This window comes from Thunnus maccoyii, chromosome 15 (genome assembly GCF_910596095.1).
Source record: "Thunnus maccoyii chromosome 15, fThuMac1.1, whole genome shotgun sequence".
Lineage (NCBI taxonomy): Eukaryota > Metazoa > Chordata > Actinopteri > Scombriformes > Scombridae > Thunnus > Thunnus maccoyii.
Genome location: NC_056547.1, coordinates 17,569,666 through 17,713,844, shown reverse-complemented (window position 1 = coordinate 17,713,844; position 144,179 = coordinate 17,569,666). Strand labels below are relative to the sequence as shown.

The window sequence follows — 144,179 nt, the reverse complement described above, 5'->3', positions numbered from 1 at the left end:
AGCCTTTTTGTTGTCTCAGTTCAGTTGGTTTTAGTATTGTGTATGCTGGATGATTCATTAGTAACACCTGTGCTTTTCCAATATGACAAGTAAAACTGTCAAGTCTCATCAAACCGGTCAGGCAGTGTTTCCTGTCAGGCTGCAACGGTTTGGAGTCAGGTCTGACCCTCAACCATGAAGCTAACCATAACCTACTGTAAATCATCCCCATTTGATTGGTGGAGCTTGTCAGGGAAGGTATGCAGCTCTGGCAGCACGGTCCGTCCGCCAGGCACTGTTCTTTCACCGAAGAGTCAAGGTTTCCCAAAATATAGCCTACCGGCTTCTCAGAAGATTTTCCTTCAGCCCGCCAACCCATGTTTTATGGCATTTTGTTCCATCGCCTTTAGAAAAGGTTTGTTATTATTAAACTATTGTTAACAAGTGAATAATCTATCCTCTAGGTGGGGTCATTAGAGCAGAGAGAAGAACATCTGAACAGAAAGGTCAGTCTCAGTTCTGGGATTGGACTAACCATGAGCCTAACTATCCTTTATTTTCTCAGGGTCCTATTGAGTGTTTACTAGTGTATAAGGGAGCTTTTGAGTTATTTCATCACACAAACAAAATTAGATCATTTGGAATTTTATGAGTCTCTACACAGACACTGTTTCAGATTACAAAAGAAATAAATTACATATTTTACTTATTTTCCTCCCACCCAAAAGTCTCTGTTGATCTACATCAGCCATTCAGGACCAGAGTAAAGTGAGCTAGAGCTACAACCATTAGTTGATTAATCAATTGTTTTATCTTGTTTATCTAACTATTTGGATAACTGAATAATCATTTTAGTTATTTTTTTAAGTAAACATGTCAAACATTTGCTGTTTCCAGCTTCTTAAATGTGAAGATTTGATTATGTTCTTCTGTATCTTTGAGTTTTGGACTGTTGGTTGGACAAAACAAGACATTTGAAGACAACACCTTTGGGTCTGGGAAGTTATAATGGGCATTTTTTAACTATTTACTTATTGAGAAAATAATGGTCAGATTCATCAATAATGAAAATAATCATTAGTTGCAGCACAGCAGAGTTTGTGTTAAGTTTCCTGCTAAACATATATCACAGTCATAGTAATTAAACAGTCATATAAGTTATTTCTGAGATTCATGCATCATTTAAAACATAGCAATGGAACAGACATGACTTTGGGACCCCTCAGATAGAAGAAACACCTTGTGTGTGTGTGTGTGTGTTGTGTGTGTGTGTGTGTGTGTGTGTGTGTGTGTGTGTGTGTGTGTGTGTGTGTGTGTGTGTGTGTTGGCGTGAGCACATACATTTTATTTATGAGGCTTGTGCTAAAACTTCGTCTTTCATTCACGTCTTTATCCATGTGCCACTCTATCTAACTGTATTGCATGGTAATTAACAATCTCTCATCCAAAGTCAAATTAATTAACTCAGCTCTTTGAATAGCTCCATGCCCTTCTCCTCCTGACTTGGCTGTGAGTGGCAGCTCAGTGTTGAATGTGTCCTGATGCTCCCAGTGACTCCATTAATGTCAAGCATGGGCCTGTGTGATAAAGTCATTGAAAGTAGGAAGGTGTTCCTCAGCTGTTGAAACAGTATGTTTGTGAAGTTATTAGGGGTTGAATGCTACTAATTTCTGTGCACTATTCAAGACTTATTTACAAGCTGTAGTTTGGCCTTGTTGTTGTGATTTGTATTAATAGTCTCCTGTTGTATTTATGCTATTTTTAATGTGTTTTATTGGTTGAGTACAGGTTTTAACCTTGCTAGTGGCATAGCTTTACGGCAATGTCTATTGATCCACCACTTTTGTCCAGAATGAAATATCAGTCTGGTGCCTGACTTTTTTTTTATATCATCAGGTCAAAATTTCACTTTGTCTGATACTTTAGTTATCTCCAAATACCTAACAAACTAATCACATTCCCATCAGCTTCAGCTTTACTTTGCTCTTTGTGTTATTTAGCAAACGTTAGAATGCTAGCACACTAAATTAAGATGGTGAACATGGTCAACATTATACCTGCTAAACATCAGCATGTTAGCATTGTCAATGTCAATGACGTTCGCATTTAGCTTAACTGAGGGTTGTGTCTAAATACAGCATCACAGATCCATTAGTATAACTGCAGGCTCGTGTTTTATCTTTGCTTTGTCTGTCTATCGGTGCTCCTTTTAGGTTTGTTATGCACTTTGTAAACCTCTGCCCACATTTTCCCTGCATGCTGCTTCAACTCTGGGGTGCCAAAGGTGTTCCTGTTTTTCTGGACACCAGCCCTCACAGGAGGCTGTTACCATGGAGACAAAGTCATACCTTTCCTCCCTGTCCTACACCAGTATGACCAATGATTTCCACTGAGTCAATCACGCACCTGCAGTACACCTCATTCTGTCAGTGACTTGTGTCACATGGGAAGTCACTGGTCTCTCACTCAGGGCAATCTTGTGGTTGTCATGTGTATGTGTGTGTGTGTGTGTGTGTGTGTGTTTACTTCCACAGCACAAATTGCCTGATGGGTGTGTACTGGAAGTCCTGTGAGATTACACGCCTGTGTGATGTCTGGACGTGCGTCTGTCCCCTAACAGAGCCCCCCTGGACACCTGCTGCAAACATAATTCTCACCAGCCTCTCTGAGATGGTGCAGGTGTGAATCACTGTCTCTCTCCTCCTCGCCATCCTGCTCCCCTCTCCTGTACACGACCCCCACCTGTCCAGAAATAGCCCCTGTGCATGAGTCACCTTAAACGCCCTCAACCCAGCCCCTCTAAAAAGGGACATCCATAAGGTGAAAGGATGAGAGGTGCATGAGAGCATGGTGAAAAAATGTAACGGAGAGACACACAGAAGGGTGGCTGAAATGGAAAAACATCAGACAGGGATAAGAAACCACAATGTAGCAACAGCATGAGTGAGTCCACCACAGGAGAAGGAGGAAGGAGATTTATGAAAATAAAAAAGGTGGGATGTGATGATGTGCTAAACCTCAATAAAAATGCCACTCCTTATGGAATTTTTTAATCATTGTTTTTTTTGTATCCTACTCCAAATGTTTTCCTTCTTAAAAAAAAAAAAAAAAATTGTATAGCTATTCGAGTGTGCACACATCTGCACACACACAGACGCACATATTGCTTGTGTCCCCCAGGGTCTGCAGTTTTCTCTCACTTCAAATCACACCTATCATCTCTCTTTCAGCAGGGCGCAAGAAAATCTTCCATTCCTCCAATCTCTTTCTCTTCTGCTGCTTCTTCATATTATCTGTTTCTCTCCTTCTTTCCTCTTCGGTTTAAACAGAGAAACAGAGAAGAAGAACGTCTCTATTCTTGACAAAATAATCTCACTATAAGGTTTGTAGCTGTTCTGGAGATTTTTATTGTAGCACAAAAACTTCCTCGGCTGATGACATTTGCCCAGTTTGACTTGTAACTGTTCAAATTTCCATTTCTCTGAGAACTTGAAGGATGTCTCGTCCACGGTGGCTTAAAAATTGAAAATATTCCATGATAGTTTTATAGCTCCATGACAATCAGGCAATCTCTGAGGTCAAGAATAATCTTTTGATCTCCAAATATTCTCTTCTTGTCACTTGTAGATTAGAATATGCCCAAAGATATTGCACATGTATATACGAACAGATACTGCATTAGAGTATGTAGCTTGTTGGGCTTACACAGCATATACACACAAACACTGAACATGTACATACAAACAGATCTATTTTATTCTATTATTCCTATCTTATCTTATTTTATTTTTTACTTACTTTTTTGATGTATAGGCATTCATGTATAGGTATTTATGGGAATTTCTTTCTTTCTTCTTGTGCTGCTGTGTCAAACTGAATTCCCCCTACAGGGGATCAATAAAGTACAATTAATACAATAATACATCTTATCTTATCTTAAACATTCACTCATAAGTGGACAACTGTGATAAGATGGAGACTGCAAATCACTATCCTCATGCATGCACCTATGCGTGGAGATGGACATGCATTTGTTTCTGTGTGCATTTATTATTTATCAAAAGCATATGTGCACGCTATGATAACTTTTATTTCGCTGTGCATAATGTTTTATATGTTGTAATATTAGTTTTACTGGTGTGGATCCTGCATGTATTGGCACTATGCGGGTTGTTATCTCCACCTGCAGATTCAGCGAACAATGACTGCGTGCTCCAAAAAAGCTCTCTATGGGCTGCGGCCATTCGTCTTTATCTCCCTCACCAAATGGGACATACACACACACACACACACACACACAGAGAGAGAGAGAGAGAGAGAGAGAGAGAGAGAGAGAGAGAGAGAGAGAGAGAGAGAGAGAGAGAGAGAGAGAGAGAGAGAGAGAGAGAGAGAGCAGTGGTTTCGGCCCAGCAGAGGGAACAATTCACCTTAATTAAGATTATTATGCTTAAAGGATCAGCTTCATTTGGGTGTACTGAACCTGAGGTCCCTTATTTGGCACTTTGTGTCAATTTGTCTTTAAACAGAAATGCAGCTCCAGTTATTCTTCAATCTAAATACACACTAACACACATTTTTAACATGTAGCTGATGCTTTTATCCAAGTCAGCTGAGAACAATGAGCACGTACAGGACTTCCGTGTCTTGCTCAAGGACACTTCGGCAGCAGCTTTTTACACTCTCTCCCTCTCCCTCTCTGTAAAGGAGCAGTCCGGCTTTGCCCTCCCTCAAGATTTTAAACCGTGACGTATTTACTAACGGGGACACGCGAGTTTTCACACCGGTGCTCCATCTGCTTGCGAGGGCGACTATTTGGGAGATAAACTGCGCCTCGCTCTTGAGCCGCTCCGACCGTTTTCTCTCCGTTATCACCCGCACTTGTCAACAAGCTTATACCATCTTCTGTCTCCTCAGTCCATCTCTGCCACCGGGAGGAAAATAGCGGGAGTTTGCTCTTAAACCTGCAAGATTAAACTTGAGAGTACAATTTCCTCTGGAAGTTTTTTGGACACGTTTTTTTCCCCCAACATTTAAAGTGACATTTAGCCGAACACCAAAGGCGCAGAAAGATGCTGGATCGTTGTAACCAAACTGTTTTGTCATTGCTCTTTGGATGCCTGGTTGGTCTTTTCGTGGCCTCTGTTGTAAACGCAGACGGTAAGTCCATATTTCAATCTATTGTAAAAGAAGACAACAACATAAATTGTATTATAAAATACTCTTTATAGCTACTGTAAATATCTAAAGATGACAACAAAACTATAGACATCATGATTATGCATGACAAACCACTGTTTGTCAAACATAATCATAACCTTTTATTGGAATATTAAAGCTTTCATCCAGAAAGTTGGGTTGGCTCCTGGTCATGACCGTTACTCAAGTGCGCACGGTGGAAGCGCGCGCTATCCTTGATTGTCATCTCGTGCCCATCACCCTCAAAGAGCGTTTCCCCCGCTCAGTCCGTAATCCTTTTCCATCAAATTAAATATTTTATTGAAATACGGAGAAAACACAACACACATAATAAACCTCTGCGTAAAGGGCATGAATGCTGTTTGAGGCGTCAGCGTTGCGCACAGCAGAGTCATCTTTCATCCAGGCTTCTACAGAAACAGCTTAGTTCGGTTCATCTCTAGTTTTACTAAAAATATACATTTAGGAGATTTTACTATTTTGTTTTAGGCCTAAAAGCAAATTTTCTTTACTCCGTTTAAGTCATTGGTGTTTAGAAACACTAATGTGACAATGAGGTGGGAATGAAGGGGACGATGTGCTGCTGTGATGCAGTAAATTAATCACACCTGAAGCAATTAGCCATCAATATAAAGTCTTCCTTGATACTAAAAGTAATATTATATGCCAATTAGAGAATGGTCAAAGATTATTGTTTTGAATTTATTTTGGAAATATGGGCCTTTTATGTGATAAACCCTGTGACTTTATCTTAATTAGGATGGGCACGTCCTGACTGATGATTTACACCTGCGTTTGTAATCTAATGAAAAGAAATATGTGTATTGGTGTGGCAGACATAATCGTGAAACAGACTTTGGTATCAGCCTCAAAATCTGCATTGGTGCTTTGCTATTCCAAAGTATCCATATCCCTTGAATAAAACAGATACATGCTTCATTGTGTAAGTCTCAGGTTTTTCAGTAGCCAAGATGTCCAAAACCATTTAAAAATTGTGGGGTGGTGCTCCCAACCCTGACATATGGGTTGAGGAAATTTTATAAGCACAAAGATTATCCAGTGTTAAAATATTATGACCCTAAAACCAATAACAGATCTTTTAGCCTTCTTTTTTCTTATTGCACATTTTCATTTGTGATGCATGTCTTTTTTCTTCATGAAGGAAGACAAACAAGACAGCAAAGATTATTTTATAAACCACAAAACACTGTTTCATCAGATTGTGTCTAATTCTTACAGACCCTACCGTTATCCAGAAGCCCAAAAGTCAATTTATTCTCTGCAGAAAATATGTCCACTAACACTGACTTTTTCCAATAGCAGAGGTTAATAACAGGCAATAACAGGTTTCAGATGAAACTTACTCCTCGAACTTCTTGTTCTCTCTCCTCAGGTCGAGTGTTTGTGTTGGACCTGAGGAACTCCTCTGGCCTGCAGGGTTTCAGAGATGCTGAACGGGCTTGTGCCTCACAACACGCCCGCTTGGCATCAGCAGCGGAGCTCCGTCATGCTGTGTTGGAGTGCTACTTCTCCCCATGCACCCGTGGGTGGCTCTATGGAGGCACAGTTGGGTAAGAATGGAAGTATTTGTTAATGTGATTGCGTGTGTTTGTGCGTGAGGGTCGCCATTGTTTTAAGGGACATGTAGGAAGACTCAAGACTTCTCGAGATGTCAAAGGTCATTTTGGTGTGTATGTGCTTCTGTGTGTGTGGGACGGAGGTTGTGGGAATGGATGAAAGAGAAAGGAAGTAAAGGCAGCAGCGGCAGTTAAAGAGAGAGCGGTAAGATAGAAGAAGAGAGTGACACATTTCAGGGGGGAAAGAGAAAAAGAGAGAGGAAGAGAGGGAGAAAGACTCCTCTGTTCCTTCCTGGAGGAGGAGGGAATTCTGAGCCGGGGTGTCATGTCGACAACCGCCTCCATTTACACCTCTCATCTCCACGGTAACATGACACACTGCTCTCAGCACCCAGAGACGGGAAAAGACGCACAGACAGACTGGAAGAGAGAGACAGTTGATTTGAGGAAGACAGGTTAGCTTACAGTGAGGTGATTGACAATTTGTTCGCTGTTTTTTGGCGGTAACTAAAAAGGACACACTGAAACGAATGCAGCCTTGGTGTCTCTGGCTCTAATATAAGGTGATTTCAAGCCTGTAGGGTACATGGTGTTCAGTATTACAAGAATGGTGCTGAGGTGCTTCTGCTCTTCAAAGTTGAGCTGAAATACTGCCCTAAATTCTTTAAAAGTGAGAAGCTTTGTTTTACAATGTTGAAAGTGAATCTGTCATCTTCTCTTCCCCCTGAAGTATCTCCCCTTCTCAGCCAAAACACTTCCAGACAGACTAAAACTGATACATATTTACTTCTAACACAACTGAAATCAGTAGTGCATCTAACAAATATTTTCATTATTGACGAATCTGCCGTCACAGTTTCCCAGAGGCCGAGGTAACGTTTTCAAATGTCTTGATTTGTGCGACCAACCATCTAAAATCCAAATTTATTAAATTTGATACAGAAAAAAATTAAAATACAGAAAATCCTCACATTAGTAAAGCTGGGATCAGAGATTTTAGAGAATTTCTGCTATTTCAACACTCAAAATAGTTGGTGATCATTCTATTGTCCATTGATTAATGAGCTAATTCTTTCAGCTACTTCCACAACTGTCATCACTTATCATCACTTAAAGGAAAAATACTGGTGTAGTCCCTAACCGGCTTCAAAATGGCGGCTGCCCCAAGAATGACGAATGTGCTTAGAGGAAGAGCTTTTTTTATTTTCCTACGCTCCCTGCTGTCTCTGTGTTGTCCAGCGGACATCAGCTTTCACACCCTCTTACCATGTTTCACAGTGTATCATCCATCTATCGCTGTGTGTCGAAGCATCCAACTCTACGCCCCTTTCCACCTGAACCTACCTCATCCTTCTGGTCCTTCTTGTGTTAGTGAAGAAAATGGAGGCCGGGGGTTCATTTATCACTTGTAATCGGGAATGAACACACAAAGCGAGCCACTTACATATTTCATGTTAGATGTGACGTCGTTCTTCCTTTCCTGTTTGCTCTATGTGAGGCTGTTTCTTGGCTGTCTGTTGTAGGATCTCCTGTAAGTGTTGGCCAGTGTCCTGTACATGACACTGGCCATATACATGACCCATCCCATATACAGTACACCCCCCCCCCCCCCCCAGGTTTAATGAGAACATCAGGAGCTCCACACCTCCCTCCTCCCACCTCCCCTATTTCTGATGACTCAGTAGAGGAGTGATGATAATTAAGTTGAATGACGCTAAACTAACCGAACATGGAATTTCAGACCCGTTTGGAGCTTTAAACTGGTGTATCTCATTATGAGAAGTATCATTATAGTGAGTGATCATTTTAATTACTGAATCATAACATATTTGGGACAATACTGGGTCCAAGTACCATGTGTACAAAAATACTAGAATCAAGTGATATTACGTGTAACACCTGGAATTATGGTGGAAAAATAACTTTTCCAGTTATGTAAGAGCTGGGTCTTAAAAAGAGTGTTAGAGATACACTTTGACATTTCTTTTTTCCCTTTTCAACATTTTTCTCTTTGTGTTGATAGTAACAATAGAGAGATTTGAAAGGATATGATGTCCAGATTTAGTCATTTCTTACATTTTATCTATTCAAGACGTTTCTCTAAAATAATCAACCAACTCAGACGGGAAGCAATATGCTGCAAATACAAATCAAGTTAGCTTTATATAGCACCTTTGCAAACATTATTCTTATTTTAAAGCATAAAGAAAGGGGCTTGCCACACACCAAAAATAGAATAAACGTAGGTTGGTGTGCATCAAGCCCTAACTTATGGTTTGAATCTTTTTCATTGCCTGTTTTGGCCAGTCTCCAGTTTGTCTACAGTCTCTCCCACAACCTTCACTTCCAATAAATGTCCCTTTAATTCACATCATTTTCTATCTGCAGCCCTCGAACCCTCACAATCAATCAAACTTAATTTGTATAGCAACTTTTGTACCGGTTAGCACAATTCAAAGTGCTTTCCAGGTGAATGACAAGCCAATAATAAAAGTACAAATGTAAACAGTAAATTAAAACCAACGAGACAAATAAAAACGGATAAAACTGCAATAATAAAATAAATACAATAGATTTCTATGTAGTTTTCATTGTGGTGTTTTGACAGTTTTCCAGAAGGTAGCACTCTGGTGTTGATGCCAGTTAATCAAGTCTGCAGAATGGCTTGACATCATTTGTAGGTCTGTTGCATAATAACAAGTGCTTCTCAGATTGACTCTGCTGTCTTAACATCTTTCTCTTACCTGTCAATCATAGATCTGCTGCCCCGGTAACCAAACACAATAATACGATCAGACTGAATCAACACCAAACACACACCTTTTGGGTTTTCTCCTGTAATAGTAATGTCATGTAAGGTGAGGGTTTTAAGAAAAGGTTATTCATTCAGGTACAACGACTTATAGAGGTCAGTCTTTTTTTTTACCTCTTACCCTCTCTCTGTATCTCTCTCTGTATCTCTCTCTCACACACACACACAGATGTCTGCAGGAGCTATAGTTTAATATGAAAACAATCTTTCCGTTTTTTGCCTCTCTCGTGTTTTCTTGGCGATTTCTGTCTCGCTGCCCATTTCTCTCTCTCCCTCAGACTTTTGTCCTTATAAGCTGAAGTTAGCATGGCACAAGCATGCAGTATGACTCACACTACTTCTCACAGTCTCACTGCTCTGCCAGTCAAATTCTTTCCAATTACTGATGCTTTGATTAACTCCGCTGCACACACACACACACACACACAGACTCGCAGACACTCAAGTCTGGGCCGATACCTTTTCCATTTAATGATGCTTGATTTATATCACTGGTCAAACTTGTCATTAATGAAAAGTGTAATATGTCTGACTTTTAATGACTTTTCTGGACCCTGCCAATATTTGCTTTGAATTTTCTTTTCACATGAGGTTGATTGGTGCTGGGAGCTGCTCTGGGAACGTGATTTGATTGGCCGGGGAAGTTTGAGTCATTCTTATCTGCTGCTTTTGGAAGACAAATATATCCTATAAACCTTATTAATGTTGCAACAAAAATAGACCATTTACTCATCGTTTTTTTACTACTGCAGCTTGTAGGCACTGTGCACTGACCGTGTTACTTTTGGACCCTGTTGAATATACGTTTTATATTAGGCCCCTGATGTTATGATTGTCCTATATAAGTTGGATGTAATTCAAGGCTTGTACATGGGAATGTTAGTCACTAATGTGCCATAGTGTGATAATATTGTACTGCAGGCTACAACTGCTGATACTGCAGCATGTCTGAGCCATGATATGTGTTCCTGGACTCTGATGTCATGCTGTAATAATATTTGATTAGGCAACAAATCTGATGGTGTCCAAAAAAGCAGCAAATATGTGTCTGTGTCTGTATGTCTGTGCCCTTTTGTTCCCCACCGGGACTGTAGCTTTAAACATGGTATTATTCAGCAGATATGTGTCATCAGTTTTATCAATGGTGTAATGCTGTAAGTACAGGATACAGGAGATGTACCTTAGGGAGTCTGTCTGTGTGTGTGAGTGTGTGTGTGTCCCTTAAAAGCAAACACACTGGGTTTAATTATGACCATCCTCAATCCTAGAGTCCCTTAGGGGTGCTTAAAAGCTTCGCTCTAGGCCAGTTGCTCTCAATAAAGTTGTAATTAATAGGTGTGTTTGTGTGTATGTGAATGTTAAATCTATCTATCTATTGATTTCTAGGACCACAGTGTGTAATATTGTGGGCGGTACACTGAAAGCAGTGGATGTGAGAACAGAAAATGCTACAGAGGAAACAGCACACCTGGACGCCTTCTGCATCAAAGACAAAGGTCAGTAAACACACACATACACAAATGTATGCCCTCATTTTTTAAATCTTACGCACATAAGGTGCATCCTGACCTGAAATAGTAGTAGAAACTCATGGTTATGAATGGATGAGCCTTGTGTGTAACAGTATGTGTGCAGTTCTCTTTCCTGAAATATTTAGTGAGGTGTGAAAGAGGCTGTGTCCCTGCGTTCCTTCCATCTACACCTCCGCTTATAACACTCTCTATAATGCTTGTGTGTGTGTGTGTGTGTGTGTGTGTGTGTGTGTGTGTGTGTGTGTGTGTGTCATTTCTGTGTTTTTACTCATATCATTTATATACCAATCTGTGATATTCTAATGAATATCAGTGTGTGTGTGTGTGTGTGTGTGTGTGATGATATAACTTGATCCGTGAATGTACGTAAGCCCTGACGGAGCTGAAGCTAAATTCCACACACCTATTCCACTTGAGTCTGAGAGGGGAAGGGGACCAGTGGTTGGTTTTGGATCAGACTATTATTGGACATCACCCAGAGGAGGTCTGTAGTCCTTCCTCATAAACAGTAGACCTACTGTGGCTGTTTATATACCACGCACACCCTGAGGCTGGAAGGAACACTCTGCTGTGGGAAAAATGAACAGTACAGATCTACTTAACGCAGGGACAAAACTTCACAGTCAGGGCTGTGGTTGTGGCTACAGCTATGGTTGCTGTGATAAGAGATACTGGAAGTATGAAGTGCCAGTCCAATTATAAGAGCAATATACAATTTAAATATTATATTAAATTATATTAAAGTGACCCTTTTATTATTTTGTTAACCTTTATTTAAAGTGGCTATAATCGTTATTTTTTATATTAACAATATCAATTAGAGGTGTCGCTCATAATGACGAACCTACAGTGAATTATCACCAAAGTCTGTAGCTCCCCTCGGCTTTACAGAGCTTTATAGCGAGTTACAGCTCATTGTTTAGCTGTGCAGCCCGCAACGTCACTGTTTTGGTTGACTCTCACCATTCTCATAGCTGTTTTCACAGAACCCCCCCCCAAAAAAACCACTACCTGTCTACTACCTGCTCAGCACCAAATGGCAAACAGACAGTTAGTGACTAGCTGATGAACATAGTGGATTTAGGATTTAGCAGCTAAAGAGCCAGATATTTCCCTCAGGAGTTGATAGAGACCAAAAACAGAGCTAAAAGAGAGTGGATATTGGATTTACATTCATCAGGTGGACAGAAACACGACTCCAAATGAATGATAATGTTGCCCCTTAACTGCTGGATGTGTAAATAAGCAACAGTTTGCTAGCAAGCAGTGTTGTGTTCACTACTTGCTTCTGCTGCCCCCAAGTGGCCAAAAAATCGGTTAATGCAGGTTTAAGCAGGAGAACCTCATTTAGATTAAAAATCCCTTTTGTCAAGAGAGTTCTGGCCAAGATAGGCAACAACAACAATAACGAGTACGCCTACACACAAATGACATAAAACAGACACCACAAAATATGTCTCAAAATACCACAATATCAGACTAAGAGTCTACCGCTTTACTCAAGTGTTTCCATTTGATGCTACTTTATACTTCCACTCTACTACATTTCAGAGGGAAATATTGTACTTTCTACTACACTACATTTATTTAAAAGCTTTAGTTACTTTTCAGATGAAGATTTGACACAATGGATAATATAACAAACTTTTAAAATACAACATATTGTTAAAGATGAAACCAGTGGTTTCCAACCAGTCTTACAAAAAGCAGTGTGTAGTCAGATTTGTTCATCAGGACGTTTTTTCTTCTTTCCTCCCCCATTAATCATCTCACAACCCCTCACATTTATCTAGTGACCCTTTTGAGGGGCCTTACCCCTACGTTCGGAACCACTGGACTAAATTAGCTAACTGTATATAAAGTAGTTGAAACTAGCTCCACCTCCAGCAGCTACAACAGTAACATGCTGCTCTAACACTGATGCTTCAGTATTAATAATCTAATGATGTCATATATAATAATATATCAATCAGAGGGACCAAACCAATACTTTTACTTTCATACTTTAACTACATTTTGCTGCTAATACTTATGTACTTTTACTTAAGTAGGATTTTTCATGCAGGACTTTTACTTGTAAGTATTTTTACATTGCTGTATTGGTACTTTTACTTAAGTAACAGGATCTGAGTACTTCTTCCACCACTGGCCATGCTAAATGCTAACATCAGCATGCTAACATGCTCACAATGACAATCCTAACATGCAAATGTTTAGCAGGTATAATGTTTACCATGTTCACCATCTTAGTTTTCGTGTGTTATCATGCTAACATCTGCTAATTAGCACTAAACACAAAGTATAGCTGAAGCTGAGGTGAATGTTATTAGTTTTGCAGAACTGAAATTTTGAATTGATGATGGCACAAGACGAAAGTTATAGGAAAGTTGTTATAATTCACCCAATTGTAAATGTGTGTACCAGATTTCATGGTAATACATAAATAGTTTCACTTAAACCCACAAATCACAACCTCATGAAGGCACATAATGAAAAGTCAAAGGATCACCATAGTTAAGGATTTGTTCTATGTGGATCATGGAAATCTACACAAATTTGAATGAAAATCCATACAAAAGTTACAAAAATTGTTGAGAGATTTCAATCTGGAACAAAGTGGTGGGCTGATAGACCAGCCAACACTGTCATCCCTAAAACTGTGCTGCTAGCAAACAATGCAGTGCTTTTGGAAATAGCAGTAACCTATAAGTATAGTTGTACTTGCCAAAACACAATGTTGTCCTGTCATGTGATGTTACAGCGTGTCAATAATTTGAGGCAATGAATATGTCATTATTTGTTAAATAAACTTTGCTGCCTTCTTATTATTAGCCTGAAAACTTAAAGCTGAGTCAGGACAATAGACAGCCGTTATCTCATGACAGTGACATTGTTAGTGGAAGGGTTTGTCAAAATTACATCCACATTTCCCATAAAACCCCATTGCTTCCCGTCCCTTGAGTCATTCTTATCTCCTTTTGTTTACAAATGGGATACTCACACTGGAAAGCTGAAAATAATGAGTGTGGTCATGTTTCATTAACAACACTGTTTTATACTGAATAGGGTTAGCATCATCTTTATCTAATAGTTTAAGAACTCAAAACATTTACATCCAACTTTTTAAGATTGATGTGTCTTTTATTCTTTTTCTTTTAACATTAAATGCATCTGTGTTTGTTGCTGACAGGTGTGGCGTGTGGTGATCCTCCATCCTTTCCAAATGCTCGTATGCAGGGACACAGTGACTTGGAGATGGGCGACGAGCTGCTGTACACATGTGTGCCGGGTTATGTGATGTCCAGTGGACACAGTGCCTTCAGCCTCCTGTGCGACAGCTGTGGAGAGTGGTATGGACTGGTGCAGGTTTGTGTCAAAGGTAAGAAGGTGTTTAAAATATTTATGTTGTATTCTTGTATTTGTATTCCTCTTCAAAGCTCTTGTTAGCTCCCACTGTTGTTAGGTGATGAGTGCCTGATTCCTGGCTTTTGGAAAACAATGTCTCAGTTGTGAGTTGCGATGAAAATGGCTGCTATGGCACCTCAGTGTGACATGCCATAATGTGGCCCAGTTCACAACAGAGGGAGAAGGGTGCAAGAGTTTTCTATGAAGGCAGAATCTAAAGCTCATGTGCATGGTTAGCTAACAGAGATGTAGACATGTTTGTGCTCTAAACCAGAGGTTCCCAAATTGTATCTGAAGGGTCACAAAATGATTTTTCAGATTTTACTTTTTAATTTGCATTATTCTCTTTTGAAATAATAATTTCACCTATTCAAATATCTAGAAATCCTTCAAATGTATCAATCTTGTGAGAGAAATTATTATACGAATATGTACATGTGCTTGTGTGAACTTGTGAAAGGTTGAAAGTACTTATTGACAGTAATAGAAACCATGTTTGTGCTTCTGAACTGTATGTTCCCATGTGAAAGAGAAACAAAGAACATCTGTTCATGCTGAAGCATATCCTGCCATGTCTGTTTGGCTATAACCACACATAGATTAGTCACAACTCCTTACTCCTTAAGGAGTCTCTGAGAAAGAGATAAAGAAGTATTCGCCCCACTCTTCGGGACTCACTCCTCTGCAGCAGCTTGTACATCTGTGTCGAGTGTGCCAAGCTCTGAGCATTAAATGAAGTGTGACAATACTGTACCGAGAATTGTTTCTTTCCTCATTGAAGTCAAGTACAAGAGGTTGAACTGCTCTCAACTGCTATCATGTTTTGAGTAGGCTATAACCTGTGATGAAGGGTAAACTATAAAGTAGATATTGCTTTATCTTAAAGGAATAGAATAGTTCAACGTTTTGGGAATTTTTAGCATTTTCTTTCTTGTTGAAAGTTAGATGAAAAGACGAGAAGATTGATGTCGCTCTCTTATGTTCAATATGTAGCTGGAGCTAGCAGCCGTTTAGCTTAGCTTAGCATAAAGACTGGAAACTGAGGGAGGCGGGGGTGATTATTGGACTTCAGAAAATTACTGCTCCCAGCCAAGAAATAATGAGCTGTTGAAGCACTACATGTGAATCTATTTCCTTTAGACAGAGCCAGGCTATCTAATGCAAATGCTCTTTTTGATTTCTTTGAGTTGAGCTATATGATCATGAATGTAGAGAATTGATGTAACTTTCTGTTTCTTCTTTATGTGTTTGCAGATGAGACTGAGAGTCACGTGGACTATGAGGACAAGTTCACAGATTCCTATGGAGGGGCAGAGCACCACAATGAGGGACCAGAGGAAGCTCATGGCGAAGTGTACGAGGAGGTGCATGGAGCAGCATATCCGGAGGGGAAGAGGACTCAGGAGCAGGAAGGGACAAGCTTCAGTTTCGAGGGAGAGGTGGAGCATCAAGACCAGCGTGGAGAGCAGGAAGTGGGAGGAGAGGTGACTGAGCACGGTAGGAAATTTGAAGGAGCTATAAAAGCAGGAGAGAAAGACAAGGAACAGGCTGCTGAGGACTTAATAGGCCATCCGAGGTGGGAACAGGAGAGGAAGGAGGTGGTCAAAACTGATGCCACAGAGGCACCTGTCTCTCTTCTCTCCCAGAAACACCTCTTCTGGTTCCCCTCTGAGGCCTTTCAGCAGGAGGGTCACCCGGTCTCCACCAGTCCTGTCACACAGACTACGCAGAGGGCTTCGGGTGCCCAATCAGATGAGAGTAAAGAGCAGGAGAGCCAAGAAAGGCAGCCCCACCAGCTTCCTGTTGATGATCATGATCATGATCACGAGCAAGACAGCTATGCCGATCACGACACAAATGACCGAGATGATCATGACAACAGCCACCATGACGACCAGGACGTCCATGACGACAGCCACCACGATGATCAAGATGACCACCACAGTCATCAGGACGAAGATGGCCATGATGATGATTCGAAACATTACATTTCAGCTCAGGATGATGATCTGGACAGACGTGGTCGCTATGAAAATCATGATGACCGTTATGACCATTATGACATGGGTGAACATGAAGATGAGCGTGATCATGTTCGCTACGGTAGCCAGGATTATGATGATCGAGAAGATACTTACGATGAACACGAAAGCTACGAGGATCACGAGGATGTGACAGACGATCACACTGACGATGATCAGGAACATCCTGATGGTTTGGAGGAACATCCAGACAGTCGCGACCACGATGACGGCAAGGAACATTACGATACAAGTGAAGACGATCATGACCACGACAATCTCGATGATCATGAGCACATTGACCATGACAGCTATGACGACCATGACAGCCATGATAGCCATGAAGATAATGACGATGGCCATCCGCATGTCATCTTTTCTATAGAAACAGATGAACGTCAGAATGTCACCCAGAAGGGAGCAGAAGGAGCAGCCACCACGGATGAGACCTGGCTGGACGGGTACCCAGTCGCTCAAGAGGAAACTGAAACAAGTGACTCCACAACAGAAAGGGTGGGACCAGAAGATAGAGAGGGGGGAACTGTTGTCAGGACAACAGACAGACCCAATGAGGTGGAGAAGCCTGCCCCTTACACCAGTTTACCAGAGATGCCTGAGTCTCCCACTAATGACTCTGACTTAGAGCAAGGCGGAGTGGTGCCTCGCTTGATCCCCACTGCTGCTCCTTCTCCTGACAAGCCAGAGCCCTCGAACTCCGACACCCTGGAATACGACACACAACAGGCAGCTCCTACCCACTCCTGGATGGGTGACCTCACCGAGCACCCCTTTCTCAATCATGGCCCGGCCCCACCTGTGCACGATGGCGACGTCATCACCGGAGCGATGGAGGAACACACTGTGCACAACCTGCCCGGCGAGACCGGCGATAGGGGCGAGGTGGAAGGAGAGATGGGGGAGGCAATCTGTACAGGTGAGGACTGCCCTCCCCATCCTCCCAGCTCTTCCAGCCGAGGTCCCACGGTGGCAGCCATAATCGTGGCAGTGTGTGTGATCGCTGCGGCGGTCATCGTCGGGGTGTGGTGTTACCGGCGGCAACAGCAGAAAAGCTCAATGTACAAGATGAATGGGAAGGGGCAAAGTCAGACCAGACAGGGCCAACAGATAGAGATGCAGCAAAAAGTTTAGGAGAGAGCTAAAGAGAGAGGGATGGACACTGACGGAGGGCAGAGACATTTGGGAATTTGGGATGATTCAGAGGAATTTGAGCGGAAAGCACAGCCCCTCATCTTGCTAGACACTACTGCATATTTGAAGATTCTGGATAGGTATGAAGAGATGATTTGGACCACGAAGCAGGTGTGAAAGGCAAAACCTTACCTGTGTGAAAATATAGTAAATATAGTAAAACAACAAGAACTGATGCTCAACAAAGTGAAAAAAGATTATTTGTAAGGAATTTTACTCATCTTTGTCATACCTACCCATTATTTTCAAAGCTCTGGCATCTAGCTGGACAGGTGGAGGGACTGTGCCTGGACTGGACTCAGCCCCAGGAAGGAGATTATAAGGAAATGACCATGTAGGAAAACCACAACAGAGGGCACATCTGCCTGAATATATGAACTGAGACTTCAACCTCCAACGCTCTTGGACATTCTTTTGTGTTACCTTGCTGTTGTTTTTGATGGTTTCATTGACTGCTCTGTTAATTGTCGATGTGTATTGTTCTGGATTTGTCAATCTCAATCTTCTCTTCTGTTTATTGTGTTGATAAAAACTGTATCCCACTCCAGGACAAGAGCGCTGAAGTTCAGAACACTTTCAGATCATTGCAGCAGATTTGCTCGTCCCAAATGAACGACCCGTCTTGTATTAGACTAGCATGAAAGAAAAAAAGGATGATGATGATGATTAGAGCAGATGAAAGAGTATAATGAGTGGTATGAAGAAAAGTGACGGGGGAAGAGTAGAAAAAGTGGCAGATACAAAACGGGGAGGTGTGAGGAGTGAAAGGATGACAGGATACAGATTTTCCTGTCCCTGTTGGTTTTGACAGTGGTTTGGTGGGAGATTTAGAGTGGGTGTCCAGACTGCAGACTCAGCCCCTTTGTGTGCATGTGTGTGAGTATATGTGTGTGTGTGTGTGTGTGTGTGTGTGTCTCAGGTCCGTGCAATATACCGGTCAGCGGTTGAAGTTCCCGACTGAGGAACCAGAGAGCATGCCGACGGTTTTCAGGCCGACCAGAGATCAAACATTGTGGTGTTGCCATGGCAACAAAGATAACCTAAGAACACAATCACAAACGTTATAATTTAAATTTGAGTTATTATGAATAGTTTGAAATAATCTGACTGCTGTCGGTGTAATGCAAAGTTATTATTTTTCTCATGAAAATTCAATCAAAATTGTTATTAGATTTCTAAATAACTTGTGGAGTTGGAGCGCCAATAACAGGACTTTAGGTAAAATCTAAGGCTGGACCACATGTTCTAATATGTGTATCATAATAAATTGTTGTATTTACCTTACCTATAATGATAAATGTAAAGTGAGACATTCATCAGTGGATGATATTTACTTTCATGAGTTCTGATGTTTGTCCTGACTGTAGATTTGTATGTTTCTGTAATATTTACACTTGCTGTTTCCATAATGTGCCAAATACATGAAATACACACGGAAAAATAGAAAAGTTCCAACAGTAAAAAAAAAGGGCAAATGTAAATAAATTCAAATAGCCATGAGAGGGTTTAAACTTAAAGATTAGAGTTTGTAATTCATGTGATGTATAAAGATAAACTGTATGGCAATGACTTCAATAGAAAGAGCTTTATTGTAGGTGTGTCAGTGTTAGTGGGTGTTATCTAGTAGACAAGGTACTTTATGGTGTCGTCAGTTGTAAGTATATGTCCAACTTTCCAAAACATCCAGTGTTCTCAGCTGGATTATAAAAAGCTTTTTTAGATGTGTTTTCTAATCTGGTTATGAAATAAGGATTTGGTGGATTTGGGTTTAGTCAAAAACAGCCAATTTCTATTCCTAAATTCAAACTGATAAAAATTATTTCCACATTGTAGTATCTGAGAGTGGAGTAATGATCTAGTGAGGTCATGGGAAATAAAGTATCTGTAGAATTTTTTTTTTTCTTTAATGATGTGTTTTATGTATTTTTACATATTTCCAAGACCTTAATGGTCCCAAGATGTTAAAAAAACATAACCCCTCCCCCAAACACACACAAGACATTCAATATAAAACTAAATAATAAAATCCTGAAATCCAAAATCATATCACCACAAATTAAATAAAAAACAATAATAATGCTCACATCAAAACAACAAGGATAATTTGATGGCTTTTGTTAAAATGTCCTTGAAAAAATTCCTTGTAAATCTGTGACCAACACTCTTATAAGCCCCTTTCCTCTTTCAACAACTGGATGTGTAGCGGAAAGCTTTTCCACAACACCATACAGTCTGTTTCTGTAAATATGAACCTCTGACTATAATAACTTTCTGTTTCAGATTGTAGCATAACTGGTGTCGAGAAAATGGGACATATCTCTCTTCACCAGGACAGTCGAGCTCGGTTGATATTAGACATTACCTCTTCAGGTCTTACACAGGGTCAGCTAATCTCCACTCTACTCAAAATCTACTCCACTGCCTTTTACTTCACCTACCACTCCACACTGCTGTTGAAACACAAGTACTGTACTCCTGTCGTCAGCTTTTGTCCATGCTTGAAGACTGAAAATAATCATAGAGAAAGTTAAAAATACCGAGATTACATTTGGGATCACTCGAGTTACATGCAAAACCATGAGCACAAGATTTGAAAGAAAGCAAGTATTAAAAAAGGAAAACAAGAAAAGTGCTACTATTTCATCATGTCTGTTTCTTCTTCATCTCAAAGTGCCTGATGAGTGTGATGTCAGGATGAAGTGTGTACTGTGTATGTGTTCTGTAGGCCACAATAAACTCCTAAACATGTGACTATGGGGTTATTATTACACTGTACACAACTTTGTGTTTTTTATTTCTGTCAGGTTCACACATATCAGACCATGGTCACTTTTGGTGACATTACATTAATTTCCTGGAGACTTACCTTAACCCTAACCATCACCACTACTTTCCTAACCCCAACCTTAACCACTCACCCAAAAATCATCTTTTTCCCAACTGAGGACACGGCTTTTGTCCCCAATTGGTCAAGTCATCCCCAGTTAACTGGTCCTAAGTTTGAAATCTGTCCCCAAAAGTAGCCTATGACAGACACAACGGACGCATTCACACACACTGTATTTCAGATTTCACCAGTGAGTGTGTGTGTGAACAGTGCTTGACCTTTTGTCAAATCTCGAGGTGTGACTATGACCTGTGACCTTCACTCCTGACAATCAGGCTTTTATCTTAATTTTTAACCAATGTCCCTTCCACCAGCCATAATCATCTACTTCTCTGTGACATGTTCCAAAAATGTTGAAAAACAATAAATGAAAGGAGATGATAGATAAGTACGGGCGAGGGAGAAATAATAAAACACATACAGTAAAAACAGGCAGGACAGAAAGCGGACGCAGAGTCAGAGAAACAGTAAGACAGAGGGAATGTTCCTCTGTGGGTTTTTAACATCGCTGTGTGATAAACTGCACAGAGACTCAATGTTCAAACATTATTAAACAACTCAGTGTTTCCTCTGGCTGTCTCTCTCTGCTCAGCACAGCCCTCCAGACCTGATCAAGTCTAAAAAGGACCCATGCTGTTCAACTCCATCCACTCCTTTCTATCATCTCTCTGGGAATTTTTATTGGCGTCTGAGTCAAAAATCAATTATTCCCAACTAGTCGCATTCCCAAAACCAGTAACTGTAGTATTGTGATGGTTACTCATGAAATCTGATGTTTGGGAAGTTATTTTATTGTAAAAATGTCCATTTACAACATACACGGTTCACAGTGGATGAATTAATTCATAAAACAGTAACAGTAACAGTAAAAATATTTATATCTCTATTACCATCGTTCTTGTATCGTTTAGCCACTATGCTGTATGTAAATGCCTCTGAGCTGCATATTTAGTGCACAAAATAAGAATCTAGAAAAATATTCAGGATGTGGAGCTGCAAGTAAAAACACAGTGACCAATCAAAGCCCCTTACAAAACCCAATAAACACGAGCAGTTTTTTTTTCCAGTGTTAAAGCTTGCTTTCCAATGTGGGCTCTTCATCCACTTCCAAGAACTCATCTATAAACTCCACCACCTCCCCCTGCAGACACACAGACACAAAAAAGAACAAACCAAAGATAAGCATCTGTTTTATTTCATAAATGACATTTGCACTAAGTGAATCAGCAGAAATCCTCCCACTCATAGTTCTATCTCAGATTTCTCATACCTGACATTACTTAAGCGATTACAGTCAAGAAGTGAACAGTATTTACCACATGCAGCATGTAATCTGGTTTATGCTGGGTTGCCCTGATGGTCACACTCCTTGTGCTGCATCATAATAATTTAAAGAAATGCCAGTGTCATGCTGCCACCCCATGGAGCTCGGTGATATTGCAGCCTGATAAAAACAGGGCCCACATTGTACTGCAGGGAGTCATGTGACCAGATGGAAGAATCCAGGGTTTTTCCATCATTTACACAACGACAGAGCTGCAAACAACCTAATCAAAACACTAACTGATTTCAAGCAGGTGTATTTTTAAGGATGAACTGTATATTATCTTCCCTTCACTTGACCAAAGATAATCTCTAAGGCACAAACACACTAAACTATGTAAACACAGGCACGCACCTCATCATCGCTCACCAGGCGCTGTTTGGAGAACTCCAGCATCTGTAGCTGCATAGTGGTCTGGTTGTAATACCGCACTGCCTCCTGTAGTACACAGAGGCACAGCAGACAATGAAGAAACTGTGTTCATGTTTGCATTTTGTAAACTGAAGTAGGAATATGAACTGTCTTGGTTTGAAGTGTGTAATCATTAATGTGTCTCACTGATCTCGGGAGGAAATCCTCATCTGTCAGCCCCCACTGCTTTTTGTGGAACTTGTAATAGGCAACATTATTGTTCATGACATCATCGCTGGGGTCAAAGAGCATGTAGCTGGCTGCGCATGGCACCGCGTTTTTCAGGTCATTCACTAAAAACACAACAATTAGAGCTTAATACAGGGATAAACTTTATAACTCCAAAGAATAAGAGCGCTCCAGTGTGTGCCAAATGTGCGTCAGCAATGGCAAAATGGTAACAACATGATACTCACGTTTGTAATAAGCGAACTGTAGGTAGTGGTACATGGTGGCCACAAACTTCTCAACGATGAACCCCCCTACGACAGGTGTCAGCTCACTCTCACACCTTACCTTCCTCTCTAGGACCTCTATGTAGTGATCTGGAGAGGAAAGAAAATAAAACTGTGCATTAGACTTTCAAAAAACACCAAAAAAAACACCACTAACTGCAGAGATAACCAACTTATTGGAGAAGTGGTCAAATGAAAAACAAAAGAATGAAATGCAGTTATGTACTGTATCAACCGGGGAGGAGGCATAGAGGCAGGACATGATGGGGATTAACTGACCTGCTATAGAGGGGTAAAAATCTTTAAAGTCTTTGACGTCCCTGGGGCCTTCAGACGCAGCAAGACACTCATCGTAGACCTTGAAGAAGTCCCGCAAAGCCAGCTCCATGTCTGACACAGAGGTACGGAAGTTATCTCCGTTATACGCCCTCACGGCACGAACGAACAACATCTGCAACAACACATGACAAAAAACAGTCAGAAATAACTGATCATTTTGGGTACGATTGTATTATTGGGGCAACTCACATGGTTAAACAGGATTTTCTTGTCAAATTCAATATCATTTAAACCATATATGAAATTATTTTTATCACTATTGTTGTCTGTATCAGCAGCACAGATCTTCCTTTGATGAGATTTTACTGAGAGACAAAAATATGATTGAATTTTTGTATTTGCGTAATGGAGCTGAACACCTCCTTATTCACTGGGGCCACTGATGTTTCCCTAAAACCACTTCGGGAAGCACTGGTTGTGTGTGACTCCATATTACCACAAGCTGGCATCACATTATATCTGGCACAACCATCTCACAGAGTCAGTGACTGGATGGTTGTTTGTGTGTGTGTGTATGATGGCATGTGGGTATGAATGTGCCTTCCTGTGAATACCAGAGATCATAAAGGGGATGTGTCTGTGTGTGTATATTTATACCTCATAGGATTTTGTTTCCAGGTCTTTGAGGTATTCCTCGGCCCCGGGCATGCTCTTGTAGTACGCCATGTTCCTCTGCATCATCTCATCATTGGGGTGCTTCAGCAGGAAGGTGTGGGCAGCAGACACTGCCTTCGCCAGGTTGTCAGACTGCGAGAAAGAACAAAAACACGTTGTTAACAGCTACTTTACATTTGAACTCATCAGTATAGAAGAAAATGAAATTGGTAAAGTGAGATCCTCAACTGATTTCTAAACCTACTCATGCGGAAGACGTCAAAACAGATGAGCACTAGCATTAGATGGTGATAATATCTGATCCAAAGAAGCCCCATCTTAAGATTTCTACTATTATAATATAAATGTCCATGTAGGTGGGAGGAAACATCAAGTTATAGTCTACCACTATCTAAAGTGAGATTACAAAACTTACATTAGAAGACTACATACTGACTGGTGACAAATTAAAGAAAAATACAACTTAAAGTGAAGTTTGGACCTGTGGGCCTAAAATCCCCCTGTTTTGAAATCAGGTGACTGCAAAGGCCGTAGTTTATGATTCAAATAATTTTCATACTCATCAAACTAATTCAGTGACCAGTCTAAAGGAGCAAGTGGATCCAAACCATGCCAGCCAAGTGGGTGTCACACACCTGTATGGAGGCATGTTAAGGTGTTATGTTTCTCTATTAATTTGCACACATCTGTGCACACACTGTATGATTGTTTGAGTTAATTAAAACAATCACTGTTAAATAACTCTAAATATAATTGTAATTCTAACCTTTGAGCTGAGATTTTAAGAATAGATTGACTGTGATCCAAAGTTTAAAGCTAGATCACAGTGAACCCTTGTAGAAGGATCAGCACAGTACTAATCTTTGTCCCCTTCTCAGGACTTTATTTCCTCATAATAATAAAAGAACACGAAAAAACAAAAATAAAGGGTTTCCTCCCCTTTTGCAGGACTCTGTAGCTTCTGTAGCCAACCTGTGTAGCCGTGGCACGTACGTGACGTCAGAACGTATTTCAGGAAAAATCACAAAGTGAGGTTTTGGAGAAACTCTGGATGCACTAGCACCCACAATGATTTGGTATGACATTAAAAAAAAAAAAACAAGAGTAAACCTGTCACCTAACTGTCGGTGATCACTTAACATCCTTCTATGGATTTAACCCCACATATTAAACATGTTTGCTTACTTTGAAGTAAGCGTACTGCAGGTATCTGTACGGTTCCCTCCTCTCAAACTCATCTATGGTGTCCCGGCTAGGCATGGCTTGTCTGAAAGCAGGCAGCCCCTGTTTGCAGCGCTTCAGGCACTGCGCCCTCTTCACGACGTTCCCAAACGCCCGCAGCTCTGGAAACTCCGCAAACTTCTCCTCGTCGTCCAACCGGACTGAGCTGCAGTTGAGGTTGCAGAAGGCCTCGCTGTCCCGCAGCAGCCTGTACAGCCTCAGAGACATCTCCATGTACTCCACCGTGTCCTTCCACTTCTCCCCGGTGTACTGGTCCAGTGCGTATTTGTACGCCGACTCCAGAGGCATCAGCTCATGCTTGGGAAAGCTCCTGAAGCTGTATTTTTCATATTGCGAGTTCACCGCAGCGATGGAAAATGCGATCAGCAGCGCAGACAAGAGTCGAGAAGAAGTGGAGGGTGCCATGTTAAAGTTTAGTAAATGGTGGAGGGGCTGGCTGGGATGATCCCGGACGGTCGGCATGCGTAGGACCGCCTCAAGTTCCACCACGTATCCGGATAAAGCCTCACCTCCCCCGGGCGCAGGACAGGAGCAGGCGCCCCCCACCCGCTGGAGCTCCTCCTCCCACTAGATCACAAAAGCATAAATCACTGCTGTTGTTCCTTCCACAGACAGTGCAAGGAAAACCTCACAGAGAACTGACCTTTTATAACTTTACATCATAACTAAAGGATAAATTAAATTAGTTTTTAGGGAAGGGGCAAGTTGAGTTTGCAGTTTTGTTCGATTTTAAGGACCAACCAAAGCATTATTCCAATAAAATACTTCTCTTTAATGTTTAAATCTTCTAGGTTACTAATTAGACCCCTGGTGAGAAGCAGTGTCCCTCCCCCCCCTCCCACTGCCACGTAGAGACATTCCTGCCTGCTCTGCCCCCCCCCCTCTATTCTAAAGGCCTACACCACCAACACATCGGGATCCATGCGTAATATCACCCAAGAGCAAGCTTTATAAGTCCTGCTCATAGTTAAACTTTCGCTGCAATTCAGAGGTTTAGCCAGATGTGCGCGTTATCCTTCAATGGATCCAGAGGGGGATGTGGCTGCAGGTCCACAGAGACCCCTACGTTACCACGTTGACACATCGCAGAGGCTTCACTGCGCAAGAGCAATACGTGGTGCCCAAAGCTATCCCATTCAATCCCCAAAGTGCGTCAGTTTAACAACAAAGACGCGGAATCAGACAGGAAGTACGCATTGCAGTTTCAAAATGTGAGCACCACTGGCTACTTAAACTTTGTTTTTATTTGTTTGTGTCTCACGCACATTGGTTCATGCATCTCGCATCCTTATATGTTTTGCTTTTAATTGATAAAACAATGCAGAATGTGGTGTTCAGGTGATCAGTAGAAGCTTTATTTTTAAAGTGTAACAGGATGTGGTGTAGTATTTTGCCTGACTTGACACGTGATCATTCCTACACTGGGACCGGGGGCAGGACTTCTTATCCAAATCCGAGTAGAGGAAACCAAAGTACCGGAGAACGGGGAGACAGCGCGCACACAGATAGTTTACAGGCCGTAGCCACACTTATCTCCATAGTTTAGAAGTTTGTCGGTAGTGAACATGATCCAGTGCGCGCGGGCCGTGTTGTATCTGTCGGTTCTGGTGGCGTTCGCCGCCTGCAACGCTCCTCCGGTACCGTTAGACGACATCTTAATTGAGAAAACTTTCGTGCCAGAGCAGTGTGTGCGCGCAGTCAAAGACGGGGACTATGTCAGGTATCACTACAACGGCATGTTTCCGGACGGCAAGAAGTTCGACTCGAGGTGAGTATGACGCAGCTGATGACTTTATATTGTCGCTTTTAATCTCAGCGTGCAGGTCAGACCGGGTGCACGGTGGGAACTGCGTGCGCGATGCGTAAAAGTGCGCGTTTAGTGATTCGTCCCTGTGAGCCACGCAAGCAAGCAAGCAGGCTGACTGCAGCTCTGGATCCACTTATGCTTAATCCAGAGGCTCCAAAACCTTTTAATATTAACGACCCGCAAATGGATTATACAAAAAACTCTCATTTCATCAGATGAATGATTTTGCAATAAGATGAGAGTTTGTAGAGTTACGTTCACATTGGATACTCAGTCCTCATTCATTTAGATGGAACCCACTTCTCTGAAGGTCCCTTGACTCGACTTTGGGAACCATCACCCCTAGTTATGAGTAATAATAATGTAACTGTATGATACACTGAAAAACTCAGTTAGTTGCTGGTTCAAATTAAATCTCTCATTCTGAATAGTTTTTATTTGATCCCAAAATGATAATAAGAATAAAAAATATTCTATGCATAAGGGCTGCAGCTAACGATTATTTTCATCATTGATTAATCTGCCGATTATTTTCTGTTTAGTCTATAAATTGTTAAAAATTGTTGAAAAAAATTCACCTTCACAGTTTCTCAGAGGCCGCAGGGATGTCTTCAGTATGCTTTTTTTATCCGGCCAACAGTCCAAAACCTAAAAATGTTTAATCTACTGTCACATGTGACAAAGAAAAGCAGCAAATCCTCATTTATAAGAAGCTGAAACCAGAGAATATTTGGCCTTTTTGCTTGAAAAATGACAGAAAGGATTATTCTATTATCAAAATAGTTGCAGATTGTTTTTCTGTTGATCGACTAATTGATTAATCGACTCATTGTTGCAGATCTAATATGAATGAGACAGTGTAAGAAGATCTTGGTGCATTTGAGAGTCTCTTGATGAACGGTTTGCCCAAGCGAGGTTCTAGTTACATTTGCAGTATCTGGAATAAGGCGTCAGATGTACTATCAGTCACCAAAGTCCTCACAGGTGCATATAAGGAATGTGCATGTTTGTGTGTTTCCCAGTTATGACCGTGGCAGCACCTACAATGTGTTTGTTGGCAAGAAGCAGCTGATCCAAGGGATGGACAAAGCTCTGGTGGGGATGTGTGTCAACGAGAGACGACTGGTGAAAATCCCACCTCACCTCGCCTACGGAAAACAGGGATATGGTAAGTATGTCGGGTGTGTGTTTTTAGCTTCCTGCTACTCAAGCACAGCCCTTTGTCCCATCAGTTCACTGAGCGATTGTCTGGACAGACTAAAAGATGCTCATTACAAAAGTTTGACGACAGACTGGAGTTAATTCCTCTGGGGAGTCATTATAAATACACAGATGAGTGAGCACATGACTGGCGCAACTCACCATGACAATGAGAGAATTTAGTCAGACATTGGCAGAAGTATGAGGGACAAAAATGACAGTACTGTGTTGTATTGTAACAGAGTCAACCGAGGCAGAGAGGAAGTAGGCTGTTCCTAAGCGTCCATGTTTAATGATGTCAGAGGGACATCACAGACCAGGAAGCAGGTCAGACGATCAAGACTTTCAGCTCTTAGTGACACTAACGCTGCAAAGGTCAGAGCATCCCTCTGGAGACTTGAGACAATTCAATTTTGTACGATCTGTAAGTGAACATAAACTATCCACAGTAGCGGATGTTTTTCATATGATTGTAGTGATAAGAGGAAAAATGTTAAGGCTCTGTTTACATGTTGAGACCAGTGTGTCTCTCTGTGTGTGTTTTTAAATAGTTTGATAATGGGAGAAGCAGGAGAGAGGGGGGACATGTGTAGACAGGTAAAAGCTGAGGCTGTGTCCTCTACCACCGGTCTGTATTAGAGGGAACATGAGAGAAAAAAAGAAGAAAATAAAGAGAGAGGGAGAGGGAGATTTTGGAGGAGGGAGACAGATTTAAACTGGAAAGAGACCTGCCACCTCAGCAGTAGTAGAGAATTAATGGCTGCTACCCCCACTGTCCCTCCTGCTTCACCTTCTCCTCCTCATCGGTGTCTCCTTTACACTCTCGAAGCTTCTAAAGGCTCTCAAGGCACATTCACATGATGGTGGATCCAAGCAACACTGAGGGATAAACCGTTTGAAACATTTTCTACGCAGAAAAACATGCGAGCTGACATCAGTAAACTGCTCATGTTTGTGAACAGCTGGTTAAGATGTTGCATAAATCCTGGTGAGAACAGCTTTAACTGGACAGACATTGATGTTCAGGAGCTTCCACTGAGGACACAAAGGTCATGCCCTCTTTGATATTTCTGGAAAACTGACATTAATTAATGGCATGGAGACATTTTTAGGCAGTTTTTTTAACTAAATAAATTAAAATATAAAGGGTTTAGTATTTACCAGACACATGTACCTCGCAGTGTAAAGAAGAGATCATACAATTTAACTGTTAAATACATAAATAAAATGTTAACCTTTTTGCTTAAATAGTCAAAAAAAAATTGCACATAATTTGGTTGATGGCTCATCAAAATTTTCTTGGGTGGGTGGGGTTATGCTGAGGGGGATTTTGACTCATTTAAATTCAAATTTTATACATAATCTATATAAAAAGATTTGTCAGGAAGCTTAAACAAAAAACATTAATCTCAAATAAGAAGGGGGCAGAGATGTTTTGTACCAGATATTATCATTATTAGCTTCTTTCCTTCTGCAGTCAGCTAAACACAACCTCATGATCTGAGTATTTCTTAGTTTATATTCAAGTTTTAAGGTCTGTTTTACCAAATGCTATTAATCCTTTAATTTGGGCCGGTAGGGTGATGAGCATTTTCACATAAACTATATCTTGTTTAGTTGTAAGTTTAAGTAAAATCACCCAGGTGTTCAAAATTTTAGGTAACTTGTTAACTTTCAAAACCCTGAAAGTTGTCCAAAGTTAGTGCATCTGAGAAAAATAAAGCAGCAACCTAAAAAGTTTTTCAAAATGGATGGACACTCTTGCAAGTACACCATTTTTGTTTGAATCTAGAATATAGCACCCACATCTCAAAATGTCTCACTTGAACTCGCTGATGTAAATCTTTGTTTGCAACGCAGCTGTTTTAATCAGCATCTTCCCCCATAGCACTCAGTCTTATTTTCCAGAATTTTTATGAGGTAGGGTTGGAAATTCTGGCACAACTTCATCAAACACTTGCAAGTTGCGTGAAGAAAAAGAAGAAAAAGCAGTCAAAACTCAAGCAACACTTGTAGTATCAAGAAAAACTTTATTTTCAAACCGTTTCAGCTTGTAGCCTTAATAGGAGTCAATAGACAATACTCAAAAAACATTTAAATACATTTTTAAGCTGAAACGCACCACATAGTCTAACGGGTGACAAATTAAAGGAAAAGCCAGTACAGGTCTGAATGCTTGACCTCTACAGTGAGGGGATCTGGTGGCTCTGTTATGCTGTTGGGGCATTTTGCTGACATGGTTTGGGTCCACTTGTCCCCTTAGAGGGAAGGGTCACTGCTAATCAATACAAAGTTGTTTTAAGTGATCACCTTTATCCTATGATGAAACATTTCTATCCTGATGGGAGTGGTCTCTTCCAGGATGACAATGCCCCAATTCACAGAGCACGAGGAGTCACTGAATGGTTTGATGAGTATGAAAATGATGTGAATCATATGCTTTGACCTTCACAGTCACCACATCTCAACTCCGTTGAACATCCATTGGAGATTTTGGCATGACGTGTTAGACAGCGCTCTCCACCACCATCATCAAAACACCAAATGAGGGAAAATCTTTTGGAAGAATAGTGTTCATCCTTCCAGTAGAGTTCACAGACTTGTAGAATCAAGGCCAAGAAGTATTGAAGCTGTTCTTGTGGCATGTGGCGGCCCAACATCTTACTAAGACACTTTATGTTGGTTTTTCCTTTAATTTGTCACCCGTCTGTGTATACCAAAGGACATGCAGTAATTATGGTTTCTCACACAGTGATAGTTTGTGGCCATATTGTAAACAAGAATATAAAGAGGGAACACAGAGAAGAGGGCTACGTATTTGGAGATTTATACTGTATATGCATGTATATGTGACACTAGACTAGACAATAAACCAAATACAGTAAATTGATTTACTGACATTTGAATCTCTTAATATATTTCATCATTTTTATCAGTTTCAATAAATGTACAGTATATCACCTGACATCCTTGCTCCAATAATCAATGGCATCTAACCAGATGTTCAGCCAACAGCCCAGTATCTTTAACTGGTCATTCTGTAATTAAACAGGACAAACATTACAAAAGTGAGCCAAATGCAAATACATGACAAATACATGCACTGATGTGTGAAGAATAACAAAGAATTGTTACATTTAGTACTGCTGTTTGAAATAGAAACTGACTGACATGTCCTCCTCTCCCCCATCAGGTGACATCATCCCCCCTGACTCCATCCTCCATTTTGACGTCCTGCTGCTCGATGTGTGGAACCCCGATGATGGCGTCCAGATCAACACCTACCACACCCCTCAGACCTGCTCCAGAAAGGTGGATGTTTCTGACTACGTCCGCTACCACTACAACGGCACCCTGCTGGATGGGACACTCTTTGATTCCAGGTTTGTTCCACGTTATCCCTTATACACACACAGACATTCTCACATATCACACACACACACACACACACTTAACCTCTCTCCTCTGCTTTTCACTACAGCCACACCCGCATGCGCACCTATGACACTTACGTTGGGATTGGCTGGCTGATCGCAGGTATGGATCAGGGCCTTCTAGGAATGTGTGTTGGAGAGAGACGCATCATCACTATGCCACCATCACTCGGATATGGCGAGAATGGAGACGGTAACGACTTCTTTATTCTGATTATTTGTTTCCTTTTGAGTCTAATTACACTGCTGACAGTGACTTCAAGTCTTTAAAGCTTCCACTGCCTGGGGAATAACTTGACATTGACAATTGCAGTGGAAAGCAACAGGTGCTGTTGTTGCACACTTGAAGCATGAGGGGGCAGTACAGCACACACATCATGCATCTCCAGAGTTTTAACTCTCTTGTCACACTTAGAAACTTCCCACTTCTTTTTTTTCCTTTTTTTTTTTTTTTTTTTTTTTGCAAAAACAGCAACTTTTCACATCTTCTTACCTTCACAAACTTAAAAAAAAAAGTAATTTCCACAATTGATTTAGTCCATTTTCCAGCACATCACACTTTCTTAATTTGGGTACTTGAATTTCTAGACTCCAATTTGCTTCTTGCTCACCACAAATTAACAACAGTAATAAAATCAGGAAGATGTTTCCTCTCATGTTCCCTCAGCACACCTCAAAGCTTGTAACATGGTTGTATGACCACTTTAAGTGACAGTATTTACTCACAACAGACAATATTTTTGAACTTGAGTGTGAAAGTTAATTTTTTAATTATTATTTTTCCCAGCTCTACCATATTTCCAAATAACCTCCATCAGTACAGAAGCAAAATATAGTCACATCCAGAATGAGGGAGCGTATCAAAGTGAAATAAATTATAGTCCAACATTAAAATTAGGCCTTCCTTTATACAGTTATGCCAGCACAAAACATAAATAGATAAAAATATGTTTATACATAAAAGATCCTCTTTATCTGCGTCTCCGTCTCCTAACTGTTTTTGTTTTGTCTCCTTTTCCCTGGCTCTCCTTTCATCTTCCACCCTTTCTTCTTCTTCTTCTTCTTCTCTCTCCAGGTAGCGACATCCCAGGTCAGGCGTCTTTGGTGTTTGACGTTGTACTCCTGGACCTCCACAACCCCAGAGATGGGATCGTTGTGACCAATCAGATTGTACCCAAGTCCTGCACGAGGAGGACTGTCGCTGGAGACTTTGTGCGCTACCATTATAATGGCAGCCTCCTCGATGGAACATTTTTTGATTCCAGGTGTGTGTGATTAATTTTAGTTATCTTACTTAATTACAAAAAAAAAGGTTAATAGTAAATCTTTGGGTCACAAATAGTCTGTTGTTCCTCAAGTAGCCTCAGGGTGGCAGCTTTTCTCTGTGCACTGAAGACATATTGAGAGATGAATCGAAACTTAAAACCACCAGTGGAAATTTTCTGTGTGCATCCTCTGAATAGTTTCCTTTCTTTTAAGTTTTTCCACCTTAATGTTTTTGGAGCATCAAAGAATACAAGTCTGAGAATAGATTATTTAAATTCTTGAAAAGTATTAAATATTGCAGGTATGCAGTTATCAACGTTCTTGTTTTCTTATCAAGTGCATGTCAGCTACAGAGAGAAGATGCAACAGTATGTACAATATGATAAAAAATAGGTTGAGGACTCTCGATACACTGATCATTTCCAATACAGGTAGAAAAAATATCACAAAAGTGCTGCAAATATGTATGTATGCAGAAAATATTCACTGAGTAGTTCACTTTTTGAGATAAAGGAGTATTTGCTTGAAACACCTGCTGAGATTATTTACAGCTCAGGAAGTTCTCCACATTTACTGAACACATTTGAGATCTTTTTTCTCCTTATGACCTTCACAGCCTTGTAGCCTTTCTTGTTACTTTTAAGAAATTGTTTTGCACAATCTGTACAGAAGTCAAGGACTCTCTTGCTGCACACTGAGACAAGACCAAACAGGAGGCATCTTTTCGCAGAAAGCACATATGTTTCCTTCTTGTCGCCCACAGTGTTAATGCCGTCATACAATTATTTTTCTTAGTAAGTCGAAGCTGTTGGCAAAATTCTACCATATATCTGTTTAACTGTAACATGCACATACAAACCACAAATGTTCGCACCTGAAACACAAACTGCTGGTTGCAGTTTAGTCACAGTGGTTTTGGGGGTAATAATTTCTCCAAACCTGCTACTGACAACAGACTCATTTTGCATCCTGTACTTATTTATATAAGATTTTATATTATAGTACCCCGAACATGTGATTTAAGACTGTGTACTGTCAGCAAAAGGCAATCTTGATATTCAGTTCCTAACTTGTCTGTGATTGTTTTCTATATGATGGTGTTAGTATGACTTTTATCTTACCCTATGTACTTTACTGATTTTAGGTGTTGGACATGTGACATAAACATTCCATAGTCTGCATGTCACCTTATGTAATATGGTATAGCCCTTCTGGGGGGCCTTTTAGATACAAACAATGGATCCATGGTCAAGATTGGAGCCGTTCCAGATGTGGTATGTTATGATACATAATATGTTGTAAGGTAGCTGTCAATCACTTGATGGATGGCCCCTAATTGAATTAATGCCCATGGAGAACCTATGTTGTTCATGTGATAAGATACAGATGTGTAACCCTATATAAGTTACGCACCGACAGTGGTACGGTGCCCAGACCATCTTTGTACATGGAATGGACCCGATGGCCATCGTCTAATACATGTCTTCAAAATAAGAACTTCGCCAGCTCTTCCTTTGAACGATACATCATCACACATCCTTCCTTTCAGATGGTATGATGATAATATTTTTGTTAATATTTTCCGCTCCACAGCTACTCTCGTAATCGTACTTATGACACCTATGTTGGTCGGGGCTACGTGATCTCTGGCATGGACGAGGGTCTGATTGGAGTGTGCATTGGAGAGAAACGCACCATCACCATCCCCCCACATCTTGCCTATGGAGAGGAGGGCACAGGTGTGTGTGAAAGGCTTCCATATACAGTTATATGTATCAGAAACAGTTGAGGTTTTTCATATCTGATCCTTTCTTTATGTCTTATTGCCTTCTATCTCTCAGGCACTAAGATCCCAGGTTCAGCTGTGCTGGTGTTTGACGTTCACATCATTGACTTCCACAACCCATCAGATAACACTGAGGTCACCATCGTGTTCAAGCCAGATGAGTGCGATAAGCAAACGAAGAAGGGAGACTTTATCAAATATCACTACAATGCATCTCTGATGGACGACACATCCATCGACTCCACGTGAGTGAAAAAAACAGAGAGAAAAAGAGAGAATGGTAACATCATCTCACATTAAGTGGCTGAAGTCTTGTGTTGTAAACAGTGCATGAAGGTCAGTTGATAGCATAGTTGGGAGTTTAAGAAAGGACGATCATAACTCATAACTTGTGTGAATAATGAGCGAGGTGTACCAGCTCCCGTATGAGTCAATTTCTCACTGTATACTCTCATGCACACTGCTTTTTCCTCAGTGCCTTTAAAACAACATATGCACTTTCTTAAACATCACCGTTTAGGGTAGTAAGAAATCTGTAGACTGCTGTACTATGATGTTGTACATAGGATGAGGTAAAAGGGTTTATAAATGTTAAGGGGAAGTTGTGTTGGGTTACTTTTATTGTTATTTCAACAGACAACACTGTAGTGAGTGAGCTCATAGTGCAAGCAGGACAGACAGGACAACACTGAATACTTATAACACCGTCACATGAATAAAAACATTAAAATACACAAAATGTAATAATTATGAAAGATAATCTACATCTTTAAAGAATGCTTTGAAAGTCTTAAGCTGTCCTTGACAACGGTTCCAGCCCAAAACTATTGTGGTTTCTGGATTCAACCCACGCTGTGGCCTCTGACTCACTGAAACATCTGATAAGATGTATGCCTGAACTCCTCCTCTGACCTGGTGTCACAAATTATCATCCTGCCCTTGACAAAGCAACAAAATCAACAAAAAAAGTTATACTGACTTGATGTAAATTACTATGGGATGTCAGGAGAATAAACCTGTCACATTCTCACACAGAGAAATTTAGGAAGGAGTAAGAAAATTATCAGAAATTATGATCTGGTAAGTGCATATAAATACAGTTATTCCATATGTATCTGTTTCACTCCCACTCCATTTATTTCAGGTATAATTATGGAAAGACGTACAACATCGTCCTGGGAGCCAACCAGGTTGTCCCAGGGATGGAGGACGGACTGATGGACATGTGTGTGGGAGAGAAGAGACACCTTGTTATACCTCCTCACCTGGGCTATGGGGAGAGAGGAGTCAGTAAGTAATGCACACACATACTATACATGTACACACTCATACATATAAAATTTATTGCAGTTATTTGTGGTGAAATGTGTCTCTTATTGGAGAGATAGTCGCGTTGCATTGCTTTTATGTGAGATTACCTTAAATTTACCTTATCCAGCTATTAAAATAAGTTATAACCTCTAAAGGTCTCAGAGATATCTCCAGAATATCTCTGCACAATCCTCTAAATTTACTATTTTTGAGAATAGAATATGCTTAAATTTGGTAGGGATTTACATCAAAATACACATAGTGACAAACACATTTCAAGTAAATTCAGTCGGTCATGAAAAAAATAGCAAAAATCTTCAAAAACCTCCTGTTTTGCAACAGCGAAGCTTCTATGCAAAAGAGATGAGTCTCATTTTTCTACAGACAATGTTTTTAATAATAATGTAATGATAATTTGTTAAAATTTTCAGAAATCTCTCATTCCTTCATTTTGACTGAGAGAAAAGACTCGTACGGCGCAAATAATGATTCTTGAAGAAGAAACAAAACACTCGACTTTTGTACAGTGGACTAAACAAGACATACTTAAATGTTAAGAGGAAACAGATGCTGTCTCTTAAAAAGAGAATCAAAGAAGAATTGTTATGTTAGTTATAAAGTCTGCAAGATTTTATGAACAGCAATCATGATTAGGGTAAAAACAGATCTATGACTCATGTTGCTGAACAGACTTCTGTGTCCAAACACTTTCTTACCAATTAAGAAGTTTTAGCATCATAGCAATAGTTTGACATTTTGGTAAATGGGCTTATTCACTGTCTGTTGTTGAGTTAGAAGATCAACACCATCTGTCCATTAAATATGAAGCTATATCCAGCAGCTGGTTAGCTTAGCTTAGCAGCTAGCCCGACCCTGTCCAATACATCTGTACAAAAATCTAAGTGTAAAAACAACACGTTTTGGTTTTATGTGCTGGTCTATTTCTTGGAGGTTAGTGACTTCTGTGGTGGAAAATCTTCAGATGGGCCAATACATCTTCAGGTCTCCCACAACATTTTTAAAACTCACAAAAACTCACAAAAATAAAATTGGGCCTGCTGGCCTTTAATCATACATCATAAGCAGTTTACCAAAATATCATATTACTGATGAACCCTTCTGTGTACTGTCTCTACAATGACTGCACACTGTTGATTCTTTAATTAACTGTCCTGTGTAGTGTCTTTTGTGCTGACACTGACATGACTATTTACACACTTCCTTGAGTCTTTTCGTCAATTGCCAACTAGTGAAGTTGTTACCTTCGGGCAGAGCCAAGTTAGCTGTTTGCTCCTGTTCCAGTGTTTATGCTAAACTAAGCCAGAGGAGGTCAAAACTCCAGCAATACCTGTAGTGTAAAGAACAACTTCAATGTGAGACCAAAGCGTTTCAGCTTGTAGCCTCCAGATAGCTGAGCTAACCAGCTGCTGGCTCCAGCTTCATATTTATTGTACAGACATGAGAGTGATATGGATCTTCTCATTTAACCCTCATCAAGAAAGTGATTAAGTGTACTCCTCAGCATGTTGAACTATTCCTTTAACGACCAACCTGTCACAGTAAATTTGTGTATGTGTCTGTGTAGCTGGTGAAGTTCCAGGGAGTGCTGTGCTTGTGTTTGACGTCGAGCTGGTAGACATGGAGGAAGGACTTCCTGAAGGCTACATGTTCATCTGGAATGACGATGTGTCACCTGACCTCTTCACTGAGATGGACACGGACGACAACAAGCAGGTGGAGCCCTCTGAGGTATGTCCCAACATATATCTGAAACATTTTATCTTTTGGCTCCTGTCTGTTCATCCTCAATTTACCCTTTTCCTTTCCTTTCTTTGTCTCTATAGTTTACTGATTACATCATACGGCAGGTGAACGAGGGTAAAGGTCGCCTGGCTCCTGGTTTCGATCCCTATCGCATCATTGACAACATGTTCTCCAACCAGGACCGTAATGGAGACGGGAAGATCACAGAGGCAGAGTTCAAACTTAAAGCAGATGAAGCCGCCGCCCATGACGAGCTATGACGGGAATGAGAGTAAAACTCCGATAAGGGTGTAGGGTGAAGGGTCAGACAGTCAGCGAAATGGGAGGGGGGCTTCAGGGATACGTACTGTATGTGGGTGGTAGAGTAGAAGAGGAAGGGGTTGTATTTGTAAAATAAGCAAGTGTGGAGCGGGAAATGTGCCAAGAGAGATTTTTTACTTTGAAGACTGAGATGATGGTCTAAGGACATCTTGTCCGTAAAGGATAAGGCTGGCGATTGTCTATATTTTTCTTATTGTCAACAAATCTCATGTGCAGAGCCAAACCAACAATTAACTGATCTACTAACAAGTATTGTGTGTTTATCCAAAGCCTGATATATTGTGTTCCTCTGTGAGAAAAACACTGCTGAGCTGGGTGACATGTTTCTTTACCCCGAAGAATACGGTGACGGTAGTTTGTTTTGAAACGGCTCCAGAGAGTAACAACAACGATCACATTTCCAGTCTCTAGAGAGTAGTTCTGTGTACTGCAGACGCCACTGCTTGACTTTGTGCTACATTATAAATTTATAAAAGAACTTCAGTACAAAGTCAAGAGGTTGTGATATGTAGCACAACAAGCTAGCGAAGCTCTGTAAACAGAACCACGTTGATGCGCATGCACAGTGGCGTCTGCTGTACGTACAACTACTCTCTGGAGATTGAAAACTGATGATCACTGTTACTGTCTTTGGAGCCGTTTCCAAACAAATTATGGTGATCACTCTCTTTGGGTCAAAGGAACATGCCACCCAGTGTGACATTGTGGCTCATTAATGTGTTTTTTATTAGTTTTTGGACAATAATGGAGGCCTACGGGACAGAGGAATAAGATGTATCAGGCTTTGGAAACACACACAATACTTGTAAGTAGGATCAATTCATTGTTGGTTTGGGTCTGCACATGAGATTTGTTGACAATAAGAAAAACATAGAAAATCGCCAGCCTTGTCCTTTAAAGAGCCAAATGAGTCTGAGAAGAAAGAGGGGAGATTAACATATGAGAAGATTGTTTTGAGAGCTAAATATTGGAAAGAAATCACCTTATTTGAGGTCAACAATGATAGTGAATGACTTTTTTTACCTCCTCTCTCATCAAGTTCTTTATGCCGTGTTGTATGTGACTTATTTTTTTTTGAAGGGTACAAAAGCACTCCTGTGTGAGAGAACAAACCAAGGCCTCACCCCACAAAGTCCACATTCAACACTCCTGCATCCTTCCTGACTTTTGTTGTTGTTATTGTTTTGTGGTTTTGCATGAAACATTTCATTTCTGTCCGCTGGGTATCAGCTTGTCTCTGAAACATCTGACAGTCTTCCAGGAGCAATGAGTCGACCATCACTCACTGTAATATACTGTGATGGTGGAAATTGAAATTGTCTCTGAAGGTTACCACTCATTTATTATTGAAAATAGGTGATTATTTTAAGTGAGAGTTTTAAGTTAGAGTAACATTTTATTTACATGGTTTACAGCTGAAACCTTCCACTGTTTTACTTTCAAATGTCAAGATGCCTTCTGTGTTTTCTACTGTTAAAAAAATCCTAAAATGTAGTTCCATGGCCTGTTTTTGTCTTCATCCAATGTCAACACCCGATTGCAATTTAGGACTTTGTGCTTTTGTGTGTGTATGTGTGTGTGTGTGTGTGTGTGTGTGTGTGTGTGTGTGTGTGTGTGTGTGTGTCAGAGAGAAAGAGAGAGAAAAGTGTGTGTAAAGGTTGTTTTTGTTTTACCTTTTCATTCAGGAGAATACTGAGGCTTGATCATGAGAATGTCAGTGCAAAGTTTAATTTGATTAAATGACCTGACCTAAAAGAAGACTAGATTGTGTCTCTCCATTTGTCTTTGAATTTGTGCCTTAAACTCTTATCTGCTTCAGATATTTTTCAACTTTAGTTTTGTTGCATCAACAAACTTAACACATAACAGGACAACTTTAATTTTTTCATGTATTTATTTATGAGGAAGTTAAGTTTCAACTGCAGTCCTTTGGCGAGATGTTCTGAAACCAATGAAGTGATGGTTAAAAGTTATAGACAGAAAGCGACATGATGCCGTAAAGACAATAGCAACAAAATAAACATTCTCAAGACAGTGCACGAGCCATGTAGTGCAACAGGAAACAGCCAAACATCTGTACAATAATACAGCAACAATATTCAGTGCATGTAGCCATGCAGCAAGACAAAGCAACGAAACACAACCAAGTAATACTGATAATAAGTTTATCCCTAGCAACGTTCATTATAAATTTGTAATCTAAATAAATTTAAATCTCATGTCAGCCATATCTCAAGGGGGCACCCTCTAACCTGGAAGGAGATACTAGAAGACCTCAGAGATGAGCACAAGTCAGGAACTTTGGTTGGAGTGTACAAAAATACAAACCAGTTTTATTTGGTTTTTATAAAAATGAGTAATACTGTAGAAGCGTGTGGAATTGTACCAAACAATACACACAGCACTTCAGGTTAAATAAACAGCTGCATAACCAGAAGAGATAGATAAGGTGTTGTTTGAACCAAATACTACACAGAGCACCTAATGAAGAGATAGATGAGTTGTTTTCGAAAGGTCCGGTTACAATCTCTGGAGAAGCAAATGCTCTTGTTGCCAGGTCACTTTTACCTATGCCGATCATTGACACACCCAAAGAATGTCAGGCCACCAGACAATCAGGAAATATCTGGGAATAGACTTTGCACACAGCATGCAAAGACGAAATTAAGAAATGTCCTACTCTTATTGGTCAAAATCCAAGTGATCATTTACTCACGAAAGTGCCAAAAGTCACATCCGTTTTGTTATAAATACAGGTTGGGTGTGAGTTGAAAGGCTGCTGCATTGGTGATTTTCTGAGTTTTGTATATTTGTGTGTAATGAAATAAACTCCCGTTGGTTGTTTGTGCAGCTCTCTGGTCTCAGCATTTGGTGTGAACATCTCAATGTAGCCTGATTTGAAACCCCTATAATACAAAATACAAAAAGTAAAATACAAAAGCTTGAGTAAAAAGTCAAAAATGCAAAAAAAAGGCAAACTGACAAAAGGACCTCAAGTGACGACCCAAAAAGGAAGCCCAAAAAGAGAGACCCCCAGTCTCTCTTGGCTTTTCTTTTTATATCAGTACATCTCCCCCTTCTTACATTCCTACACCCATATATGGTCTTCCCCCAGGACACCTACCAGCTACATGCTCATGACTTTGCACAAAACTATGACCTTTCTTTGTCTGTCACATACAACACATTCTGTGGAACATTTGAAACTTCTACTTTTCTACGTTTGAGGTTAAAATTTTAGGGATGTTTGGTAGTTGCTGGAAATCACAGCTTCTCTTAGGGCCTCAAGTTCTCTACCGGTTGTCTATGTCTTAGGTGATTGTTTGTGTTTGTTTAGTCCACTTGAAAGTTCAGATGTAGTTCAGTAAAAATGGTGTAAGACATTTGGCCATGTTTTGACTTATCACCAATTATAATTAAATAATTTAGTCAGAAGTGGGTTTGAGTGGAGTTTGTCTCGGCCACTTATAGTGGATCTTTCAACAATATCATAAATTAAAGGGGCTTTTTTTGTGTGAAGTTTTTCCAAACTTTAATTGACAGTCTAAGAATAATCAATTTTGTGATTTTTGACAATATGAATACGCTTAAGTTGACATAAGTAATAAATTAACATAAAAATCTTGTTATTATTAATGGAGAGTGGTCATCTCTTCATTAATATTTATGTTTTTATGAACGTCTCCATGGCATAAACCATCTTAACCCCTTTTTCTCTCCAGTGCTCAATATTTGAAGATTGTGGCTTTAACCAAGACACTGTGATCACTGTCTTTGCTATCCCATGCACTAATTTTCTGTTCTGTATCCCTTTAGGATATTCCTCTGCCATTACAGTTTTCTTCTTCCTTTCCATCCTCTCCTTTGTTTTCTTTTATTTTTCTCTCAGTGAATTTTACTGTTTCTAGGGAAGAAATGTTTACATATAAAACGAAATAATCTGATCACTGGCCTCTAAGAGTTTGATTGTGGGGAACTACAGATGCAAATTAGCTTCAAGCTAACTCCAGTGCAGTGCATCTTTAATGTTTAAAACTGCACACTGTCCCAATCAATAAATCAATAATAAATCAATTTAACTCAGTAATGGAAGTTCATTTCCTGCCTCCTTTGAAGCAGTAATGGCAGAGTCATCCTTGCCTCACAAGCAGACATGCACAAGTGCAATCATGTGGAAATGTTAAAGATCAAAGCTTAAGAAGTGTATCTTCTTGTTCGGTAAACCCAGGTGCCAGCCACAAAAGTGCAAACAGGAAGTGGGGGAAGAACCTTTATACAAATGTCTATATTATGTCTAGTTACTGCATGTGAAAGAGTGAATATAATTATTTTTTCCTCAACCTTTAAGGAGAAGCCTTAAAGAGGTAGAAGTTAGTGGTTTTTAACTCAGCTAAGCAGGTTGCTAATAAAGGTTATGACTCATGATGAATTGAAAAGATAATTACTTGACTGTATGTGTGGTTTGCAGCATTCAGACTGTGGAAACTGAGTGGAAAATGATTCACTGTGTGTCACCATTCACTCTGGCATTAAAGATGCGGTTTCAGACTGTTGCGAATTCAGTCCGAAATTAGGCCAATAAAGGGTAAACGCTGTTTGTCAGTTAGCTCAGCCACTGTTTATCTGCAAGTGGTTACCACGTCATGGTTGCCTCTGTCTGTTCTGTGGTTTTTCACTTAGGTTTTATTCAGGAAGCACATGTATCTGTATCATATCGGGTGATGCCTTCAAATACTGCCTTCAGTCACCAATGTACAGATCTTGAATGCGAAGAAGCTCACTGCGTAGGACTATTTCCAAGTGAATACAGTCTTATCAAGTGGTTTATTCAGTTTATAAATCTCTTAGAATATGTGAGATATTCACTGATCATATTTCAGGTGTTTGAAATAAAACATTAAGAATTTGTGTCTTATTAATCCCTTACTGCCAAAACTAGATTTTCTTTGACATAATTAGTACACAGGAGTAGTAGTGAGGAGAAAATGCCCATTGTGCACTGCATTGTGGGACACTAGTGTCAGCATCACACACAATCATCAGAGTGATGTGTAATCAATGGTATGAAAACTGACAGCTGAGTTTGACCTGTGTATCACTTCATTCTTCAAACCTGCTCAGGATTAGTATGCAATATGAAATTGGGACACAAATGATGTGCGACAAACTTATGACGTCGGTTTCATCTACATATAGCACCAGTCAGAGGTTTGGACACACCTACTCATTCAAGAGTTTTTCTTTACCTTTACTATTTTCTACATTATAGAACAATACCAAAGTCATCAACACTATCAAAATACCATGATATGTTCTATATTTTAGATTCCTTAAAGTAGACACTGTTTGTTTTGATGACAGCTCTGCACACTATTGGCGATATCTTAACAAGCTTCTTGAGGAAGTTACTTGGAATGGTTTTCAATTAACAGGTGTGCCTTGTCAAAAGTTAATTGGTGAAATTTCTTGCATTCTTAATGCATTTGAAACCATCAGTTGTGTTGTGCTGAGGTAGTGTTGGTATACAGCAAACAGCCCTATTTGACTGCTTTTGTAATCCATATTATGGCAAGAACCGCTCAGAACATTTCTCTTTACTGCTATGTAAAGAGAAATGTCTGAAGTCCATCATTCCTTAAAGAGGTGAAGGTCAGTAAATCTGGAAAACTTCAAGAACTATGAAAGTTTCTTAAGTGCAGTTGCAAAAACCATCAAATGATGAGTCATCAATAATGGAACTGGCTCTCATGAAGACCACCCAAGGAAAGGAAGACCAAGAGTGACCTCTGCTGCAGTGGATAAGTTTAATAGAGTTAGCAGCCTCAGAAATCACCAATTAATACCTCAGATTAGAGCCCACATCAATGCTTCCGAGAGTTCAAGTAGCAGACACATCTCAACATCAACTGTTTCAGAGGAGACTGTGTGAATCCAGCCTTCATGGTCAAATTGCTGCAAAGAAACCACTACTGAGGGAGACCAATAAGAAGAAGAGAATTGCTTGAGCCAAGAAACTCAAGGAATGGACATTAGACCAGTGGTCTGATGAGTCCAAATTTGAGATTTTTGGTTCCAACTGTCTGTGAGACACGAAAAGGTGAATAGATGGTATCAGCATGTGTGGTTGTGATGATGTGAGGATGCTTTACTGGTGACACTGTTGGCAATTTACTCAGAATTCAAGGCACACTTAACCAGCATGGCTACCACAATACTTTGCAGTGACACGCCATCCCATCTGGTTTGCACTTAGTGGTCCCATCATTTGTTTTTCAACAGGACAGTAACCCAAAACACACCTCCAGGCTCTGTAAGGGCTATTTGACCAAGAAGGAGAGATGTTGGAGTGCTACATTAGATGACCTTGCCTCCACGATCACCCAAACTAAACCCAACTGAGATGGTTTTGGATGAGTTGGACCGCAGAGTGAAGGAAAAGCAGCCAGCAGGGGCTCAGCATATGTGGTAACTCCTTCAAAACTGTTGGAAAAAGCTTCTGTAATCACCAGCTGTTGTTGAATCACTCTAATTCAGGCCTATTTAGTCAGGAATGCCTGACAGCTGGATTACAACGAAAATGTGTGGGTGCAAATAGGTGTTGGAGGTTTGAAAGTGCCACAAGATGACCCTTTCTCAGGCTATCTCTGAAGGAGGCCCACTCTGTCAGCTGAAGGCACTCGCCCAGTTTTATAGGGTGGCTTCATGCCCTGACCCTAACATTTTTTGCAAATTCAACACATATAGTAAACCTTTCAATCAGAATATGCTTATTATAGATTCTGTACTCAACTTACACCTCTATTACAGGTGCAGGTTTCAATCAACAGATCTAAAACTGTCCAAAACTGTCAATTAATAAACACTGCATGATTATCCTTATCCTTATCCATGATCAGTTTTCAACACGAGCCAGGAACTTTGGTTGGAGTGTATAAAAATACAAACCAGTTTTATTTGGTTTTTACAAAAATGAGTATTACAAAATATAAAAAGTAAAATATAAAAACTTGTGGGTATGTAATGTAATGTAATGTAATGTAATGTAAAAAAGAAGAAAAACTCTCTAGGACTTCAAGAAGTCAAAAAAGCCTTAGAGGAAAAAAGACAAAAAGGCCAACTGGCGAAAGGAGCCCCGCACACCACCAAAAAATACCCTGAGGCTGTCCTGGTTTTCCCTTTTATTTCAAAATATCTCTTGCTTCTTACATTCCAACACTTATATGTGGTCATCTGCCAGGTTACTGTTTGCTGGCATTACACAAAATAATGATACTTCTTTGTTTGTCACTCACAACACAATTCGTGGAAATCTGGTAGTTAAGATACTTCTACATTTTTAACAATTGAGGATAAGAATATAGGCATGTTAGCAAGGTACAGGAAACCACAGCCTCTTCTAGGGCCTCAGGCTCTCTACCGGTGTTTGTTTATTTGCACGGTGACGGTTTGTGCCTTGTCCATGCCTTGTACAGTTATAGTTCAGCACAAACTGTATAAGACATGTTTCCATGTATTAATTATATCAATTTGTCATCAATTTTGTCAGACGTAGGTTTGAGTGGAGTTTGTCTCGGCCACTTATGGTGGAGCTTTTAACAGTTTGACACTTTTGTGTTTGCTACATGATTCCATATGTGTTACTTTATAGTTTTGATGTCTTCAGTACTGTTGTACAACGTAGAGAATAATAAAAATAAAGCCCTTGAATGAGTAGCTGTGTCCAAACTTTTGACTGGTACTGTATATTTGAACTACTTGGCTTTCCATACACACACAACATCATTCAACATATTTCTGACCATCATGCTTCCTGCAGCATGACCCCAAATCCAGGGAACAAATGGAACAGTGGCTTTCAGGGGAGCCCTATTTTCCGGTGTGCTACTAACCATGTCACATGCACACACATACATGGACATGTGCAGTCAATTGAAGGGTTACTACAAAAAACATTGTACTGTTACTATATACACACAGTCAATAACATTTCACTTCACACAGAGAAAATCTAGCCATGCAGGTACCACAAGGAGACAAAAACATGTCACTGTTGCAGTGTTTTTATATCACTTGAGCAACAACAACAAAAAAACTCCACACAGGGAATCAACCAATGGTTGTACATCTAAACAGACCAGACTTAGGTTACATCACATGATAACATCAGAACACCTGTTGGTCTTACACGAAACATAGGCTAGCAAGACAACAGCCGCACTCTACACAGTGTAGAGTGTCAGAGCAGCACCAAGAACAAGGAGGTGTTATTTAACGCACTGTCTGTAAGAGGCCTTTTCTGTCTCTGTTGACTACAGCCAATGTTTGGATCTATTATCTGGTGACAGATCTCTGACTTTCTTAATGAGGGATGGCTCCGCACTATGTGTTGAAAGCTCTGGACTTATCAGTTGAAGAACTGCTATCAGACATCTTTGTATGATGACATGTTTTCGACACTGTCAATTTGACATGCAGTTGCTATGTTCAACCATTATTAATTACAACTGCTGCTAATCGTTCATGTTCAGGGTTTTCCAGAGAACAGTATACTTCTGTCTCAATGAACTGAACGACAAGAGGATCTTTGTTTTAGTCACTATTGTAAAGATGGCCTTTTTGATCTTTTTCCACATTAGCTTCTTATGATATCATCCTTATGTATATTTTTGAATATTATAATGTATGCATGTGCCACAAAACCAATTAAATGCTTTTAAACAATATATGCATGATGTGTGCAGATATTTGATAGGACAATTGTAGGAAGACCTCCCCTTTAACCCTGAGTACTAAAGGACATTTATTCTTTGGGGAGAGGAGTTAGAAGCCAGGCTTTGAGTTTCCAGCAGAGCTCTTTGGTGGATTTTTTGATATTTTTGCTTACTGTTTTTTGTACTTTTGTGCTGAATAAGTTAAAATAGATCATTTTTGATCTCCTGAAAGACAGAAACTTCTCATATTTTGAACTCCTAAACTTTACTCATCCAAGGCTTCTTCAACTACATTCTGGTAAGGCCTCTTGCATACTAACTATTCTCTAATGTGTTAGTAGTGCTGATTTGGATCTCTCAAGAGAAGGACCAGCGTTAAGAAGGGTTAACGTATCGGGGTAAAGCCTAGAAAGAGAGGTGTACCTGCCTGTGATGCTGGGGCTCTCTATCAGATTGTAACACACTTCTAGGAGGAGAAGAGACCTCTTTAACACATACTGATTTCACTGATAATAATAATTTACTGTGCTATTATAATTATTTTATTCAGTGATTGGAGACACTGGAAGATGGTACTCGTTCTTGCTCACCCCTGGTGCGCTACTACATTTGTGTACATAAATTCTAGACAAACCTGACAATAAACAAGCAGGCAGTGTAGTAACTCAAGCCTCACCAATAGGAACAGTGCTTCACTGGTCTGTGACCTAGGCTCCTAAACAGTGCCCAGATTGACCATCAGAACCAGCTAACAACATGTTATTTTTTTTCTCACTGGGATTCTGCAAGGACCCACCCCTACTCTGCCTCTGATTGGCTCTAACCCTGATATTCAACAGGTTTACAATGAATCCAATGCTATATTTATCATGTTCTCACTCAATTTTAATATTATAATTAGTTTTACACAATATATAATCTTTCATTCAAGTCCAAAAAGTAACTAATGTATACAAAGGTAAAATAAATGCATTAAAGATTCTGGTTCATCACTGCAAAAATTACATTTGTTTTCAATATCTAAAATTTTGGAGAAATATAGATTTGTTGGATACATAGTGTGTAATATTTTGAGGTGTACCTCTTTAATCTTATTGGTAATACAGAATGTACATGATAAAAGCCTCTGTCAATCAGTAAAAATGTCCCAAAAAGCTTTTCCTCTGAGTACACACACACACACACACACACACACACACACACACACACACACACACACACACACATACTGCATAGTGAAACATCCTGGAGGCAACGTAACAATTCACTACCTCACTGCTTGAACGTAGTGACGTAAACGTACGGTAGCTATTTGTCCCATGGATGTATAATAAAAGCTGGATAGGGCGCCGCTGCTCAGCCTTGCAGCCAATTTTCCCCAGTGGCCGGTATCGCAGCGAAAAATCCCCTTGCGGTCCAAAAGGGATTTTCCCAATAGACCACCATTGTAAAAGAGACGCCTGTGAAGCTGCTGCAAACAGTTTTAAATATGACTCTTTCTGTTATGAACTTTTGATCCATGGAGATTTTATGTTTGTAAAACTTTCCTCGAGCCGAGGAAAGCGATTTAAAAATCCGTGACTTCATCACAATGTAAAGTCTATGGGTCGAGCGGGAGCTCGCGGGCGGGGCCAGCGGGGGAAACACTGTGGCGCACTTTCAGCATGGATGTATTAGGAGAAGAGAGGTTCTATAAATCCATGATACATCCATGATATTCAGTGGACCGCACAACGCGGAAGCAAACCCGGAAGCTAGAAACTTTTTTTGGCGTATGCGCCAGGGCACCAGGTGAGCAATTCCTATAGGACTGAATGTGCGCCATCATCCATGTCATGCACTGATGACCACAGCAGGAATAGACACAGCGTTGTGTTTATTATAGTGGAGACAGATGTTGGGAGACTAGAATGTAATGAGCCAATAAACACAACATTGACATATTTTTGCTAGCCTATTATTATTTATTTCAGGAACCTCAATATGCAGAAAATCAAAATCTATTACCTGTTACACAAAAATCGACTTTTTTTTTTTTAGAGCTCCCCCTAAATTTCTCAAAGTGGCTTTCAGTTGCTTTTGATACTTGTAATTTAAACCCTGCTGACCTGCAGCATGACCCCTAATGTGAGGTGAGCTTTGAAGGAGGAGGAGTCACTCATGTCATCTCCCGCTTAGAAAACTACAACAGCTGCAGCGGACCTGATTTACCTCACTTGTTTGAAGACTGTCACGGAAACTTTCAGTTGGACTCCCGCCCGGGCGTTGTCGTACGAGGGTATTTTTCGTCTCTCCAACCTTATTGCATGAGGCGATGTTGTTGCAAGTGTCAACTTCTTTAAGTCCATTTCCTCTCTGGGTAGAAGGGTTTGTTTTCTGCATGGTGCTGCGGCAGTGACTTCAGAAGCAATGGAGCACATCGGCTTAGCCTGTCAGGTGGGTGGAAATGCGCTCGCCATATTTATTTACTTAAATAAAAAATTGTAGAGCAGTGGTTCTTTGAGTGGGGTCTGGGGACCCCCAGGGGTCCTTGAGGGGGTTCCAGGGGGTCCCCATCAAAAAGGGAAATGGTTTATTTTCACTATAATTTCATCCATAAGTAAAACAATAACAGAGTGTTTGACTTTTGGTCATGGTTTTCATACACTTCCTGTAATAAAACATCTGAAGGCAAAAATCTTCATCAAATGGGGGTCCGTGGTCTAGTTTGTGTCAGTTTAAGTAGGGGTCCTTGACGTGAAAAAGTTTGAGAACCACTGTTGTTGCAATGGAGCAAATAAATCCCCGCTGAGCATTTGCTCAATTGCTCAGGACCCTATGACCTCTAAAACAGTGGTTCTCAAACTTTTTCACGTTCAAACACAATGACACAAATTAGACCACAGACCCTCATTTGATAAGATATTTACTTTCAGATGTTTTATGACAGAAAGGGTATGAAACCCATTAACAAAATAGTCAAACAGTCTTTCATTGTGTTAGGTATGGATGGAATTATAGTGGAAATAAATTATTATTTATTTTATATTTTATTTATTTATTAATAATTATAATTATTTTTGCTGTGGACCCCCTGGAATCCCCTCAAGGGTCCCACATGCATCCTTATTATTCAGTCAGGATGCTTTTGGGGAGCAAAGTTATGGTTTTGCTACCTCACTTTTTGTCTCTTAAAATGTATCATACAGTCGCTGCAATCAGATGATTGTATTTAAGCAATGATACTATTTTCAGCAACTGACAAAAACAAGTAACGAAAACATCACACATTTGTGGATCCCCTTTGAGTTATTTTAGTCACACCGTCACAAATCGATCAGAGGAGACTGACAGCTCAGTAAGAGGCAGACAGGGCGGAGCTTTTCCTGTTTGAATTAACAGTCTGAAGTGGAAAGTCACTTATTCAGACTTCCACAGACCACTTTGCTTTAGTTTAAGTTTTAGTCAGACTTAAGATGGAATAATTTGTAAATATGAGGATGCATCGCTGCGTGTAATGATCTCTCCTTTTATCCAGCCGCTCTGCACTGTGCTTTCATTATCAGTCGTAAGTTAACTCCAGTAGGGGGTTCTTGCAGTAAGGTCTAGTCCTCGACTAAATTAAGTCTTGAGGGGCAAAAGTCATTTGAGTTGTGCATTAAAATAGTCCTTGATTTGAGATAATGTAGGCTAAAAATAATCTGCTGTTGAAGTTATGATAATTAATTCCTGTATAACATTACAACTACATCAGCTAGTGGTGATATTGAGAATAGCTCCCTGTTTGTCCTTGTTTGACCTTTTTGAAGATGGCTGGTAGCCTGCAACCTACTACCGTTTTAGGCTACGTAATGTTTTTATAAATATGATTTAAAATATGAAATAGCCATTCTTCTAATAATCACTTCCTGTCCTGATCGACCCAATTATATACTGTTCTTGATGCATTCTTGTTTTTCATAGCACTCTCAATCTAACTAATCTAGACTAGTGCAGGTGGCTGTTTCTTGACTTAAACTCAGAGTTTAGGTGTTGTACAATTACAGTTTTTGAAACCAATATTAATAAGTAGATGGCCATGTTAGAGGCTGTATATCAATCGAGAAACTGGATGTTAAAACTGAGAACAGGAGTCAGTGAATTAGTGGCAATGTTTATAGACTAGTCAGACATGGGGTCTATTCCAGAAAGCAGGTTTAACAAATTCTGAGTATAAACCTGAACCCTGAGATGGGGAAACTCTGATTTCGGTTCCAGAACAGCTGATCAGAGTTAGGTCAATCAACTCTGAGTATGTTTATTCTGAGTTAAGCATGTGTGTGGTGAATGGGGAAAAAAAACACTATCAATGGAGCTCTGATACTGTGAGTCACCATGGCGACAGGTGAATAAAAGGCAGAGTCTCCATTTTAATCCAGTGGACGTAGAGATATTAATGCATGTGTATGCAGATGGTGCACATTTATCTTAAAAAAAGAAGAACCTGAGTCAGACCAGGAAAAGTATCAATAAGTTTCATAAAGTTTCACTCAGTATTGTCCATTAATTCAGCATTTACCAGACTTACTTTTAAATATATTTGTTCAGCTTTAATCTGAAGGGGCCAAAACACAGAAGGAAGCAACTGAGATGAAAAATATAGTCGAAGATTTAAAAAATATATAGATCAAAGACACAGAGACATGACTGTAACCTCTCAGTCTGATCCAATAATCTTTGATGATTTTGCATTTTAAAAGGCGTCAAGGTTAAAACACAGTAGATTTTAAAGTTTTAGACATCAATTTGTATCTTGGCTCAGTCTTGCTCACTCAGAAATATTAACATATGATCTCCAATATTATAGGAATTATGTTCCATCGGTGAGACCAATCACATTGTTAAAAACTCCACTATAAATGGCCGAGTGCCCTGAACTGACAGACTGGACCTCCTCTAGAGAGAGCCTGTTAAAGGGTCATCTTGGAGTACTTTCAAACCTCCAGCACCTGTTTGCATCCGCACATTTTCGTAGTAATCTAGCTGTCATGCATTCCTGACTAAATAGGCCCGAATTAGAGTGATTCAACGACAGCTGGTGATAATAGAAGCCAAGCTGAATATTGCTCCCCTACGCGGGCTAAGGTGGACTCGTGTGCAGATTTTGGGAACTTGTTTGACACCTAGGTCAGAGGTAAAAGACAGGCATCTGCCGGTGCCTTATCCACACTGGCAGGGGGTATCGGTTATACAAGGCAGACACCATTACAACCTCATGAGTGATACAAATAATTATCAATTGATCCTACATGTCTAAAGCTTCATACCAATTTTCTAAATTTAAAGTGAGATTATTCATCATGTGCTATAAATGTTTCAGTGCAGGAGCTGCTCTGACAGACTGACAGCTGTCTTGTGTGCACAGAGTCACAGTGTTATAACAGAAGGACATGCTGAGGTTTTATTCTGAGCTGAGGGAGACTCGACACTGTGTAATATTTGAATGTGAGGGCAAAAATCGCTATTCAAAGAAATGACTGTATTGGGGTTTCAAACCAGGCCATATTAAAGATGTTCACATCAAACGCTGAGACCAGAGAGATGAGCAGACAACCAACGGGAGTTTATTTCATTACACACGAACATACAGAACTCAGAAAATCATCAATGCAGCCCTCCTTCAACTTCATTCCCACACCTATTTATACCAAAAGCGTACGTGACATCCTACCTATGTTTTTGGCACTTTCGTAAGAATAATGATCACTTGGACTGTGACCAATAGGTGTAGATGTCTCTGCACCATTTGGACATTTCTTAATTTCTGCTGTGTGTTTGTGGTGTACTTTGCTCCCCCTTTCCTAATATTTCCAGGTGTCTCCTGTTTATCTGGAGACCTAATGCTTTTTGGACGGGTCAATGATCGGCGTAGGTCAAGCCGATCTGGTAAAAGTTCTGTTTCCCAGAGATTGTAACCAGAACTTTCGAAAACAACTCCTTTTTTAAAGGAGATCGTTTTCACCTATTCATTGGTGTTGTGCAACCCTTAGTGTTTTGTGTATTACTTTCCCACATGCTCATCATATTTTCGCTTCTACAACTGATGTGCATAAAAGCAGTTACTTAGATAGTCCTTGAGTAACTGATGGATAAATTATCAATAGACTGAGGTTGGTTGAAGTCAAGCATCTCTTTAATTCGAACAGAACATGTTGCAGACACGGAGAGTCCGCAGAGTCTCCGTGGAGAATTCTGACAAGACAAAGGAAAGTCACTAGTATATATTGACGGCCTTGATGCCCTTGAGAGGCACCTTTTAGTTGTTTACAGATTCCTTCTAACAGACCTAGACAAAGCTTTACAGAGCTCTCCCTTCCACATGATGACCATGATGTCCATATGACTATCATAGTGTTCCCCTCAAGGCCCTGCCGCCAAATATATACATACATATGACCATACCTACTTAACTAATACATGGATTTTTCTATCATTTCCCCCCTGTTTATACTTTGTGAAACAAATGAATAAAATCAAAAACATAGAAAAATGTATAGTGAGGACTAAATGTGTAATTGATTAGGATATTTGTAATACAGGACAAAGCAAGTCAACATCAAAATCATCATAAACGAGCATGGTTAAAGAGTCGATTCAAAAAGTGATTACATGGTTACATGATTAAATACTACAATCATAATGAAATCAACTAACAGTTGCTATCTCTAAGTTAGTAATTAATTACTAATTATTAATAATGATTAAAAATTATGACATTTTCGATTATGCCATCATAATTGATAGAAATGATTAAAATACATCACATTTGTAAGTTACGTTTCCATCAGAATCATCAGTCAAAGCCATAGCTACAGACTTCTTTATCAGTGCCTTGATAATGGGAATGATGCAACAAGCAATTACAAGGATCAGAATCAGAAATGGAGTGATTGGAGCTAACAATTTGAAAAAGACAGCATACCATGGACCGGTTACAAACCAGGACCTGCCAAATTTTGAATCATGATCAACAGCATCACGCAATGAGGTCAGATTAGCAACTGCCTGCTGAAATGGTTCCTCCCTCGTCATCATTAGCAGGAATATATGTGCGGCATGAGGCACCTACGAGTGCACACACACCTCCAGTGGCTGCAGTGAGCTGATCCAACACAATGCGGTTCTGAAGGACAACTGCCCTAAGGCCTTGCAACTCCTCTGGTTCAGCCCGCCACATAGCCAGCGTGGTGTTTACGAAGAGATGGGAAAAGTGACAGCATGACTTTTTCACCCGTGGACCACAACTTATGGTCTTCTGGAACATTAGAGCCCCAGACAGGATCATGCGGCTGACTTAAATCTCTCCTAATGCGCTGCTCACCCGGAAGTTCACCAGAGTGGGGCATAGCTGAAACAACGAAGGAGTGATCAGTCGGCTCTACAGCCACACAGCGACCCACCCAGCCAGGAGGAAGTTGAGCATACATGTAGTACCCACAGAGAAACATTACATCAGTCTGTGGATATGTCCCAAGGACGTCTGGCAATATCATCAATATCAATATCCATCCAGGATTTTGATTCTGACATGCAGTAAACGCTAATTAATGGATAGACTTCGATACAAACTGAATGAATGAGGAAGTGAAACTCTGAGGGGAGAGACAGAGAGACACTCAGCGTTTGTTGAAGAAAACCTGCCAGTGAGCAGGTTAGGTTCACAGAGTCAGTTTTTTAAAATCTTGACAACTATTTGATTGCTAAATTAGCTTTGTTTGTTGTTAGGAGAGACAAGCTGATGCCAGACTTTGTGAGAGTTCTGTCTCCTTATTATTGATCAGTGCTAGTCAGTGCTACATATGAATGGGTGAAGAAGAAAAAAACACCTGAAGTTTGTTAGTCAGGTATTGAAGAGCTTCAATGCTCCTTGACATAGTCTGTACAAGTCTCTACAACTCCACTGCAGGATGAAATATCATTCTTCCAAAAACACATCCTCTCATTTGGGGTTTTGATGATGGTGGTAATGTCGGTGCAAAATTTCCCATTGGTTTTAACTGGTTTTGAGGTCTGGTGACTACTAAGGCCGTAGCATTGGGTGTTGATTACCTCATTCTATGATGCAGTACAACTGCAGGAAAGCATCTGCATTCATTATGTTTCTCCATTCCTTTATTCAGGGTTTTTCCTGTTTATTTGTCACCTGTCTGTAATAAACCTGATAGGTAATGTCATGGAAATACAGTTGATATAAAACAAACACACAGGATCAGTATCTATTCGAGAGTGAAACATGCGTGGGAGACGATCTCAGTCTAAGACACAAGAAGCCTTCCTTATGTTCGGTTTCAGCTCCTGTTATTTGCTAGGGAGGTAAAGCATTGCACAGCTTGGATAGGCATGAAACTCCCCCAGTGAAATAATCATTAGAAAAGATTAACAACTGCATTCGAAAATATCTGGTTCTGTGATAAAAAGCTGAAGGTACAAACAACTTTGAAGTAGAAATGACTGACTCGCAAGGTGCATTTCAGCAAGAGACATCCATTTACCAAGTTTAAAATTCTGTTACATGTGCCGTACGGGTGTAATGATTTGGTTTCGTATGATTTCGGTACAGCAGGAAAAAATGAAAGGAAGAAAATAACATTTTGGCCCTTTTTTATATTGAAAAATGTAAACATTCAACAATGGCGAAAACTATTACTGAAACAGTTTAGTTGTGCAGCATTCAGCATCTACCAGCCACTTTACCAGCGAGGTGGTTGGTAGATGAAAAAAATTACTTTATTTTTTTTTTTACCAGCCAAAATAATAAATTGTTTTTTACTATTGCAATTTGCTATTATTACTATTTATCATGTCATCTTGGTCTCATATATGATTCAATATTATAGTAGTGTGCAAACATGCACTTCTCCATGTAAATGTACTCAAGTTGGAATTAAATGCCATCACATTAATGTAAAAACTACAGCAGCACAAGCAATCAGAAAATCCACTGGCATGAGTTTCCTGATGATTTAATTAAGAACTATTTTATGTCTCAATTTAATGCCAAATTTCGTAGGATCATGATTAGCAAAATAATTGACATTTTTACTACTTGTACATTATGTGTGTGACAGCAAGCAACGCCTTATTGAGCTACCAGATTTTTGAACAGGGTTCAGCGGGACGTTCAGGGTAACAGTGACATTCACATAATATAGGTAACAAGCCAAGTTAGCCCTCGGAGCTAATGCGTGCTAACTACACTAACGATGGATTGGAAACGTGCAACAACATTTTTTGCCACCACTAGATGGCAAATGAAAGCCAGAGACTGTATCATATTAAGTTGCAAGGCCTCTCTTCCTCCTAGCAGCTCTCCTGTATGAGACGCCAAACTGGACAAAAGCTGAGCAAAAATTGTGAGAGGAAACGGTGATACATACGCAAGAAAGGGTGAGTTACTGCACAAGAGAGGTTGACCTGCCGTTTACTGCACAAGAAAGCTTGAATTGACGGTTAATGCGTGCAAGAGAGAGACCAAGTTATACTGCGCAAGAGAGGTTGAATTGGCGTTTAATGCGCGAGAGACTGAGACCCCGTTTACACTTGGTTTTAAAATGCGTCTTGGGTGATCGGATTACAAGTGGACAGTGCTAAATACAAGTGTAAACGACCACCAAGACACATTGTGATCCGGTCACTCAAACCACTTGCCGAGGTGGTCTGTGACGCATGTGACCACATGTTTTGTAGTGTGAACGCTAATGCTTCCTGATGCATCCCCGGCAAGGACGTAACAGGAAAATACATCATCAATGCAGGACGTGGTGGTTGTTTTGGTAAAAGCGCACCAGTGGTTGAAAAAATGGAGAGAAGTGCAGATGTACGTGGTTGAAGTACAAGTGAAACCAGATGTCTAATCTCCATTTGGGTAGAAAATTCAGTCCAAAGAAAACTAGACAACTCCTTTCGTAACTGGGGCGTTTAAGAGGATATTGCTAAGAGGATGGAAGAAAATGGCTACAGCCGTAGCTGGCAGTGATGCCAGCGTAAAGGCACACTGTTTACACACTGGATGCGATTTTTTTCGTGCGATTAATTTGCACGTCAATATATTTTTTCGAACTGTTTGTGTCATGAGTACTGTTGAGGCCAACTTTCAGCCAACCTCCCCGAGTTGGTTGATGCGAGAAGAACGAGACCACAATCGAGTAATGTCCTTGTAGCAGCTGGATTTATTTATCTTTGGAGAACACTCTACAGAGAAAATCTGCATTTGGCCAAGCGCCCTGTGTTCTGAGCTTTTGTCTACGTGCCAGAACATTTTATACCTTGTTTTCACCCCCTTTTTGGGTGTATCTCTTGTTTGGACCCCAATTGGCTCTTTGTCTATCATTTCTCCGAAAAGGAGAAATGATAGACAAAGGAGTTGTGTTTTTCCTTCACTTTTCACCCCAATTCCCCACCCACGCTTAAGGTTATTTTTGTCTCCCGTATTCTGGTTTGACCTGGTTTTCTATACGCTCTTAATTCACATTTCTAACCACATCCTTCGGCAGGCGCGCTTATGCACCTGCTGGCACGCTTATGCGCACATTGAAGTTTTGACTTCTACTTCTTGCTTATGCATCTGCAGACACAATACTCAGAACACAGTGAACTTTTAACTTCTACTTGTTGTTGCATGACTCATCCTGTTGACAGCGACAGTGGCAAGCAAAGGACATGACCTTTCGATATCACTTAAACTTATAGTTTAATTCAGCATTGGGATTAATATGACAATGTGTGTTTCCCATTACCTCTCACAATTCCCCCTTTTGATCTCTACTAAAGAGATCACTCATCTGCCCCATATGGTCCTTCCAAATCTTTCAGCCCCAAGGGACTCCCTTCAAGGAGTGGCATTTGGTATGGCGGTGGAGGGGGTGCCTTGCCTTCTATGGTGGAGGTAATGAGACGCACACAGAGCGAGCGAATACATGGTATACAACAACATCCACAGGTAACCAAGATGGCAACGAACGTAGCCAACGACATCAGTACCGACAGTATCAGACCCTTCCACTGACCGAAAATTGACTGCATCAAACCTTCTAACGGGTTATCGATCCCTGAGTGCTCGTGCATGGTATCCGAGAGGGTTCGCAATCCTTCCAACACTTTAGTTACTTTCCCATCTGGAGCAGTGTTATTAGGGATGAAAGTACAACACATATCTCCGAACATAGAACACACGCCCCCTTTTTCTGCCAGTACCATGTCTAGCGCCATACGATTTTGCACTGCCATTAATGAAGTTGGTGCCAATTGCTCGGCCAGACCTTCTACGGCGTCACAAGTGAGGTTAGCCAATCTGAGGACATTGTAATGAACATAATTTATGCGGTCCACATTCTTACTGGGGGTTACGGGGAACAGAGTGCCTATTATGGGCATGTTTTCGAATCCGGCTTTGATTTGATCAGCCAATTTATACTCATTGGGCACTCCCCTGGGGACTCCTATCGCGTCTATGTACGTTGGTGAACCTGAGGACAGATCAAAGTGCTCTGCCATTCTTGTGCTTCGTTTCATAAGGTGCCGGCGCCTCCTAAGGGTCAGGGTGCTCGAGAGTTCGGCCTGAGGGAGCGCAGGAACCCTTTTCTGTCCTATCATGATCAGTGGTGAACGCAAACGAACCATTGCGCACCTCCCGCTACTTTGTGAGGGTATTCTTACCAAAAGACGTTGAGATCCACAGTAGTAATACAGTCCACTACGTGCCCACTGTCCTATCTTAGAACCATCTTCGGTATGGTTGCACCAGTCGGTAGGGATTTTTCTCAACTGGTACGAAGGGTTCGTTGCAGAGAAATTGAAGCATGTGTATTCCCCGTCGCCCTTCTGGGGGTTGAATGGTCCTGTTTGAGTCTGATTATGTATGGGTGGATATACGTTCGCTAGGGCGGAACAATTCGGTGGTGTAGCTGCTCGAGTAAGTCCTAACATGCACTCGTACCCCCAGGTGTCTTCCGAGTGAAGTGGTGCTGGGGCGGTCACCAGGTGAGGTCGAGCAGCTGCACAGGATACGCAGTTACTACTCATCTGTTCTTTGGTATTTTGAATTAGCCATTTTAACCACAAATTCTCATCGGTGTACCCAGTTGCCATTTGAATAACGTCAAGGGGCGATAGTCTTTGGTAGTCTGTCTGTACTACTGCCTGATCTTTGATTTTATTGGCGGGGGAGGGTAAGATAGTGTCTGGTGTGGTGGTGACAGCTACGTGAGGTAGGTTAGGTGTGGGCTGCAAGAAAATGATCTTTATGGGAGTCTGGGGGTCGCTGCCTGCCACCTCTACTCCTAATATTAGGTACAACACCTGCGAGCTAGAGTGACTATCTGCAAAGAATCCTCCTGTGAGCTGTTGTATCGTGAGTAATAAGGGGTCAGCACCTTTGCCGTCTGTATTCAGTTGACCCCTAGTTAGGCTAATCAACTTTGCTTTATCTGTAGGCCCATACGTGTACTGTGGATCCCAGCGCCCTGAATATCCTACCACCTGACCCCAGTCCGAGCAAAAACTCGTGCACCCTGTCCATCCGCATGGTGGTCTCTGCGCCGTGCAATCCGCCTGTACTACCAGCGTGGCACAAGCATACACGTCATATCCCCTCCACAAAGTGTCCTTACCTTTGCATGACATGACGTCGCACAGATCAAACTGATATGTGGTGGATTCACCTTCGACATAATCCAACTCTATGCCTCCATAACGCTTCAGGCAATAGTCTGATTTGACACTTCTTTTCTCTTTTTCAGTCGCGGAGTCCTGGTGCTTTTCCCACAATTTGACGCCTGCAACTATCAGTACCGATGCCATGGCTACCACTGCCAAACAAATCCAATTCCCGTACATTTGCATTTTATCTGGTTATTATCTTTACTTATAAGCGGCAAACTTGTTCCCGCTATAAATGATCGCTCCCAAAAATACAACACATATGATGTTCCAAACAATAATAAGCAAATTCAAAGCACACTCATTCATCCTCCCTTGCGGATCTTCACCATTCTACCCCCTTCTGGGCTAAACTGTATGGTGAACCTGCCCTGGCAAGACCGTGGCCGTGAATGGAACACGGTAGCGCTAAATCTATTACAGAACAATTCCTCTACCTGCTCCACTGGCCAATTTGAGCAGATCACTCTTGTGCCAGATGCACCAAAATGAATGCCTTGCTGAGACTATCCTTGGGGGGAGCTCTCTGCTTCTATTTGACCCAATTAGGAACCCAGTTACTTCTGCGTCGCAAAAGATCGTGACAATATTTAGCATTAGACTTCCCAACTTCTTTGCACCGTTTGACCTGATCCAATCGATATGCTCCAGGGACTTCTCCACTTGATATAGGGTTAAGAAAGGGCATGCCTGAATGATGATAGTACTGATAAATCAAATGAAGATGTAAAGGTGTTGGGGGGGGGGGATGTCTCTGGCCGTTTCAAACTCTTCCTGGTAGTTTGTTAGGGTTAGGGCTCTTTCTCTCACTCGTCTCGTTACGAGCTGCATATAGTTCTTCTTCCTGTCGTTGGTTGGATGGTGCGTGATCTCTCCTCTTTGGGACATAGGGGTAGACTGCCCTACGTCCCCAAGGAGCTTTCCAGGGGATTATTCTGCTCCTTTCTGGGAAAGCTCGGTCTCAGGACCAGCCGGTCCTGAGCTCTGGTTCAACAGGTCCCCCTGGACCTGTCTCGGCGACCTCCTGGGCTCCTCTGCTGCTGTGCACTGGCTCCAATGGAACCAGGTGTCTCCTTTACCCTGCAAGCGGACCGCGTGGGATGTCCTCTCTGTAACTCGATATGAGCCAGTCCACGTTGGCTCCGGCCACTTCCGCTTGATGACTCTCAACCGAACCCAGTCGGCTGTGGGCACCACCTCTGCTCTCTCTTGGCCCTGATCCTTCTGGAGGGCCTGGGCGGAGTATTCTGAAAGCAAAGCTTGGAGATCATTAAAGTAGGTCCTGGCGGGTATTATGTTCTCAGTTTCTGCTACTCCTATCATTCTTTCCCCAGGACCTGGAAACATCCTACCGGTCTGTAGCTTGAATGGTGTGTGCCCCGTACCCTGGTTAACTGATGCTCTGATGGACATTAAGGCTAGTGGCAGGGCATCAACCCAGTTGAGTTTTGTCTGATCACATATTTTTGCCAACCGTGTTTTCACAGTCTGATTCATTCGCTCTACCTCTCCCTGAGAGGTCCCAGCAGTCTTTCTACCTTTTGTAGGTCTTGGTTTTTGAAGTGGGTCCCATTATCGGATCTTATCTTTTCGGGGAACCCGTGTCTTGGTATGTACTGATTGATCAAGAATTTCACTACTGATTGGCTGTCCTCTCTTTTCGTGGGAATTGCCTCTGGCCAACCTGTATAAGCGTCCACACACATGAGTACATACCGATAGCCTTTGTGCGTTTCAATCATGTCTGTATAGTCGATAACGATCTCTTTACCTGCCTGAGTAATCAGAGGGTACCTTCCTGCTTCTGGTTTAATGGTGGTTCTGGGGTTGTGTCTGCTACACACTTGGCATGTCTGTATCATTTCTTTTGCCATTTCTTTCATAAATGGGTGCCACCAATGTTTCAGATTTCTCATTATCTGAGCTAGTCCTACATGACCTACCCCATGGGCTTCCTCTAGAGCGGTGCTTCTCATACCGGGGGGCAGAATTAACCTTCCGTCAGTGTTTCTCCATACCCCATCTTTCTCTACCGCCCCCCTCGCTTCCCACATAATTTTCTCTTGTGGCGAGGCTTGTTTCTGCATCTTGGGAGACGTTTTCTAGACTCATGTCTAACCTTTCCTCATCTTCTGTTCTTACTAACATTGCCCTGTCAGTATATCCAGCGGCCTCTTTTGCAGCCCTGTCTGCTGCTGCATTTCCTCGTGCTACCTGGCTTCTACTGGTGTCATGGCCTTTGCACTTGATCACCGCCACCTGAGATGGTAACATTAAGGCTTCCGCTAATTCTTTCATCTCCTCTTCATACTTTATTGGTTTGTTGGTGGCTGTCAGGAACCCTGCTCTCAGCCACTGTCCCAGTTCTACATGCACGGCTCCTGTTGCATATGCTGAATCAGTATAAATATTTACAATTTCTCCCTGTCCTGCTTTCAGAGCTTCGATTAGCACCCTAATTTCTGCTCTTTGTGCTGATTGTTGTCCTTGTAGCCTCCCTGCTGCTCTCACCTGAAACACCCCTTCCTGCTCCTCCACTACGGCGTATGCTGCTTTGAGTCCCTCTTTTTCATCTCTGTAACAGCACCCATCTGTGTAGTAGTTTCTTCCCCCTTCTATGGCTTCTGCCTGCAGGTCTGTTCTAGGTTTAAGCTCTACCCAGACCCTCTCTGTACACCTGTGTGGTTCTCCAGTCCCTATTCTGTCTGCCATATTGATGCCTTCATGTGTGTACGTAATGTTTGGAGCGCCGAGTATTTTGCTTAATTTTTGCTGGCGCAGCGATGTGAGGGTGAATGCTTGTGAATTGACGTAGGCTATTACGTCGTGTGTTGTCAGTACTTGTAAGCCATGTCCCATCACTATGTGAGCTGATGTGAATCAGTTTTGCCAACCCGGCCGCATATCGTGTGCATGTGGGATGTCTTTGTTCCATGTTATCTAGCATGACACTGGTGTACATTAATACCTGTCTAAAGTTAGGAGACTAACAAGAGACAAATTCAGAAAAACAATGATTAAAATTGAAGCTGAAGAGGCCGAGATGTCCTTACTTTTAGTTTCTGGTTTGGGTCAAGCTCCAGAAGCTGGATCCAACAATTCCCAAAATGCAATGTAGTACTAGAATAACCTTTTAATGACATTTATGGGCAATTTTCAAACAAAGAAAGCTCCCACCACAGCCATAAAAGAAATGATACTGTTTTCACAGGCTCAGTATTATCCCCCATGAAGAGTAAACCGCATATCTTGGTTAAAATTGTTGGAGTCCCTCCTATTATTATTTGTCCTTTTGTTCTTGTTAGTGTTTTGATATTTGCATTATTTCTGGATTTAGAGCCCATTTTTCTTTTGGTTACTATGTGTTGGATTTCTGTTATTACTCTGGCGTTGTCTGGTGCCATTGAGAGCATCTTGATGTTTCACGTTGCTGCGTGGTACAACAGACGGTCTGCTGCCAACAGGACGGCTTTACGACAGAAGTGAAGACTCTCCAAAGCATCGCCAGTGTCAGCCTACGAACCGTGACGGTCATCTGCACTGAATGATCTCAGAGGAGGGTCGACAACATCATGAAGGATCCAACCAACCACACTCATCAAAGAGCATCAACGCCAGGTTCAAGAACAGTTACCACTCTCAAGCAGTCGGCTCCAGCCTCGACCCCATGATGACTCTTACAGCAGCTACTGGACAACTTCTTGTCTCTAGCACTACTACACCCTTCAAGCACATGCATCGGCATTTTGTGTGCTTGTCAGTATCTCTGCCATAAATTGACATTTGTATCCAGTTTTTAGGCCATATTTTACGCTACTGGCTGTTTTACCCATATGTTTTTATCACAATTATCTGTTATGCAGGTATATATCTTTAAGCTTGTATGTGTATACATATGCCTGTCTTTGTGAAGCACTTTGATGCAAAACCTGTTTGCTTTTAAAGTGCTATATAAACAAAACAAACTTGAAACTTTGTTTTTGAGACACTTTTGCTTTATGGACAGTTTACTGCTGATTTTATGCACATCAACCTTGTGAGCACAGAACTTGATGTTGTGTGTTTAATATTGTTTGTGTTCTTTGTTTTGATTACACTGTCACATGGATACTTTTTAGTTTTCCTTTGTACAGCTGCATCTTGAATGTTGATCTTTTCTTCAGGGTGAGACCACTGATGCTGAGACCGTCCAGCTTCTGGTGGGAAGGTGGAGGAGCGTTGTAGTGCAGTTAAGGACAATTGTCTTAGAAAAGCTTATGAACAGTAGAACAAATGCACAGGAGCAGCATCTGTAGAGTGAGCAAACCATTTGCATTGGAGAGCACCTCTGTACAATGAGCCTCCTTTATTTGATAGATAGGCAAAGCATTGCATGAGACTCGTTAATGATTTTCTTGTGACAGCAGACTAACACTGGATGGATATAGTATATGCAGTCAAGTTGAGAGGTGTGTGGCTGGACACGCAGAGCTGGCTAAAACGCTCAAATTTAAACTTAATATTGATGACAGGAAATGTACAGATATGGAAAAGTATGATAACTGTAGTGATTCATATCTGAAAAAACACCATTTTCTCCCACACAAGGAGGAGAACAAGTTGCACATTTGACAAAGATGATGATGATGATGATTGGTTTACTCGTGACTATAAAAAAGGGACAAAATTAATTGATTGACTTAAAAATTAATGAAGGAAGACAGGGAATGAAAAGATGGATACAAGAGTCACTTAAATTTCCCATGTTTATTGCATTTTTTGGAGATAATTATAGTCTTACACTCACTGGATGAACCAGAATTGATCAGTTTCCAGTTCAGATCATCTGTTACTGCTCTGTATCACAAAGTAACTTCCTAACTTTGAGAACTTACTTTACTATTCAAATAAAAAAGGAAAACATGTCATACAACTCCTCTCCAGCACACAAAGCTTTATTCACCAAACTTGTCTTGTACGGTGTTCTGGAGAATAATTGTGTGACATGTTTTAAAGTAACGCCATTAATTTTGAAGAATTAAATGCAGTCTCAGGCACTGTGTGAAGATGATTTCTGGCGTTGGATGTGAACAGCCTCCTTGATCTTTCTTTGGTCATTCATTTATTCAGCAAGACAGTTGTTCTTGTGTCACAGTGTGCAAGGTGAAAAAATACTTATTTCAGGTTTTTAAGGAGATGCAGTGCAGATCAAACTGCAACAGTCAATGCAAAATAAGAGACTGGGAAAACCAAATGTTTTGTCTCCCCCTCATGTGATGTGCCTACGGTCTTCACTGGGCCGCGAGCCCTGCTTTTCTGCCCTGCTCAACAGGATTAAAAGAGGTGGGGCATGGGTCCCCTATTTCACTGACGTCTACTATTAAATGAAGACCTGAAACAAGGAATTATCCACCATGCACTGTAAGTGCTGGTAACCTCTCCGGGGTGGAAGGCTCTCAACTGCGTGCAAAAAACACATGGGCCAAGAAGAACGTTACAGGAAGCCACAGGAAAAGACCAAAACAGACTTTTTCACACATGCTTTGCTGCTGTGTAATGCAAGTCATGTGAAAGAACCCAGAAGGTTTAATGTTCCAAGAAAGTTGGTAACTTGGTGTCTTTTACAGTTGAAAGTAATAAGGTTTCAAAGAACCATTGTGGAAGGATGTGAAAAACAATATATGCATTGCTTTCCCATTTATCCTGCCGTACACTATACCTATGCTTGCTGGGAAAATATAGTGTTGTATATGACTGTTTAGTTGCAAAGAGGGGAATTATGTGGAATTGAAATAAAATATAATTTCATTTCAATTAACCAAAAAGCATCATTATCATGCTTGTAACTCTGTGTAGGGTCAGTAAAGGTGCAATTATAATGGAAAACATATGGAAATGAAATTCACTTCATTACAATGTAATGAAAAAGGCTGCACTGTGTAACTAATAGAAAAGTAAAGGGTGCCACAAAATCTGGAAGAAGGTTGATGAAGTTCATGAAAGACAGGATGTTCAGAATCTGTTAACATATTGTACAATCTACAAGTACATGACAGGATGCAAGCTGTCAAGTTTGAGCAAATGACATGATTAGAGGTCTGTATTTGGGAGAGATAGCTCACAAAACAGTAAGATAATGGGACGCAGGATTAAGGGTTACATTGAACCTGACGCCACACCTGGCAGACAGGTCAAATAGAGGAAGAGTGAGGGGAGGTCTGGTCACCTACATGGGATGGTCTTATGACAGTATGAACAATGAAGGCTGTGAGAACTCACTCACTCTTAAGACCAGCTCAGTTTATTTTATTTTCTACTAAGACCTACCAGTGGACTGGAAACCAGCCCGACTCCTGATTCTTCTTTATTTAAGGTGACAGTCCTGTCGGCGTTAGCAAGTCAGCACTTAGTAAAGATTAGATGTGGTAAGAGAAAATCTTCCACATTTCCTAGATCCTAAATCACCTGCTATGCTGTTTATACCAATGACAGTATAAAAACAGAAGTGTAATGTAGAGCTTTACCGGTGGGGGTTCTGTGTCATATAATACCAAAAACACAACTATACCCATTTGGAGTGAGCATGAACAAGATTTGTAGAAGGATATTGTCCAAATCCTGGCACATGTAAACAGCAAAGAAATGTCCCTTATCTGACTCTCTTTCTGAGTGCCTGATGTACTTTTTCCCCCTTTTTTTCTTGTTGCAGGTCTGCCTCGTGAAGTTTAAATGTTTTTTTGATTTGAAAAAACATGTGCGCTCAAAGGAACATCATAAGGTGGGCATTAAACTTGATGTAGACTCAACCTGGTTATGCTCAGTTTATTTTAGTCAGCACAAAATTCTGAACCATTTAACAGCTTAGATAAAAACAAAGGTTTTTCCTATTAGCCACTTTATACCCTTGAATTAGTGATGACATACTCATGGGGACTTTTTGAGTTTCCATTTCACATAAATTGCATGTCTTTGGACTGTTGGGAAAACCAGAGTGCATGAAGCAAACCATGTGAACAAATGTAGAACATGCAAACTCCCCATAGAATGGTGTTTTTTTTGTGATGTTATAACCACCTGATGGCAAAATACACTCACTGGTGCATTAGTGGCTACTTCAAAAAGTTTTTTTAAAAATTTGTCTTATAAGCAGTATTAGAAGTTAGCTGGATAACTGTTTGAATTAAAGCTACATGGAAGCCCTGGACCAGGGAAGTGGAAAGACCGTACTGTTGTTCAGTTAACTGTAGTCCTGCATCATGAGGTTTCTGTTGCTGTGTTTGCCTTGGCTTTAATAAACAGCTCTGTATGTTTTCTTCTTTACCTGCAGAAAATGGAAGAAGTCTTTCAGAAAGGTAATTCTTATTTTTCCTCTTTCCTTTCCCTATACATTTAATTTCTTTTTTTCTGCATGAGTAAATACTAATAGTCAGACTTTATGTCCACTTCATTAATCTTTGTTTTGTTCTTGTTAAACATATAGACTTGTAACATCTTGCATTTTTTACCTCTTTGTAGATAAGTTCACGGGTCCTGGTAAGCATGCTTCTTCTCATACCTTTTTGTTAGTGTTCAAGGTTGCCTGTGGAGTTTTCTGTTTACATTCAGTGTTACCCAAACACATTGTGTGTACCCTTCAGACCTAAGAGACGTGTTGAATATATTTTACTATTTACTAGACAGGTACTATCTGTAATTAGTACCTGTCTGTAATTACCTGTATCTGTAATTAGTACCATCTGTACCTGATGCCAACCCACTTTTCAAGACGATCCAATGATTATGTTGTGGCAGAAAGAGGTGGATGAAAGAGGAATCAGATGGTTGAGACACAGGTGTCAGATGGGGAATCTCTTTATTCACGGCAAACCTACAAACAACGTAGTCAGAGATATCTTCCAACGTTACAGAACGTGACATGCCTTTTTATACTGAAGACAGGCTGTGTGTGTGTATGTGTTCGTGTTGGGTGATAGGTTTCATCCTGTTTACCAGACTTTTTGACTATCCCAAATTCTAAAGAAGAATGGGACATTTCTCAATTTCACTTATCTTGGACTTTGACAAAATGTGAGTGGGTGTCTCTGCACTGTGTGTGTGTGTGTGTGTGTGTGTGTGTGTGTGTGTGGCACTTCGCCATTCCAGATGTCTCCTGTTTTGGTTTGGTGGGCTGACATGTTTGGCATCGGTACAGGTCACAGTGACCTGGCTCTCATCCCCCTACATTTACTTGGTACTATCTGTAATTTTTCCTTTACAGATAGTAGAACTGAAATGGTTCAAACCGATAACTAAACTAAATTTCAGTGTCATTGTCATACTGCCAATGTCTATTACTCTACCTGTCAATTTGAAGTGTAATATTTAAGTAACGCTGGATGTCCTGAGAAGCGCAACTGTAATCATTTTTTATTTCACTTATATGTTTTCTCTACAGCCTCCATTCCCTACATTATTTTTATGGATAAACTGGCCAAATGTGACATCAAACAACCCATTATAGGTTAGTAAAGTATCTTTAAGTGCACATGACAAATCTTGAAATCTATACTGAAACAGGATTGCCCACCTTGTCTAAAGAAAAAAAGGAAAAAATTATCTGTACTTGTTTTTATGACTGACAAATATTTGATCAAACATGTTTTCAATGTGTGTAACTTGTGGCTTAAAGCACTACATCAGGTTTCAGATGGTGATGAACTTATTGTATCGTGTCATTCTCATTACAACAAATGTAAAGATAAACCAGTGAGACGATGTACAATGCTGCTGCAGATATGAAAGATTCATCATGTTTGGTGTAATTTTTTCTATATTTTCTCCTAGGCTTGTCTCTGCTGACTCTGTGCTTCAGTCCACGGTCGTCGACCTATTTTTACCTGTGCCATGTCTGTGAGGAAAAGTGTTCATCAGACAATATAGTATGCCACCTCAACTCTGGTGACCATGGCGTCAACTACTTTGTGAGTGCCTGACATCATTAAAAATGAGCCCATGTTTAAAATTTGGAAGCACAATTTATATGTGTTTTTCTAAAAAATTTATTTTAGAACTACACAGACCCTAATGTGCTGAGTTTCAGCTGGATGCCCAGCATGGATATGAGAGTCATTCTAAGGCCTCACATCACACAGGAACCAAAGCACAGAGGGCCTGAACACCTACAGGTTTGTACCTTATGTAAATATATATCGAAATTAAAGTAATTTTTTTAGGGATACATTTTAGAAGTTGTACCAGGTTAGAGTTTTAAAGGTGTGGTGTGTTCTCCTATGGTAACTGATCTACACATAATGCTCATGTCTTTTAGTTTATGTCTTCATATAGCAGCAAAACTGAGTGTGTGATTAAACTTTGGAGAAACCCTTACATGGTCATGCTATCCTTTATGGTTACTGTCAGATAAAGAGACTGTGGTCCAATATTTGTGTTTGTGGGGTGGTAGTATTTTTAAACAATAGGCGAAGTTATTTGTTTACATTGTTTTTTTGTCTCTTTGCAGTTGTTGGATTTGCCTGATGAGCTGTTAAAAAAGTGTGAAACAAGCACCTATTCTGAAGGTAAATAATCCTGAAGATTTTGCTGCATAATATTTGCTTGTACTTTATAAAATTGTATGTTAATGAAAGTGATCTGATACTTCTCCCCACAGTGATGCTCTCTTTCAGTGAAAATGAAAAGCTTCTCAAGCTGTTCGAAGGTGTGTGCACTTTTTTTCCCCTCAAGATTAGTCTCAGGATTAGGGCTTAAAAAGTTGCAGAGTTCAATAAACAGTTCAATCTACCCCCTTCTCCAAAGTCAAACATTATTTTGACCCCTTGATGTAATCACTATTTGTATGAATCACTCTAACCAGCTAATATATGTATATATGTAACAAACTGACTACAAGGTCCATTGAGTTCTGGAGCTTTTAGCTATATCATGGTTATGATCCATCTTTGCTAAAAACCTCAGCTATTATGCCAACATGGATGAGAAGTCTAGAAGTATTCAGAAAAAATGTAAATTTGAACATCTGCTATTCAATGACAACTGAGAAAATGTCATCTGCTGATGAAAATCATATGAAATGATCGAAAGCTCCACAACGGCTACTAAATGCACCTTGTGGTCAGATTGATTTCTCAGTCTTTATCTGCATTCATATTGTGGTAGAAATAAAACTTTCGGAGGCGAAGTCTTCAGAGGAATCAACAATATGGCAAAGACCTGAGTTATTCTAAGCAGAGCAACTGAAAAGTGACTGACAGTATAGCATCATATATACAATAGATGAGAATACATCTCTTGACCCTTCCCATCAATTTTATTGGTCCTTTGTGTTGTTACAGTGCCTCTGCATCTTATTATTGGTCATAGCCAAGTTTGGATAGTAGCTACGCGAGCAGCCACTATTTAATTATGTTTGACAGAGTGTTGATGACCTGGGAAGGGTCAGGTTCTCCTTTGGCAATACAAGTAGTTACACAATATTTAATTCATACAAGGGCTATGTGAGATTTAAAAGACATGAATAAGGCAATAGTGTATAAGAATATATATGTATGGTTATATGAATTTCCACCACAATATCATACATTCACTCTCCTCCTTCAGTCCACACTCCTTCACTTGTGCCTTATTTTCTTCTAGCTGTCAAGCCAAAGAAGATGATGATACAAACATACCACAAATTGGGCAACAGGAAGCATCCACTTCTCGGTCAGTAAATCACATGACACCTTATACAACAAAATGACATTTCTTATAGTTTGAATTAAAGCAATATAGATTTTTGGATGCAAAATTCTGCTGGTAATGACTTTTTTTACGACATCATTGGCCTTCTTCAGTTTTCTTTTTGTACTAAAATTTTTTCCCCTGTTGTAGGCCTGCAGCACCTTATTGAATGCATTTGTGTTGGACAGACTGAGAGGAGACACTTCCTCTGCACGCTCTGCAACCTAACTTTAGCCGCCCACATGATCATCAAACATGTCCTGAGCTTCGATCACATCTTTTGTTACTTTGTAAGTAGCTATGACACTATTGAGAATATGAATAAAAACAGATATTGCCACACAATCTTGAAGAGGTCTAATGAGGCAAAATAAGCAAAAAATCTGTTGTGGTTGAGAGACAAATGTAATTAAAATGCCAAATTATATACATATTATATACAATAACTAAATAAAATCTAAAAAATATAAAATAGAATAAAATAAGAATAATAGAAAAGAGAGAAGATAGGACTATAATGTTAACTACTATATGCTGAACACACACAGTGCAGTGATGGTAACAGACTATTCATTAGTGCAAGTCAAGTAGATGTAAAAGCTGTACAGTAAGGTGCAGAACTGTCACTGTGCTTGTGTTGACGGATGCAGTCATACCTCTCTGCCTGCAGACACCTGTTTCCTGCAAGATAATCAATATGGAAGTGGAACTGGAACTGGTTGTCTTGTACAACTTCCAGTTCTTGTATTTAGCTGCCCTTTTCCAACAATGACCTCATTGAATCGGGGTTATCGTGTATCATGCAATTCAGGTATCCTTTTCTGTTTCTTCTTTCCTAACAAACTAGACATTAATTTGTAGGGGTGCACCGGATCGTACTTGATCCGGGATCCATACGGATTGCCCCCCACAGTTCGGCACGCATCTGAACCGCGGGTTAATTGCAAAATTGAATGTCTCATTTAAGATAACGTAAACAAACTCCTGTAAGTAAAAGTCATAGACAGACAGCGCGTCGTTAACAGGGATTTTGAAGAGCAACGACCAAAGCATCAAACGGGTCCGTAGTGACATCTGCAGGTATGTTTACACGCTGTTTAACGTGAGCAGCTAATTAGCATCTAGCTGCTAACTGACGTTAGCGGTGAATGTTTGTTTGGTGGCTCGTTCAACAAGCTGCAGGACAAAACGTGTATTCATGTTTGTAAGTTATCAAGTTTTGATGATGTGGATACAGGCTGTTGTTTCATTCACTACCATGTTTAAAAGAGGAAGGTATCAGACCTCATATTGCAATTTAATTTAACAATTGAGCATTGAATATTTGATATATTTTAAGATTTTATTTAAACATTCGACATCTTGAATGTTGTTTTCATTTAAGACCATGGCCAAAAGTTACTTGCTGTAAATGTTTTACAGAATATATGGAAAGCAAAGTTTACTAGATACTAGATTGATAATCATTAAACATTAATATCATAACACTGTTTTCTCCAATAGTACACTTCTAACTATCATTCTAACTATCATAATTTCCTTCACATATGCATAATATAGGCTACATAATTTACACAGTATATACTGTATACAGATGGTTATTTGAAAAACAGATGGGATTGGAAGCATTAACAGCAGATCAATCAGTATTATAGAAAGATGATGACTAAATTCAAGCAAGGAGCAGTCTGTCCTTTTCATATACAGTAAGTGAGATGAAGCTTCACTGCTAGCAGAGTCCCCTGTCCCAACATACGAGGAGACTCGTTGAACAGGCTGATGGCAGTTGGCGGGAGGTAGCAGATAGCTTTCTTTGTCACTGCAGAGCTGAATGAGTCTCTTAATGGTTGTGTAGGACCTTCAGAAAAGTAAAAAAAAAGTACTTAAGGAATCATAATTCAAAGGAGGAAACCATAAGATAAAATTGAAAAGAGTTTCAAAGGAGCACCTTGACTTTGCACATATCAAGACGCCTGGCAGCAGCATTCTGTATTGACTGTAGTTTGCTGAGAAAAGGAAAAAGTGCATCAGGAATAAAGACCATCACTGACTGAATCACTGTATTATTTGTTGCATGAATCTACCCTTAATATAGCTGTTTTGTTCCGGTGTCAGCAGTTTCTGGTATGTTTGAGTAATGAATCTACTAATGAATGATGAATCTACAGCTACTATTGGTAATGTTAGTCTTTCTGTGGGGCAATTGTGAAATTCATATTGGTTTTGATTTGTGCAGAAAGCATGGCACCCCACCACTTTGCTGTCAAAGGAATCCTACATACGTTACAGCAGCGCCTTTGCCACAATGATGCTCAATTTTGCAAAGCAGGCAGAGAAAATTCATGGATCTGCGAATACTGATATAAAGGTAATATTGCTTACAAAGTCCTTTTAATGTATGTACAGTCTAATACTCCCTTGTTTTACTATTCCCTAATTGATGCTTTTGTTTGTGTTCATGTGAAACTGTATGGCTTTGTGTTATAGCAAGTGAACCTGGAGCCTGATGTATTCACATTAGTAAATTCCTCCGGTTATGCAGAAGGTTGGTATTTTACTTTTTATGCTTCAGCTATGTTGTATTTCTCTGGATGTACTGGACCTTCAGTGGAACCTAGAATGATGTTTTTACTAATTCAACCTATGGTGGTTTTTAGCTTTGAAGAAACTGGAATCCACCATGAAGGAAAAAACGGAGAGCAGCTTGATTACAAGCGTCACACCAGGGAACAAGCTGAGTATGTATTATCTCATCGTAGACTAGTTGGAGTTTTTCCACTGGACCAGTTATCTTGTTTGGGACTTATCCTACATCGAGATAGTCAAGACAAATTGTTTTTCTGTTTTCTCTTCAAAAAGTTCAAATTAAAGACAAAAGGTAAACTGTAATTGTATTTTTTTTGTTTGTAAAGTGCACTTAAAGGTTGTGAAAGTTGGCTTAAACACAGCCCCTTTTGCAGAATGGATTATGTATATTAGGATCAAATTGAAGTGATAATGTCAACAGTTTTTGTGGGGATGTTCAATACTTGTAATTGTCAAACCAGTGTCAATTAAATTGTTAGGCTTTTAATTACCATTGAATTGAATGAACTAACTTTGTTTTTTCTTTGTAGCACTTTCTACTGTATCAGTGTGGCCTGTAGCATCACCGTACACACTACGTTGTCAGGTGAAAATTCATATTTCCCTAATATACCCTGAATATTGTTACTGTACCAACTACTATCCATGTTGTGGAGAACAAGCTCGTCCAATACACCGCTTGACTTTTCATTAGTTTCACCCTTGTTGTCTCATGACAGAACTGCAACGTGGTCTTAATGAATGTGTCTCAGTATTTCAAGCATGTGTTTAAGTGGGAACACCAGCAGGTATATCAACATTTTTATATGGTCCAACAGAGTCTTAATAAAAAGATTTATTATTCATGAAATACTACAAAATATGACCTTAACGTAAGCTCTTTTTGTAATGTTCTTCCCCAGGTGTTGAAGAATTTATTTGGCAAAGGTATCATTCACTTTTCTCATTTCCTGTATTTTGTGTGATTTGAAGGTGATATAAGTGTGACACAGTGTTCTATGTTTTCACTCTTCCTTACAGATGAAATAGCAGATGGTTACGACCAATCAGGTACGCTTTTCTCCTTTTGTTAAAGCAGGCTGCAACACTTTATTAGTTAAAAACAATACAGAAAACAGTGTTAAAAGTTCTGAAAATAAATTTTATCATTGGGCTGAAGGTAGCATCACACAATGGGATTTGAATTTTAACATTATTCTTTAATATTGTCTCTGATTTTTTTTTTTCTCCAATGATTAATGGTATCACAATTTCCAGAAATTGATCTGTGTTCATCTGAATCATCTCTGTTATAAATGTTGGAAAATGGGGCACGAAGTTCAAGTTAATTTTAAAAAGTTGTTCATGTATTAGCTCTTCTTCACCTTCTTTTCTGTCAATGTTATCAGGTCGGAGACCCAATCTGGGCTTATTCAGGTACCTCAAAAATAGCGAGAAGCAGGATCGGCCAGTTATTGGTGAGCTGACCCACTTGTTATCGTTGTGGCATTTGTACGAGTTTAGCTGTTAAAGGAAATAACAGAAATATGTAATTTCTTACTTTCATTTGTATTTTTGTGTGTTTAGGCATATCCCTGGTTGTGACTTGTCTGTGCGCTCAGGTTCCAGATGAACCTATTTATGTGTGCTTTGCTTGTGAGGAGAGTTTCTCAGACTCGTTTCTCACACAACACCTGGAAGGCCGAAAACATCTCATACACACATTGGTGAGCTTTCATTAAAGTTATTTCCTCAAATGATTTGTGTCGACCACAATAACGTGCAGGCGATGCAAATGGTGTTGGAACTGCGTCACAAATGTGTGTGGATTTGCAACTGATGTGTATGTGTTCTTATATTTATACATTTATATTACATATTCAGGTAACTATATTGAGTCTGTAGCTGCCACATTGTTTGGTGGAGTCAATGTATCAAAGTAAAAGGTCCAACCTTTCCTCCTGCTGCTGGGGAGTGAACTGCTTTCAAATGCATTAGGTGTATGTAGTCTTTATTAAGTAGTTTTTAAGTCATCTATCTATCCAAGGAGAAGTAATCCATCACAGTCAGCAGTATATAACCTGTTATTTTTGCATTATTATTATTGCATGGTAATACGGTTCAGACTGGCTTAAACACATGATATAGTGTGGGGGGGAAACAATGCTAGTTTGTCACAACTGCTGAAAACAGTAATGTAATTGACCAGCTTTTTTCCTCATTTCTTAGTTGTACCAGAATCCCTGGCAGCTGCCGTTTGCATGGCAGAACCATCTGGATGTGGAAGCCATGACTTTAGTGGCATGGGAGGAGGAGAAGAAAAGAGGACTACACCATTTGACAGTGGAGGTAAAAGACCCATTCACAGACAATGAACAGACCTGTTTCTTTTTTCTTTACTAAAGTGTTCACATCTGTTCAGGGATGCACAAAAGCTTGTTAATGTAACTAACAATAACTAGGTTAGTCTAACTTGCAGTCAGTCATAATTTTCATGATTGAGAATCTTTCTTTTCTCAGATACTTGATGTTCCTTCCTGGCTGTTTAGGAACCTTAACCCACTGAGTTACCAAACAGGTAGGTACCCTAAAGTTAATCACAGCTAGTTGCTCGCTGTATCTTTTCTCTTGTTTTAGACAGAACAGCTTGTGTTGTGAGATGCCACTAATTAATGCACAGACAGAGGACTTGTACTTTTTACCCACATTATTTTATAAAGTAAAGAGAGTGATTTGTGCTCAGCGAGATTATATGAATTGCCTCTGGTCATGCATCCAAACATGAGATATGAAGCTGAAATTGTCTCATTCTTTACTGTGTCTGCAGTGATAGAGAGCCTTGACCTACACCGCACTTTCTTAAAGCGCCAAGGTCAGTGGTAAAAGCATTGCTTCTCTGTAATTAGATAAATTAAATTCTTTGCACTTTGATTACTTTTATCTGACTTTTTGCCTGTTTTATGTCTGTGCAGTTCCACCTTGTGAACCCTACAGCAAACTCAAAGAGAACGAGAGATTTCCTCTGCTGGGTGAGTACTACAGGAAGGAAAGTCCTTCCTGCACTTTGAAGGTGATTACTCACTGATGAATATGTTTTCTTGATTTTGCCTACTAATTTCACACTCATAAACAATAGTAAGTGTCCAGTATGAAACGATGACAAGAACAATGAAAAACACCTCCAGCTTGCATTTCAAAATGCAACAGATGGAAAAGTAGTATTAGTAGCACTGAACACAATCCACAACCTTCCGCGTGGATGTTTCTGACTCTTCTTCACCTCATTATTGCAGGTAAGCAGTTTCTGGTCAAGCACAACGCGTATAACAGACAGCATCAATCCACAGAAGTGAGATTTCTGTGTTTGCTCTGTGAGAGGAGGCTGTCAAAGGACGAATGTTACGCTCATTTGTTCAGTTGGGAACACGTTGCAACATTTCTGGTGAGTGTTTTTTTGTGAAAATTTCTCAATGCATTGTTTCTCTATTAATGGTGATTGCTTGCTCATATTATTGCTCAGTGCTTTGCAGTGCAAAGGCAGGCAAAAACAGCGAAGTATGTCATGTCAGAAAGAATCCAATAATCTTATATAAAATGACACATAATGTCAGAGGCACTGTTTCTGCAACTGCAGTGGTCCATTTGAGCCCCTGACGGTGCCTCATACTTGATATTGGTGAGAGAGTTCAGCATCCTGACAGCCTGATGATTAAAGCTGTTACACTGTATGGTGGAGCAGGTTCAGAGGCTCCGGTATCTTCTCCCAGATGGTAGGAGACTGAAGAGGCTATGTAAGGGATGGGCTCGCAATGGTGGTGGGTGTTATAAGTGTCCAGGAGGAAGGGGAGTGAGGCATCTGTGATCTTCCCAGCCATGTTCACTATGCCCCGCAGGGTCTTATGATTAGAGGCAGTGCAGCTCCCAAACCACACAGAGATGCAGCTGATCAGGATGCTCTCAGTGACGCCTTGGTAGAAGGAGCACATGATGGGTGCTGGGGCTCTTGCTCTCTTTAACTTCCTGGAGAAACTAAAGAGAGCAAGAGCCCGGGCAAGAGAAGAGGAAGTAGAGATGCTGCTGGGCTTTCTTGGCCAGTGATTCAGTGTTATCAGTCCAGGAGAGGTTCTCGGTGGTGTACACACCCAGAAATTTGGTGCTGCTCACCTGCTCCAGAGTAGTACTGTTGATGGTCAGCGGGGGTTGTTGGGTGTGGGCTCTCTGGAAGTCAATAATAATCTCCTTTGTTTTCCCTACATTTTGTACCACATGGCCAGTTGGTTCACCTCATTTCTGTAGTTCAATTCGTCATTGTTGCTGATGAGACACAAAAAAGTCATTTTAAAAAAAAAAAAAAAAAGATAATTCAGTTGGCTTTTTTGTTTTTTTTTTGCCAGTAAAGTTATTATCCAGATATTTCTCAAATGATTATTAACCTAGAATTACTTACCCAATTCATTCTTTCTCTACTGCGAAATGCATTTGAAGAACAACATTTGCAATAAATGTGACCTTTTTGTGACCTGTGCAATACTGTAGAAGCTACAACAGGTTGCAATAGATTTGCAAGGTATTTTGGGAAATATTTCATGACACCTCCCTTTTTTTACCAGTAATTTCAGACAAGGTTCAGCCACCTACACATCATTATACTGATGCTCTATGTACTAATATACCACCCACTCACCCACATGGACTTACAAAACACCAGAATATAGTTGTATTTTCCCCAGCACTGGGGAAACATTTGTCAAGCATAGACAAGAAAAAAACATCTTACATTACAAATATCTCCGTTGTCTGCATCAAGCTCTACAAATAAAATGAGCCACAAAAAAGGTTTTCCTCCTGAAACACAGCTCAGATTTTTTTTTTTTTTTTAGAATAAGTATTCATCCACAAAAAATCATCAGAAATTAAGGACATTTTACTAAATAGTGTAGCCCTTAATCATCATATAATGAGCAATAAAACATAAAATGTACTTTGTCTTCATTCTTTCCTAAATCACACAGTAAACAGTCTTTTCTCTTCAGTAAACCTGCCTGTTTCTATAGCTGATGGTACCTGAACCAAAATGTGCACACAGAGATCTTTATCTTTTGAATAAATTCTGCTTCACAAAGGCTCCACGCTGTAGACAATATCTGCAATACAAACAGATGACAGAAACTTACTATATTACAGATCAAATCCATAAATTTGATTCCGTTTTTCTAATTAGAATATGAGTAATGACCTTATGACTCTCTCAAGTGTTCATCCTAGTTTTGAAAGAAAGTAAAACAAACTGAATCCATCATGGATATTTGTAAAATATACATTTAATGTATTTCTTGTAATCTTTTGAAGAGACTACATTCTGAAACACTGGAAAGTCATAGAAAGGTGTGTGAAGATGACAACAAAGCCCAACAGAAAGTGTGTGTATTTTATGTTGGCCTGATGGCACCTTGTGTTGTGTGAAGTTAGTCAAGCCAATTTTATTTGTATAGCCCAATATCACACATCACAAATTTTCCTTAGGGGGCTTTACAGTCTGTGCAGCAATACAACATCCTCTGTCCTTAGACCTCGATTAGAATAAAGAAAAAATATATAAAACCCGTTTAACAGGGAAAAAATGGAAGAAACCCCAGGAAGAGCAACAGTAATGGATTTATAACAAATATGAATGAATGAATGTGATGAAGAGGAAGCTGAGCAGTTTCCACGTGACACCGATAGGTACCTAAGGAACGCGACGCCCATCACCATGGAGAACTGTTATATTTCATCTTTTCCAGTAAGACAGGAAAGGAGGTACAACAACTAACGTTAGTTAAATCAAAAATGACTCTACTAAAAAAAAGTGCCAGCCACAGTTTCTCCTAGGTGAGTCTCAAATCGTCATCAATGTCATCAATAGTCATCATACCAATTTATGGTTAAATCGCATTGTGATGCGGAGCTAAGCTAGCTAACGGTTAGCACTTAAAGTATTAGCTAACAATGAGTTGATTTCTTTATCGTTAATCAAATAGTTGACAGAAAATTAATTGGCAACAGTTTTTATAAACTATGACTGTGTAAAAATCCATAGCTTCAAAGGCCAAACATTTGCTATTCCAGCTTCTCAAATGTGAGTATTTGCTGCTTTTTCCAGGTGCAACGCGCTAACGTTAGCATCATCATAGTAATGATAAATTTAATAGATCTGGACTCTTGGTTGGGTTAAAAAAGAAGCTATTTTCAGTCTGCTTGTGTGCTGGAAAATTAGCATTTTTCGCTATTTGACATATTATATACTAAATGATTAATTAGAAAAATATTTGAGATTCATATATGAAGAAAACAATCGCTAACTTAGCTTAGTTAGCAGTAGCTTTAATTGCTAGTTTTAAATGTTAACAGGTTCTTGTATTTTGCTTTAAATGATGCAAGATGAGAATCTTGTCCCATGTTTCACATTCTGTTATAGTTTTGAATTATGTTGGTATGTAAAAGAGGATTATGGAGTCAGAAATCCAAGCGCAATTAGGAAATTATTGAAATTGTCAGCAAGTGTAAGAATAAAATGTCTACTGACAGGAATGAAATGGATAACACTTAGGTCAAGAAAGTCATTGATGGTATTATAAAGCCAATAACTTACATCTGTAATTTGTCAGTCAAAACTGGTACATTTCCATGTAAGATGAAAACTGCTTAAGTTATCCCATTATATGAAGCTGTAAATTATTAGACTACAAAATCTGCTGGAAACCTCATAATATGAGATATGAGATAATATGAGATATGAGATAATGTGCCAGCAAAGTTGGTGTTATGAGAAAAACAAGGCACATTCTGAATCATAAAGCATTGTACGTTCTGTATTGTTCACTTGTATTACCGTATCTGAATTACTGTGCGGAGGTGTGGGGCATCACTTACAAAAGCAAATTACAATTGTTAAGCATACTACAAAAAAGAGCCATGAAGGTAGTAAACAACGTAGGATTTCGTGAACACACTAATAAGCTTTTCAAGTCACATGCTTTGAAGTTGATGGATCTGGTGGAATGTAACACTGCACAAACAATGTTCAAAGGAAGAAATAAATTACCTCCTGGAACATACGAAAAATGTTCTTAGACAGAGACGCAGGTTATAACTTAAGAGAAAAATTTAATATGAAACAACGGTATGTTCGGTACATCTTAAAAGTATGTGTATTTCAATTTGTGGGGTGACTTGGGTCTGGATGAAGAAATCAAACAGAGTAAAAATATCACACATTTGGTACAAAAGATGTACCAAAAAAATTTTTTTGCAAGGTACAGAAATGAGGAAGGGGAATTGAGCAAGCACTGCTGTTGCTATGTGCTTGCTCATGGGGGAATTGTTTAGGGATGCACAATATTATCGGCACGTCATCAGTATTGGCCCATAAAAGCTCTAAAATGAAATATCAGCATCTGCAAATTCTACCGATTATGAGAGGCCGATATGTCGCCTTCCCCTCTGCCGCCTGACTGTGCTTCCCTCGATGGACTAACGTTAGCCCCGGCTCTCCTTGTGGATCTCCATGTGGATCCAACCGCAGCACCGAGCCCTGGTTTGTTATTCAGGTTAAAGTGAGAAGAAGCAGCGGGTCTGACGGGCAGCTGAATGAAATGGAGCCTGCGGAGGATGCACCAGGACCATCGGGGTGACACAGTCCGCGGAGGAGCTGCTGTGTTCAGCTGCATAGATAGGAAAGACTTCGGCTGCCAGGATGTACCACTCTGTTTGGAAAAAAAAAAAATCTTCTTTTTGGTTTATACCGGCAGTTGGCAACCAGCATATTAGGTGCATTACCGCCACCCTCTGCTCTGGAGTGTGGACCAGAGATTAAATCCTACACATTAATCCTGTCTGTCTAATAAACTCAAAGAAAACTCTACTGCTCCACCCACTTTGCAGGTTCATTAAAGTTTCAATCGGCCCAATGAGTTGGAAATATCGGCATTTTGGATATCGGCAAAAAATCCATTGACGTGCATCCCTAGAATTGTTGGGTCTCTGTAAATTAAAGAGTAAGGTCTAGACCTGTGAAAAGTGCCCAGAGATGACTTTTGTTGTGATTTGGCGCTATATAGATAAAATTGAATTGAAAAAATTGAAATGTTACACTCACCAATGGTGACGTTGTTATTGGCTTTCTTTTTTCCTTTTTTTTTTTTTTTTTACATTCTTGATTTGGTAGTGTTTAATTATGTATGAAGAGGAGGAACATAGAGACCTAGTTGTGTATGATGGACACTGAGCCGGATAGTTGGACTATGTGAATCTTTAAGTTGATTTGATTTGATTAGAATAGAAGCAGGACTAGACAAGCATGCTTCTTTCTTCTCCTTAATGGACATGAAATGTTTATTTATTTTTCATATTGAGAGTCTGTTATATATTTTCATTATTAATTTTATTGGTTATTTTGTTTTATTTATATAGTTTATTCAAATTTTATTGTGAGAACAGATATTTCTATCAACTTCATTTTCAAACGCCTTGCCCACAAATGTTAAAATTGTAAAGGAGGTTAAAGTAAGCTGCATTTGTCGCAATACATATACTGCTTCATTACATCTTATTTGTTCATCTTTCTCACTTTGCATCCATAGCTGAGTTGAGCTGTAAATACAATAATGATTATGGACGATGACAATGCTGTGGTTAATTTAACAGGGTGCTTTCTAAACTACTGTAATTCATTGTACATGATACATGAACCACTGAATATTTGTTTTACACTGCTCTCAATCATAATATGATTATTCGCTGTGTATACAGTTGGTTTCCCAAATAGAAAAAAATATCTACACTGTAAAATGTCACGGTCTAATGCGAGATATATCATATATATTGTTTTATATGTGTATTCTGTTTGTAATTGCTAGTATTTTTCGGGCCAATGAAAACACGCATATAAATACAGTAATGGAAAGAAATTAAAGTCTGAATATCTATGGTAATTAGACATTGTATATGGATATTGACCAACAACAAGAGTGTTTAACATGCAGCCAAAACACTGATGAATATGTATGTGTTTGTGTGTGTAGAAGCTTTTCCACCCGGGCTCGCTGAATGCCAGCACTGAGAACGCGGAGACATTACTGGACTTGGCAAAACAGGCAGCGAGTATTCATTCCATACTACCTGCACAGGTATTCTGCTGCAAACATTGAATTTGTGCACCAGAATTGAATTTTAATGTACTGTAGCAACTCCTCTAGCCATGTGCTTATGATTTTGTTACAATATTTTCTGCCTTCAAAGGAAATATGGTTGGAAAAGCCCATTTGGGAGCCCTGCAAATACCACAGAGGTGAGTATTTGTATGGCAATGGATGTTCCACATTGTAAAGTATATTTTGAATGGTTTTCCAGACTGTTCTTGTACTGGTTTGTTCCAGCAATATCCATCCTGGGATTTGCAAAGAAGAGAGCGGGCAAAGGAAAGCTTAAACCTCCAATTATCCGTAATGTGAAGTTGGGTAAGGCAAGCCATATATTTTACGTAGGTTGTCTTATGTGCATGCTGTACCCCGACCCCAACTAGTGCAACTATGGAAACATCGCATTTAGTAGTGTTTGTAGGAATGATTTTTCATTTTTAAATATTTTAAATGAGTGTACATTTGCTTGCCTAAAAATCTACAATATTCTTTAAATAACTGATAATCACTAAAAAAAGAACACCACAGTGAATCAGTGAAGATAAACATTGCCGATGATTGTGATTAAATGCATTTCTAATGTTTGTTTCTCAGTCCCCAGAGAAACTCTGAAAGAAGCGGACAAGAGCCCTGTGAGAGAGGACAGTCCAGAAAACAGCAGGATAATGGAGGCGTCTGAGAAAAAAAACAGTCAAAAGACAACAGACAATAGTGAGACCACCCTGGAAAATATTTCAGTGGAGGTTGGTGTTGAAATCACCAATAAAAGCAACGATGAAAGTGGAGAAAATGCAGAAAAGGGAGCCGCTAAGGAGATGATAAAGGAGATGATGCAGGAGCCTACGGAGCTGACATTAAGAAAACCAAGTGAGGAGACCCCAGAAAGCTCGCAGAAGACAGGCCAAGATGACAGAGCAGTGACTGGAAAAGAAGGGAACAAAAGTAGCAAAGATGTCCTGACACAACTGAAGAATTACGTCTACAAAGAAAATAAAAGAGAGAGGCCAAGCGATATGTCTGAATATTCACAGGTCCATAAAAGACAGCGACCCAACTCCAAAGAAGACGCATCTTGTGAAGAACCCCAAAAAATGTCAAGTAGTGGACAAAAGGAGGTGACGGCAGCAGACAAGGGAGAAAGTTGTAAATCAGGTCAGATCAATAAATAAATACCATATTTAAGTTTGTAGAAGTTTTCTGAGTGTTTCTGTGAAAATATCTCAGCGTGTGGTTGTCTGTGTCTCACTTACAGTGACTTCTAACGGGAACCAACAGGCAGCTCAATTGTGGCTGTACCTCAAGAAAAAGAGCCGAGAGCCTGTGATTGGTCAGTGTTTTGTTTTTCTTTCTTTTTTCTGTGCTCTGAGACCTTACTTATGAGGAATAATTGTGAGATCTGAATCTTCCTTTGTCTTGTGATTGTAGAAAACTCTGTCAATTAACTGTCCACTGTTAATGCTGCTATTACAGTACATTCATTGTCCAAAGAGTTGATGAACCTGGCGAGTTCATCACTAATAAATTTGATGCAATCATTTTATAGACTCATCTGAGTACTTTCTCCATTTCTCTCTTTTAATTCACATTTTTATGCCGGAAACCGCTATCTCAAGACCATTTTGACTCTGTTAAAGAACTGATTGTGTATGAGTTATCATTATCATTCAGTGATTATCATCTACACTGTTTAAATGCTGTGAGTGACTGCAACACTTTCCCATGGGAAAGTGTGTGGTTAGTGTCCACAGGTCCAGAACTTTATAACTTTTCCATGATGTATCTTGTTTTGCTGGCTTTGCAACTTTCAGAAATCAATGTTTCACAAGGATGAAAGTTAGCCAATCAGAATAAGGCACATCTACAAGCTTTATGTGAGTTGTTGGAGTCTCATCCAGTCCATTAAACGCTTCAATTTGGTGTTAATTGTTGGTTTGCTGGTTTGTGAAGAGGCAAATAGAAGTTCATGGAGGAAAAGAGGAAAATTTGCACTTTTAGTTTCTTTATTTTATTAAATGTTTACATATACTTGAGCTTAATTAATTTTCTAATTACGTCATTTCTGTGAAGAAACCTTCTACCCGGTGAAAGATTGATAACATGACTTTTATGGTGAACAATATATCTTCAGGCTTAGGTGCACTTCTTGAATGCTATGGTGATCAGCATGGCCCCATCTACCTTTGTGAGTGCTGCTCTATGAAGATCCAAGAGAAGGATATCGTCAGCCATGTTACCGGATTTGATCACCAGAAGATGTATCTGGTGGTGAGTAAATGTTAGAGGATGAGATCAGATGCTGTCCATAGTACAATACTGTCACATGTACACTGAAAGAATTATTGGTCCATGTAGTCATTCCTCCTCTCCACGCCGGCCATGAAGAGATCCCTACGTAAAGCAACTGCATGAAATGGAGGGAAAAATCAACAGTCCTCTGCAAAAATGTTCAATTCCAAGTTAGCAAAAATGACAGGCAACTTGAAAAGTTCAGGTAGTTTTAGTCTTGATGTTCCCACAGACAGTGTTTCTTTGCTGAAATGCGACTGAGGAATACATTCTGGCAGTTATGTAGGTTTGTTGCTGGGAAAACCTCCATGTGACTGCCAAATTGGTTTGGTATCTTTGTCATGGCAAACTGACACTGCTGAGGTTGCATATTAGCTTCAATTTATCTTCACAATGTAGTCAGTCTAAGCAGATTATCAATCCACGGCCAGTAACAACAGGACAACTAATTGATGATCAATAACTCTTTCAGTGTACATATAGCATTTTAGTATTATATTAAGATAGACTTGAGAAAATCCAAATCTATCCTTTAAGACACTACTTCCCTTTCTTTGTTGGGTATATGTTCAGTCATTGAAGTCTTCCTGTTACCACTCTTACATGGCAGATAAACTGTATATTTCATAAATAAGAGTGGCACACTTCATGCTAGGTTAAATGCACAAAGGGGATATGCTATTGTAGCACCTGAGTGGTATAGAAGCTGTAAAAAAACTGATAATGTTGACTTACAGAAACGGTTTTTGCCTGTAAGGAGCTTTGGGGTTTCACTTGATCTTATTTTACACATTGTACAAAATTGCTAATTTGTTTACTGTCAACTTATTTTTAAAGCTCATATAATATATAACCATATAATTTAACATCTTCACTACAAGATTAAATGCATGCAAGAACAAGACAATAAACAATATGCAAACCTAAAATTTACTATTGTTGTCTAGACTTACCAAGCAATTGCAGAACTTCTTCCAGTGCCTTGTTTCTACCATGTGCCATACATATACACAGGTGGCAGCCATATTTTTAATTTAATCCCCTGTATATGTTCCCGACATTAGGGGTTTCAGAAAATCCCGCCTCCACAAGGGAATGACTGGAGGAAGAAGATGAGAGATATGGCTGTTTTGTTTGAAGAAGATAAAGGATATGGAGAGGCTCAGGTTTGGTCCCGGTCTAAATTCTTTCTCTTGTGGAAATGGTTGTAAATGTCAAGCTGAGATCAAATATGTGATCCATCTCCTTTGGTCAGTCCTGGACAGAGTTGGAGAAAAGATCAAGGCAAAACAACAGAAGTGCTAGAAGATTAGAATGTATTTTTTAAATGTTGTATATGTCTGGATTTCAGGTTGTTGATCTGGATGAAGAGCTTTATAACAGCATCTCAAAACAAAACTTTCAGGCAGGTAAGGGTACATTTTCCCTTTATTTTGAGCCCATCTTGAAAAAGTGTGTATTTCTTTTTTAATTGAAGCTAATTTGGTTAACAGGTGACTACAAAAGTGTGAACTTGTACGAAACAGTATTTCTTCTTTATTTTCCATAATCTTCACAGCCATTAAGACTGTGAAGGCGCATCAAGCTCAGCTGGACTGTGGGTGTGAAATCTCTTCAACCTCAACTCTGTCAGGTGTTCAACCTGTAGGTACCTCCGTCACCCTCATTACTCAACATGAGTCCTACCTTGGGATGGACAACCACCAAGTTAGTCAAGTTGTCATTATTCACATCAGAAAAATCATTTTCTACTTGTTCCCTTTGTCATTCAGAAGTCAAATTATGCACTGAGCTGATGAAACACATAACAGGAAAATGTAGGTGTTATACTTGATGTAAACGTAATTGTATTGGAACTTTCCATGTCATGATTATGAAAAGGAAAGCCTTTGGTAATCTAAATCTAATAATACCAGACAGTCAGGTTAACAATGCATGTTTAAATCTTGAATAACAACAATGCTGCAAGTGGAAACAAAATGTCATTTCTTACTGTGTTACAGTAAAATAAAAGCTTTATACCAAACAATGAGATTTAATTCAAGTAGAAAACATTTAAAACAACAAACTCCTGCATTAAAGGATACCTGGCATTTTAACTCTCAGTCCTAAATCTTGAGGACATGATTGGAGGTCAAAGAGTCAGAAGCACTTAGCGCAGACACACATTTACTTTATTGTCTTAGTAACAGAGTCTGTTTTGTCTCACACTTGTTTGGAGGCAAGTTGTCTAAATGTAACGGATGGTGGCTGGCTTGTTTCTGTTTTCTTTATCTTTAGCTGTGGCCCTTTGTTCAGGAGGAGATCTGTTAAATGAACCCCCTCCTCCAAGTGCTGGGGATGAATTCTCTGTAGCTCAAGTCATGGGCAGTAAATATTTTGGTCTGTAGCTCCTTTGACAGTGTTCTAAATATGGTTGTTTGATTTCAAAGGTGTTGCCAATGGAGATTGATAATGATTCAGAAGACTCAGAGAGAAAGCCATCGTCAGTATCTGCAGCCACGACTGTAATGACTGAAAACACCCCCAAAACTACTGAAGTCCCCCCTGAACCAAATGAAGATGTCAAAATGACCCATATCAAAGTGCCTGAGTCTGCTGACAACACAAAGAGCTGTCTGACTGCATCCGGAAGTAGTAAAGACGCATCAATTCTACACATGTTCAAAAGTGGGACAAACACACTGTGTTTGCATCCTGATTCCACAGGAACCAACTCAAAAGCTGAAATCACTCCAACCACAAGTGATACACCATTAAACAGAACCACCACATCCAAAATAACAGGGACGTGTCAAACTGCAGTAACTTCAGATTCTATAGTAACAACCCCCGCCAAATCCATGACAGCCGTCTCCAAGTTTACAGCTAAAACCTCCGGTTCTTCTCCAGACACCAACAACTTGACAGCAGCCGTCTCCAAACTTGCAGCCACCACCTCCAGTTGTACTGCAACCACCACAAAATTGGGAGAAACCACCAACAAATGTACAGCAGCCACCTCTAGTACCCCTGCAACCACCGCTAAATCAACAATACCAACCTCCGTCTACACAGCAACAACCTCTAAATTTACAGCAGCCTCCTCCAAAGTGACAGGAACCACCTCCACCTCTAGTGCAACCATCTCAAATACAACTTTATCAACTAAATCAGCAACAGCATCCAAACCAATGGATCCCAGAACTGGAGCTGCACCCAAAGCTGCAGCCACTTCACAAAAAGCTGCACCTGCCCCACATGTAGGATCCACAGTGAGGCGCGAAGCCACCTGCAGAGCTATGCCTGCCTCCAAGATTGAAAACTGCTCCAAAAATTCTGAAACTGCATTCAAAACCACGGTCTCATCTCAAACTGTGGTGACATCTGCTAAAATGACAAAAATGTCAATTAAAGGTGAAAATGCTGAAGCCTCCGCCAAGACTGTACATATGAAGAGTTCAGTGGGGTCAAAAGCTGATGTTGCACCACACATCCATAAGAGTAACCCACCTGCTGCTCCCCATGGGACCATGCCCTTGTCTGTCAGTTCTGAACATAAGAATCCACCGACAGAGCCATCACATACCTCCATGAGTAAGACCAAGTCAACTGAAGGTCCTCCTAAACTCGGTAAGTGTTATTTATATAGAAAAAACACTCAGTAAGTCTCTATGAATTGGTCTCCTTTTGATTTGATTGGATGTTTGTGTTTTTGTCTTTATAGGCGTAAACCACCTAATTAAAGTGTTCTGCAAAGGAAGGACGCAAGTCTACTGTGAGCTTTGCTTAGTCAGGTTGAAACGGTCCACTCATGTATCAGGCTCCAGCCACCACTATAACTACGTGGTTAGTGCTTCATGAATCTTTTCTTAGAAAATGTTCTTTGAAGCTTGTAAAGCTGTTAATATCACTGATGTTGTCTGAATATTCTTACTAGAAAATGAAGTACCCCGGGTGGAGTCCCAGGTCGTCACAGTTTGAGGAACAGTTTGACAAGATAGTGGCCCACTTGGCAGAGGTTGAGAAAGGTGAAGAACATCAGGACATCCAGGTGACCCACTGCAGTCTTCTCACAGTCTAAATTGTTCAAAATTGACTGTCTGTATGTGGTTATTAATTTTTGTACAAATTTGTCACATCATTGAAGCAGACTTTATTGACTTCAAGATATAAGCCATGAATAACTATTTTAGTAAAAAAGTTCATTAATGATTTTAAGAGTTTTACTTACTAAAACCATATACATTGTTGTAGATTGCGGTAAAAATTAATGATATGTAACAGTGTTTCCCCTAGGTTGACTGCTTTGGAGTGGCGGGGGGGGGTTAATATGTGGGGGCATGAAAAACTCAAGACAGAGACTCATCAGCTCTCTCTGTTAAAGAGCAGCTGACATTGACACTAAAATGAAAATTGCTGGTCCACCTTAAAAGTCAGTCCACCTTAAGAGAGCCTAGTCAAGTTAAGCTAACACATTGTTGCTAACTTCAGGGCTAACCCCCTTTGATAGATGAGTATTTTCTTTGTCTTGAGGAGCTGCAGCATTTATTAACTGACACACAGCCTGTAATGTACATTTACTGCCAGATTGACAACTCACTGATAAACTTTTCCTCTGCTCCGCTCGCGGTCACGTCATGTTTCTGCCGCTTGCCCTCTGCGCTCGTACAACTACACACGCACGTTTACACACACATACACACACGCACTGCCTTATTCCTTAAGGAGCTACGCTACTCTTGTACCTTTCATGTAGATGTCCTTTGAAGAACGAAGAGAGGGAGGATGACTAAAAAAATCCACAATAACGTAGGGTGTTATTGTGCTCATACAGTGTGTGAGTGAAAATCTAGCCTGTTGATATTAATAATCGTCTGAAATTTTAGCAGCTGCGCTCATAATTTTGCAACGGCGGTGCACCGCTGCTGAATGAATGTAGGGGAAACACTGTGTAATGATAAAGGACTGTTACATATTTAGGTCATTATTAGGAATGTCAGTTGTGGTTAATTTTACCTTCAATAGACTGACATCCATTAACCAGTAACTAACTGGTTCATTTTTAAGAAAAATTGAAATGTAGCTTTCGTTTGTGAGAGCTGTCCAGCAGGTGGTCATAGCTAGCATGTCTGACCTGTCTAGCTTGACTTTTAGCTCATCCTTCTTCTCCTCAAAGTGGTTTTCAGTGGGTTCAGTTACAGTAGCTCTCAATGGCATAACATGCTCAGGCTCGAGGTACCGAACTAGCTCTTTCAATCCCTCGCCCTACACCAGACTGATTGGCAGCATATTGGTCTCCTGGGTGATGGCCTTGGACCGGTGTCATGCTGAGTTCTGCCTGCTCACCGAGAATTGCATGCACCTCATGGCAGAGTGCACAGCTAAAGGGAAAACTAGCCCACCAGACATTGTAATGATTTTTAAGGCAAAGTACTGTTTAAAAAATGATGTAGTCTTCTCTGTCAGGTTCACCAATGATGACAAATGATCTAAAGTCTTTAGTTTTTGATCGTTTAGAGTCATCAATATTTTATTAGACTCAGTAGTAGTAGCATTTCCCTGATTTGATTGGTCTGAAATTTACAAGGTTTCCTTTAATAATCTCAATATTTCTTTGGGAGAACTCTTCTGTGTTCTTTGTCGATGTGTTTTGAAGCATAGGATTTCAGATAGTTATACTAAAATGAGGTTGTTAAATGTGGAAAAGTGAAAATGGAAAATGGATGTGCTGAGAAAACCATTTGATTGATATCAAACACTGTGACCTTGAATGAGAGCCAGGTCACTGTGACCTGTACCAATGCCAAACATGTCAGCCCACCAAACCAAAACAGGTGCCACACACGCACACAAATAGTGCAGAGACGCCCACTCACATTTAGTCAAAGTCCAAGATAAATGAAATTGAGAAATGTCCCATTCTTCTTTAGAATTTGGGATAGCCAAAAAGTTTGGTAAACAGGATGAAACCTATCACGCAACACGAACACATACACACACACACAGTCTGTCTTCAGTATAAAAAGGCATGTCACGTTCTGTAATGTGGGAAGATATCTCTGACTACGTTGTTAATAGATTTGCTGTGAAAAAAGAGATTCCCCATCTGACACCTGTGTCTCAGTCAACTGATTCCTCTTATCCACCTCTTTTCTGCCACAACATAATTGACCTTGACAGTGTCAATACTGAGTGTTAAGGGGTGCATGCAGTTTTCAGCAGAACTGATTGATGCTGCCGAGTAATGCATCGCCTATTTTTCAGCTTAGGTCATTATTATACATTGGTGGGGGGTATTAATGTAAATAGTATATAGTAAAACCAATATAAGAGATGATAAAATATCCAGTAGTAGCTAAAAGCCTTGCTGGGACAACAGAAAGAACTGGTAGTAAAACAGATGCATAGAGCATACATCAGTAAAGCAAGATGGCCAACTTGTATATTCGTATGTTTTTTAATTACCATTGTATAAGTGTTTTTGTCTTTCTTTCTGCTAGACGTTGATTGTGAAGAGCGACATGTACGAAGAGCTGGCTACTCTTCCGGAAGAAAAAGGTAAAGATGTACTATTATTCCTCAGAAAAATGTTGTTCTATTTGACTTAGAAAGATAAAGATTAGTTAGAGCAGGCCTGATGCTACAGTACCAGTCAAAAGTTTGGACGCACTTTCTCATTCAAGGGAATGGGAAGGTGTGTTCAAACTAAGTGTCCAAACGTTTGACTAGTACTGTATTTTGAACTGTTTTGCCATGTTAGCAGTTGGGCCAGAGGGAAACAACAAAGAAATTATTCTGGCCAAATAACAATATTGCAGGAACTTTCAATTTTTTAAATCCAGAGAAGAAATTAAATATTTCTATTGAATTTTGAAAACAGAATCAGACTGTTTCTCAGACGTTTTGTAACTACTAAATTAGCTTAATGCTAAATTACATTCGTACATTGAATTTGTTTAAATGTAAAAAAAAACAAACAAACAAAAAAAACTATATTAGTTCCTCCAGGAAATCGCAATCTTGTGATGACAAAAATTAATGTAAATTCAGCCAATCTCTTCAGTATTTGTGAGGACTTGCAACTTTGTAAAATTCCCATGATTTCTCTGCTTTAAAGGTGCTGCAGGGAAGATTTTGACTTCAATATATCAACCCAAATTTAATGTCTATACCTTGTGATGAGAATGAAAGACAATGTATTTTGTATTGATATTGTGTGTGACCGGGTCGGATCCACAGGAGTTCTGCTGAAGACAAAGTAAGCCTTTCCAAACAAAACTGGCTTTATCGACAAAATAACTCGTCAGATACAGTAAAAAGGCTCTTCAACCTCTTCTCTCATCATCAAAACATACCCCATGCTGGTTGACCGTAAAAAAATGCAAAACAGGAAGTGACTGGGTTTATGGAGAATGCGGTCTTGAGAATTAAGCTACCTATCAAAGTGCTTCCCTGCGTCAGTCTAATCAAAACAACCAACATGACATGTCACTGCATTCAGGTGAAATTACATGACGAAAAAAGTGAACCCCTCACATTTGGCAACAAAAATAACTGTAAAAGGCCATACAAAACAATTTCCAAATGTTTTACACAAAAATGGAGGCAACTTGAACTTGAAACCTTTGCCAATTCACACAACTTACTGCTATATATATTAAAAGAAAATCACTCAAATCACCTAATCATATAAAAGTAACAAAACCATAAATAGTTTCTAAGCATATCATGTCAGTAAGTAAATTACAATCAATTGTCTCAGATCAGCCTCAGAGGACAGCTGTTCTCCAAGTTGTCAAAAAAAGATGCTAATAGACACAAATATTTCTCAGAAAAGACTCCCACTTAATTTCCCACAGTAGTAACATCCCTGAACTCTTGCCACTGTGTCCATATATGGACGTGGTTTTCTTCTGGATCTGCGTGCATCAGCTTTGTGTGTGTTCTTGTAAGCAGCAAGTCTTCATTGGGTTCATACAGAGTTCAGTCCACAGCAAAGTTGCATGTGACTGTTTCAAAATGATCGGTCAAGACGAGCACTTTCCTTCCTTCCTTTGTTGAGCTCTTGCACCTACACTCTCCCCAAATGAGTCAAATGCGCCATGAGGTCAGATCCCATGGTGCTTTGCAGAGCAGCTGTTAGGACTTGCAGTCTCAGCCCTTGTTGTTCAATGTAATGTGACCCATCTGAGGTGTTCACTCTCATCATGTCACATACTTCTCATTATTCATTGTTAATGAACGGTGGGTAATTATGCAGATCCATCATCAATCTAGATGGCAACAGTTGAGATGTGGGAACAGTTATGTTAAATTTTGCAACCAAAAGCTAATGCCTATGAGGGGAATTCCAACAATGTTACTCACCAAAGTCTGTTTATGGGTCTTGGGGAGAACTACTGCCGATGTGGGAAAAAGTTATTTAAAGCCTCTGTGGCTTCAGAGGGAGCTGAGTGAAGTCTGATAAATTTCCTCAAGCGATGTCACTCCTGCCAGCGTCGGTCAGGGCTGAAGACTGCAAGTGTGAAAATGAAAAGAAATCTGGAGGTATGGAGATAGAAAGTAGTGAGGTTACCAGACCTCTGTAGTTCAATAATTATCTCTGCCTGAGGCTAGTGGCTCAAGACAACATTAGACACTTTTAACATAACTCACCTGACTCTCCGACTGAATTGTCGGCAGTAGAGTTGCGTTGTGCATAACGCAGGCACCGGGTTTTGACCACGAAGAAGAATGCGTGAAATTAAAAATAAAACATCTCTGGTTCTGCTGCATCAATTTGATTTTTTCTTCTGATAGTCTATAATATCCCACGGTGTAATAGGTCATTACTGCTCTACGGACAAAAATACTTTGCTCTGTGTTGAGGAACAAGAAATTCCAGACTCATTAATAACACTGAACTTGATCTCAGATTGAAGGAATTTATTACAGAGTATCAAGTCAAATTAATATGAACAACGAACAGCGATCAGCAAACAGAGACAAAGTCTCACTATTCGGCCCAATAGGGTGCAGTCTCTCTCAACCAAGGTGGCATCAAGAGACTGAACACAGGTCGACTGAAATGACTGACTGTCCTTAACCCTGCACACATTTCAACTCCATCCACCGTCCCAGATGCAGGGGTGTCAATTTGTTTAAGACCAGTCATTGAGTTCAGTGCTATTTAGTTGAGCAGTTCATTCTAACATACATTGTCCTTACAGAGAGTACATCATTCTTACAATTTATAACACATCAAATCAGAATAACAGATTAAGAAATAAGATTTCCCCTACAACTGCAACAAAGATTTGAACTGTTTAAGATTTTCTTGAGTAAGTGACAGCACAGACTTATGAAATATGTTGTCACGGGGAGCTGCACCGAAAACAAATTTTACTTAAATGCATGTTACAAAATATAACCATTTAGTTTAGAGCTGAGTAGTAAGTGTCCTGTTGAGCTCTCATTGTTTTGTTTTGATGTGTAGGTCTGAAAGTAATATACTCCTCTTCTTATCATGTGATAAATGAGTATTGGACACAGTGCATGCAATGCATCTTTTTCCGGTATTTGAGATCTTTTCATTTTGGAAATGGATTGATTGTTTCGTAAATACAGTCATGTTTTTGGTCTTAATTCCCTCCCTCTTTTTTCTCTTAGCTGTTGAAAAACTGAAAGCATTGATGAGACAGATGGGCATGCAGATCTCATCATCCTCCACAAACAATACTGCGGAGGCTTTAGGACGGCACCTTGCCTCTGCCAGTCCATCTTCAAGCCCAGATGATGGTAAATTCAACTTCGAAAAACAGACACATTGTACCATGCAGGGGATTTCACCACCAACACAGCATACGGTATACAGGGATTACATGAATTATGTAGGAGAGGGGGAGACAATTCATCCATATAATTTGAGTCACGGAGTAGTGGGGGTGGGGGGGGGGTTATGAGCTTGAACTCCAGGGAAGGCCAAGCCAGATCCAGGAGAACCAAGAAGTATATTGTATAGCAGTATATTATAAAACAAAGCAGTGAGCGCAGAATGATTCATACATGACATACAATAGATGATATTTTCATATTCCTTCCACATTTTCTGAATGGCATTTGTAAAATTAATGGGGTTTTCAGGAGCATGTAAATTAATTTGAACTTGAAATTTTGCACTGGCCTGCACATGGATCTGAGTAAATATTGCTGTCTTTGGTTATATTGTAGCTGCACTTAAGAGAGTGTAACTTTGTATATCTGATGATCCTGAATAGAGTGAGACACACAGAGAAGCAAAGGTTGGATATGGCTTTATTTCCGGCCGGGGGTCCTGTCACATGCAAATACAATGAACAACAAGCCAACCTGAGCTGGGATCTTTTATACCTTGCCATTTCCTCACCATATGTTTCCCATTATCAGTGGATTTCTTCTTCGGACAATGAGTTATGATATGTACCTCTCAACCTGTCAGACATCTTGGCGCCGTTCCTATCAAGCTAATGAACTTACACATAAGGGCCCCACACTAGATGTAATTCCACATTTGTCTTTATGACACATGAACATGGTGCCTCAACTAAAGGTTTCTTACATTCCTTAAGATGCATGCAACACAAAGAAAATACCTCATATCAGAGATTTTCTGGGTCTCTATTTTGAATGACTTCAGAAACTCATCATGTGTCTCTGTGATGTGTATTAAAAGACCTGTGAGGTAGACACATTTGACCTAATACTGCAATTTTGTCACTTAGGGATGCACATGACACACAATGAAATGCCAGTGAGAACACAAATGCCTACACACAAAGAAATGTTTCCAGATTTTTAAGTCTATGCCATAAGATGTTACAGTACAGATAGATAATTATTCCTCAACAGAAAATCTAACTATAACAAAATTAACATGTTAACAGCTAGACTAATACTCTGTTTGTGTCCGTGCTCTGTTTAGTCATTAAGCAGGAGAATTTTAAGCCTGATGTGGAGACGGAGGCTCAAGTTGAAGTCACACCTGCCAGTACGAGTCCTGGTAAATACTGAGCTTTCTTTTCAGCTTTTGTGCCTGTAACGTATATCCTTTACCATACCATCAAATATTGGACTCTTTCACTCTTAGGTATTTTTAGTCACTTTTATGTTTTTGCTATTGGTGTGTTGCTGTTTTACAGAATTAACTGATTGCAGATTCTGTACATAAATTTAGATTTACAGGGTCTTATTTTGTCGGTCTGTGAAATCTTACTATTGGTATGTTTGTCTCTTTCTTCTACATCATCACCCATTTTCACCATCTCTCTCATTCACAGTCACTGTGGAGAAACCTCATGTTTGTGCAGATCCTCTTGCCACTGACTCAGGCACATTTGACCCAACTGCTGATGCACACCAAGAGACTCTTGAGAACAGACAACAGCAAGTGAAGAGTGATCCAGAGTTACGGGACACACAGAAGGAGCTGGAAGGCACTCAGAGGAAGTCACCTTCAGTGTCCGTTGGCCCAGACCCGGTCTCTGCTCCTGCTGCTGCTGCATCATTGACCACAGAACAGCAGAACCCATCAAGTCCTAACGAGGAAGCAGAACATGCAAAGAAAAACTCAGGATGCAGACAAGGACCTGAGCAGCACAGTCCATTACAGGTGGTCCTAATAGGTAGGTGTTGAGCATTTACAACTGTATGAATCAGCTGTAATGGAAATCGTCTGAAAACACTGAACACACATATGAAATAATACACAAAACACTGCTGTAATAAGGTAACAAACCTTAACACTAAGTCAACTGCAAGTTAGTCTCAAAGGAAGGAAAATAAAATACACCTTATATAGTTTTCCAAAGACAAAGAAACAACATCTGATTGGATAACATTCTAAAGTTACATATATTCAACCAATTGGCATGAAACCACGAGATTCCCATGAGAGATCACACACTGCCCACACACTTCGTACATGCAGAGGAGAAGAAGACCCCCAAGAAGATTAAACGTGACAGGGCCCATGGTTTCCTGACAAAAGGCTCTTGGTAAAGCACAACATAGTTTGGACTCAAATAAGAACAAGATTGGACAAGGTTGAATAAATTATAAAACTATGTTTTTAGCTTACTTTACTTTCACACAGCAGCTTTGGTAATATTTTACTAAATATGTTGTTGAACTGATTTGTTATTATATGGCTGTTACAGGGGAAAGAACTCAGGACTGCAGTCATTTGTCAAAATTCTTGAAGGTGGTTAACAAGGGGCCAATCATAGGTGAGTGTGTCTATCCTTCCACAACAATCACTCCCATTATTTACAAAAGCATGCAATACGTTTAAAGATAACGTCTCCTCATCAGGTCAGAGCTGTGTGTGGGAGTGTCGAGGGCTGTCTCAGGACACATTCTACTTGTGTGAGAGCTGCAGTGAGACGGTCTCTTTCAGTGATATCTGTCAGCACATGATCAGCTCTGATCACCAGTACAATTACATGGTGAGTGTCTCACACACCCATACAACCCCTGCAAAATGACTCGTTTGATTATCTGAATTTGATCCATTTGGCCTGATAACATTTGGAAAGTCTAGAAAAGCCACACAATTAAATTATTTTATCCCCATTCAAGTTAGCAGAAAGCTAAGAGAAAGGTTAGTCGATTACCGTAATTACCAGTAATGCAGTAACAAAAAATTAACAGAGTGAAGAGAAGCAGATGAGAAAACAAGGAGGCTTCATACTAAAATATGAGGAAATATCGTTATCAAACAGAGGGAATTAGAAATGCAGCCTCTCTCTAATATAAGCCAGCTTCCAATAAAGACCTAATACCCTTTGCAGTTGATGTGAATAAAGGCCCTGGCCACTATTAGAGGAACTGCGGTAATTTTGTTTACTTTTGTTTACACTGGTCTTAAGAGAAGTGATTTTTTATTTATTTTTGTTTACTTAGTTAATATGTAGACTGGTCCTCAACAAAATGTATTTATTTTTGTTTACTTGCTTAATCTATGTGAAGTTAATTTATAAAGTTAGTCTACCTTCAAATTGTTCTTGATATTACAAATTGTAGTTGAAAAAACTGAGAATTGTTTCACCCCTAGTGAGTGGCGTCTCAGTAATGCATTGAAAACCTCTAAATAACAAGATTGTTTAAAATTTCAAAGTCATTGACATGTTGCTTCCAAATATTTTTTAATATGATTTTTGTCTTTCAGCAAAGAGAGTACCCTAATCATCTGTCGTCATTGTGGAAAGCTGATCTGTTCCAAGAGATGAGATTGCAACTTTTAAATGAAGTTGCCAAGATGCTCGCAGAACGGGAGCGTTGCGAAAACATAGATGTGCAGGTACCCTATAAGGTCTTTGTGTCATTGTTGGAAAAAACACAACCAACCAAAGATCTTGAGGGCAGAGTTTGTCTTAAGCAGTCTTCTTGGAGAGTGCTCGGGAGACAAACTGTTTCAACAAGCAGTGTAACAAAGTCAAAGAAAATGGCTGAGAAGAGGGTAGATTTAGGAGCATGTAAGGGAGGGGGAGTGATGTCAGTGGAGCGTGATTATCAGCGCAGGGGAACATGATGTGGGGAAAGTCAGGAAGAGGATTGCTATTTTGATACCTTGACCTTCCTCTTTCAAAGAGCACAGACGCTCCTGTCAGTGAACAAACATCTTGTCTTATTATGCAGAAAAACATGTTTTGCAGTTTCAAAGGTACAAATGTGGTCAAAAGTTCATGGCATCAAAGATCAGTTACATTTAAGCAACACATAAAAAATACTTTTTATGTATGTTCTCAAATGTCCTTGAGCTAATTCAGACAAAACATGGTAAATTATATGTATTATGTGTATATATATTTGATAATATTGTTTTTTTGATTAGCAGAGAAAGGAATCACATCCTTTGTGGTGAACATATGTTTAAAGATATACTCTGCAGAATTTCCCTACAAAAGAATGAATAGACTCATACAAAAATAATCTCTCTCAATCATCACTTATGACCCACTAGAAGTGTGTGTCAAAAGTGTGTGTTGCTGTGTTGCTGTGTCGCTGTCTCCCTCTCCCTCTCTGAGCCAGGGAGGAGGGGCCAACTTTGAATGCTTTGTTTACAAACTAACCAAATCCTGCATAGTATACCTTTAACTGCTCCTCTAGGCAGTTAAAACAAATTTGTGAAATCTTAATGTACAAAGTAGAAATACACATTCTTTATGCTAATTGTTTGTGTTTTCTCTTTCCAAGGGGGTCATTCTGGGCAAGGACTTATACGACTATGTTCAGAAAGCTCCATTCAGTAAAGGTAGTAGTCAACTTAATCTTCAACAGTCTAGTTTATGGTGTGTGTGGGAGTATACAGATGAGTATTGTGGGGGCAGTTTCTGTAATAAGACTCACAAACCAGAGAATGTCCGTCTGTGTTTAATATCACACTTGCAAGTGGGTACAATACCAACAACAGATAGAGAAAGCTGTCTTAGGTAAAGTACAAAATCTGGTTCTGAACAATCCATTATTATACCTTCAGCAGATAGGTGCGGCCAGCCTCCCTTTCCATTATCTTTATACACACGCACACACACACACACACACACACACAGTTTGTTATTGTACTTCTCAACAGACAGTGCAGCTGGCCTCCTTTTCCTGTGTCTACACACACATACACACAGTCCGTCATTGTACTTTGAACGGACAGGTGCAGCTGGCCTCTATTATCTCTACAAAGTAGTAGCACCCATACACAAGATCATAGAATATCACCAAAGTATAAGTAGCAAAGTATCAGAATAAGTATAACATATTGTATTTAAGTATACATATTGTAGTTTTCCATTACAGTAACAACTGTGCTTTTTGCTTTTTATAGCTCTAGAAATGGTGCAAAACATCAAAGAGCAGAAAATGAACATCTGTCTACCCCTTGGCACTCCACAACAAAAGGGTGAGTCTCTCTAGCCCGGTCACAAGGTCTTTTCTTTTTATTATTCTTATACACAGCTAAACTTAAGTGATTAATACAGAGAGCATATAAGTGTGAGCTGCTGTGTGAGTTTTGGTTTCTGTTGCACAGACAAGCAGCCTGAGGACTGGCAGAGTCAAGAGGAATCTTTTCACAGAGAGATGCAATCATCCCCAGCATCTGAGACAGACAAGAGCAGTGACAACAGTATGCATTTTCATATTTCTTACAATGTTGACATTACATGATTGAAATAATTTCTTGTGATATATGCAGGACTCAAAAACAGGGCTTATCATTTTCTTGCTCTCACCTAAAAGTGTAGTGTTCTCTCATTCTTCTTCCAATGTTTTTTAGGTGTAAGACAAAGAAAAAGGAAACATAGGTTGGAAGAGGTTGCAAAGGTTGGAGATTTGGATAGCGTCAAACAAAGAAGAATCTTGAGTCCTCCAGATGTGGGCAGTGTCCCCTCAAAGGCCAATTCTGTTGATCCTTCTTACCCTGGTGCTAGCACATGTCTGAGTCCCCAAGAGACGTGCAGAAAACTTTCTACGCAAACTCACACACTCAGATCACTGAACAACCAACAGCAAAATCGTATCTCACAGCCTGATTTGCAAGGGAAACAGGCAGAGGTGTTGTCAGAATTCTTATCTTCTACTGTTTGTCCAAAAACCAGTCAAACACTGTCCCTGTCTCCTAGTGATGAATACCCTCCAACCAGGAAAAGGCCAACTGTTGCTTCTGTTGAAACACTGGTCAGACCTTGCACCAATAGCCCCAAACTCCAGGATCCTTTAGCAGCCAAACGAACAGACAGCTCACTGCAACCTATCAGTCAGCCCAGCCCCAAATCAACGTCTTATTCCACTTCTGTTAACCCTGCTGCGACCCTTGCACCACTTTCTTCTACTGGCCAAGACACATGGCTTGGACCTGATGGACTAACCATGTCCATGGTGGACTTGACAAAGTTTGAAGGCTTAAAAGCTCTGATGAGAGAGAGGAAGTCTAAGATGAGCCCTTGCAAGTCAGATCTAGATAATGCTGAGATTACTACCTCTTGCGCTACAAATTTTTCCAAAGGTGTGACAAATAGACAAGACTCAAAATGTGTACTGGCTGGATCTCAAGTGGCAAAAAACCAAAAAAGATGGGATTCAAAGATTCAAGTGGTTAAAGCTCAAGTGAAGAAAGGTCCACCATCCACTAACTCATTGGAGGGAATGATTTCAACAGCAGCACCTGTGGTCTTGGGCTATGAGAACCAACGAGTCAACCCTAATGGCAGCTGTGCCATCTCTGCCATTAACTCATCTTTTGAAGGCTATTTAACCGAAGGCAACCAGGCTGCTGGTACCATGTTACCTACTGCTGGCACTGCCAACTCCAGTGACCAAAAACACCAGGGAAGTGATACTGCTCACAGCATGTTTGGAAATGTGAGCCAGATCACACCTATTCTGGGTTATGGTCGTGTAGCCACCAACCATAATTCAGGTCAGATGCCACAGCCAAGAGGCAACACTTATAGCACTGAGGTTTGTCAGTTTCCCATTAAAACCATCACAACTGTCATGCCAGACCCTACAAACCAGCAGTTTATGGGCGGCTATAACAAACAGGATCACACTGAGGTGCACAGAGGTGCTCAGCCAGCCTCAGGAGGTTATGGTCATTTTAGCTACATGGCATATGTCACAAATGGGCATTCAGGTTTTCCTTCCTCTGAGGCTGCTGCAGGTTACACGACACTAGACACCCCTTCTGTATACTCTGGGAGTTTACACCAAAGTAAGAATTACCCAGAGCAGGAAGGAAATGGGTTTAGTCTGCCATCATTTGGACACAGTTTAGCAACTCCAGTGCCCCCAGGATGGATGAGCCTGGAAATGCAGAAGCAACTGATGGTGATGCAGCAGCAGCAGCTGGTGACACAGCAGCAGCAGCAGCAGCAGCAGCTGATGTCGACGCAACAGCAGCAGCAGCAGCAGCTGATGACGACGCAACAGCAGCTGATGACGACGCAGCAGCAGCTAATGACACAGCCGCAACAGCTGATGACACAGCCGCAACAACTGATGACGGTGCATCAGCAGCAGCAGCAGCTGATGACGACGCAGCAGCAGCTGATGATGCAGCCGCAGCAGCAGCTGATGACACATCAACCGCAGCAGCAGCAGCAGCTGATGACACATCAACCGCAGCAGCAGCAGCTGATGACGCATCAGCAGCAGCAGCAGCAGCTGATGACGCATCAGCAGCAGCAGCAGCAGCTGATGACACATCAACCGCAGCAGCAGCAGCTGATGACGCAGCAACAGCTGATGACGCAGCAGCAGCAGTACTACTCATGGACACTTGCTGCCCCGACTGGCTGGAGTAGTGATTGGAACAGCGTCTAAGCAGGCATCATCATTGGTCACTTTTGCATCTCCAGCAAATCAGCATTCACCTGAATGAATACAGCAACCAACAGAATCGTTCCAATGCTGAACTGTCACAACATAATAACACAGAGCACTCCTCAGGTTTTCCTTGACCTTCTAGTCATTCACTATCCTCCTACAGCCAACCTGTATCAGTATTCAATACAGGATATTAACCAGTGCACTAGTGTCATCTCAGGAAAAGATGTCCCACCATGCCAAATGTGGTGCAAATGATTTATTAGTGTGTTTTTATGTGTGGCTATGAAGGCACTCGTGCTTCTGAGCTTTTTATCTGGATGTTGAAAGGAGAAGACACATTTCCATTATTCCTTACCCCTTCAGCTTGTCAAGGTGTAACAGCTGGAGCTGTGACAGATACAATTTGTTTCAGTGTTCAACTTTAATTTCAATGAAGTATTACATTTTTTGCATCTTCGTAGCATTAAATGCTCAAGTTTTATTTGTTTTCAAATATTGGGTAGTTTTTCTTTCTTGCCACAAGCAGTGTGTCATGTTTAAATGGACAGTTTTCATTTCACATCTGTCATTCAAAGGGACAACATTGTTCTACTGTTCTTTTTGAACTTAATAGTTGGAAAGATTGGTTCAAAATCCTGACACACCTTAAACTGACTTTTTAATAGACATTAAATTTTTTTAAAAAGTCATCTACTGTTATTTTTGTACTTTTATATTCATATTTTGTTCATTTTAATAAAGTTGCTGTAAAATTGAGATCTTTTGTTGAATGTGAATATATTTGTATACTTGTATACATAAAAATGGCTAAAATTAGTTTACTTAAATTTCTCTTCTTGTATTTTGTTCACTTGTATTTTGTATGTTTTTGTAAATAGAAATTACACTGAACATGAAGTAAATCTCATTGTTTAAAGCTCATGAATCTTGCTATGGTAACATCTGCTTTCTTCAGGGCAGTTTGATTTAGAGATGTAAACAGATGCTTGTTTGATGAAGTGGGATTATAAAATCATAAATCCTCTGCTGCCTTTAGTAGTTTTCCAGTCCACTGCACAGCCTCCACTCTTTGAAAGAGACTCCTGTATTTAATTAGAGCATGTTGTTAAAAAGAAAAAAAAAGTAAATGAGTCTGATGAATCGGATTTCTTCGATAGAAAAAGCAGGACTAAAACTTTTTGTCAATGCTCATGTGCCCATCATATGCACCATTCAATCTACACAGACCCTCTCACTCATTAAATGTTTGTCTTGGATTTCTTTCCAGCCTTATCTGTCAGATTTTTCATCTATAATTCCTAAGATTGCTCAGCTACAACAAAATATTTAATTTTGATTTAACCTTGTGCTCTAGTTACTAAGTCTGCATCACAATCAACCACAGTTTGCAGTTAGTTATTGGTCAGGACTGTAAAAAAAAAAACGAAAAAGGATTATTATTATGAAGACTGTAGTGTGAGGAAAAAATTCTATAATCACAATGCTAAGACTTAAAACTGTGTGTGTGCAGGATGGGAAAGTGTGGAGCATGAGAAAGCTGTCACCTGTGAGATAACGGGAGTGGGAGTAACAGACAGAGTGTGCACAAGTTGACCTCATGGTGTCAGATACTGTGTGTATTGTTCAGCTCTGTGGGAAAAGTTTCTGAAATGAAGCAGCTGTCTTTCCCCAAAGAATTTCCCTGAGATTAAACAAGAGAATCGGGTTGTTGACAAATCGGGAATTAAGGATTGGTATTGAATCTCATGTGGTCAGTTCAGGAGCGATAAAACTGACTACATATCTAAGATGTTAAATTTATGCAATGCTACATATGAAATAAGTCATTCTAGCATATGTATTATTAAATATGCTGTTATGATTTTGACATAAGGCAGGAAAAGCACAGGTGGAAGATATGCATGTATGACTGTGTATGAATATTCCTTTACAGTATATGTGGGGACGTCTGGTGTTGGTTGAGGGTATTTCTAGACTTCCTCATATTGAGATATATGCACACAGTCCCCGAGAGTAGCATAAAAGTAATGGTGGGGAGTAGAAGAAGCATAATCTGTTCATGTTTTGTTTCATCAGTAAGGTTTTCAGGTTGAGTCCGTCCTGCTCCACATGTGTGGTATTTGTCAGAGAGTCAAAAAAAAGTCATGCAAGGAATCGCATCAAGGCCAGAGCTCTACAAGAAAGTAATCATGACTGGTTTCCTGATACAGCTACTGGAAAATTGAAGATCAACGTGTGTGTTGTGGGATGAAGACCCATATCTAAATGTGTGTTCATGGACAACAACCGAGATACATGAATTATCACAGTTCCTCAATGTGTGTGGTGTATTTTTTAAGTCAATAAAATACAAGTGTGTGATGCAATATACAGTAAGAGGGTTGTGGTCAGGGGTCAGGAGAGGGTAACTTCCTATGGAATACAATAAGGCAGGAGATGAGAATAGTATCTCATGGTAATGATCATTAAAGGTCCATGTAGCATATGTGTAAGCAACTCATTGCTAATCATACAGGACAATGTATGTGTTTACTGATGAAGAATATTTTCTTGTTATGATTGATACCTTTGCTAAAACATAATTGCAACAATAAAGTCCTTGATTTGCGATGGATTTCTCAACTTTTTCATCAGTAAAATTAATAGCATCCGTTCCACTATTTCACCTCCTGCCTACAATGCCCCCGCCTTCCCTCGTTGGGCCCATCCTATTCACCTTATACATGCTCCCGCTTTGCTCCATCTTCAATAAGCACTATATCTCCTGTCATTGCTACGCAGATGATACACAGCTATACCTCCCATTAGAACCTGGTGATTGTTATGTGGTGATGGAGGGAAAAATATGAGAGCCCAACAGCATGTTTTCTGTTGTTTTCTTCCAAGTAACTTTATATTCCACAAAACCCTATTACAGGACACTTCCAGTCTCTGACCAATAGGTGGATGTACCAGAACACAACTGATAACACTACATCCCCCTTTCTGGGTACTGTACTGTACTGTACAGTCAAATAGCTATATCTGGGAATGCATTCCTTTTTAATAACTATGTTCAGCTAATTAGAGTCCCACATCAAAGTCCTGTATCTGCCGAATGGCGTGATAAATGTCGTTAAGAGCGCAGATTCTTTGGATAAGGGGATCTGCCAAAATCCAGAGTTGGCGTCGAGCTTTGAGAACACCTTAGCGCCCTCTAGTTGTCCAAGTGTATGCTCGACTGAGGGGAGAATGTGCCTCTCTCTCTTGACTGAGTCATTCAGTTTTGTTAGGTCGACACATCTGCGCACTTCTGTGTTATTTGGTTTGGGTACAGGCACCATTCTGGTGCACCAGTCTGTGGGTTGTTCAACCCTTGAGATTACACCCAGGTCTTCCAGACGAGCCAGTTCCTGCTTCACTTTGGGCAAGAGAGGTAGAGGGATTCTTCTTGGAGTGGTCAGGGAAAATGATTTCGCATCTGGCTTGAGTTCAATCTTATATTCCCCCTCCATTTTGCCAAGCCCTTCAAAAAGTTTAGGATACTGCTCTTTAACTGATGCAGTGGAGTCCAGGGATATGGCATGCACTCTGGCAACCAGTCCAAGTGCTACACTTGCTGTACCCCCCAAAAAAACCTGACTTCAGACCTGAGACTACATACACATCTTCCACTGTGCTCTTGTTGTGTGTTTTCAGTGTGGCTGTGAATTTTCCTCTCACCTGCAGGCGGTTCCTTCCAGCTCCATAGAGACTTTTATCTGACTTGGCTGTTACATCAGCGCCTGTATCTATTCTGAACTCAAATTCATGGCCATTTATTTTCACTTTTGTGAGCCAGCTTTTGTCACCACCTGCACCCACTGAGCCCAAAAAGGCAATGTCCTCCTACATAGCATCTTCACAGGAAGCATGGAGCTCTCCAACAGTCCCAGATCTGCACACTTTTGCATAGTGCCCCTTTTTGTTACATTTATTGCAAAACACATCTTGTTGTCTTGAAGTTGCTCACTAGCATATCCTGCTGTTTTATTTACTTGTTCACTTTGGCGGACACGAGTAACAGCTTTCTCCAGTGTTTGCTCTGGGTCCATTTGAAGTTGCTCAGACAGTCTTTTGTCTCTCAAGCCCACAACTAACCTGTCGCGTATCATCTCGCTGTGTAGTTCTCCATGGCCACAATGTTCGGACAGACAATGAAGCACTGTGATGAAACTATCCATAGACTCTCCTGCTTCTTGTTGTCTCTGATTGAACTTGGCTCACTCAAATATAATATTTCTGTGAACTACAAAATGTCCTTCCAGCTTAGCTTTGACTGTGCTGTACTCACTCATCTCCTCCGCTGTCAAGCGAAGTGAAGTTATCACGTCCTCAGCTTCTTCTCCCATGGTATAGATTAGAGTGTTTACCTGGTTTTCTTCCACCTGTAATTCCAGACCAGAAGCTATCCGGTAGGGCTGTAGTCTGCTGGTCGACTGGTCGATTAGTTGGTTGATATGCTCTCGTCCGACTAAATTCTCATTGGTCGAATAATCTCCGTGTTATTTTCATAAGGAGAAAAGAGCTACATCAGTAGCCTTCCAGGAGTAATCCATTATTTCCTGCGGCGGGAGGGACAGACTAACAAATTACCTGTGAAAACAGGGGTGTATTCAAAACACCCCCGTTGTTTTCAAAACTTTGAACTCGCCCAACCTAATGGAGACCGCTGGGTCTAACTGTACTGAACGTGTACTGAATCTGTTTCTCCACAATGATAACAACGAAAACCCCCCCCAGGCCAAAAAAAATATTTTTTAATATTTGATATCCGAATGAATATCCATTCATTCAGAAATCGACAGTGTTTGGGAGTCTCTGTGCAGCGCAGTTCCGGTACAGGAGTCAACCTCTGTCGTTGCCACTATTGGTAGCGCGGCTCCGTTAAGGAGTATGTTTGCGTAGCGAGTGGGAAAGAGCGAGGGGCAGAGAAGTGACGGTGGATGCAAGCGGGGCAGAGGAAAAGGTTAGTAGTAAGTTGTCAGTACAGTACAGTCAGTTAATAAATGCTAAAAAGTCACGTCTGTTCAGCTCTAAAATTTGATAAACAAATTAATTCTGTTGTGAAAGGTTGTTATTTCCACCTACGAAACATTGCCAAATTGAAACCACTCCTCTCATTCAACGACTTGAAGACTGTCACAACCGCTCTGATTTCCTCCCGTCTGGACTATTGCAATGCCCTTTACTTGGGTATTAGCCAGTCTTCCCTGTCTCGTTTGCAACTAGTGCAGAATGCTGCTGCTCGGCTAATAACTGGCACAAGGAAGAGAGACAGCATCACACCTATACTGGCCTCCCTGCATTGGTTACCAGTCAAGTATAGGACTGAGTTTAAGGTACTTTTATTTGTTTTTAAGGCTCTACATGGCCTGGCACCCCAGTACATGTCTGAGCTCATCTGCCCCCTTCACAACACCAGATCTCTTAGATCCTCTGGCCAACTGTTGCTCCCTGTCCCTCGATCGCAGCTGAGGGGTAAGGGTGACCGTGTATTTGCTGTAGCTGCCCCAAAACTTTGGAACAGTTTACCTCTTGGAGTTAAGTGTTCCCCTTCCCTAGACACTTTTAAGGACAAACTAAAGACTCACTTGTTCGCTAGGGCCTTTGACTGTCGTTAAAACCCAGTGTTCCACTATTATTTGTTTTCTATTTGTTCTCGTTTCTTGTTTGCTGTTACCCTGTTGTGTTGTTTTAATTTATTCCTGATATCTTATTGTACAGCCCTTTGGTCAACTGTGGTTGTTTTTAAATGTGCTTTATAAATAAATTTGATTTGATTTGATTTTGATTAGCTTTTTAGCAAAGAGATTTTATAAGCTTATTTTTAATAGCGGTGTTTTAGATATTAGATTCATTTTTTATACTGTTTGAAAGAAAGCTTATTATACTGTATTTGAACATTATGTACTGTGAAGTGGAAAAGTACTGGACGTAAGAAACTTACAATTCACATGTTCCCAGAATTTAGTAATAGGTCAGCTTAACTTCAACTTCTGCTCTCAGCTAACAAAACAGGAAGCGTGGGAGTGGGGTGCATTCAACTGTGAAAAACAATGCCACGTGTAGCCTCAAGTTCTTAAACTGTGCACTCTAAGAGACAGGTGATGTTGATCCATAGGTTGTGCAAAGCAGGATGTTTGTCTCTTGACGATTGAAGTTTCAGATCACCTAGAGGCGTCGCCAAAGGTATGGAGTCAGATACCACGAAAAGGAGAAGCAGGATGCGGTCAACCAATGAGAAGATAACAACACCCCGGTTGCACATTTCTTGATCTATGTATTATAAAATACTGGGTCAGGGAGAGATAGTGAGTCAGACTTCGTGAACTGACAGACACTCTGTTGCTTGTCAGGGAAACTATAGTCAGACCCAGAGCTCTGTAATATTGCATATTCTACTGGTATTAAAATAAAGCTGATTTTGAGCCTAACAATATCTTCTCCTATTGCTTATTTAAAAGAACACGCGAGGACCAGATCAGGCAGAATAGCATCAGTCCTCAACACTGATCATAAAAGGCCTATAGGCCCCTCATTTATTTTCATAGTAAAGACCAGAGATAATGGTGGAAAATAAGGTTATGTTGGACTTCTGCCAGCATTCCTGACCTATGAAGTCATTATGGGCAGATTGTCAATTTGGAGGAAATTGTAACTAATGGTGGATAATTCCTAGAATCTGGAAAATAGGAAGTACCCTATAGGGAATAGGGTCTACATTGGGAGGAGCTGCATTGGGTATATAAGAAATTGTTCTGTTTTGCTTTAGTGTCTGTGTTCATGAACCAGCCTCAGTTTACTTGTATTTGCTTGAATACATAGCAAATCTATTATTGCACGGAACTCTGTATGATTAAGTGTTTTTCTTCAGCCTTGAAGTATTTTTTCAACAGATTTTCTTCAGGACGTGCTTCGTCTAATGTTGTGTGGATTGTGGACACAGATTTGTGTTTACAGAATGGAAATATGTTGGACAGTCTCCAAACGCATCACAACTGTTGATGAGGGAGTGAATTTGGCCTGTATTCTAAAGGATTCTGCGATCTCTCACCATCATATCTCCTGAAGTGTTTGATTTAAAGGTGCAGTGTGTAGAATTTAGTGGCATCTAGCAGAAAAGACTTGGCAGAAATTGAATATAATATTCATAAGTATGTTTTAATTTGTATATAATCACCTGAAAATAAGAATCGTTGTGTTTTCATTGCCTTAGAATGAGCCCTTTATATCTACATGGGGAGAAGTTCTTCCATGGACGCCGCCATGTTTTTACAATAGCCCAGAATGGACAAACCAAACACTGGATCTAGAGAGAACCTTTTGCGTTTTTCACAAGTTTCTCTGCCATCGTAGGTCCTCCTCCATGCTTGGAAAGGGAGAGGGAGGTGTATTCAGTTTGTTGCAATCTGTAACCTCACCACTAGATGCCATTAAATCTTACACACTGGTCCATTAACTAATAACTCCTGTAAGCACCTGATGAAAGCTATGCCAGCCTAAGAGGCAACATAACCTCTCATAACCAACTCTGTAGATAAGGACATTTGTCACAGTGTATGTATCCTTGAGACAAAGCAATCCGACACCACTGTCCTTCAGCGTGAGTTTCTCTATTTCGTGTACTTATTCTGATCTGAGTTCAGCTGTGAAAAGAATCAAATTTTACACTGCACTGTTAGATTTCAACTAATGTATGACTCTTTAGCAAGTCTTGCATCTATCTGAGAATGAAATCTGCCTCATAAAAAGTTTTCAGTGATCTCACCACAAAATGTTTCCTGATCCGGACAAAACTACAAGAAAACTTTGAGTCTCAGTTAACCTTTTTGACATTTACATTTACAACCTTGTGTTATCTTTTTCTCACAAAACCAAGACTCTGTATTCTTAACATATTGTCTCTGTGCCAATGCCAAAGAAGACATCTGGTCAAACACTGTAAAAACTCTGCCTTTTCCTTACTCAGCAGCAGACACAGGTGTCTGACTCTATACTGTGTGGTACCAAAATATTACAGCGGGTGTTTCCTCAGTCGTAACCCGAGACCCAAGAATGTCATAATATTGGAGAAGAATGTTTGCAATTGGTGACCGATATTTGTTTTTTTCTTACGGTTAAGACTTTGCAGGAGATGCTTGCTGAAAAACTGAAATAATGTAGGAATTAAAACTAGAGTTTGGAACAAAAACAGAGACGTGTAAGTAATCAGAATGTGGCGGGTCAGTTTAGTTTTAATTATGCCTGTAAGTTTAAAGTTCACAGGGTCAATACATGCAGGCTTTCAGCTGTCCAAGAGACAAGGAACAGGAAACAGATTGAGATGCCTGAACACAACTGCACCCATTAATCCTGACCGAGAAACAAGATGTCTACATCACAGGAGAAGTCGTAATCCAGAACCTGAAGTACTCAGCAGTTCCCACAAAGAAACATGTCTACATAGTTGCCCCCCTCATGTATGTTAATGGGGTGGACAACATGTTAGGAACACCATTCAATATAATGCAATCCAGTACACCACCATCACCCACTACAACCTCAATAATAAACATTAAGTAGAATTATCACCTTTCTGACAATGTCAACAAAAAATGAAAATGTATAAGCTTTGTAGAAAGTAGAATTTATGGCAGATCTGTTGTTTTGGATTGCATCAGATTGCACAGGTGTTCCTCATAAAGTGCTTGGTTGGGTGTTTAATTAAAACTGGTGTGAAAGTAAACTAACATGAAACACTAAGAGTTATAATTTATTCATTGTATATTGGCCAAATATATCTTAAGGAGGTTGTGTTATGTGGTTTCAGGGGATAGATGTGCTGTCTCGATATACATCTCATGGATAATTCTTCGAGGGGCCCTCAGTCTCGTGTTCTTGTTTGCCTGTGGTTCTATAGAAAGCCTATTTGTATCGAATTCTGACTAGTTTTCCCTACTGTATGCAGGCATTTTTCTATAGGTTGGTTGTCTTTAAACACCAAGAGGCTAATCATGTAAGGCTTCTTTGTGTTGCTGAGGATTATAAAGACACTGAGCTCTTCTCTCCTTTGAGACACTTCCCTCTGACTCTTGTATCAATTTATGGTCTCCAATATATTTGTATATAATATATTTTAATCTTCAACCTGTCAGTGTTTTGTGTGTTATTTAATGATTATTGAGTGTTTGCAGGCAATTTCCACAACATTCCTTACTCAGCGGCAGATACAGATTACTGACTGTATGCTGTATGTGTTCACAGGGTCAATACATACAGGCTGTGAGATGTTCAACAGACATAAGGAGCGGGCAAACAGATTGGGATGCCTGAACACAAACCTCCCAGCTGCAGCCATGAATCCTGACCGAGAAACAAGGTGTCTGCTTCAAAGCAGTAGATGTCGTAATCCAGAAGAGAGTATCAGAACCTGAAGTACTTAACAGTTCCCTTACTGTTTAGATTGCATTAGATTGCACAAGTGTTCTTAATAAAGTGCTCGGTGAGTGTTTATGAATAAGACTGGAAGTTAAAATATATCCCTCATCTAAATATCCCCAATAAAACTTTTACAGTATAGCATGAAAACAGCAAGCAATGTAAAATGTGAAAAACACACAGGGGATCCTAACTGCTAGCCTTTAATTGGCAAGAAATTCTTCTTCATCGACTGTCTTGCATTACTAGCTAGTTGCTATTTTTAATATATTTTTATCAACCCTTTTCCCTGTTGTGTATTGTGACTTTGTGACTATTTTGGGGTATCAAGTATGATGACAATGGTCAGGGGGAGGGAGGGTGTAGGGGTAAATAAAAGTCTTAAATAAGTCTTAGATTGGTAATTAGCGCGCACACACACACACACACACACACACGCGCGCACACGCACGCACGCACGCACGCACTTGATTGATTTGATTTGATTGGTCGAAGAGACAGCGGTTGCTGCGACGTTCATGCCCACTCGGTAAAACTGGAACGTAAGCAGCGGTTGATGTGTAATCACAATATTTGCATGCTCTCTGAGCGTGTTTGGCAACGTCGTTTCGCGGACTTCACCCAACTGCACAGATTTCCTTGACCAAGCAACAAACAGACACTAACTTTATTTCGGTAAGTGCCTTTATCTTATCAACAAATTAACGGTAATTAGATTTGTTTCGACGGCTGAAGTTTAGTTGGTTTTGATTGTTCAACTGAAAAGTTGGTCTACACTAGACAACTGGAACTTGTTGGGTGAATAATCGTCACTTTCTCTTGAAAACAGTTGGCAAGGAGCATATCTAAACATAGTTTAATATGACAGACAATTGACGCTAACGTTACGTTTTAGATTGTTACTAACAAGTTAACTTTTTAGCGCTAATAATAAAATTAGCTAACGTTAATTGGCAGTTAAAGTCAGTGAACGGCTGTTGAGAACATTCACCGTTAACGTCAGTTTGTGCAGTGAAAAAGTGAATAATTTCAGTCCAGCTGGGAGCACATAAAACTAGTTTATGTCTCGGTTTAACAGAGAGTACAAACAGAAAAAAGCCAATGACCTGCAGTGTATGTAACTTAAACTAAATTACAACTGTTAGATTAACGTGACACTTCATATTCCTCTGTAAATTACAAATTAGGGGCTATTTGTTTAATTCGGTGACACTTAAACAACAACAAGCAAAAGTTTGTGAGATTCGGTGTCAAATGCATGTCTGTCTTTTTTTTTTTTTTTTTTTGAGAATACACAACATAAAAAATGTCTGACATCCTGATTGTAGGGGAGACCACTATCTTGTGTATCCTGTCTTAACAGTCTGATGTTATTGCAGCGCCATCTGGTGGTTATCGTTCAGTTTGGAGCCACAGTTTGCAGTATTTGTATCTGTGGTTACGGATTTAATGTCCAAATACAAGCAGGATAATATGGGATGAATACTATGTCATATTTTGAAACTGAATAAAAGCTTTGAAAGATTGACACTCAGTGTTTGAAAGCTTGAAATCTAATAAAAGGTTTTGCAAGCTTGAAATTAAGGTTTGAAGCCTTGCATGATGTTTTGATGGGCTGAAAAAAATGCAAACACGATTTTGTATTTGAGTTTTCCTTCTTCACAACTGCAGCACAGTGTTTCTCCAACACATTTTCAGAGTTTCAAATTTGTCACTGTTTTAGGTGTATTACTTTGTTTTCGAGGTGACATCCGTGGTCTCACAGCTCTGGTGTGAAACTCTGAATCCGACAGTCTGAAAAAAAGGAAATGCTGTTGCTCAGAAGCTCGAAACTGTGTGGGCAGATGTCTGAAAAGTGACTGTTGTAAACCCAGCTCTGAAAGAACAGTCTGCTATTTGGTCGCAAAATACATCCACAGAAGTCTCAACATAAAGATTTGTCCTTCAGAGAGCCAACGTTTCAAAACCTAACATGTGCGCACCAGTTTTCAGATCACCATTTACAAGGTTTCAAACCTGGAAAGTGCACTAATACTCTGAGAGACCATTGACAAATCTGAAGCTCTGAAAATGTGTCAGAGAAAAAGAGTGCTGCAGTTATGAAGAAGGAAAACTCAAATACAAAATAATGTTTGCAGACATTTCAACATTTTCTTTCAGCCTATCAGAACATTATGCAAGCCTTCAAAACTTAGTTTCAACCTTGCAAAATCTTTTTTTTATTAGATTTTCACGCTTTCAAGCAAGAGTTTCAACCTTTTGATGCTTTTTTTCAGTTTCAAAATATGACAAGATATTCATCCCATAGGATTTATACATAATCCTATATGTATATAAGATTACTATACAAAACTAAATATTTTCATTTTCTAGTATTTTGATATAAAATCAACAGATTTCAATACAGCAACATCAAAGTTGCTCACCATTAGTTGTAAAATTAATAACATAGTATGGTAACATTAATGGTAACGATATTTTTTAATTCATTATGTAAAGGTGCTTGGTGTTGTGTGTTGCATCTTTGATCATGACGTTAGGGCACTATGTGGTGAGAAAATTATATGCAAAATATTGTTTCAGCCTTACTTTTTGTTTGATCATTTAGAGCTGTGGTTTTGTATTGAAAGTATATATTTTGGTAAGCTTTGGTGAGCGAAATAGAGACATGCACAATATGAATAAGTAAAATTATATGGTATAGTGATTAATATATGAAGATAAATTACCATGCTTCTACATGGGGACTGGTGTAGTTGGTAGAGTAAATAGTATGATGACGATGATGATGGTCAAAGATGTTTAATTGCATTCCTGTCATAGTAAATTTAGAAGGTTTCCTTGGCTTGTAAAGGTAATGAAAGACCAAAGGATTGGCTTATCATTTTAATATGCATAGTTGTGCAAGGATGATCATTTGCTCTGTTAATGAGTGCTTGTCCTGGAGAGAAGGAATGTGTTTTAGGAGGCCAATTCCTCTCTTTCCATTCTGGCTTAGGCTCAGATAAGGTAACATCCTGGGTCTTGGAGTAAACAGGACAGGTTAAGGGGTCAAAGGCCACATATAGCTTATGGTTTTTGCATTCCTGTGTCTTTGGGAGATGTGGCTCTTATCTAGCGTACATGGGCGTGAAAATGTATACCTCATGGCTGTTTGCCATTGGCTGTAATCATATAAGCTGATACATTGACCAATCACAGATCATTTCTCTGTTCCCTCTGCAGCTAAAATAGAGTAGGGTCGCTCTTTGTTCAATGAGACGAACTGATGCAAATCTTTGTGTGTTCTGTCTCCTTATTGTACAATAATATTTTTTAATCTTCAACCCAGCAGTGTTTTGTGTATTATTTCATATGTGTGTTTAGTTTCTGTTTGTTCAGACAATTTCCACATTAGGCTGACCCTGGTTCTTTCTCCTCTTACCTACTTTTCTGGTGCATCTAACCCTTTCCTATAAATTTCTATACTTTGCCATATTATTTTATGAGAAAAATAAACATTTTCATCCCAACACAAGCACATGAATTTTTCCCTCAGAAAGAATAATCTGAATTTGAATCCTCATAACTTAAGTTCCAATTTCACCTCTGTACAGGTTGTGATTCTACAAGCATGCAGCGAGGTGGGACTCAAAGAGCTAAGTATTTCACTCTGTGCATGTTGAGCTACCATTCTTAGACCATTTAATCATGCTTTTTTGTCCTGTAATTATGTTTGTTTTATGCATTCTTTGTAGGAGTCTCTAGCGAGCTGTTTGACTCTCTGAAGGTGTATCTGAACAACAAGAACAGACTACAACCCATTATTGGTTTGTAGCAACAAATCTCTACTTTGTGTGTTTGCTCTGTGTGTCCTGTGTGCATTGAAACAGTTTGTGTCATTTTGTGCACATTCAGGCCTGAGCAGCATTATAGAATGTATGAAGACGGGATCAGACGGCAGAGAAGCTCTGTACCTGTGTGAGGTGTGTGTGTGTCGACTTAGTATGGCTGACATGCGGAACCACATTATGGGAAGTCTCCACAGATACAACTACATTGTAAGTAGTATTGTAGAAGTCATGATGGCAAGTTTATGAGCTGCTCAGTGAGTTATAGATTATGAACTGTTGGTATTTTGCTTGACAGAAAGCCAGGCACCCCCACTTTGCATCTGAATGGAAGGAGAACGCGGACCTGTCTCTGCTGGCCTGGCCACTGATGGAGACGGCCAAGGTGCTTGAGGGAAAAGAGGGACCTGGGGACATCAAGGTATATTAGCTTGACTGTGAATGTCTTTGTTTCTATGTGCAAACAGATGAGAGTTTTGGATATAAGTGCTCATATTTTTTGCACCCTCATATGAAGTTGTTAGAGGTTGGAGACGCTGTGTTCCAGAAGATGGCAAGACACAGTGACAGTGACGGTCAGTCTTTATCTGTAACGATTCACTTGTTAAGAACAACGGTTCTCAACTTCTGCTTTGTCCACCCCTCCAATCTCACCCTTGGTCTTCTCATTTCCTGTCTGTCACCCTTTTTGTTAACATATTTTTTGCATTATTTCCATTTGTGCCTCAGTCTTACTTGATATATGTCTGTTCCTCTCTCAAACACCACAGCAGTAACTCTGATAAATTCCTTAAGACACGGACAGGGGCAGAGTGACCCTGAGAGAACGCAGCTGGAGCACTACACTGTCCAATCACAGAGGATTGTATTGCTTGGCCAGGACCTCCGGAGACAGTCCAAGAGATCACATAAGACATCAGCACAAACTAACAAGCCTCCATCTCTAATCCAGTCAACTGTAGCTTCTTCTGTCAACTCAAACAGCTGGTTAAATAACATCTCTACATCACAGTTAGACAAAACTCAGATGTCAGCGAACAGCAACAGCTTTCTAGATGGCTACACAGGAACCAAGCCTCTTATTGGTGAGCATGAATAAAGAATAGCAATGAGAGGTGCTACAGTTAATTAAAAGTTATTTAAACATGATGAAAAGTTCAAATTTTGGTTGTGGGATTAAGAAAATTGCATTAAAATGATCAATATCATTTTAATGCACCGAAGCTGTTTAGAATTAACAAAAAAGTATATTAAGATAAATAATTGTTCCTTGCACCATCACCAATAATAGGTGTTGGACATCAGTACTTCATAGTGGATTTTCTGCTGAGAATTCTACTGATGAGTGCTACTGCATATATATTATGAATGTGGATCATTTAAACAAATAGTTTGAGTTTGGGAAATATGCTTATTCTCTTTCTTGGCAAGAGTTAGATGAGAAGATCAATACTACTTTATGTCTGTACAGTAAATATGTAGCTAGAGGCAGTTTAGCTTAGTTAAGCTTAGCTTATTTCTTGACTGGAACTAGTAACTTGCTGGTTTCCTGGCAACCACTTTTTTTGTACAGACTAAGCAAATTAGATATAATGTGTCATTGAGTTAACTCCAGAAGTGCTGGTAGGCATTTTGTAGAGAGCCAAGCTAGCTGTTTCCCTGTGTTTCCAGTCATTGCGCTATGCTAAGCTGGCTCCAGTTACACATTCGTTGCGGTGTCAATCTTCTCATCTAACTCTTAGTAAGAAAGAGAATAAGCGTATTTTCCAAAATGTCAAACTATTGCTTTTAAAAAAGCTGCTTTTACATGTTTGCAACAGGTCTTTTCAGTGTGGTTGAGTGTAGAAGTGAAGATGGCCGTACATACTGTTTCTTATGTCACTGCTGCCGCATCAGAGTCAACAAAAAGGACATCATTGATCACCTAACCAGCACTTCTCATCTTGTCAACTCTTTGGTCAGTTTGTAGTGTATTAATAATTGAAATTGAAACAAGAACAAAAATCATTAACCATTAACCAAAGGCTGTAGGCAACATGCTAGAAGTAAGTTTCAAGCTCAGTGAAAATGTCTGTGTGTAGATGGAATCTCATCCTGAGCAGGTGGAAGATATTAATGACAATCAGCATCTCCAATCACTGGCCAAGAAAGTGGAGCAAGAGGAGGGCCGAGGAGAGCTGGAGGTATCTTATGTACTTTTATGTACAACTTATTCTGCCTTGGTTATGCTGGGTGTTAAATGGCTCTTGAGTTCTTTAACAAAAAGGTCTTTACTTCATTTGAACATCTCATGTTCTTAGGTGGTAAACGCACCAGAATCCCTCTGTATCCTACTGACTGGCAAAAGTTACCACTGGTGTAAGTACAGATGCATGCCCATCCACTGTTTTCTTGTTTGGCCATAAACCATTCACCTCTTTAGCCCCAACTCTCTGTTCTTGAGGAGGGACTCGTGATGTAAGTATCAAGATTATTTTACTCTCTGCCCCCTCACATTATTAGTTCTTATTACTTTTAATTTTTTGAATAGGTGCTCTGCATAAAAATGCAGAGTCCACAAGGTCTCAAGTTTGAAACATTCTTCCTCCTGGAACTTATCCTTTTAGTATCTATTGTTGTATCATTCACCCCTTTTTATCTGCTTCATTCTTCTTCTTCTGTTATTGTACTTATCCAGCATTCAAACATGCTATTTTGAATTCCTTACTTACTCTTAAACTCAGTGCATTTTGTGAACACACATATGTTTGTTTGTATTTTTTCTTTGTATACCCCTTGTATTGTCTTTCATTTTTCCCAGGTACAAAGATGCTGTGTAATGGATGGACACACAATAACATTCAAAAGAAGAAAATAGCTGTCAAAGGTGTGTGTGCTTCAAAGCTACAGTTCATCTGAAGAGAGGAAAATGTTTTTTGTAGTTTTCTGCTGCTTTTCAACCTCTCTGTGTTCAATTTACACTTTTTCTTAAAGGGCCAATTGTCAACAAGACCTTCAATCAAGGCATGGCAGAGAAACGCGCTCTAGTGCAGTCAAAAGAGAAAATGAAGAGAAAGATGAGGAAAGGTACTAATACTGTGTTCAAGGTAAGCCTACCTCTCACCAAAGGTGCAGTACTGCTGGAGAGGACGTCTTTCAGCACGGACAGCCTCCCTGTGTCATCATACTCCCCTTCAGCCGACTCAGATCTCATTCCCTCGCCAGAGACCCAGACAGAGGAATGTGAGTCGGACTGTGACTCTGGTACATTTGCCGTTAACCACTCTGAGCACACCTCAATGTGTCCACCCTCGCAACTTCAGCAAGGCTTGGATAGTGGAGATGCAGACTCTGGTCAATACGTGGGACCAGAAAGAAACATCACTGTCACTCAGTATCAAGAAGTGGATGGTTACGGTGATTACTTCAACCAGTCTGAAGACCTAACTAATAAACAAAACCAAAAGGCTTACGAGGAAAGGAATTACAACAGATGGCATCGTTCGCAAGGAAGATCAAAGAAGAACTTTTCTAAAGAGTGGCAAAATGAAGGGCAGTTACCTGCTGCGTCCCACACGCAGGAGGAGTCATCTTATCACTCTTTCGACAGACGTGAGGAGGATTTCTCTGAGCAGTGGTACAATTCAACTTTCCAGAATGAAGTTGGCACAAGAGTGGATGTACCTAGAGGGGAGAGACACGAGATTAGCACAAATGCTACCCAACACTATTACCAACAACAGCCCATTACACAGTACATGGCACAAAATCATACATGTCTTCCTGTGGGAAGTGTGGGGCACCGCAGTGAACTGGCTCCTCATTTAGATGCTACTAGGATCAACACGCATCCTCACATAGGAGATTCCCATGTTCACAGTGCACCAGACCCTAGAGTACAGTTTCTTGAGATGGAACAGAGAGGATTGCAAACCTACATGGAGTTCATGATTGGCCACGTCCAAACAGCTCCACAAAGATATATGACGCAACCTTTGGCCTATCAAGGAGTCCAAATAGGCCACGGGGGGGTGATGTCTAACCCCGGTTACAATATTGGACAAAGGACAAACCCTGATCTGCTCTTTCGTCATCCAGTCAGTGGCGACAGCGGCGGAAGTGGTGATATGTCCCATTCAAATGCATTCATCCCACCTGGGCAAGCTCTGCGTTATGAAGCATGCTCTCATCTTAATTTCAGAGGCACTGGTTTGTCAGGTGGGATGATTTCAGGGAATGTAGCTGGAGCACCTCCATATGTGCTTGCATATCCCAGTTCTGCATATAGCACCTCACATCGCTGACGCCACATATCCACTCACTTCCGCCTTGGGTTCCATTGGCGCTGTTATACGTTGTGTTTTTCTAACAGAAAACCTGTATAGTCATCTCAGAAATGTCTTAGAATTTTCCCCTTTGACTTTCAGTTTTAACATTTATATTGCATGATTAAATACTCGGACTACTTTACTATGAAACTGACACAAGGCTTTTTTTTTTTTTTTTTTTTTTACTTTTCAGTCACCTAAATTGAGAAAAAGGTCAGATTTTTGGACCATTAAACTAAAATGAGCCTAAATGGTGACAGTGTTTCTTTGACATGCTTGGAAACAAGGGGAGGCCACTTACAACTTAAAATTGTGATGATTCAATCATTTACACAAGCATGGACTAAACTGCAGTTTAAAAAAGGGACAGAAATGCTAATGCTGTGCTTTTACATTTTTGAATGTGATTTTTTTTTTTTTTTTTTTTTTTACTTCTGAATTTCAGGCTCCAGGTCAATTTTAAGTTAATTCCATTAGTATAGCTCAATTTCTATAATATCTGTCACATTGTCTGGTTACATTATAAACAAAACCTACTCGTTTTTGATTTATAATGAAGCATATCAATAATAACACCTGTGGAATAAAATTGACTGAAGCCATATTAGCAGATGATAATGAGATAATTTTAAGTGAAAAGTACCACAATGTACTATATTACGAGGTTTTACATACATCCCCAAAACAAAGTGAGAATAAGAAACACGCTAAGTAATGTTATGCATCAAACTTTATAAAGCTGTTGGTTTTTCAGTGCTTTATATCAGTTAAGAATAACAAAAAAGAGAAATCATTGAGGTTTCAAATCACATTGAGGTCGTGGTTTGTGATTGTCAATAAATATGTTGAACTACTTTTGGCTGGATTTGTTATACAAGTTGTACCTGAATAATTCGAACGGGACTTTACTCTTTACATCCTTGAGTGGATTTTCTGAAATTGTGTGACCTGGTCATGAAACAATGTCAGATATATGATTTCACTAAAAGTTATTGGAAACTGCTGAATCCTGGATGATTTTGACTCATGATGATTTAGTGCACTGCTAGAGACATATCTGTGTTGGCTGGTATATAATCAAAGGATGTGAGATCAGATTTTGATTTCTTTTTAGATCCCCCCCCCCCCCCCCCTTGTTTTTATGTAGTGTGGTTTGGTTTCAGTGTAAGGTGACATTGTAAGGTTTCTCCTTTAATTCACATCTCTTAATTTGATGTGTCCTGAGTCTGCTGCACTTGAGTTTCAAAGATAAAAACACTTTTTACACATTCACTCAACATTTGACCACATTTGGGTCTGTGTAGTACACCTGTTTCAATGTCCAAGTCTTCTAATCCTCCATAGATAGCATCAACAAGGAGACTGCTGAAGATTTCTATAGACCATGACTATTATGGTCTGTGTCCCAGTGCATAATAAGTTTTCAACCAGCATATTAGGTGCATTACTGCCACCCTCCGCTTCGGACTGTGAACCAATGATTAAATCCTACACATTATTCCTGTCTGTAATAAACTACAAAACAAAACTGCAGGTCCATTAAAGTTTTAATGCCGTGCTCCGGAACTCCAGTCTTCCTGAGTTCTTCCCTCATATAGGCTATAGTCTTTCTTGATCGTTAGTACAATATATGATTGCATGTGTAATAGTCTCCTCAGCCAAGTGGGAAAAAATATGTGCATATATGAACATCGGCAATTGGCAAAAATGACAGTCAAAAAGGAATCATGTTAAATAATTGTGATCTCAATATTGAACAAAATAATCGTGATTATGATTTTTGCCATAATGGAGCACCCCTAAAAACAACATAAATTGTGATTTACATACACACACACAGACACAAAGAGTTGAAATATGTATGTGATAAATTGTAAATATGTATGTAATGAATTGTTTTCTTTAAGAAACTATTACTTGAACATTTTTCAGTTTGCTCCTAAAGTTATATGTATGCTCCTAATTTTTTTCATTCAGGAGCACTTGTACTCCTTGAAAATAAAGTAAGCATTGAACACTGCTGTCAGATGTGTAGAAACACTAAGTAACTGGAGTGTGGTGCAGTCCAAGGGCGTCTGTCACAGGCATATAGATGTTTTCAGACCTGGGCTGACAGGTCTGACTTTACCCATCTCCCCCTCCCATTCTCTCTCTCTCCCTCTCAGTTGGAGAGGATAATGTCTCACTTCTTGTGAAATATCCTCATAAATCCCATGACTTTGGCCAAATCCTACATTAAAAATCACATTTTTATGTAGGAAATTTCGTCGCTAATCCATTGATACAGGTTTCAAAGTGGTCGGATTTATAGTTTAGGCATCAGAACTATTTGTTTGACACAAAGTCCATGCCTAGAGATTGCCTCCCCATTGGTTTACATTGTAAGGTGTGATGTGGCACCATAACTTTCAGGGCTTATTATATCTAAAGCGTTCGAGTTAATACAAAGTTTTTAATAACTTTTGTTTAACACAGTGCGATAAGTCATGTATCAAAGTTTGAAGCCGATACCATTAACGCCCTAGGAGGAGATAGCGTTTCTTGGGGGTCCAAAATTGGCGCAAAGTCGTACTTTTATGGGCATATTGCGGACTTCCTGTTGGATTTAGGTCAGGGGTGTCAGCGTATGATTTGTAGGTCTTGATGAGACGAATAATTGAGTTTTGGTTCGATCTCTGTACGACATTCCTACGGCCGTGGCAGCCATATTAGACACATAGGTGGCGCTATAGAGCACATTTAGGCACTTTGGGGGATCATTTTTACATTTTATCAAATTTTTCACCAGACCCGATGTGTGTGCCAAATTTGGTGAGTTTTTGAACATGCTTAGGGGGTCAAATTAAGGGTTGAAGTGGCGTAATAATAAAGAAAAAATAATGGGGAAGAAGAAATAAACAAACACACGAAATACAATAGGGTCCTCGCCCTTTTGGGGCTCAGGCCCTAATAAAAACACATCCAATATACAAGACATCTTCGAGACATTAACATATCTGACAACATCTGAGCTAACGCTTATAGCTGCCAGCTGTGCCAGGTGGTTTTTAATGATTAAACCTGTTATTTCCGTGGGACATGAACGCAGCATAGCGGGCGTACGGAAGCGCCTCTTGCAGGCTGCTGTAGTTTGCCCGAAGCAGAGCCAGCTAGCTAGCCTGGTGACCCTTTAACACCACCGAGAGGGCAGTGCGTTAGCATTAACAACCAGTCTTTAACACAGCAAAGGTGGCGTTGGATATGTAATTTGGATGGATGCGTTTTCTGTAGTTACTGGCTAATTTATAACACATCTGGGAGAACCTTAAAGCTGCCTCTCCCAGTGCCTCGTACTCTCCCCCTAATCTCGTCGAGATGTCAGCTTTCTCTGAGGCAGCCTTAGAAAAGAAACTATCCGAGCTTAGCAACTCTCAGCAAAGTGTGCAGACGTTGTCGTTGTGGCTCATTCATCATAGAAAACACTCGAAGAGTATTGTCAATGTTTGGTTCAGCGAACTGAGAAAAGGTAAGGCTGACATAATAAGCTAGCTGGTTCCTCGTCATAAAGACTGCCATAATGTTCCTACAAGTCAAACAAAGACTGCTAACATGCTTCTACAAGTCACAAGTTAGCGTTATTGTAAATGTCAAACTCTTAGCTAACGTTAAAGTTACGTAGCTCTGGTCGTTGCTCGGTAACTGCTAACGCTAGCTAACGAGCACGGCCAGTTTAAATCGTGTTGACTCACATTGGCTAATAACAGTAACGTGAAGTTAGCGTTTAATCACGTTATCTCTCGTCTGTTTATGTGTTGGCTATGTTAAGGCTAATAAAGTTGCTATGCAAATTAACTCTGGGTTTTAAAACTGCACTACATTAATGTTAGCCTCGGTAAACGAGATTATAGCAGTCTCTCATAAAAGAGTCATACCATTTATCAGGGTCCTTAGGTATTACTCATGACAGATATTAAATGCTCGTTAAGCCAAATTCCTTAAAGCTACACCAATATATAGTTTTTACACTAACAGTTGTGCTAATGACTATATGAGGATTATCACCCAATTTATATCTGCAGGGCGTTTTAGCCTCTTTCATCTCTTTGTTTTGTTTTTATTTTTTTTTATTTTTTTTTTTACCGTCATTAACCTCTTTTCTAGCAGTAATAGGCAGCTTTCAGTTTAAAAGCTCCCATTAAGCCACTGTATGCTAACTGACCAGTACCAAATGACAGGCTAGAGCCAGAGGGGAGTAGGTGGAGACCAAAACAAAGCATTCAGGTGACTATAAACACATTATCCAAACATCTGTCTATTGTGTGAAAAAGCAATGGACAGATGTTCACAAAACTATCAAGAATGACTGGTTTTGATGCCCCCCGAGTGCACAAGAAAGCAATTATTGCAGCTATAAAAGACAAACACATTTGTTTGTAGTTGCTGGGGATGGATCCACATTTCTATTGGGATGTAAAAAACCCCAAGCTAGGCCAAAAGTGGTTTTTCCTTAATTTCTCTCAAGCAGTGTCGTAAATATACTCAGGTTGACTGGAGTTTGAAATGTCTTTTGAGGCCCCTCAGGCTTCAAATGTCCCACTGAAACCATAAGGATTCAAAATACATCTCTTCTACTGCCTATAAGAGTGGAAGAGTCTTTCACTGCAAAACAGAATATTGAATGTGTTGTTTAACAAAAATGTAAGGAGTGGCCTAAGGATTTGTTGTTTTTTTTCTTTAGTTTTTCTATACTACTGTGCCATTAAAAGCGTGTCAGATGGAAGATATTCATCACTAACCTGCCATTGACACTGTAAACAATCTTGGTGAAGTTAAATGCTGCCTCTAAATGTATTGTGTAGGTTCAGTCACTATATAACCACATAATTGAGCTGTTGTGAATATATTTTTGCTGCAGCCTGTTGTATAGATGGCAGGTTTTGCACTACTTGAAGCTAATACTGGCACACTTTTCCTTAGGGTGCAAGTCAGCAGCCTAATGATACCTCAAGTGGATGTTGTATTTTGGGAGCTCGTCTGAAGGCTGAAAGGAGCGTTAATAGCAGTGGGGATAGAGATGGGATATTTCTCTGGAGCTTTGTGCATAGTGTTGACTCTGACTTGTCCAAAAAAACAACAAAGGCGTATACATCATTAAATGTATAATCTGACTGTGCCACTGAAGTGCATATTGGTAGATAAAACCTAAATGAAAAAGACACATAAAACAAGCTGTGTCATTAGAGAGAGAAAAAAAATTATTGTGAAATGAATTGCCTTTAACGCTCTAGCCCTTTGTGTCTACATGTTGTTGTAAAGAATGAGCTGTGTGACTAAATGTTACTGGATAGATTTTGTCCTTAGTTGTGACCAATTACTGTGACGTGATTTGCGTTGATAAATAGAAAAAAGTAACTTAAATACACAATGGTCTGGCTTGGTTGGAAAAGCATGGCATTGCATTTACAATGTAGTATTTTCTTGTGATAATTTCTCTGAATGTCACTAATTAATTCATTAAATGCTTAAATCCAATGTACAGTTCTGTCATGTAAATCATATCCAAAAGCCCCTCAGTCAAGCCCCTGTGTGATGTATGTGTGTGTGTGTGTGTGTGTGTGTGTGTATGTGTGTGTACACACATTTGGATACATGTAGCTCAGGTGTCACGCAAGCTGACCTTCCTGTACTTGGCCAATGACGTCATTCAGAACAGCAAGAGGAAAGGACCAGAATTCACCCAGGACTTTGCACCGGTCATCGTCGATGCATTCAAACATGTGTACAGGTCAGATTTAATATTACCTATCATTAGTATGTCTATGTTGTCTAAATATCTGTAAAAGGCTCAAGAAAATGCAGTGTTTAATGTGTTTGTTTATTGCAGGTTGCTTAAGTTATGGCATTTTTTATGGATTGAGTCATACAAAATTTTAGATTTTAAATATTAGCAATACAAGAAATTGATCAGTCAGATTTCTTTAAGAGTGATTTCTGAAAAGAATTGCAGGTGATTTTTTTCCCCCTATACCTAAATGTGTATATTTACATATACTGTATATTGACACTGAAGTTGTCACCTTTTCTTTCTGTTTTATCCAGTCAACATTAGTTGAGTTTCTAAAAGATTTTTAAAGTGTATGTGTTTGTTGTATGTATTATATGTATCCAGAGAGGGCGAGGAGGGCTGTAAGAAACAGCTGGGTCGGGTTTTGTCCATCTGGCAGGAGAGAACTGTGTACGAGAACAACCTGCTGGATCAGCTCTCACAAGTCCTATGTAAGTTCACACAATACTATCCTGTACCTTGTCTACATGGTTGCTCTGTAAGAGATAATGTGACTGCGTACCCTGCCAGACTTGTCCGCACACACACATTGCTCACATTTTTAAATAACACTTGACACTTGTGTGTGTGTGACGTAGTCTTTTGCCTTGCCCTCTTCTCTTGTAAATCCTAGATGGAGAAAAAAAGGCTAAGAAGAGGTCATATGAGGAGACCCAACCAGATGACGAGGACTTTGCTTCTCAGAGTTCCCCCGCTGAGCCCCCACAGGTTCTGGCCAAGACAAACTGTAGTCATAAATACAGGGTTTAATTGAAATGATACTTGTAACCACACTGAGGTCATTTAACAGTAACACAGTAAACACAGCATCTTCTAGATGGATTCTCATCTTAAAATGCTGCCTATCTAATGTTTCTCATGTGTTTCAAGTGTCTTTGTCATTAACTAGGCTTCTCTCATTAACCTATACCCCAATTTGCTCGTCTCATCTCCCTTTCCTGCTCATCACCTTCTCTCTCTCACACAGACAGCGGAGTTAATCCGAGCTCTGCAGGAGCTGGAGAATGCAGCCTCTGGCGATTCAGTGCTGCGTCAGCGAATCTCCTCTCTTCCTGCTGAGGTGCAGGACACGTCACTACTTCACAGGATCACAGGTAGGAGGCAGGACACAACACAGTATTGTGTACTGTGTGTATATATACAAACACACACACACACAAGTCTTCCCCACAGCACATAAACACATGTACTGATTAGTTAATTGTCTTCATGGGAAGCGGGGTCGGGTAAATACTATTGGAACGGCTTTTGATCTAGAGCACCAGGGTTCACATCTCACTTCAGTCACTTCAGGCAGTGCACTTCAGTCTTTTTGCTTTTCAGTAAATTGAACAGTGTAAAACAGTGAAGCATAAATAAATGGAACAGTCACTCTTTCTTCTTCACTCTTGCATAAAACCACATTCATTCTTCACCTATTACTCACCTCAACCCTGCGGGTTGAACAAACAAAACAAAAAATGACAATACTGTTAGCTACAATGTTATTGATATGGGTGTGAGAGGAATTCAGTGAACAAGACAAAGCAGATGAAAAGACACCCAAAACACACATGCTATATATGTTTACTACTCAGTAACCTACAGTGGATAATTCTTCTAGATATTTAAAGATGGTTCACTATCAATATGTTTTACTAATTTTACCACTTTTTAAAAGGTTTTTTTTGCCTTGATATGATAGTCAAAGTGCAGAGACACAGGAAACATAGGTAGAGAGAAGTATAAATGTGCAACAAAGGTCGTCAGCTGGAAACAAACCACAGCTGTTGCGGTTATGTGGTATGTGTTTCAAACAGCAGGGGTGCCCTTAATTTTACCACTTTGACATATTGTACATTAAAAGACTAAATGAAGCATTTAACTCTTGCTTTAATCTCTCTGCCTCAACCAACAATGAAAACTGAAGTGCCGTTGAGCAGGACAATGAAACTAGAGGAATAAAAAGGGCTAAAAACGCCTCCATCTACCATACAAAACAGTATCTGATTTCACAATAGCTATTTGCATTTTCCCAGTTTTGATGGATAACTGAGTGACCTCTAGCTCAGTCCTTCCTTGGTTATATTTAAGCATGGTGCCCTGCTCTTTGTATGCTTTCTGTGCTTTAGATAAGGAGTCAGGGGAGCGGCTTTCCCGCCTGGTGGAGGAGGCCTGCATGCTGCTAGCAGACTACAGTGGCCGCTTGGCGGCAGAAATAGATGATAGGAGGCAGCTCACGCGCACACTAACGGTCTTCCTGCAAAGCCAGAAGGACGGCTTGGCCCAGAACGAGCAGAAACTTGAAGTGCGTGAATCACTTTTCTTCTTTCAATTACCATTTGTGTATCTGTGTGTCTTGTCTACCTCACCTTTGTGCCATAATGATTCATTCTTGGTGTTCATCTGTCTACATGACTGCATGCTCACACTTTGAAATAACATTTCCTCTCATGTATTTCAGCATGTTGCATACTTCCTCAGAGTGCCTGTTTTCATATAGAACCAAACTGTAGATTATAGTTTCAGTTTAAGCCTGCTGCATTACAAACAGATGAAATATTCCTAATTAAATACACACTTGACATCCAAGTCAGGTTTTCATATAGCTCTGTTCACTTGGTGTGTACCTCCCACAAGGTAAGTATTGACTAAAACGCCCAGTGTTAGATCTTGAAAAACTAAACTACAGACTGTATTGTTTTCTCATAGTCATGCTTTGACAATAACTGTCCAGCCTCTATCCACAGGATACCAAGAGTATAAAGTATTTCATATTTGTATCTTCACACAGTCAAGTCTCTGTAATAAAAAACTGGAAATAAAAAAGAAAACTGATCTTGTGAGTGCTTTTATTTTGCTGTAACACTTGCAGCTCCTTGTGATGCATGCATTGTACCAATTTGAATTTCAAAGATGGTTTGTACTAACAGTATTTACACTTTTTTTGTGGTATCAACACAGTAAATATTTGCTACACACTAGATAATCTAGCTTCAGATAGAGGAAATAATTACATGTTATCACAAATTAGCAAAAGAACAACAAGATTTTAGGAATCTTTGAATTTATCAGGGTTATTTCTTATGTTCACAACACTCCGTCATATTTTTGCAGTATTGATGAAACAGTTTTTGAGGTTTGTGATTCATGATGAACTTTAAAACCTCCCATAGCATGAAGAAATGTGTTCTGCTTGCACAACACCCACACATGCACCAGCTGTTTGTTCATATACAATAAACACAAAAGTGAAGCAAAGCTGGAGCAGAGAATGAAACATGACTGACTTCATATTACTGTACCTTTTTAAAAGTAATCTTTATATATATGTGAATTAGGAGAAATCATTTGTCAAAAATAATTTTCTCTTTTGCTGATTGATTTCTAGCTTTGTGTCACAGCCCTGATCTGTGTAAATTTCATCCACGTCTTTATGGTCCACTGTTGAATTTCTTTACTACAAAAATGTTAAATAAACCTAAATACTTCAACCTTCTTATGCAGTATAGTCTCTAAATCAAATAGAAGAGGTTTTTTTTTTATTGTTGATCTTTCATAGATTTTTTAGATGCAAATGAAGAAGTCATAACCCTGCAGAGTAAAAATGTATAGATTGTTTAAAGAAAATCAAATCTCATTATACATCCAGTGGTTTGAGTTTGAGGGAGGCTAGACTTAATTGCAAACTTAACAGCCTAAAATATCCATTTAACATGCTCAGAATACCTTCACGTATTTAGATTTTTCATTTATGTGGTGTAGTTTTCTAGAGAGATTAATGTAATGAAAGAGAAAACACAAAATATGTCAAGTCTTTGATGCAAGTTTTTATCCAGAAATCCAAACTTTTGTTATTAATCTTCAGTGAGATCTTTAACTGTATGTGCTGTTAATATCCTTGACTTCAATTGTCTAATTACATGATCTCAGTCCTTTACTTACATCTGTCTACTAGCCCAAAATCACAACAACACTCATCCAGACTATTGATCTTTGAACTCTGATGGACCTTTTCTGTGGTGGACTTTTTCAGGAGTACAAACGCAAACTGGCGAGGGTGACCCAGGTCCGGAAGGAGCTGCGTTCCCGTTTGAACAATCTTCCAGGAGGACGCTACAACTCTTCAAACTGACGTTTCGCCACCTGACCAGATACCTAAACCCTCCTGCTACTGAAACATCTCAACCTGTCTCTTTAGATATTTGATCAGTGACATTGCCATAGTCATTTGTTCTTGATTTTGGAAAGTGTCAGTGTCTCCCTGTATGGCGTCCTGAAGTTCTCATTCTGTCTTCAGCAGCTTATTTATTTGTCCTGCTTTTATTAACAGAGATATGAGCAGTAAACTGTAAATTAAGATTTATAATCATCAGACACAGGCCCCTCATGCTTTTGCGCCTGCCCATCTAACTTTCACAGCTTTAAAGTGGTATGGATGATGCTGGTGTGATATTTTTGTATTTATAGTGACTTAAGATAATGCACCAGAGTATATCCCCTTACTGTGATACTTCATAATGATTTGCAGTATTTTGGATTGCAGTCACAACTTTCTTTTACTCTTTCTGTAAATGCATCTGTCCTAACTCTTGGTTTTGGTTAGATAACTACAGCAGGTATTGAAACTGGGATTTGTTTTATCTGCAGTGTGATAATGGCCTTTGAAAAGAACAACATACTTGTGAAATCATTAGGAAACCAGATTCTGAAGCTGAGTAGTGAGCCATGTTCCTAAAAGCAAACCAGTGTATGTAATTATAATTTACATAAAGCCTCCTAAGGAGAGGAGGGTGTGGATCATTGGTCAGTGTACATATTCAAAATTGCATGTAAATATGATGGAGTTATACCTGTAAGTCCTTATTTGTATCCATGTCAACATGGCTTGTGAAATGAAATGGTCATTTAAACTAATTACTGAGGTATCTGTAGACTGATATCTTTGTAGTTACTCAGACCTCCAATGTACTGAAATAATATATGAAGGAGTCCATTGTGGTCTTGTTTACTGGATCATACAGCTTCATGGTTTTATCCTTCAAGCTACTGAATGCTGTGCAGATGCCTCACACAGCTTGAGAAGTGCCCCATTTTCCAAAAAACAGCTGTTTGTTTTTTGTACATATGAAGCAAATTCTTCTTAGAACCAAATAAACCGAATATGTACAAATCTTTGCAGCCTTGTCTCCAGTATGAGCAGTTGAATTTGATTGCAGTTGAGTTCCCAGACAACAGGGGGCGGACACGGGCATTCACAATGTGTGTGTTTTTCAAAAGGGTGCATACGTTTCTGATACCATGTAGTCATGTCTTGGTGGTTACCCTAGATTTGTGAAACTCTCGCGAGATTAATTGTTTCTCCATTGTGCGAGTTGTTCGCACAATGTTGTTCGCATTATGTTTTATGATGTGATAGCGCTGTGGTTAAGGTCTGGTTAGGTTTAGGCACCAAAAAACAAAAACACTTGGTTAGGGAAAGATCGTGGTTTGAGTTAAAATGATTACTCTCGCGAGATCTCTCACCCAACGAACGAACTCGGTAACATGAGCGTACAGGAAGTAGTCATCACTGTTGTCAAAGCTGTTTTGCCGAGCTAAGTGCTATACAATACAAACAATATAAACCACACACACACGTAAAATTCGTTAGTGTTGTACGCTAGTCGTACGACATTAAACAATGGACAGTTTCGAAACACCGTACGAAGATGAAGCTTCGACTGAGTTTATTGAATGCACGGTAAGCTAACGTTACCTAGAGAAGTCAGTGGATGTAAGGTCCAAGTAAGAAACTGTTTACTTCAGCGTCTACACTAGTGGTTGCACCTGGCTACAGTTTGTCTAAATACAGCAGCCCTGAAGTAGTAATGGGGGAAACGAAGCTTCTTGAAGCACTGAGTCAATATGAAACAATTGCTGGGAAAATGGTTCACTGTGCATTTGATAGTCAAAATGGCGACATCTACTGGGCAACTATTGGTATTACACTTGTGTGGTTGAATTAAATCTGAGACCGAGATTGAACAGTCAGATTATAAATGGTTTTACTGCTTTCATTGTTATTTTGTTCAATACAGTCTATATTATTAAAACTGATCACTTTTAAACAGTCTACAGCTCTGTTTTTAGATATCGTGGTATCCTTTTTATTACTTCATCTCTTTATTCATAGAAACCGTCACTTACAACCTGTGTGACATCAAGACAATAACAGAAAACACTTGGGTGTCATAATGAAATAAAGATAACATAACAGACATGACTTCACTTTCTGTGGTTAATACAGTCAACATGGTTACAGGACAAAGTGTAAAAGTAATAATAATCAAACTGGAGCACACTGTGTGCACATTATTGTTTATAAGTTTGACAGACTCAAAATACTTTTTAAATTCATCATGATCATGAAAAGATCAAACGATGGGCAAGATCTCGAGAAGAATTTGGATTTATGGATGTGAAATTTTCCCAGTAACATTCATAAATTGACAGTCTGTTGAACTTTCTGTTTTTGTTTTCATAGTATTGTATAACATCCTCGGCTTCCAGCTTAATGAAATAGTTGGTTTGAGTGTCAAAGAACCCCCCCCCCCCAGAATCCTGATGTGTACTGACATACATAAAATAGATGTTCAGTTGTTTCTTCTTCATTTTTACAAAATTCACATTCATTATCAATATCTTCAAATCTTAAGACAAATTTGCAGGTTGGATATATATTATGCACAATTTCTTAATTTACTTCTTTCAGTTTGTTGGGGATAACACGTTTATATGGGAGAAGCCCTGTTGTTTCCCATTGAATGTTAGAAAAATCCACGTGGAGTCATTTTCCTTTTGCTGTAGAAATAACTTCTTACATGTTTATTAGTACATTTCTGACTTTTAATATTTATTCTGTTAACAGAGAAGGTAGATTCCAATTGCAGCACACCCTGTATCCAAAACCAGCACCACACCTCTCTAATACGAGAGTGACGTAATGAGGTCTTGTTTGGGGTGGTCATGTGATTTTTGGTGTGGTGAATCAAGGCATCGAAACATCTGGCCTTGATTCTTTTGCTTTGAAAGGTCAATACAGTGTCAAGTGGTCTGCTTCCAGCGTAAAATCACTACTAGCTACAGTTTATCTAAAGCAGTCTAATACAGCAGCCCTGAAGTGAGCCCCGCCTTAATGGTTATTTGTTTATAGCAATGAGGGAAGAATAAAGATTGCATTAGTTTAAGCTACATGTACCAAATAATCTGGCAACTGACTCTATGTCATACCATCATGTGTGTCTATGATACTGATTTATGTTTTCTCTTTTTCTCCAGGTCTGCGAAAAATCCATAAGAGGTGACACCTTGTACAAGATACACCTGACTACACCAGGACATATAAAGGTACACAGCACAATTTACCAGTGCAGAAAGCTGTGCAACCTGTGACAGTTGCACTGTTATTGCTAAAACACCCAGCGATAGATTTAGAGGTTGTCAGTGAGCTCTTTACTGTAACTAGTGCTGTTTATTTGACCTGCTGATTTTTCTTTCCATTTAGTCACAACTCCTCCACAGGTTCACGATAAAAGGCACAGCTGGAAACAAGGAGTGTCCAAAAATTGTATTCCATGCCGCTGGCAATGACTGGGGACTTTTGGACTTTTTTTTCTTTAAAAGACGAATCCAGGCTTATTTCTGATGTTTTGCCTGCTTGTATATCCTGTGACCTTACTTACAGTTTGTACCGGATCCCTTTCTATTCTAGTCAAACACAATGCATCTTAGTATGTCAAAGCCAGATGCACTGGTGGTACACCAAGTACCAGATCAGTGCCAACAACAGGCAAAGTGTTTAACATTTCCTCTGAGTCAGACTTCAAGCTCAAATCCTGTGCACATTGGCATTTTGTGCATATGTTCTTACATTTTGCATTCTTGCAACCATGACTGAATACCTGTTCAGTCGCGTCTTTAGCAACAATGAACAACCAGGGAAAATTGTTGCTTACCAATGTTTGTCTTTGACCAGATTTATAAATGCAAGCTTGTTTCCCTTTTATAAATCACAATCAACTTGAAAATGTGCGCACATGTACGAACCTCATATCCCATGCCTTTCACTCACACAATAAACCATAAATGGTCAATGCAAAAGCCTTCATGAATATTGATGTACATGCTGTTCCTGTTGAGAACGGCAGCAGTAACAGAAGAAAGTTTGAGAGGCTGACGGCTGCAGCAGCTGTTAATGCAGTTAATACATGGAGGTAGATGCCAAGAAGCGCATTGCTGCACACTTTCAGGGTATGGACTAGCGGAGGCACGGGGACACCGAAGCTCACCGCTTGGTATTTAAGTATCTACTATATATAGACATATACATGATTGGCAGACCACACATTTTATATCCAAAATAAACACAGTTTTCATTTATTTTTTATGTTTTTTAAGTTTATGACAAAAAAGTTTATGCATTAATGTTTGCATAAAATATTGTTTTTTTTCCATATCCTAGAGAGGCTGTGTTTACATCTTTTCAATGAAAAAAATCCCCAAAATATGTTATTTGTCATGGGGTGCCTAAACTTTTACATACAATTGTATATGCACAGTATTAGAAGATACTAAAAAACTGTCCTCTTTTCTGCAAATCTTTAAAGTTATTTGATGTCATCTTGGATTTCTACAACTGATGATGATAATTACATTATTTAGTTAATGTGGTTGAGGTGAAAAGGAATCATTCACGCTTAATATCAGGGAAAGGCAAGCCAGACTTTCCTGAATCATGCCACCTGCAACATCCTGGTATTTCAGCAGTGCTGTGCTGCTCCACAACTGACCATGAGTGTCAGTACCATACAGCCTGACTCTCTCCTCTGCTCTCTGGGGGTTTTGAATGTGATGGTGAGACAGAGCAATGCGCTCAGTATTTCATTTATAGTTCAATAATAAATCACAGATGTAATTGATTAAGATTTGAGTTGGCTTATATCTTTTTAAAGTTGAAAGTTGCTTATGGAATATTTATGGCTCACTAGCACAAGTAACTGCTGGCTTGAATGTTTATGATAAAGTGGATCTGTAATTAACATTTGATATTAAGGGAAATAAAATGTGTGAGAGGCATCATTATACAATCTGGCTTCAGTTCACCACCTCACCATCTGTGTTGCAAATTTCCCCTGTCTTCAAAATGTTCGTATGCATGGGTCAGAGTTTCCAAACAGGTGCGCACATTCTCCTGTCAAGTTTGTCTTTATACATTCTAACTTTTTCGTAGGAAGTGACGTACGTATCTTTCAAGCCCCGTTTTGTGCGTAACAACAGTTCTAAATGAGGCCTCTGGTCATTCTGGAAGGAGCATTGTGTCTTTGAAGACTGCACCTAGCAGTGTGTTTATGGCACAAGGGAAGGCAACACGTCGACACATTTTGGTCTTGGACTTGATCTTCATTTCCTTCATGTTGTTTCACATCATTGTATGTGGACGATTGTGACGCATGCAACTTGTTTTCAAGAATAGAAAAAACATGCTGCATCACAAAATGTATCCTTTCATTTGTTTTCTGGAGGCCATCACCTATAGATGAACTTTTATTTGTCTTGGTCCACCTGAGTCAAGTATTGAGCATCAAGGCAACAATAAAACAGCTTGAAGCTATGGTTCTTATTCATACCATGCCGCTGAAATGTTTATTGATGGTTTTGTACATGACAACCAGATATCCTGGATAATGAACTTGGGTCATTTGGTGAAATGACCGTAATCATTCTGTGGAACAGTATTCTGGTGAGAGATCCTTGTGATAGCAGATCTATCTAGTGGTTTCTTTCATGCGGAGGATGTCCTTGAGCCACTGTCTCACATGCACTTTGAAGTAGACAGTTTCTGGCAATTTTCTGTGTCTGCTTCATATGGAAAAATGTGTTTTCCAACTCCTGGAAATTTACCCGCTCTGTGCCTTGAAAGATTTCGGGAAATCGTCTGCTTGAGTGTTGACCAAAAGCTGCAACACTCACAGGTAAAGCACATGTGACTGTGGTATGGAGACTCAGGAGATTCTTTTGTTGTTGGGAAGGTCTGACAACTGACTTCAGACTCAGTGCTTCTACATGCCATACTGCTGGAAAATGAGAATCAAAACAAATAAACATGGACAATGCTTTGACAACTGATCATTACAGGTGATAACACCTTGTCCACGGTGGCTGTATTGCCACAATAACTTGTCAGCAACTGAGCAGCTGCAGTCCTCCGTCAGTGTGTGTCTACACCAGATGCATTCAGCTGCAGCACTGCTGTGTGATCAACCGTGCGATGGCAAAGCTCACAGTCCAATGCACAATCACTGTAGTTGCACGCACAAGAAGAAAATAGACTGGAATCATAAAAATAATCTTAAGGTCAAAGTCACACAGTCTGTAAGTCTTGCATGAGGAAGGCCTATTCCATCCCTAAGGGTAATGTTATATGGTAACAAACTTTACACTATATTTAAACAATGAAACCTTCTGTCTTATTCAGATAGTTGAATCCAGTGGTGAACATGTGTAAAAGAAGCTTTTGAGATCAACTAGTTTCAAAAGCTTCTTGAACACTGGTCCATGTCTTGGTTATATTGAAGAAAATTGGATACTGCTTCTCTGTATACAGATATCCATTTTCACATTTAATTTGGCCTCTAACAGTCAATATAATCTTCTCCCAGTTAGTTCATTAGACATACTTCTTACATTGCGAAGGCCACTTATTACATTCAGTTATGTTTATACATGACATTTGAAAAAGATAACTCCTTAACTACTTTAACTACACATACTCAAGTAAATGTGTCAAAAATATGTTTCTTTCCATGATATAACCCTTTCTCTGTTTGTGGCAGTGGTGTACACTAACCAGTGTCCAGTGCTGATTGACTTAATTTTCATTGCTCTCCTTTCATTCCTGGCAGAAAGAGGATGCCTTTGTTGCTGCGGGTAAGTAGATTTCATCTTCAGTCTGGTCATTTTGTTATATTATGACCTCAAGTTTATTTGCTGTCTGTTCTGTCAGGTAATTCAGTCTAATGAAGGTAACAGGAGGTCACTCTAATCTGTTGCCTGGTTTTAATGGACAGCAAGCAAGGTCTTAGCGCTCAACCTCCCTAATGCTCTTGTGGCTGAATTGGAGCAAATCCCTGTAGCAGGTCCCTGTAGCCTTCCCCGAAGAGGTGGCTATAGCAACACATTAATGCCTTTGGAATGAGATGTCGAACAATCACACAAGTGTAATATTTGGTAGTCCACCTACATGCCATATAGTGTATGTTGGACATTTATCCAGCATAGTTGGTTTGCAGAGAGAACAGTGTTCCAGGCAGCCAAATGGTTCAATGGTTGCATAAATCTAGCACATCTGGTTGCCAGACTAATGCAGGTCTGGTAATAAATGATGTGCCTGACCTGGCCCAGTTACACTGGTGTGTTTCTGGGTACTGAAACTGGCCAAAGCTACTTAGAGTGTAGTTAACTGGAGCTGATTGTCAGTTCAAATCTTCCGAATCTGCACCCCAAAACAGTGGCATGGCCAGAAATATCATGATGGATGGGCCTCATATATAATTGGGTGGCCCAAGTATAACTTGCATCTGTGAGCCAAAGATGAGCTTGGGAGAGGCAAACACTCAGTTATGTCCTAAATTAGGGCCTTTTCAAACCTATATATGATTTGCTCTGGTCTGAATCAGTGGAAGAGTTGGTAAACTTATTGCTTTTTCCCATTGGTTCAGTTTCTTTTCAACAGAGAAAAATCCAAGTGAACCAAAAGCCACGTGAAAATGTTCACTGTGCTCATTGTTTAATTGTGTCTGGGGTGCAGGCAAGAAGGCAAACACGAGAAGAAGGTCCTGAAAAAGGTCCTATCTGCCCATATCAACAAGCCAATGTGCTTCTTTGCGCCAGGTGCAGATTGGAATTCGATTCACTCTCTGGCTTCTTCCTTGCTGATTCAGCATGCAAGGAGCACCGTTTAGCTCAAACTTGTGGAGTATGCTTTGTAGTTCAAATCAAGGTTGGATCACGCTCTGACCACAAATGAACCACAAGATCTAACCAAACAAATCATACCAAAGAGGAAAACCAACCAGAGTCCCATTCAGCTGGACTAAAAAGGGCAGATTTGAAAACGCCCTTAGATGGCTTTACAGTACAGGACATTGAGGATTGGTCTCCAGGGATGCATTAATGTCATCATAGTTCAGTGTTGCTGTCATCTCTCTTTGGAATGAAAGTAGCAACAAACAGTTGAGACCACTTGTCAACATGTATGGCCTGTTGGGTTTTTTATCTTGTTTATGGTGGAGGACAGGCATTCCACTGTGCACCTTGTCATGGCCAGTGTGATTATCGCTCTTGATGGTTGAATCATGCTGGGGAAAAGACAAGAGTGTTTTCTTCGTTTCACAGTCCCTTGAAGAAAAAATCTAAAGAGCTCTGTTTCACCATCTGTACAGGAAGAGCATGTGGACTTAACAATTACACAAGTTGGCTACCTTCATCACCCACAATCTTCTGCTAAGAGTTTGAATGGAGACCTATTGTCACTTGCTAACTAAGAGAGCACCTGCCTTCCGCTGGTGCTCTTTGACACTTTGTTGGTCATGTCATCCATTCAGCCATCTTTCAAATGGATGGCAGTTGCCCAAATTTGGTGGCCCAGTCCCAACTGTGCCTATAGGGCTGCCCCATAAACTACTGTAGCCAAATTTGATGGCTATATATGGGGTAGAGCAGGCTCAGAGTCAATCATCCTGGTGCTGGAACATCAATGAGTTCACCAACACTCAGCTGCAATCATCCTGATGCAGCTGGCTACTGGCAATGGCATTAGAGGATGAAAAGACAAAAGTAAACATCTCTGCAATTCGTCACAAAGAAGGGTAACCACAGGTTGCACCACAGCCGACACCCACACCTAATATCAACAACATGTGTTTCATGTCCTGCGCATGAAATAAGCTGATTTGATTGTTTTATTCACCTTTCTGTTGGGAGGTGGATTCAAAACACAAAAGAGAAACTACATTCATGTTCCTTGCATGAATAAAAGAAACATCCAAAAAAACATTTTCTAAACAGCACCACATTTGCTAAACCTTGTTCCAGCTTTACCTGTTGAGGAATGTGGTGTATGCTTAAACAAAGAAAACTTGGCTTCTGTTCTCATACTTCAAGTATGCAGAAAAAAAATTCTATTCTATTCTTTTTTTTTTCTTTTTTAATTTTTGGAGGTTTTTTTGGACTCTTGGAAAAAATATTTTTCTTCTACTGTTGGTAATGTGGCCAACATCAGCATTTAGGTCTTTTTGTCATACGATGGATGTCACAGGAGGTCAAGACCATAATGCGTCACCATTTTTTTCTTTCTTGCATGGTACTGGTAGACGTTTCAATCAATCAATCATGAGATACAGAAGATTGTACCACATTTTCATTTCAGAGATCACTTCTGTGCTGATGTAAGTAGAGCAGATTTTGAGGACCCAAGTGTTCAAAGCTGAAGCAGTGGAGATCATACATAAAATGTGTGTGATTGCTCATTTTCAGTAGTCAGATTTGATGTCTGTATGTGAACTGAAGAATTCAACCCGTTGAGCTGCAACTGCAGTAACCGTCTTTGCTTATTACCTCCAAAATATTAACCGGTACACCTCTTGGTCTGTCATATGCATGGAATCTGAGATCATCCACTAGTATGACTTGAGGGCGATGGCAGTGACATCAAGTGCTTAATGAAGCAATTAATTTAGCAAACTCAATACTCATTACAAATCTCATGTAACGAGACCTCTATCTCATCAAGCACTCAAAGGTCTGGAAAAAGCTGAACTCAGTAGATGGTTAGAAATGTGCAATGACACATTGGGGTGTTGCTGTACCTTAAGCAAATAAAATAAAAGTATACTGTGATCTAAAAAGTGAGTTAATCTCACAAGATATTTGATGTAAACTAAACAGCACAAAAATATTTACTTAGGTTAGCTCATACATTGTACATAATACTTTATGATCTTAAAATCCCCCTCTGTCGTAATGTTTTCTTTTGCTAACCATGAGTGTTTGGGTTTTCCAGGGCTTGGTGGCAGGGAACACACTGTACCATTATTTGAGGACATATTACAATATCTGGAATACCTGAAGCTTGATGAGCCTATCATTGGTGAATAACTTGACAATTTTTTTTACAATTTCCATTTTGTTCCATGTTAATTGTATGCCTGTTAAAATTCTCCTGCTTTTCTTTCCAAGGTTTGAAATATTTGGATGAAGTGCCAAATAATATGGCTGACCAACACGCAGGGCCCAGATACACATGTAGGCTATGTAATGTGACTGCAAACCTACCAGATATGGTCCATCATGTGATTGGACGTAAACACAGGCAGAAATACATGGTAAAACATTGTGAATGAACATTTTCAGAAAACTCCAGTGGAACTTTTTGAATGTCTGATTTTCTTTTTAATTAAGAAAACAGTGAGAATGTCTTACCTTTGTGTATATGTAGGAAGTGAAACGGCCAGACTTGGTGACCTGGGATAAGCAATCCATAATGACCCAAGGAGGAAAGATCATACGTGCCAGAGCAGAGATAATAGAGAGACAGGATGGAAGAGGATCTCCATTGGTGGGGCACGCTGATTTTAATAACCATATGACATGTTGAATATTATTAAATATTATGTACTTTTAAAAAATCAAAATTATTTTGAGAGTAACATATGTTCTTTATGTTATAGCCAATGAAGAAAAAGGGGACTGTGGGAAAATTAAACATCTCCAGAGGTACATTCATACAAGAATAAAATCAATAGTTCTCACTAGCCTGTGTTAGCATCCATACATGCATAAAAATGTCAAAGACAAAATTTCAGAATGTTTATGATAATACAAAAAAGTGTGGTAACTGTTCCTAAACTTGTCAACATGCATGTCAGAGGTTGTTTTTTTTTAAAACTAATAATCATAGCCCAGCTGAAATAGGATTTTTCTGCCTGATATTTATAATGAACACATGAAATACATGACATTTTACAATTGGAAAAATAAAATTGTCAGTGCTCTCTGGTGGACAAACTATGTAATGGAAACACAATTTCTAAATTTAATTCTTTCGCATTTCTCTGCTGGAATTTCTTGTTACTTGTCAGCCAACATACATACCAGTCGAAAGTTTGGACACACTTTCTCATTCAAGTGAATCCAAACTCTTGACTGGTACCGTATATACCAGTACTGATATATCTGTAATAGAAGTGCAATATAAAATCTGCAATTTGGTTTTTTGGAGTTCTCATAAAGTTGTGACATGCATTTAATACTTTTAAGGGAATCTAATGTGATAGATCACAGTCACCTAATTAAACAGCTCATACGGCAAATACTATTTGTAATATTTTTCTAAACAAATGATGAAATGACAGCTACTATAAATAAGAAGAATACTTGAAGACCTCATTTTACCTGCAGTTGAACAGTTTACAAGTTACTCTATGTAGCAAATGGTTGAGGACCATTGCAACTGTAAAGGAATTATTTCTAAGAAAGGAACTGTTTATAAGAAATATGCAAAGTTATTTTTTTACTTAAACTATGTTTACTTTTGTTTCCTAGTTCCCCCAAGGCAGAAGCAAAATAGGGACCTAAATATTCCACACAGTGTAACCCAACGACATGTGTCACCACATCCACCAGAACTCAAGAACTATCAAGATGAGTACTCTCCCCGAGGGAGGAGGTATTCCCCAGGTTTCCCAACTTCATCTCCATCCCATTCAGATGACCGTTACACTTTGAACTCTGACAGACAGATGTACCCACGGGAGGACACATTCAGCTGTGACCGCAGGGAAGAGGAGCTGTGGAGGGCAGATTACAGGGAAAGGAATATGCACAGACAACAGTATCTGGACAGTGATCATCGTAGGGAGTATGAAGATGAATATGTTGAAGAGCCACAAACAAGAGCTGTTCTTGAGCCAGGTGATGTGCACAAATATGATTCTGGGGAGGAGATGCCCCATGGCCAGGCTCAGCATGTAGAGTATTACCCAGAAGAGGCTCCTCCATACAGAAGGCCCTACCCAGAAAAAGATCAGCTGAAGGAGTTCTACACTGAGGAAGTCAGGCATGGGCGAGTTCATTCTGCTAGTAGCGAGTATCAGCCCTTGCAGCCAGTGTATCCAGAAGACAATAAACGCCAGTGGTCTCTGGACAGGGAATCTGGTAGGCATGAAAGCAGGAATAGAGCAGGAAGGCAGGGATCGAGTGAACCAGAGGCCAAGAGGAGGAGCTTTCCCACACTTATGGAGAGTGAGCAGACACATTTTATCAGAGATTATCAGCATAAAACAAGAGAACCATATCAAGAGGAGGCATTTTCCAATGCTAGGCCTAGCAGAACAGGACCGCCTACCTTCCAGAGACCAATGGAAGTTACCAGGTCCACATCTGACATTCCAGAGCCATTCAGGAACTTCCTGAAAGGGACTGCTGATGATGAGGGATATGGTAAAAGAAAAAGAAAGAGTCGCTTCTCTGATGCCACTGCAGAGGAGATGGAAACCGCAAACGAGATGTGAGTGATTTAATGTACTTTGTCATTTGTCTGTAACGATTACTGTTCATGAAACTGGCTGGCTGATACCTTTTTTAAAAATGCAAATGTTTTCTATTATTTAACTGAATGCGCTGTGTTTTCATCTTTATACATCATTTTATGTTTGATTTTTTTCTTTAGGTTCCATGATGACTCTAGACCTCCAAATCCAAAGTTTGGCGGTCGTTCTAGACCAGGTGGTGCACCATTTGAACCTGAAATCCATGGAACACAACATCCTGACCTCTACACAGAATCACAGGTAGTCAATTATAAAATCAGGCTATTTGTTGTGATGAACTAATAACATGTCAGTAATCCATACTTCTGTCTAATTCAGAATGTGTACTCATTTATGCAGTAAAAAGGTTGTAGCGATGTCAAACCTGTTGTTTTTCAGAGCCCACATGATACCGACAGCTACCAAAGAGGACGCTCTGAGCCTGGGGGGGTTTTTGATATGCTGGTAAGATTATGTATTAGAATTTGCAACTCGCATAGCAGTGATGTGTTTGTGCATGCAGCCCTTCATTGAATATGTGATCTTAACTATGTATTTTTCCCATGTCACTTTTCCCTAATAGAAAAACATTGAAATTGAGAATGCAGAAGAGGCTGAGTTCCTTAAGAACAAACTTTGCAATCTTCTGAAAGAATTCAAGGCCAAAAAATCTGAGAAGATTGTGGTATGTGTCACCCTGCAAAGGGCCAGTCTTTGTAATGCAACATGTTGTTTAATTCTCTTTTTCTCTGCAAAGTAGTGGAAATGAATTAAAGACATATGTGTTTTTGTTGTTACAGCAAAATAGCCATAGTCGTGCAGTCATCTCCAAAGATTACAACAGCTTAACGCCGGACATGCAGCTCTCTCCACAACACCAGTATAAGAGAACCTTTAGAGAAGATTTAGACATCAGACAATCAGAAGACCTCTACGTTGAAGAAGATCACAGAAGAAGATCCCGGAAGCAGCATGAGCATAAACCTGATGAGCGGCATCAAGAATACCACCATCCTGTGCACGGGGAACCCAGACGCTCAAACAGACGCCGTTACGAAGGTAAATTGTATGATGTATAACATGCAGTTACAGTCAATGTGCTCCACATCAAACATAAATAAATGATTTTCTATATGCTGCATAGCAGGCATTAATTGGTAAGTTCACTGACACCTCTGTAAGTTCTGAGTTTGGGTCTTTGGTCAAATATAACAAAATATTCTTTATTAAAAGCATTGCATGGAAGAATTGTTTATATTGTGTAAAAACCGATTTGAAATGATTTGTCTCATAATTGTACCATTGGCTGTCAAGTGCATGTGTAATAATTGTGGAGGCAGTGTACACAGTTGTGTAAGTTCATCTTGTTGTTTTATGATATGATAAATGAATCATGTGATGAACAATAAGCTACGTATTCTGTTTCCCTCTGTCAAAATAAGCCTGCATTTTTTCCACTTGGAAAATCCATTGAAGTTGTTTCCCTAATGTTTTTTTCTTTCAGAAGTTTTCGGGATGCCAGAGATGTATCAGGCACCACATGCTACGCGTTCAGATGAGCCAGCACGTTATCCTGAAAGGTTTCAAGAACACATGCAGCCTCGTGACTACCGACCTGATGCTGAGGAGCTATTTGACTCCCACTCTTTTACACCTCCCCTCCACATGGAGCGAGGACCCAGGACGAACAGGGGCTCTCAGTACTCCAACAGCCTGGACAAAATCACCTCCACCCTCCTGGAACTTGTGGCCAGGAAATAGTCATATTTATAATAGTCATAGTTCATAATTATTAAATATTCATACTTTTAATAGAATATTGGGTCTGAAAACATGATTTGATTTCAAGATTTAGTTTGTCTTTTTCTTTTTTCTTTTTCTGTATACACAAGAAAACAAAATGCTGTTCCTCCCAGCCCACAGCTGTGCAACAACAACAGAGAGGATAAAGATATACTGTATATCTGTTAAATTTCCTTCTTTTCATTTGTTTTTTACTTTATTTGCAGTAGAAATCTATGAAAAATGTAATTCTTAAAAATGTGAGTTTTTTTGTAAACATTAAAACATTTGTCTACTGCAGCTGTCATCTCTTTCAATTCTTCATATTACTATTATCACCTGCAGCAAGAGTAGTATTATTATTGATTTTTCCATATTAGTCTTGAACTGTACAGCGCATTTGATTAAATTCAACTTAAATTTAAATGAACCTAACTGATGTTTATGATGAAGACCGTTACCAGAGACATTTGTGAATAACATGGTCCAATTGAGTTAAATGAACATCAAATCATTTGAATGGATACTGAAGCTGTCGCATCAGTGCTACTTGTTGTTATTAGCAGAAGTCAATTCAATTTTCCTCCAATCCGAAGGCTGTAAAAACAAGGTATATCTGGGGTTTTTTGTTGTTGTTTTTTTTCATCTTTATATGATCTTTATATACTTACAAACATTCCAAATAATGTAGGGAAGCTTTATGCACTATCTGGAGAATAAGTTACTCTACCAACTTTGTACTTTCAGATTAAGTGATTAAGAAATGTACTTTATGTATGACAGCATGTTGAACTAAGGAACTATATACTGTATACAGTGCGTTCAGAAAATATTCAGACCCCTTCATTTTTTTCACATTTTGTTGCGTTGCAGCCTTATGCTAAAATCATTTAAATTCACTTTTTCTCTCAGCGATCTCCACTCAATACCCCATAATGACAAAGCGAAAACAGAATGTTAGAATTTTTGCAGATTTGTTAAAAAGCAAAAACTGAAATATCACACTGACATAAATATTCAGACCCTTTGCTATGGCACTTGAAATTTAGCTCAGGTTCCTCC

General features: G+C 39.8%; 7 protein-coding genes across 11 annotated transcripts; 6 read left to right on the top strand and 1 right to left on the bottom strand.

The window, feature by feature from the left end:
* The first annotated feature begins 4,562 nt into the window (after positions 1–4,562).
* susd5 (sushi domain containing 5) lies at positions 4,563–21,311 on the top strand. Of its 2 annotated transcripts, XM_042435555.1 has the most exons (5): positions 4,563–5,136; positions 6,569–6,746; positions 10,951–11,060; positions 14,287–14,475; positions 15,756–21,311. In XM_042435555.1, the coding sequence occupies exons 1-5, from the start codon at positions 5,049–5,051 to the stop codon at positions 17,669–17,671; spliced, it is 2,481 nt and encodes an 826-aa protein (XP_042291489.1). In that variant the 5' UTR covers positions 4,563–5,048; the 3' UTR covers positions 17,672–21,311. The 2 variants fall into 2 exon arrangements, with proteins under 2 accessions (XP_042291489.1, XP_042291490.1); XM_042435556.1 differs by lacking the exons at positions 4,563–5,136; positions 6,569–6,746; positions 10,951–11,060 and adding an exon at positions 13,133–13,172.
* A 77-nt stretch (positions 21,312–21,388) lies between these two features.
* On the bottom strand, positions 21,389–25,772 carry LOC121912973 (cartilage associated protein). Its single transcript, XM_042435558.1, has 7 exons — positions 24,948–25,772; positions 23,745–23,894; positions 23,088–23,259; positions 22,770–22,898; positions 22,501–22,646; positions 22,297–22,380; positions 21,389–21,759 (listed from the first exon to the last, which is right to left on the bottom strand). Exons 1-7 carry the CDS (start codon positions 25,464–25,466, stop codon positions 21,688–21,690), a joined length of 1,272 nt encoding a protein of 423 aa, XP_042291492.1. The 5' UTR covers positions 25,467–25,772; the 3' UTR covers positions 21,389–21,687.
* A 129-nt stretch (positions 25,773–25,901) lies between these two features.
* fkbp9 (FKBP prolyl isomerase 9) lies at positions 25,902–38,124 on the top strand. Its single transcript, XM_042435557.1, has 10 exons — positions 25,902–26,772; positions 27,834–27,979; positions 31,205–31,394; positions 31,493–31,638; positions 32,521–32,710; positions 34,305–34,450; positions 34,553–34,742; positions 35,642–35,787; positions 37,394–37,557; positions 37,653–38,124. The coding sequence occupies exons 1-10, from the start codon at positions 26,570–26,572 to the stop codon at positions 37,830–37,832; spliced, it is 1,701 nt and encodes a 566-aa protein (XP_042291491.1). The 5' UTR covers positions 25,902–26,569; the 3' UTR covers positions 37,833–38,124.
* A 10,195-nt stretch (positions 38,125–48,319) lies between these two features.
* LOC121913511 lies at positions 48,320–106,825 on the top strand. Its single transcript, XM_042436173.1, has 51 exons — positions 48,320–48,395; positions 48,783–48,882; positions 48,968–49,040; positions 65,968–66,036; positions 66,586–66,610; positions 66,774–66,791; positions 67,693–67,758; positions 68,082–68,218; positions 68,306–68,422; positions 68,758–68,815; positions 68,908–68,955; positions 69,891–69,959; positions 70,128–70,267; positions 72,214–72,345; positions 72,465–72,522; positions 72,635–72,715; positions 73,094–73,149; positions 73,283–73,351; positions 73,466–73,490; positions 73,584–73,613; positions 73,952–74,020; positions 74,130–74,269; positions 74,772–74,891; positions 75,063–75,120; positions 75,370–75,414; positions 75,515–75,571; positions 75,836–75,984; positions 81,605–81,709; positions 81,822–81,870; positions 81,959–82,039; positions 82,316–82,873; positions 82,974–83,048; positions 83,850–83,986; positions 85,072–85,173; positions 85,359–85,416; positions 85,566–85,714; positions 86,440–87,619; positions 87,714–87,835; positions 87,927–88,040; positions 90,490–90,547; positions 93,638–93,766; positions 94,929–95,006; positions 95,284–95,628; positions 96,163–96,231; positions 96,317–96,450; positions 97,173–97,304; positions 98,201–98,258; positions 98,826–98,900; positions 99,030–99,125; positions 99,276–101,142; positions 106,711–106,825. The coding sequence occupies exons 3-51, from the start codon at positions 49,014–49,016 to the stop codon at positions 106,823–106,825; spliced, it is 7,749 nt and encodes a 2,582-aa protein (XP_042292107.1). The 5' UTR covers positions 48,320–48,395; positions 48,783–48,882; positions 48,968–49,013.
* A 4,467-nt stretch (positions 106,826–111,292) lies between these two features.
* Positions 111,293–119,758, top strand: si:ch211-199g17.2. Its single transcript, XM_042435767.1, has 12 exons — positions 111,293–111,442; positions 114,364–114,390; positions 114,505–114,576; positions 114,665–114,807; positions 114,896–115,018; positions 115,115–115,172; positions 115,368–115,682; positions 116,418–116,554; positions 116,679–116,780; positions 116,898–116,955; positions 117,398–117,463; positions 117,571–119,758. The coding sequence occupies exons 2-12, from the start codon at positions 114,381–114,383 to the stop codon at positions 118,878–118,880; spliced, it is 2,394 nt and encodes a 797-aa protein (XP_042291701.1). The 5' UTR covers positions 111,293–111,442; positions 114,364–114,380; the 3' UTR covers positions 118,881–119,758.
* A 2,034-nt stretch (positions 119,759–121,792) lies between these two features.
* On the top strand, positions 121,793–129,857 carry LOC121912667 (regulation of nuclear pre-mRNA domain-containing protein 1A-like). 2 transcript variants are annotated; one of them, XM_042434962.1, is made up of 7 exons: positions 121,793–122,409; positions 124,539–124,668; positions 125,053–125,159; positions 125,342–125,436; positions 125,696–125,822; positions 126,840–127,015; positions 128,744–129,857. In XM_042434962.1, the coding sequence occupies exons 1-7, from the start codon at positions 122,259–122,261 to the stop codon at positions 128,840–128,842; spliced, it is 885 nt and encodes a 294-aa protein (XP_042290896.1). In that variant the 5' UTR covers positions 121,793–122,258; the 3' UTR covers positions 128,843–129,857. The 2 variants fall into 2 exon arrangements, with proteins under 2 accessions (XP_042290896.1, XP_042290895.1); XM_042434961.1 differs by lacking the exon at positions 128,744–129,857 and having other exon boundaries at positions 126,840–127,545.
* Positions 129,858–130,248: 391 nt separating this feature from the next.
* On the top strand, positions 130,249–143,235 carry si:ch211-13c6.2 (uncharacterized protein LOC100000125 homolog). Of its 3 annotated transcripts, none has more exons than XM_042434959.1 (13): positions 130,249–130,450; positions 132,028–132,096; positions 135,651–135,675; positions 138,809–138,895; positions 138,985–139,130; positions 139,244–139,363; positions 139,476–139,521; positions 140,350–141,313; positions 141,476–141,596; positions 141,735–141,800; positions 141,919–142,020; positions 142,136–142,394; positions 142,843–143,235. In XM_042434959.1, exons 1-13 carry the CDS (start codon positions 130,391–130,393, stop codon positions 143,094–143,096), a joined length of 2,319 nt encoding a protein of 772 aa, XP_042290893.1. In that variant the 5' UTR covers positions 130,249–130,390; the 3' UTR covers positions 143,097–143,235. The 3 variants fall into 3 exon arrangements, with proteins under 3 accessions (XP_042290893.1, XP_042290892.1, XP_042290894.1); XM_042434958.1 differs by having other exon boundaries at positions 130,252–130,450; positions 142,840–143,235; XM_042434960.1 differs by lacking the exon at positions 135,651–135,675 and having other exon boundaries at positions 130,434–130,450; positions 142,840–143,235.
* The last annotated feature ends 944 nt before the right edge of the window (positions 143,236–144,179 follow it).

Bases quoted from the DNA above. Each gene is read 5' to 3' on its own strand.
- susd5 (XM_042435555.1), top strand. From the start codon at position 5,049: ATGCTGGATCGTTGTAACCAAACTGTTTTGTCATTGCTCTTTGGATGC. The intron at 5,137-6,568 runs GTAAGTCCATAT...CTCTCTCCTCAG, and splicing joins CTCTGTTGTAAACGCAGACG to GTCGAGTGTTTGTGTTGGAC. The intron at 11,061-14,286 runs GTCAGTAAACAC...TGTTGCTGACAG, and splicing joins CTTCTGCATCAAAGACAAAG to GTGTGGCGTGTGGTGATCCT.
- LOC121912973 (XM_042435558.1), bottom strand. From the start codon at position 25,466: ATGCCGACCGTCCGGGATCATCCCAGCCAGCCCCTCCACCATTTACTA. The intron at 22,899-23,087 runs GTCAGTTAATCC...TTTCCTCTCCAG, and splicing joins TTTTTACCCCTCTATAGCAG to ATCACTACATAGAGGTCCTA. The intron at 21,760-22,296 runs GTGCGTGCCTGT...GTGTGTCTGCAG, and splicing joins GCCTGGTGAGCGATGATGAG to GGGGAGGTGGTGGAGTTTAT.
- fkbp9 (XM_042435557.1), top strand. From the start codon at position 26,570: ATGATCCAGTGCGCGCGGGCCGTGTTGTATCTGTCGGTTCTGGTGGCG. The intron at 31,639-32,520 runs GTAACGACTTCT...TTCTCTCTCCAG, and splicing joins ATATGGCGAGAATGGAGACG to GTAGCGACATCCCAGGTCAG. The intron at 32,711-34,304 runs GTGTGTGTGATT...TCCGCTCCACAG, and splicing joins GGAACATTTTTTGATTCCAG to CTACTCTCGTAATCGTACTT.
- LOC121913511 (XM_042436173.1), top strand. From the start codon at position 49,014: ATGGAGCACATCGGCTTAGCCTGTCAG. The intron at 83,987-85,071 runs GTGAGTAAATGT...TCCCGACATTAG, and splicing joins ACCAGAAGATGTATCTGGTG to GGGTTTCAGAAAATCCCGCC. The intron at 93,767-94,928 runs GTAAATTCAACT...TGCTCTGTTTAG, and splicing joins ATCTTCAAGCCCAGATGATG to TCATTAAGCAGGAGAATTTT.
- si:ch211-199g17.2 (XM_042435767.1), top strand. The intron at 116,555-116,678 runs GTCAGTTTGTAG...GTCTGTGTGTAG, and splicing joins CTCATCTTGTCAACTCTTTG to ATGGAATCTCATCCTGAGCA. The intron at 116,781-116,897 runs GTATCTTATGTA...TCATGTTCTTAG, and splicing joins AGGGCCGAGGAGAGCTGGAG to GTGGTAAACGCACCAGAATC.
- LOC121912667 (XM_042434961.1), top strand. From the start codon at position 122,259: ATGTCAGCTTTCTCTGAGGCAGCCTTAGAAAAGAAACTATCCGAGCTT. The intron at 124,669-125,052 runs GTCAGATTTAAT...ATATGTATCCAG, and splicing joins GCATTCAAACATGTGTACAG to AGAGGGCGAGGAGGGCTGTA. The intron at 125,823-126,839 runs GTAGGAGGCAGG...TCTGTGCTTTAG, and splicing joins ACTACTTCACAGGATCACAG to ATAAGGAGTCAGGGGAGCGG.
- si:ch211-13c6.2 (XM_042434958.1), top strand. From the start codon at position 130,391: ATGGACAGTTTCGAAACACCGTACGAAGATGAAGCTTCGACTGAGTTT. The intron at 132,097-135,650 runs GTACACAGCACA...CATTCCTGGCAG, and splicing joins CTACACCAGGACATATAAAG to AAAGAGGATGCCTTTGTTGC. The intron at 142,395-142,839 runs GTAAATTGTATG...TTTTTCTTTCAG, and splicing joins AAACAGACGCCGTTACGAAG to AAGTTTTCGGGATGCCAGAG.